This window comes from Callospermophilus lateralis, chromosome 4, assembly GCF_048772815.1.
Source record: "Callospermophilus lateralis isolate mCalLat2 chromosome 4, mCalLat2.hap1, whole genome shotgun sequence".
Lineage (NCBI taxonomy): Eukaryota > Metazoa > Chordata > Mammalia > Rodentia > Sciuridae > Callospermophilus > Callospermophilus lateralis.
This window is the reverse complement of record NC_135308.1, coordinates 160,706,324-160,850,502: the sequence shown is the minus strand read 5'-3', so window position 1 is coordinate 160,850,502 and position 144,179 is coordinate 160,706,324. Positions and strand designations below refer to the sequence as shown.

General features: G+C 41.2%; 6 protein-coding genes across 9 annotated transcripts; 2 read left to right on the top strand and 4 right to left on the bottom strand.

The window, feature by feature from the left end:
- Window positions 1-31,945: 31,945 nt before the first annotated feature.
- Window positions 31,946-38,653, top strand: Ndufa6 (NADH:ubiquinone oxidoreductase subunit A6). The gene is made up of 3 exons (XM_076855252.1): window positions 31,946-32,124; window positions 37,518-37,633; window positions 38,455-38,653. The coding sequence occupies exons 1-3, from the start codon at window positions 31,986-31,988 to the stop codon at window positions 38,584-38,586; spliced, it is 387 nt and encodes a 128-aa protein (XP_076711367.1). The 5' UTR covers window positions 31,946-31,985; the 3' UTR covers window positions 38,587-38,653.
- A 1,248-nt stretch (window positions 38,654-39,901) lies between these two features.
- Window positions 39,902-43,641, bottom strand: Smdt1 (single-pass membrane protein with aspartate rich tail 1). The gene is made up of 3 exons (XM_076855251.1): window positions 43,320-43,641; window positions 41,590-41,730; window positions 39,902-40,149 (listed from the first exon to the last, which is right to left on the bottom strand). The coding sequence occupies exons 1-2, from the start codon at window positions 43,503-43,505 to the stop codon at window positions 41,593-41,595; spliced, it is 324 nt and encodes a 107-aa protein (XP_076711366.1). The 5' UTR covers window positions 43,506-43,641; the 3' UTR covers window positions 39,902-40,149; window positions 41,590-41,592.
- A 504-nt stretch (window positions 43,642-44,145) lies between these two features.
- Window positions 44,146-48,936, bottom strand: Pheta2 (PH domain containing endocytic trafficking adaptor 2). 3 transcript variants are annotated; one of them, XM_076855249.1, is made up of 3 exons: window positions 48,758-48,936; window positions 47,032-47,105; window positions 44,146-46,251 (listed from the first exon to the last, which is right to left on the bottom strand). In XM_076855249.1, exon 3 carries the CDS (start codon window positions 46,235-46,237, stop codon window positions 45,470-45,472), a length of 768 nt encoding a protein of 255 aa, XP_076711364.1. In that variant the 5' UTR covers window positions 46,238-46,251; window positions 47,032-47,105; window positions 48,758-48,936; the 3' UTR covers window positions 44,146-45,469. The 3 variants fall into 3 exon arrangements, with proteins under 3 accessions (XP_076711364.1, XP_076711363.1, XP_076711365.1); XM_076855248.1 differs by lacking the exon at window positions 48,758-48,936 and adding an exon at window positions 48,438-48,748; XM_076855250.1 differs by lacking the exon at window positions 48,758-48,936 and having other exon boundaries at window positions 47,032-47,168.
- Window positions 48,937-50,566: 1,630 nt separating this feature from the next.
- On the top strand, window positions 50,567-58,148 carry Naga (alpha-N-acetylgalactosaminidase). 2 transcript variants are annotated; one of them, XM_076855245.1, is made up of 10 exons: window positions 50,567-50,650; window positions 50,968-51,049; window positions 51,822-51,957; window positions 52,398-52,569; window positions 52,986-53,163; window positions 53,463-53,557; window positions 54,316-54,477; window positions 55,815-56,012; window positions 56,834-56,977; window positions 57,471-58,148. In XM_076855245.1, the coding sequence occupies exons 2-10, from the start codon at window positions 51,034-51,036 to the stop codon at window positions 57,639-57,641; spliced, it is 1,272 nt and encodes a 423-aa protein (XP_076711360.1). In that variant the 5' UTR covers window positions 50,567-50,650; window positions 50,968-51,033; the 3' UTR covers window positions 57,642-58,148. The 2 variants fall into 2 exon arrangements, with proteins under 2 accessions (XP_076711360.1, XP_076711361.1); XM_076855246.1 differs by lacking the exon at window positions 50,567-50,650 and adding an exon at window positions 50,658-50,833.
- Window positions 58,149-89,198: 31,050 nt separating this feature from the next.
- Dazap2 (DAZ associated protein 2) lies at window positions 89,199-103,803 on the bottom strand. The gene is given in 5 exon segments (XM_077109276.1): window positions 89,199-89,318; window positions 103,453-103,498; window positions 103,500-103,576; window positions 103,655-103,743; window positions 103,746-103,803. Coding segments are annotated over 5 exon segments (390 nt in total).
- Window positions 103,804-105,433: 1,630 nt separating this feature from the next.
- Window positions 105,434-143,865, bottom strand: Wbp2nl (WBP2 N-terminal like). The gene is made up of 6 exons (XM_076853353.1): window positions 143,804-143,865; window positions 123,162-123,270; window positions 122,777-122,918; window positions 122,479-122,571; window positions 116,762-116,869; window positions 105,434-105,873 (listed from the first exon to the last, which is right to left on the bottom strand). Exons 1-6 carry the CDS (start codon window positions 143,863-143,865, stop codon window positions 105,434-105,436), a joined length of 954 nt encoding a protein of 317 aa, XP_076709468.1.
- Between the last annotated feature and the right edge of the window lie 314 nt (window positions 143,866-144,179).

Genomic DNA, 144,179 nt, shown 5'->3' with positions numbered 1-144,179 from the left:
ATATCTAAAGAATGAAAGGAAGAATATTACTCAGAATAAAATCATGACATTTGGAGGTAAATGGACGGTGTTGGAGAAGATAGCCAATCCCCAGAAACCAAATGCCAAATGTTTTCTCTGAATAAGGAGGCTGATTCATAGTGGAGTTGGGAGGGGGAACATGAGAGGAATAGACAAACTCTAGATAGAGCTGAGGGATGGGAGGGGAAGGGAGGGGGCATGGGGTTAGAAATGATGGTGGAATGTGATGGACATCATTATCCAAAATATATGTATAAAGACACTAATTGATGTGAATACACTTTGTATACAACCAGAGATATGAAAAATTGTGCTCTGTATGTGTAATATGAATTATAATGCATTCTGCTGTGATATGTAAATTTTTAAAAAATTAATTTAAAAAAAGAATTAAAGGAAAGTATGTAAATGTATGTTACCTAGGTAACAAGATGGAAATTAAAAAGGGCATTTCAAAAATGACATCAGCAAAATAGCTAACCAGAGGTGCCACCCATGTTCCCTTCCACAAGAACTAAAACAAACAAAAAAAAACAAACAAACAAAAACAAAAAAGAACCAAAACAGACAAAACAACAGATGGTGCACAGGAGTGTTGAGGCAGTGCGCTGAAGTGCGGCAGGGATGTGGCAGGGACATTGAGCCGCCCAGAGATGTGTGATGGTCTTGGAAAGAAGCACATAGCACCTACCTTTCATCCCCATGAGGGACTTCACTTGGCAGGGACAGAGTTGAGTGGCAGGTGCCCAGCAGTCCCCACTGCTGCTGTGGATACCTAAAGCTTCTGCTGCAGGAGAAGCCTGCAGCCCTCAGTCCCGGAGCTCAGTTCTAGAAACTTCTGGGTCACCAAACTATTGCATTGCCCCACAGAAAGATTCCAACCCATTCTGTGCCCCCTCCCTCCCAGGCTTTGGCTGTACAGTGCCATCTTGAGACCCTACCTATCCAGGGTCCTGTGAGGCAGCCGACAGCCTGCCTTTAGCCCCTCAGCCAGCCCTGAACCAGTTGGATGGCCCTGCCCACCCTCTCCTGGCCCTGGGAGACACCAAGGCAGTCTACCCTGAATGGCTAGCTCCTCGAGGTCTCTGGTGATATAGGACAGCAGCACTGGGCAGTATCCTCCAGCTGACTTGGAAATAGCCAGGCAGCCTTTCCTTCTTGCCCTTGCCACTGGGCAGCAGCCAGACAGCCCTCCCAAGTGGGTCTGCCCACCAAGGGCCCTAGAATGCTGCTGTATGTTACTCCCCATCCTCCTGTGACCCCTGAAGCCCCTTCCACCTCACCCCAGGAAGCAGATGGTAGCCTATTTTTGGAAACAGCCTGCTCAGTCTTGAGAAGCAGACAAGTGGCCCCGCCCCCTCCCCAGCCCCAGAAAGCAGCTAGACAGCCCTCCCTGGGCAGGCAGCCTGCAGAGGTCCCAAACCAAATCACCTAAGCAGCCCTCAGACAATGAGAGGCACTTATCGGGGCCCAGTGGCCTGGGCCCTGACACAGACAGGAGTCCACCTGCTCCCTGTGCTGCACCTGCCTGGGTCCAGCAGGACAATGCTGGGAGCTGATGGGTACCACACTCTGCTGCTGTCCCAGCTGCACCTTACTTGCATGGGCCGGTATATCAGAGTAGCCCTGACCTCATGTGGCCCACAGATATTGACAGGTGCCCCACGCCCTCTGTTGGGTTGACAATGCTCAGAGCCACCCACCAATCAGCTCCATCTGAGAAGCTGCATCCCAGATGATGGTCCAGTCTCATAGTTCCCGCAGCCTTGGCCTCTCAGATACCCTAGACATTGCCTATGTTGCTCACAGCTGACTAAGCTACACAGACAGCAAACTACCCCCAAAGCAAAGCCACCACAGCCGATCCAACCAGCACCCTGAGTTGGTGTTTCTAGGAGGATGTCTTTTACTATAAAAGCCACCCTATAAACTTGGTAGAGGCAACAGATACCAACATTAGGACAAAGAAACATGAAAACATGGTTACATCATGCATTTGAAGAAGCCTCCAAAGGAACACAAATAACTCTTTAGAGCAAGAGACCCCCCTCCCAAAAAAAAAGGAAATTGAAGAGTTGACTGATAATGAATTCACAAAAAATGATTTTAAGGAAATGTAATGAGATATAAGAAAATATAGGAAGACCACTCAATGAAACCTGGAGGATAATGGAGGATAGAGTCAAGAAATTGAGCAAAGAGAGACCATGAAAAAGAACCAAACAAAAACCTTGAAGATAAATCAATAAATAAAATAGAAATACTGTTGAGAGGCTGGAGATTTAGTCCAGTGAACAGAGTGCTTGCCTTGCAACCACAAGGCCCTGGGTTCAATCCCAGCACCACAAAAAAAAAAAAAAAAAACAAAACCAACCAAAACAAAACAAAAATACTGTTGAGAGTCTCAACAGCCCCTGGACAAGAAGGAGAAATAATTTCTGAGCTTGAAGACAGGTCTTATTAAATAATCCAGTCAGAAAAAAAGGAGAAAACCTGCAAGGTTCATGGTACACCATCCTGTGTACATTATGAGTGCCCAAGAAAGGAAAGCCTGCCAGGCATGATAGTGCACACCTGTACTCCCAGTGATTTGGGATGCGAAGAGAGGAGAATCTCAAGTTGGAGACCATCCTCAGCAACTTAATGAGGCTCTAAGCAACTTAGTGAGGCTCTAAGCAACTTAGTGAGGCCTGTTTCAAAATTTTAAAAGAAAGTAATAATAAAGGCTGGGGTTGTGACTCAGTGGTAGAGCGCTTGCCTAGCATGTGTGAGGGAGGCACTGGATTCAATTCTCAGCAATGCAAATATTGAATAAAATAAAGGTCCATCAATGTCTAAAATAAGTAATAAAAAGGGGGGAAAGGCATAGAAAATCTATTCAATGAAATAATTGCTGAGAAATTTCCAAATACTTGGGAAATATATGAACAACCAGGTCCAGGAAGCTCTAAGAGATTCAACCAAAAACAAAAAACAAAAAACAAAAAACATCTCTGGGACATAGTGTAGTCAAGAAAAAGAGAATTCTAAAACAGCAAGAGAAAAGTATCAAGTCACACATGAGGGATTCCTGATTATAATAACAGCAGATTTCTCAACAAAATTCTTAGTCAAGGAGAGATATATTCAAGGGATGATATATTCAAAGTTCTGAAAAAAACAAATGCCAACTGAGAATACTCTACCCAACACAAAGCTATCCTCTAGAAAAGAAAACGTCTTCCAAGACAAGCAAATACTAAGGTATTTCACTACTACCAAACTGACCCTGTAAAAAAAGGTTAAAGGAATCCTTTGATAACTACCACTGTGAAAACACTCACTAGTATAAAACTCACTAGTAGAGAAGATCAGTCAAACCTGATTAATACAGAAAACCACCAAGATACAAAGATGATCAGGAAAGGAACAAAGGATATGCAAAACAACCATAAAAATTTTTAAAAATTAAGTGTGTCTTATCAATAACAACATTGATTATCAATGGATTGACTTCCCTCATTAATACAGACTAGATGGATGGATTTTTAAAACCCAATGCTAGATCGCCCATGGTACACTTTGTTAGTAAAGACACGGAACAAGATGAAGAAATGGAAAAGATAAACCATGCAAATGGAAACTGCAAGTGAGCAGGAATAGCTACACTTAGAAAAAATAGGATTTAAGTCAAAAACTATAAAAATAAGCCAGGCACAGTGGTGAACACCTGTAATCCCAGGGGTTGGGGACCGAGGCAGGAGGATCACAACAAGTTCAAAGCCAGCCTCAGCAACTTGGAGAGGTACTGAGCAACTCAGTGAGACCCTGTCTCTAAATAAAACACAAAAAGACCTGGGGGTGTTGCTCAGTGATTAGGCACCCCTGGGTTCAATCCCTGGTACAAAAAAAAAAAAAACCTGTGAGACAAGGTTATTATAGGATAAAAAAGGGGTCAATTTATTAAGAAGAAATTACAGTTGTGTGTGTGTGTATGCACACACACACACACACACACATCCAATAATGGAGTGCCCATTTGTACAAAACAAATGTTTTTTTTTAAAGAAAAAGAGAGAGAATTTTTAAAATATTTAGTTAGTTAGTTAGTTATTGGCAGACACAACACCTTTGTTTGCATGTGGTGCTGAGGATCGAACCCGGGCCACACGCATGCCAGGCGAGTGTGCTACCACTTGAGCCACATCCCCAGCCCCAAAACAAATGTTATAAGACCTAAAAGAAAAGACAGACTCTAATACAACAATAATTGTTATTTCGACACCTCACTTTCATCAATGCAAAGCTCATTCAGACAAAAAATGAACAGAGGCCTCACAATACAGCACTTGCCTTCTAGGCTTGAGATCTTGTGTTTGATTCCTAGCACCACCAAGAAGAAAAAATAAAAAAGATAGACCAAGAGGCTTTAACAGACATTTACAGAAAATTTCACCCAGCATCTGCAGAGTACACATTCTTCTCATCACCAAGTGGAACATTCCCCAGGACAGACCATTTTTTAAAAAGACAAAAATCATACCTGCAATCTTCTCGGAGTACAATGGAATAAACCCAGAAATCAACAAGAACAACTTTGGAAATTGGATAGTTACATGAAAATCAAACAATATTTTCTTGAGTGACTAATGGATCAAGGAAGAAATCAAGGAAATTTGAAAATGACCAAAACTTACAGGCTACAGCAAAAGCAACATTAAGAAGGAAATTATATCAGTAAGCACCCACATCAAAAATGCTGAAAGATTTTAAATAAACAACCTAATGATGCAACTCAAAGAAACAGAACAAACCTAAACCCCTGAAAGACAAGAAATAACAGGTTGCATACAAATAAATAAGACTAAAAAATACAAAAAATCCATGAAACTAAGACTTGATTTAAAAAATAAAGATACACAAAATTGACGAGGCTTCAGCTAGAGTCCTAACAAGAAGAAAAAAACCTAAATACATAAAAACAAATGGGGCTGGGCTGTGGCTCAGCAGTAGACGCTCGCCTAGCACACGGTGAGGTGCTGGGTTCAATCCTCAGCACCACATTAAAAAAAAAATCCCTAGCACCCCCTGCCCCCCCCCCAAAGAAAACATGTAAAACAAGATTGATTCAATAATATATAATCTCCCAACAACAAATAACCCAGGGCCACATGGATAACTGCTTGATTTCACCAAACCTTTAAAGAATGAATACCAGTTCTTTTCAAAATATTCCAGAAATTATTCCCCGAGGCTTGCACAGTGGAGTGAACTGGAAGCCATGTGGGGACCCTGACTTGAGGAGTGCCCTGCCCCTCCACCTGTTGTGCTGCCACTCCAGGAACTGTTCAGCCTGCGGCTGTCCTGGAGTCTGGTGGTGGTGCTCAGTGGGCTTGCGGCTTTGCACAAGGTGCTGGTGAACTAGGATGGGGCACCCATGATAGACCCCTGGTACCCATCTAGGAGCACCTTAACTTTGGGCCGTGATCTCAAGGCAAATTGGAGACGGGGACAGGGTCTGGAGACTGACTGGGTCCTGTGGACCAAAGCCAGAAAGAGTCCCAGGAATAGGTGGGAGAGGAGGGCAAGGCAACAGCCTGTCGGGGGTGGTGGAGGGGGCATGGGCCAGGCCTCAGTAGAATGGGCAAGAAGCAGGGCAGGGCTGGTGCCATTTGGAGTGGGAAGGTTGTCCAGGTGGGCAGAGCCAGGGTGGGCTGAAGAGCTTCCCCCAGCCAGGGACTGCAGGGAAGCAGTGTCTCTGGAGACGGACCTGAACACAGGTACAAGAGGGTTCCAGCATGGAGGGGTTCTAGGGGGATGACAGAGGAGTGGATGGGTCAGAGCTGACCTGGGGCTGTGGTAGTGGAAACAGGGTCCAGGTGGCAGTGCAGAAGCTAGAGCTAGAGCACACTTGGCCATGCCCATGTGCCCACTCCTTTCCCAGGGATCATCATGGTGCCCAAGGTGCCTACCTGGTAAGGGAAGCAGTGCTTCTCCATGTCCACCCTTGTGCAGCTTAGGTCCAGCCAAGATTTCCCTGGGGCAGTGGGGACAAGGGTGGCTTCCTGCCTCTGTGCCACCTTCACTGAACGGGCCAGTGGGTGATGGGCTCACAAGAACAATGTTGGGGTCGGGTGGGAGTAGGGAGAAAAAGGCAGCCCCCCAAACCACCCTGCTTCTATCAGCACACCCCTTTAGCTTCAACCCTCCCCTTTATCCCCAGTGCTCTCCCGAACATGATTGCCCCCCTCGCCCACACAAGCCGCTCCAAGTATGGATCTACTGCAGGCTGATATGAAGGACGCCGCTCACTTCAGGGTTCCAGGCAAGATGCGCTCCAGGCAGCTCAGCCTACAGTATGCAGGGGCAACGGGGAGAAGTCACTCATTCCAGGAGACGCCACTGCAGAAGGGAAGGCCTGGAGGCAGGCAGAGCGCACACCACAGTAATGGGACAGGTGAGGGCTCCAAGAGTGGAGATGAGCCTCGCCTCCTGCCCGTGCCAGATCCACATAGGCACATGAGATTCCCATTCCTTCTAGCAGCCCAGGGCCAGAAGAAAGTGTGGAGTCTGGCAGCTGGGAAGGAGCAGGTCACTGGCAGGAACGTGTAGGTTCTGGGTCCACCCTGGAGGAGGCTGGGACCTGGATCTGGCCCGGGTGAGCACAGGTACTGAATGCAGTCCTGTGCTCTTGCCCGTCCTGGGGCTGCCTGGCAGGGGCTTCCCCACAGAGAACATCTTCATGATCCCTGTTGGACGAGCTGTTGACAGAGCCCAGGACCTGGGACCCAGCCCAGCCACCCTGAGACCTGACTGATGACTTTCTGGTGATATGGGCTGAGGGTCCTGGGAGGCCTGAGGCCAGGCAGCGTGGGGCCTGTGCATCACCCAGTGATCCAGCACCTGGGCTGATGGGTACAGAATGGGAGGTTCCTTCCTCGGTGCCCTGAACCTACTCTGCCTGACACAGGCCACGGGGGACCCCGAGAGCAGCTTCAGTGAGAAATAGTATCAGGTGCTATTGATTTACCACTGTGGGGATGGTGGCCATCCTGGTCCTGCCTGCTCAAATCCTGCACCCAGATGTGCCAGGTGAGCCCACACAGGGTAGTGCAGTTTGTGGTGAGGAGGAGGAAGAGAAGATACTATCTGGCTCCCGTGAGCTGGGCTGCGACACCTGTGGCTCCAAGCATAGGCTTGCCCTGGCTCCAAGATATCTAAGGACCATGTATTTACTGGGATGGAGAACTCCAGACGCTCAGAGCAGAAGCCATTCCGAGGCCTCTTTTCCAGAGGACCCCACAGCATCCCTCTGGGGCTCAACCAGCATTTTCCTGAGTGCCCTCAGGACAGGGAGCTCCCTGCTTGCAGGACCTACTGTAGTGTCCTGCAAGCTGGGAGTCAGAAGGCCAGCCAGGGCCACCTCGAGCCACCCGAGAGTATCCATTATGGTGACAGCTTTGTGGCAGGAAGCAGCATCCCTGCAGCTCTCAGGACACAGTGTGTGGATGGAGCCAGAGTGGGTTTGTTCAGGCAGCTTGGGGCCCCTGAAATGAGGCAACTGAAATGAGGCCATACATAGCAGTAACTTGAGGATTTATTGGATCCTTTTTCTCATTCATGGTTCTGCATCTTTGGGGTGTCCACAGCTGGGAACCAGCCAGGCCAGAACTTTTTCAGAAGCTGGGGGCCCCAGCTCCCTGGCCCTTCTTCCTTGTTCTCCGCCTCTAAAAGGCACAAACAGATGGGTCCCTTGCTGGGAGAAACCTTCACCCAGGGTCAGGTACCCTCCTTGCCTGGGGGATCAGTCAGCTGTGATAAAGGGAGATGAGCAGCCAGCTCTGGTGAGGGGCCTGGAGTTCCCGCCTCCTCCTCAAGTAGGGCAGGGGAGGCTCAGTCAGGAAGGTCAAGGTATCTGGCCTCCTGGTTTTTCTCCCTCTCCTCCCTGGGTCAGGAAGGGTTGAGAGGGGATGGCCTGTCTCCCTCACTGGTCTCTGCAGCAGGGTTGGGCCAGCCGTCTTACCAGATGGACATACAGCGGTTCTCTGTCGGCACCTTCTCTGTTCCTGGGATGGAGGAAGGGGACAAAGTAGTGGGCTCAGGCAGGTTCTATGTTGTGCAGGTCGGGGGAACTGATGCTCGGCTCCACCAGATGTCAGGGAAAGCCAGGATTCAGATCCACTCCCTGCTCACACCAGCTTTGCCCCCGTCTCAGTTCACACAAAGCTCCATGTTCCACAGTGATGGCAACTTGGCCTGGCAGTGTTGAAGCCAGCCACTGCCTCCCCATCCTGCCGTGGTGCACAGCTTCTCAGGACCACCATGTGGGGGAAGTTCCATTTGAGGCCCAGGCCACCATTACCTCGCACTTGGGATTCCTGCCTCCTCCTCCTCCTAAGAATGGGCTGATTGCTTCCTCCCTGGGGACCTCACCTGCCCTTCCTCCTGAGACAAGATGCCACTTTCCTCCTTGGAGGCAGCATCATTCTGTCCTGCCATTGACCTGGGGGTCATGGTTGCAGGGTGGGTGTCAAGAGGGCAGAGTATGGGCAACAGGGTCTCAGAACACCTTATTCCTCCTGTTCTCAACTTGGGGTGTTAAAGCCTTAGATTTTCCTGAGACATCCCTCCCTTTTAGGTTGAGCTTTGGTAAGTCTGCAAGTTTTCCTGAGGGGGCTTGCCATTACTCCTGGGACTCCCTGCCAGGAGGTAGGGTGTCCCTAAGTCTAATGGCTTCACAGGAAGAGAGCCACCTCCCATCCCTTCCAAGCCTAACTTACCCCAGAGGCTTGCTTCTTTCCAGTGTTGACTTTATGTCTCTGCAGAAGGAGACAAAAGAGGTGACACACAGCTACTAGTAAATGGGAGTCCTTCCCGGCCGATCCTCTCCAGTTTTAGTCCCCCTTGCTGTGCCTGCAGAGTGCCCCAGGACAGCTACCCCATGGCAGGGGAAGAGGTGTCCTCAGCCCTTACCCACCTGAGTGGTCACTGGGTAGCACTTGTCCATCAGCCCCCACACTGGTCTCAAGGTCTCTCCTATGGGCTACATGACAAAGAGAGAGGGAAGGCTGAGGTGAGGTCTGTCAGTGCCTTCACAAGCAGACACCTGAAGATTACCAGGTTTTCAATGATGAATCCGCTAAAAGAAAAATTAGGGAAACTACACCATTCACAATAGCTTCAAAAAAATAAAATGGAATACTTGGGAATCAATCTAACACAAGAGGTGAAAGACCTCTACAATGAAGACTATAGAATACTAAAGAAAGAAATTGAAGAAGACCTTAGAAGATGGAAAGATCTCCCATGATCTTGGATAGGAAGAATTAACATTGTCAAAGTGCTATACAGATTTAATGCAATTCCTATTAAATTCAATGATGTTCTTCATAGAAATAGAAAAAGCAGTCATGAAATTCATTCAGAAAAAAAGAGACCCAGAATGGCCAAGCAATCCTTAGAAGGAAAAGTGAATCAGGAGGCATCACAATCCCAGAGCTTAAATCATACTACAGAGCAATAGTAACAAAATGGCATGGTATTGGCACCAAAACAGACAGGAAGACACAGACAAACCCACATGAACACAGCTATCTCATGCTAGATAAAGGCACCATAAACATCCATTGGAGATATGATCGTCTCTTCAACAAATGGTGTTGGGAAAACTAGAAATCCATATGAGGCAGAATTAAATTGAAACCCTGTCTCTCACCCTGCACAAAACTCAAAGTGGTTCAAGAACCCAGGCATTAGTCCAGAGACCCTGCATCTACTAGCAGAAAATATAGGTCAAAATCTCCATCATGTCACTGATTTCCTCAACAAGACTCCTAAGGCACAAGTAAAATCAATAAATGGGATGGGCTAGGGCTGGGGCTCAGTGGTAGAGCGCCTGCCCCGCACGTGTGAGGTACTGGGTTCGATCCTCAGCACCGCATAAAAATAAAGATATTGTGTTTAACTACAACTAAAAAAAATATTTTTTAATAAATAAAATAAATGGGATGGCATCAACTAAAAAGCTCTTCACAGCAAAGGAAACAATAAGAATGTGAAGAGAGAGCCTACAGAATGGGAGAAAATCTTTGTTATCTACACCTCAAATAGAGCATTAATCTCCAGGATATATGAAGAACCTAAAAAAAAATCAAAGGAACTGAACTGACATTTCATAGGAGAGAAATATGAATGGTCAATAAATATATGAAAAAGTGTTCAACATCTCTAACAATTTCACAAGTGCAAAATTAAAACTACATTGAGATTCCACCTCACTCTAGTCAGAATGGCAATTATCAAGAACATAAGTAATAATAAATGTTGGTCAGGATGTGAGAAAAAAGGTTCATTCATTCATTGCTGGTGGGATTTCAAATTTGTGTAAAAACCATTCTGGAAATCAGTATGGAGAGTCCTCAGAAAACTTGTAATGGAACCACCATTTGACCCAGCTATCCCACTCCTCAGTTTATACCCAAACAGCGATGCAGCCACATCAATGTTTATAGCAGCTCAATTCAGAATAACTAAGCTATGGAACCAATCTAAGGGCCTTTCAGCAGATGAATGAATAAAGAAAATATTTCTCTACACAATAGAATATTACTCAGCCGTAAAAGGAAATTAAATTTTGGCATTTGCTAGTAAATGGATGGAACTGGAGACTGCAATGCTAAGTGAAAGAAGCCAATGCCAAAAAAATAAAGGCCAAGTATTCTCTCTGAAATGTGGATACTAACACACAATAAAGGAGGGAGGGAAGAAGTTCACGAGCTTAGACAAAGGGGAATGAAAAGAAGGGAGAAGGGATGGGGACAGGAAAGACAGCAGAATGAATCAGACACAACTTTCTATGTTCATACATGAATACACGGCCAGTGAAACTCTACCACAGGTACGACCACAAGAATGGGATCCTAATTAGATCTAAGTCGTACTCCACATATGTATAACATGTCAAAATATACTCTACTGTCACGTATATACATCTAAAAAAAATTTACAAAACAAAGTCTGACATACAGAAAAATCTAAATAAAAAAAAAAAGACTACCAGGTGTTTAACCTCTTAAAAAAAACACCTATAATTGAGGTCTTTAGAAAGATTCTTGTATTCACAAAGCAGAATAGGAGGTGCTAAAAAATGTTACACCTCAACACTTGAAATCACTTTTTTTTTCTTAAAATATAAAAATAAGATATTGGGAAATAATATTTCCCAGAAAGAGGAGCGGTCAGGAACTCCAAATGCGAAATCATAGATACTTCTGAAAAAGAGAATGGAGACAACAGACTGTGTTGGCAGGGAGAGGTGTCAAGTATGTATGTTCCTCTTTTTAAAAAAAGTTTTTATATCTCTCTTTATTTATTTTTATGTCGTGCTGCGGATTGAACCCAGGGCCTCTCACATGCTAGGCGAGCGCTCTACCACTGAGTCACAATCCCAGCCCCCTCTTTTTTTTAATGTTTAGTTGTAGATGGACACAATATCTTTATTTTATTTTTATGTGGTGCTGAGGATCAAACCCAGTGCCTCATGCACGCTAGGTGAGCACTACCACTGAGCCGCAACCCCAGCCCCTGTACACTTTTTATCAAGACAATTTCCCAGAGATGAGGGACATAAGCTTCCAGAGGGGAAGAATCACCAAGTATCTAGGACAATGGACCGAAGAGGAGTCTAACCCAGATGTTGTCACAATAAATATCAGAACACTAAGGATAAAGAAAAACCTACCACCTCAGTATTAGGAATGCAACTTGATCAGATTTTTTAACACCAATATTTAAAACTAGAAGAGAATGAAGAACTTCAAAATCTAAAAGAAAATATTTCCAATGTAGAATTCTATACCTAGCTAACTGCTTGATCAAGTATGAAATACCTTTTTAAGATAAGTAATGTGTAAGACTACTCAGGAAACAACTCAAGAGTAATCTAGAAAGAGGATAACAGAGCAGGGACGAGGCCCCAGAATTATGGTGGAGGAAGTCTCAGGAGAACAGCTGAGCCTCAGGCCTCCAGGGCACCCAGGCCACAGGCAGGCAGGGAGATTCAGGGTTCCAGGAGATGTCTGCATAAAATGATCATGTTGATAACTCATCTGACTCATCTAAATGCTCTGCAAGGAGATTTGTATTTTTGGCAGAAAGCTTAAATGAATTAACTATAGGGACAGAGAAAACTATAGAAATTAAAGAGAAAACCAAAAGGAAGAGTGATCTTCTACTATAAGAGATTATTGTTTACATATTTTTTGTTATGTATTGATCTTATAAAAACTGATAATCATGCATTAGAATCGCTTTTAAAATGACAAAAGCTAGAGAGGAAGTAGAACAACTGGAATCTCTCATTCATTGCTGATGAGACTGCAGAATAATACAATCACTTTGGAAAAGTTTGGCTGTTCCTTACATTTCTTAAACTCATACTTACCATATGACCCAACAGCCCTCTGCTGTTTATCCAAGTTAAAGGAAAACATATGGGAATGTTTATATTTATTTTATTTGTAATCAGCAAAAATTAGAAACAATCCATGTCTCTTAACTGATGAAGGATAAACAAACTGACCTTCACACAATGGACTACTACTACTGATGTACACATCAGTAGTAGTAGTCCAACTTCATCACTACTACTACTGATGAAGGTGCTGAGTGACAGAAAACAGGCTCAACACAACGTGTTTCCATTTATATGACAGTTCTGCAAAGACAAAACTCACAGGTTGCCTGTGAGTGGGGGAAGTGTTGACCACAAATCAGTAAGAGGATTTTCTTTCTTTTCTTTTTGCAGTACTGGGGACTAAACTCAGGGCCTCATGCTAGGCAAGTGCTCTCCCATTGAGGTGCATTTCTAGCTCTTTTAATTTTGAGACAGAGTCTTACTAAATTGCCCAGTCTGGCCTCCTATTTTTAATCCTCCTTCCTCAGCCTCCACAGTAGCTTGGATTATAGGCATGTGCCTGGCTAGATGGGGAATATTTTGAAATGACAGAACTACTTGCATCTTGATTGTGATAGTGGTTACATAACTGTATATATCTGTCAAAACCCAGAACTGTACACTAAAAAGGATGGCTTTTACTCTATATAAATAATAACTTAATTGGAAAAAAATAAATAAAAAGAGCCCCATAGTGATGGGAGGGAGCTAGGGAGAGGAACTTTAAAGCCAAATGATAAAAAAAAATCATAAAAATAAAAATCAATATTTAAATTTTTTTTAAGAATTGAAGTAATTACTCATAGATTTACAATGCCAAAAACTATAATTATGTTGGAAAGTCAGAGAGAGGTGAAATGCTAGTTGGAGGAAGCAGTAAGTATGCAGCTGTTATAAGCACTAAACCCTATCTTCCATTGTAGTAATTTATTCAGTATGAAAATGCCAAGATAAAGCAGGATGGGGGGGCTGGGGTTGGGGCTCAGTGGTACAGCGCTTGCCTCACACGCGTGAGGCACTGGGTTTGATCCTCAGCTCCACATAAAAATAAATTAAATAAAGGTATTATGTCCATCTACAACTAAAAATATTTTTAGTTGTAGATGGACACACAAATATGATAATTTTTGGTTAAAAATGAGATTGGGTTTTTTTTTTTAAAGCAAAGCTGTAATAATCTTCAAGGCACTTGTCATCATGGGCATTTATAGAGGCTCCCCCAATCTCTATATACTCCCCAAAGCTGTGACCCTTAGTGTCACCAATAACCTTGTTCTTTCTTTTCTTTGGTACTAGAGGTTGAACCCAGGAGCACTGCACCACTGAGCCACAGCCCAGTCCTTATTTTTATTTTGAGACAAGGTCTTGCCAGGCTGCTGAGGCTGCCCCTGAATTTACAATCTTCCTGCCTCCACCTCCCATGTTGTCGGAGCTCTGGGCATGAACCACCATTTCCTCAAAGTCATTGGAGAGGTATCAGGAGGCCTCCAGAGAGCAGTATGTGGTCTTTCCTCTCATGTCAGTTGGCCCAGGTACTCTCTTTTGGAGTCTGTCTTCTCATTTATAAAGTGGGAGCTACTGGCTCTGGAGGTTTAAATGGTCTGACAGATGGGCAGCCCCTGACCCACTGAATGTCCTTCAATGGACATACAGCATTCATTTGCATTCTCATGCAGGGCTAGAAGTAGGAGCTTCTGCCACAGGTTCTTGGGCCTGGGACATCAAGGAGACTCTGTAACCCCAGGCAGATGTCCTGGTTGCCCATTCTCAAAAGGGTCACTCATACATACTGGTGAGGAGGTCATCTGATTAATTAGGTTTGTCTGGGCCACCATCATAGAGATCTAAGGCGACCATATAACCAGCACATGACTAGGGGAGGGAATAAGGCTCTTCTCTGACACTTTGCCAGAGACAGACAGAATTTCTCCAGAGCCCTCATGTTCACATGGTATTTTGCACACATAGGTGGTTGACTCTTTATGGTCAAGGAGCATGACCTCAATTCGGTTCAAGTGAGACTGTCTCAGCCTCCAGTCCACAACAGCCAGACCTCATACCTGTGATGACTCCTCAGCAATCTCAGAGTCAGGGGCTGTTTTCCCCACAGACTTCTGGAAATAGTAGTATATCACTCCTGCAGGTTGGTGAGAAAAGACCAGTTAAAGCATTTAAGAGCGATGTGACTGCTTTGTTTTCAATGTCCTTATTTATAACATGCCAGAAATCATATCCTCTTCAGCCATTTAAGTTGGTGAAAGATATTAGGTGCTGACTTAAAATGTACTCAGGGACAGAGTTTTTCCAGAGGTATGCAGGCAGAGATCCGAGACCACTGCTGTGGTCCTGTGGGGAAGGGCGGCATGGACTCAAGTCAACGCGGCCAGTCCCTCATGGGAGCCGGGGATGTAGCAGCCTTAGGGAAGGGTCTGTAGGAGCTCCATGGGCACCTGGAGTCAGGTAGCCCTGGGGTGGGAATCAGTCTCTCAGGTCCCGCCTTCATCCCTAATCCATGCCAGCACCCAGGGCCTTACCTATAAGAATGAAGACGTGTACTATGTACAGGGGCTTGCAGAGTCTGGAAGAGAGCATTGCGGGGTGAGAGGCAGAGGTCTCTGGCCCTTACCCGTGGGTACTAGGTTCTCCCCATGTTCCAGGCCCTAGAACCTACTCCACCAGGGCACGTCCAGTCAACATTTGTAGGTGACCAGATCTCAACTGCAACAGGGCTCCCCTGGGAGCACACAAGGAACCCTCACACCCTCCCTCCTTTCCCTCCGTCATTGTTTAGGGGATGCATCTGACTGAGCGGGTAAGCCCAACCAGGTGACAGGTCACAGACCTCTGGCCTCGCTGTGTGGTCACTCGCTCATTTGGTGCTGGATTATTAGCTCTTCTCCCCACAGCTCTGCCTGCTCTGAACTGACTCATCCCACAACACACTGGAATAATATTCCATGGCCCATTCCTCTTCTGAGACCCCTCCCCCGCGACAAGCAGAGCATCTTGGCACTACCAGGACGGTGGCTCCCTGGTTGTGCACACACAGACACGGGCACACATGTGCAGGCACATGTTCTTCCTGCCAGGCACAGGACCAGGCCCTCCACCCTGAGCTCCAGCCCCTTTCCTGGCCCTGAATCCTGCAGCCACAATAGTCAGGGGAAGGAGAACTGAGAACCTTATCCTCCCTTCCTCTCAGGCCCAAGTAGGAGGGTTCCATCTTTGGCCTTTGGGGAAAGACAACAGGGCCCACAGAAACTTTACCCCTCTCTCTGGCAGCATAGACCAAACAACATTTTCAATCTAGGAAGAAAAAATGGGCAACAGTCAATACACCACGTAGGCCCAGGATCCCAGTGCTTCCCCACCCTACGGCCAGCAGGGACGGCACACCCAGGCGGCTGGGGCACGAGCAGGAATTCCACCCACAGGGCTTAGCCAGGGGATGGCTGGCCAGTCAGAGAGACCAAAGTCACTAGGCACTTGAAACATGCTCAGGAATTTCTCCCAAGACCTTAGAGCCCCCAAATAAAGCTCATCTTAATGCCCTCAGAGCTGGAGATCCCAGTGGATCAGGATGGGAAAAGGGGACTGGGATAGGACTAAGGAAAAAAGGCACAGTTCTGACAATTGGTAAAAAATGACCCCAGGTGTCTGGGCACAGTGGCATACACCCGGAATCCCAGTAACTGGGGAGGCTGAGGCAGGAGGATCATAAGTTTGAGACCAGCCTTGGCAACTTAACAAGGCTTTAAGCAACTTAATGAGCTCCTGTCTTAACATAAAAACCAAAAAGCGCTGGGACATGCTCAGTAGTTAAGCGCCCTGGGTTCAATCCCCAGTATAAAAAAAAAAAGTCCCCAGGTATAGGTAGCTAATTATACTAATAAGTGAAATGGTTAAACACACTTTAAAGTGTTTTCTGTCTTATGCAGCATTTAAAAATAATTTTGGGAGTGGTGAGGGAGATTCCCTAACTTCCTCAAGGTAGCTCTTGTTTGAAATCCCACCGCGCATGTCAGAAGCCCACCCAGACTGACACCAGTGCAAAGTCAAGGTTTCCAGTGTGGGAGTCCCCTTGGCATGGCCCGAAAGCCTGTTTTCCCTATCACTCCCCACTGTCCACGGCGACTATTTCAGGTTCTCTTTAAATCTTCCACCCCACCTCCACCTCGCTCCCTCTCCGCTTGGCAGAGAGCACAAACCAGCCCCTCCCTGACTCACCCCCTGCTTCCCAGGCCCTCTCCCAGGCTGCCCTGCTCCTGTTCTGGGTTCCATCAGCCTTCTCACCGCCTGGGCATCCAGGACCTCCTGTGTACTCTGCTGCCTCCATTTTTCTTGGATCCTTCCCACTAGCATTTAAACACATCCCTCATCTCTTCCATGAAAAAGGCCTTCCTTGAGCCCTTATCCCTTCCCAGTTAGAGTCCTAACTGCCCCGACCTCTCACACCGTCTCTGCAAGAGCTGCTGGGTGGATGTCTTCAACACTTTCCACCTTGCCCTCACTCCATAACCCATTTAAATCTGTTTTGGGCCCCAAATGCTTCTAAAACCCCTCTCACAAGGTCACCAATATGCTCCAAGTCACCAAATCCTGTGTGCGCTTTCCAGGCTTGGGCTGTCTTCTCTGCTGGGTGCCGCTGTGCCTCCCTCTCCTTGAGTCACCTTCTCTGGTCTTTCTCCCACCTCCTGTGCTCCTCTCCCTCTGCCTGGCCTAAGTGTCAGAGCTGCTCCTGGTCCTCCTGGACCCTCCTCTCTCCTGGGGTAAGCCTCTCCCAGGGCTCTCACACCCACTCAAGAGGCTGGTTATGACAAAGACTAAACTCCCACCTCAGACACTCAGTTCCGGGCTTTTGCACATGCTCTTCTCCATCTAGAATGTGCTTCTCTGCTGCTTCAGCAAGGTTTCCCTGACTCCCCGAGTCAGGTGGAGCAGCTGGCCCTGGTGTTCTTAGAACATTTTACTGTCCCCCAACAAGGGGCTCTCAGAGGGACCACATTAAAGCCTGCCATTGTCAAATCTCTAGTAAATGGGCTCACGCCTGAGACATAGCAAGAGCTCAAGGACTACCTGAGTGAAGGATCCTGGGATTCTGGGGCTCACGCCTATTGCTCAGAGCCCTGATCAGAGTTGGAAAGCAAACCTGCTGTGTCTTACTGAGAATACTGCTGGCGATGCACTCAGCGGTGCGCTCTGCTGGTCATTTATAACTTGAGTGTGAATAAAGTTATTAGGCTCTTTCTGAGGTTGAGAGGAGAGGAGAGAGAATGAGTCCTAAGGGAGAGCAGGGGGACAGGCAGAAGGGGCACGCCAAGCAGAAGGGGACACACAAAGGGCAGGTGAAACATCACAAAGAATTTCCACCTACTTGGGTGTGCTCAATGATTAAGGGCAGCCTTTCAGGCTCACTTACCAGACACACCAGCCTTGCTGACGTTTAGTGATATGCAGAGAATCCTTTGACCATATCAGTGTCCAGGCAGCCTACCCGCCTCCTCTAAGGCCGGAGGACACGCCTGAGAAAAGCACTGTGGCCCAACTTCGTCTGGAGTCCAGTGCACAGGCCCCTCCTTTTTCAGGGAGAGTGGTGTCTGTGTGTGACATCATGTCTTGGGGAGGCTTTGTGACAGGACAACCTCTCCATCCTTGGCCAGAGCAGCCTATCTATTGCTCAGGGTGGGTTTCAATTCCCACAAGTCAGAAGCAGCACCTTTGTAGGCATGGCTCTGGTTCAATTCAACATCATCACTGCGGACTAAACAGCTACAATGTAGCAAGCTGGGTGAGGTCCTGGAGGGAAACAAAGACACCAGGGGGTTAAGACTCAGTCTTGACCCCTAACACAAGAAGCACATTTTTTGAATCAAAAACCAAGAACACAGCCTAACAACTTCTAAGTGTCTCTCAATCACCATTCATTCAACCAGGGTCTGGGGCTGGGCAAAATGCCAAGGGGATATAGAAAGGTAAACAGGACACTGCCTGCCCTTGAGTTGCCCAGACATCAAATGGATACAATTCAAGACAGAAACTTCGACCTCCTCCAAATTACTGTAAATGTAACTAAATACTAATTACATATCTATGGATGGTTAAAACTGAGGAATGCCTTAGTTTTACATGCACCAGACATTTATCAAGATAGATCATATTTTGGACTTTAAAATAAGTCTCACTGGGCATGATGGCACGTCTGTCATCCCAGAGGATCAGGAGGCTGAGGCAAGAGGATTATGAGTTCAAAGCCAGTCTCAGCAAAAGCAAGGCACTAAGCAACTCAGATACTGTCTCTAAATAAAATACAAAATAGGGGTGGGAGATGTGGCTCAGTTGTTGAGTGCCCCTGAGTTCAATCCCCAGTACCCCCCCCAAAAAAAAAGTCTCAATAAATTCTAGAAGATTAAATTCATTTCAAGTATGTTTTTTGATCACAGTGAAATTAAAAATTAAAAATCGTATACAGAAACATTATTTGAAAATCCCACCTAATTAGAATACATTATATTCCATGTGTGTGCATAATATTTCAAAATACACTCAAGTATATCTATAAAGAATAAATTTTAAAAATTACAAAAAGAAAGAAAATCCCCAAATATTTTGAAAATCAACAACACAGAGAATTGGAATAACAATCAAAAGGAAAGTTAGAAAATATCTTGAACTGAATAAAATTTTAAAAATAAAAATTTATAGGCTGGGGCTGGAGTAGTGGCTTAGTGGTAAAGCACTTGCCTAGCATGTATGAGGCACTAGGTTTGATTCTTAGCACTGCAAATAAATAAAAAAATATTATCCATTGACAAATAAAAAATATTTCAAAAAAATTATAGGCTGAAGCTAACGTAGTACACTAAGTACTACAAGAATGGCCTCAAATTGATGACTTCATTTTGTCCTTTAAGAAACTAGAAATAAAATTACAAGTAGAACCTAAAGTAAACACAAAAAAGGAAATAAAAAAAGTCTAGAGTGGAAAAAATGAAATACGGAGCAAGAACAACAGAGAAAATCTCTAAAACCAAGATAGAGTTTTATGACATCAACACAAATTGTGTACTTTTCTAGATAGAATGGATCAGGAAAAAAGAAATGACAAAAATGATCAGTATCAAGAACGATAAAAGTAACACTGATGCATATTCTAGAGATACTAAAGTGATAATTAGGAAATATTATGAACAACATTATGCCTCTAGGTTTGATAACACTAATGAAATAGATTCCCATGGCTTCATTAGTGAATCCTACCAAACTTTTAAGGAGGAAATAATACCAATTCTATACAGACTCTTCTAGAAAGAGGAGAGACTACCTCACAACTCATTCTAGGAGAGGAGCAATGCTCTGATACCCAAACCAGATAAAGTTCCATATTTCACCCCATAACTGTCACTGCCACATGCACCCTGCTTATTTAGTCCAAAAGTTGGCTTATAACCTTTCATCACTAATCATCACGTGGTATAATTCTGTTCTCATGCTGTGAGGTAAATAGAGCTGCAACACATTCACCAGTGGCATCTAGATGCACAATTGTCTTCTGGAGCCGCCAGCCTAGAATTCTCAGCACAGGTACTGTCGAACAGCTGCCTTGGGTGGTTTAGAACACTGCGGTTCTAATGGTGAAACATCTTGAGCGGCGCTGAGCACGGTGAGCCAAATAACAACACATGTACAAAATCTTCAGATACATAAAATTAAATTTTGCAACACTGAAGTAAATTTTCTCAAGTATAATATTATATATCATATATAATGCACAAATCGGTAACAAGTAATGTATTAATTTATTTTTTCAGACCAGAAAAACGTTTGCTAAACTGTCGAGAAATGATATGCATCTATCTGGACTATGCAAGTTTAGCATATATTAATGAGTATTCTGTGCACCCTAATCTTGCCTCAAGTCAGTTTAGTAAGAAATTATTTTTAAGTAATGCTGGCAGATTTTTTTTTTTTTCTAAAATATATTTTAGTTGTCAATGGACCTTTATTTTATTTATTTACATTCAGTGATGAGAATCGAACCCAGTGCCTCACACATGCTAGGCAAGCACTCTACCACTGAGCCACAACCCCAGCCCAACGGGCAGATTTAAAAAAAAAAAAAAAGTTTTGAGGGCTGGGATTGTGGCTCAGAGGTAGAGCGCTCACCTAGCATGGGTGGGACCCAGGTTCGATCCTCAGCACCACATAAAAATAAGGGCATTGTGTTGTGTCCATCTATACCTAAAAAAATAAATATTAAAAAAAAAGTTTTGAGGGGCTGTGGCTGTGGCTCAGTGGTAGAGCGCTTGCCTAACATGTATGAGGCACTGGATTTTATCCTCAGCACCACATAAAAATAAACAAATAGATTGGAGGCATTCTGTCTATCTACAACTGAAAAAAAAAGTTTTGCATAATGGTCACACCCTACTTTTTTTGTTTAAAAAAAAAATTGGCATGAAATATGTGATGAGGTGCCGGGGTTGTGGCTCAGTGGCAGAGTGCTTGTCTGGTATGCATGAGGCACTAGGTTCAATCCCCAGCATCACATAAAAATAAACAATAAAATAAAGGTGTTGTGTCCATCTACAACTAAATATATGTATACACACACACACACACACACACACAAATCTGTGACAAATATGCTGTGAATACAATTAATAAAAGAAAACTACAACATCCCTCATAAACACAGGCACAAATATTATTAATAAAACCTTATCAAAATGAAAACAGCAACATATGAAAAGGATAATGCACATTATCAATGGAGTTTACCCCCAGGAATGCAATTGATTCAATGTTCAAAAATCAATCATTGAAATTCACCATATTAATAGACTGAAAAAGAATCAAATGATCATCAACAGATGCACAATATATTTGACAAAATCAGTACCTATTCCTGGAAAAATAAAACCAAACCAGATAAAACCTCCCAGCAACTTAGGAGTAGATAGAAATATATTCAACCTGATGATTGGTATCTATGAGAAAGAAACCTATGGCTCCCAATACACTCACAGGAAAACTATCGACTGCTTCCCACCAAAGTTCAGGAATAAGAAAAGGCCATCTACCCTCATCAACAACCTAAGTCAAGAAAAAGAAGTAAATGGCAACCAAAATGGAAAGGAAGAATAAAACTATATTTCAGGCAACATAATAATGTGTAAAATCCTACGGTATCATCCAAAAAGTTACTAGTATTTAGCAAGTTTGAAGGATCACTATATAACAACCAGTTATAAACTGGGCGTAGTGGTGCACACCTATAAATCCAGCAGTTTGGGAGGCTGAGGCACATAAAAAAATGGGCTGGGGATGTGGCTCAGTGGTTAATTGCTCCTGGGTTCAATCCCCAGTACCAAAATATATATATATTTCTATATAGTAGCAATTAACGATTGGAAACCAAAAAGAATTTAAACCTCTTATAAAAGCACCCAAAATATAAAATAATAAGAGAAAAAATTCTGACAAAAGGTGTGCAAAATTGTACAATAAAAACTACAAAATAGGGCTGGGGCTCAGTGGCAGAGCGCTTGCCTAGCATGTGTGAGGTACTGGGTTCAATCTCTAGCACCATATACAAATAAAATAAAGGAGTTCTATCCATTTACAACTACAAAAATTTTTTTTAAAAAACTACAAAATATTGCTGAGGAAATTAAAGAAGACCCAAATATATGAAGAGATAGACTTTAATGTTTTGAATAACCAATAAAAAAATAAAATTAAAAAAAATAAATAAAAAAAAAAGAGATAGACTATGTTGGGGAGGATATTGGACAAATTATATTATTATATTATATTATATCATAAATATGTTCAAATATTTAAAAACAAATCCCATCATTATTTACAACTATATTGCACCAACAAAAAGAAAAAGTGATACACTATGGTATATGAATCAGAAGATTCAACATTGTCAAGATGTCAGCTCCACCTGATTAACATGTAAGTTCAGTGTAACTTCAGTCCAAATTCCAGCAAACTTTTTTCATATTGTTTCAAATATTTATATGGAAATGCAAAAGACCTAGATAGGAAGTTTATTTTGAAAAAGAATAAATCAGGACAGTAGTCAAGATAGTATGAGACTGTTGATGTCAAGTCAGACATATAGATCAGTGGAATAGAAGAGAGTCCAGACATAGACCCCTACATTGTAAGCCAACTTTAGATGGAGGTGCAATTATGATGCAGTAGATGAAGTATAGCCCAGGAAGAATAAATGGTCCTAGAACAATTATATATTCATATGGAAAATTGATTTGGATAGATACTTCAAGCCACATACAAAAATTAACTCAAAATTGATCACAGACCTAGATGTAAAACATAAATCTATAAAACTTTTAGAAAAGAACATAGTTGGGGCCTGGAGATATGGATAGCAGTAGATATTTGCTTAGTTTACACTAGGCCCTGAGTTCAATTCCCAAAGAAATTATAACACTTGAGTACCATGTACAAGGCTCATATACCATAGTATATCACTTTTTCTTTTTATCCCCAGTGTTTCAAAAGAAAAAAAGAAGAGCCGAGTGTGGTGGCACATGCCTATAATCCTAAAGGCTCAGGAGGGTCACAAGTTCAAAGCCAGATTCAGCAACTTATGGAGGCCCTGAGCAACTTAATGAGACCTTGTCCCTAAATAAAAAACAAAAAGGGCTGGGGATGTGGCTCAGTGGTTAAACCCCCCTGGTTCAATCCCTAGTACAAAAAAAGAGAAGAAAACAAGAGAACATCTTTGTGACCATGAATTAGGTAAAGATATTTCAGATATATCACCCAAATCATGGGCCCAAATAGAAAAGTATTGATAAACTGGATATAATAAAAATAAAAATCTCATGCTCTTTAAAGACACTCAGAATGAAAACACAAGCCTCAGGCTAGTAGAAAACTCAGATTTCATATCTAATAATTGTTGTCCAGAAAATTAAAGAACTCTCAAAACTCAGTAAGAAAGCAAACACCCTAATTTTTTAAATGGACATTTTATTTGAATATATCCTCAGTGAAGAAGATAAACAGATGGCAAATAAACACATGAAAATTAGCTTGATATCACTGGCCACTAGTGAGATGCAATTAAAACTATAATAAGAACTCAATATTGGACTGTCTCAAAATAAAAGGCCTGGCACAGTGGTACATGCCTATTGATCCTAGCAACAGGCTGAGGAGGATGGTGACTACAAGGGCAGCCTTGGCGACCTAGTGAGACCCTGACTCAAAATAAAAGATTAAAAGGGCTGGGAATGTAGCTCTGAGTAAAGATCCCTGATCAATTCCCAGTACTCCCAAAACAAAAACCTGTCCACATCAAGTGCTGATGAGAAGTACAGCAACTAAAACTCAGCCTCTGATGGAGGGAGTAGAAAATGATAAAACCACCACTTGTTAGAGTTTGGAAGTTTCATTTAAAATAACATAAAGCTACCATATTACCTGGCCATTCCACTCCTGAGAAATGAAAGTGTATTTCATACAAAGATTTGTACACAAATATACAGAACAAGTTCAGTTGTAATAGCCAGAAACTGAAAACAACATAAATGTCCATCAACAGTCAGTTAATAAACAAATTATAGTATACTAATACAGTGGAATATACTCAATAAAAGGAATTAATTACTGTGAATATACTCAATAAAAGGAATGAATTACTGTTTTGCACAACAATATGGATAAATTTCAAAATAATTTTGCTGATGGAAATTATAACATTTGAGTGCCATGTACAAGGCTCATATACCTTAGTATATCACTATGAAGAATACATACTGTATGATTCTATTTATATAAAATATTATAAAATGCAAATACCTTTGGTAACTGATAGCTGATCAATGCTTGCCTGGGGCTGGGGGTGAAGGTAAGAAGAGATGAGAAAGAAAGATGATAAAGAGGACTGAAGAAACTTTTGGGAGTATATGTTCATTCTCTGAATTGTGACAAAGATCACAAGTTCAAGATCAGCCTGGGCAATTTAGCAAGACCTCATCTCAAAACAAAATAAATAAAAAGGGTTGGGGATGTAGCTCAGTGGTAAAAGGCCCCTGGGTTCAATCCCTGCTGTTGGAGAAAAAAAGAAAAGAGAATGGAAATGACAAAAAATATAGAGGATAAACCCAGGAGACTGAATAATCATATAATATGAATATCCAGAGGAAGAGAGTCAAGAAACAATAATAAAAGAAATAGTCCTTGATTCCTTGGAGAGAAGAAAGTTGTGACTCTTTAGATCACATTTTTTGTTGTTGCTTTATGAACCCAAGACCTAGAACATGTTAAGTAAGTCCTCTACAGCCTCTAGATCACACACTTTTAAATGAACATCATGAGACAAAAATAACACAAAGGATCTCGTGTGTGTGTGTGTGTGTGTGTGTGTGTGTGTCCTGGAGAGATTTTTGAATTTTAAAAAGAAAGCATTAAGGCAGAAAAGAAAAAATAGGTTACTCAATGTTCTCTGACATTAAGTATTCTGGATTCATTATTATTTTGTAATAAAGTAGCACACAGTGAAGTAATATTCTACAGAGTTTTGAGAGAAAGTCATTGTGACTCAAGAAATCTATGCTGAGCTAAGCCAGCAGTGTCAGGACAGCCAGGAAGGTTCTCAGGAGCCACTGAGTCCACACCTCAGTACACAGTCTCCTTCTCCTACTCCAAACCAGAGATACAAGAAAGCAGGTCTCAAATACAACTTATTTGGTTGTATTTGTCGCCTTGTTGAACCAGAAGCTCAAGGACTCTAAAAATGGAAGGCAAACAGGATAAGGTTGACAGAGGAAACCAAAGTACAAGACCCAGGCACAGGCAGGCCTCACAGAGAAGGGCAGAGAGTCAGGGGACTATTCCTCAGAGAGACAGATCTGGGAAGAGAATCCTATCAGGATGACTGGGTGGGGATTCATGTGAAACCAGAGGTAACTGGCTCTTCTCTCTCTCCCTCTGTGGCAAGCAGACAAAAAGAAGCCCCAGATGGGAGCAACTAGTGTGGGAATACCTGGCAAAAAAAGAGCTGGTGGCCAAGGACATGGAACCCAGCATGGACCCACCAGCACTCTGCCTAGCGCTGTTTTCTCGTGACCTACACAGACTGATGGCACACCACAGTAACTAAAAGCATCGTAGGAGGGTCTTTAAAAGAGAACCTCAAATACAGACCCAAGCATTTGTCAAACTGGAAGAAAACTAACACCAGGAGAGAGAGGCCCAAACTGCATGTTTCAGTCGGCATTGCATCACTGTGACCAAAAGACCCGAAAAGAATGTTTTTGTTTAAGTTTATCTTGGCTCACAGTTTCAGAGATCAGTCTGTAGATGGCCAAGTCCACTGTTCTGGCCTGAGGTGAGGCAAAGCACCATGGTGCAAGGGCTTAGCGGAGAAAAGCAGCTCCAGAAATGGGAAGCAGGAAGCAGAGACCATACCCCGTGGACCTACAGGTGTGGCCCAGGTAATCCAGGTCAGTAGTTTGATCCACTGATTAGGCTGTACCTCTCATGTCTAATCATTTCACTTCTGAACATCTTTACACTGTCTCACCGTCAAGCTTTTGAGGCCGGGATAACTCATATCTAAATCATAACACTGTATAAACAAAAGAGCTAAGGACTAAAGGGAAGAATTAACAGAGCAAATAAAAAGGCATTAAATAAATATGATTGATGTTCCCCAAAAGATAAAAGGATATGGCACCAGTGAAATATGAATTGGCCATTAGGGTGGAAATAAAAATATGGCTGATGAAAACTGAGTTCCACTTAGGCCCTGTGAGGGAGTTTCAGTCGTGAGGGAGTACCTGACTAGAGTTACCCTCCCACAACACATAGACATAAAATCAGGGCAAAATATAATATAAAATATAAATGACATAAATGTTATATATATATATATATATATATATATATATATATATATATATATATATATATAACTATAAATGAAGAGCAACCAATGCAGGTTCTCTCTCTCTCTCTCTCTCTCTCTCTCTCTTTTTGGTACTGGGGGTTGAACTCAGGGGCACTTGGCCACTGAACCACATCCCCATCCCTTTCTTTATATTTTATTTAGAGACAGTGTCTCACTTCATTGCTTACGGCCTCACTAAGTTGCTGAGGCTGGCTTTGAACTCACGATCCTCCTGCCTCCACATCCCAAACTGGTGGGATTACAGGTGTATGCCACTGTGCCCGGCCCAATGCAGGTTCTTCAGAGATGATCCCTACATTTACCTAGGTGTTTTTCTGAAGTATGGTCTGAGGAGGTAAAGCCAAGACAGGGACCAGCAATCTTAATGGTCATGGGAGTCTGAAGGTCATAGCTGCTGGTGTGACTGGAATTTGAGAAGAAAGCAAAATGGAGAAAGCCATAGGCCAGAAGCCTGAAAGTCTCCAGAAAAATGCTCCTGAAGTGTGTAGCCACCCGCTAGGCTGCACATTGAGCAGCCAATAAGATGTTCTAGCAGATAACAGCTTCTAGAAGGTGAGAGCTGTCAGATAAATTCAGTTGCAAGTTCCAGGGAGGGGAGACATTGGGCCTGGCCAGAATGGAGAAGTCTCAACGCATTCTCCAGTTATTCAGTGGAGACTCCAGAAAAGCATCATGTTAGGAATAAGGACTACACCCAAGAAGGACAAACGAAACTAAAACAGTTCAAGTGATAGAAGCCTAACTTCAAGCCTCAAAGCCTACTAAAAGTTAATATTCCTTAGAGAAAATAACATAATCTACAACATATTATCCATGTTGTCTAGCTTATAACTAAAAGCTCATAAATGTGAAAAGAAGCAGGAAAAAACAAATGACAATAAATAAAATAGTCAACAGAAGACCCAAGGATAATTCAGAGTTAGCAGATAAGGACTTTAAAACAACTATGAATCATATGTTGAAGAAAACATTTAAAAGAGAGACGAGAATAAAGTGACTCTACCAGAGAATTATAATCTTTAAAAAATTAAGTAGACACTCTGATAGGCAACCTCTGCTATGGACCCTAGTAATCCCCACTTCCTGTTTGATGCCCTTATGGAATCCCACCTTTTGAGTGTGGTATGCATTGACAGATTCACTTCAGCATAAAATGTGGCAGAAGTGAGATGTCACTTCCAAAATAAGATCAAGACTGTGTTTCCATCTTGGGTGCTCATGCTTATTCTCTGAATGCCTGCCATTGAGTAAGAGGTGCCCTGTCATCAGGTAATTCTGTGGAGACCCACGAATTGTGACACCATGTGGTGAAAAGCAGGACCTGCCACCAATGATGTGGATAAGGTCAGAAGTGGATACCCTTACTACTCCTGCACATGTTCTCCTCCCCACCACAGCTGATCCTTCAATGAAACCATGGTGCCAGCTGGCTGCAACTGAGGGACTCATGAGGGACCTTTCACCAGAGGAACCCGGTTAAGCCTCACCTGAGTTTCTGATAGGAACAGTGAGATATTTTTAAAAAATTTTTAGTTGTAGATGGACACAATACCTTTATTTTTATGTGGTGCTAAGGATTGAACCCAGTGCCTCACAAGACATAGGCAAGTACTCTACCACTGAGCTGCAATCCCATAATATTTGTTTTGACTGATAAATTCTGAGGTTTTTTTGTTTAAAGAAATGGGTAATATAGACATTCCAGAACACAAAGCATAATAGCTGATGTTAACTCATTAGGTGGGTTTAACACAATGGACACAGCAGGAAGTAGAATTAATGGGAGGAACAGGTAAAAGATGCTATGGTGGTAATAAGTACTATTCCCTCATACAGAAGTCTTGTAATTTTTACCATTCCTACATACAGACACATGCTATGTATGAAATACACTACCTTGAAAGAATGTTTGAAAGACTCCAGAGTTTAAAGGTGTCACTTTTATTAGCACATTAAAGTTATACGTGGTCTTGGATTCCTTTTGACAAAATCATGCTGCTTGGACTTATTTATTCCACTTTAGTCTCGATTTCACCTTTTCCCTCTCCTCCACCCTCCCCATTCTCCTTCCTCTACTCTACTGTTCTTTCACTCATTTATTTTTGACAGGTGCTTTCTACATATAAAGGTGGAATTCCCTGTGGTATATTTATATATGCACATAATGTAACTTTGTTAAATTCATTCTGCATTTCCCCCCTTTCTAGTTCCTCCTCTTTCCCTATCTCCTTCTATTCCACTAATCTTTCCTATATCGTTATGATATCTCACCTCCCACTCTTTTGCTCTGGCTTATTTTGATCCAGCCTCCACATGTGAGAGAAAACATCTGACCTTGTTTCTGAGTCTGGCTTATTTCACTTAGCATGTTCTCCATTTCCATCCACTTACCAGCAAATGCCATAATTTCATCCCCCCCCCTCCATTCTTCTTTATAGTTGAGTAAAATTCCATTGTGTGTGTGTGTGTTGTGTATCACATTTCCTTAATTTGTTCATCTATTGACCTATTGATGGGCATCTGGATTGGTTCCATTATTTGACTATTGTGAATTATGTTGCTATAAACACTATGTGACTATAATTATAGTATGTGATACTATATAGTTCTTTTGGATAAATACTAAGGAGTGGGATAGTTGAGTCATATAGTAATTCCACTTGAATTTTTTTTAGGAATTTCCATACTGCTTTCCACCAATTTGTAGTTGTACTAATTTGTAGTTCCACCAACAACGTATGTGTAATTTTTCCACCACATCCTCACCAGCATTTATTATTACTTGTATTTTTGGTAATTGCCATTCTGACTGGAGTGACATGAAATCTTAGTGTAGTTTTGATTTGTTCTTTCCCCGATTACTAAAGATGATGAACATTTTTCATGTATTTGTTGGCCATTTGTGTTTCTTTTTTTTTTTTTTTTTTTTTGAGAAGTGTCTATTTAGTTGTTTTGCCCATTTTTGACTCATTATTTGGCTTTTTTGTGTTAAGTTTTTGAGTTCTCTATATATTCTGGATATTAACCCCTGTCAGAGGAGTAGCTGGCAAAGATTTTCTCTCATTCTGTAGGCTCTCTTAAAGATGTTATTTCTTTATTCAAAGTAATCTTAATCAAAATCTTTATAAAATTATTTTTTAAATTGACAAAAAAAAAGTGAATGGAATAGCTGGGGATGTAGCTCAATGTGGTACAGCACTTGCCTGGTATGAGCAAGGACCTTGGTTAGAGCCTCAGTACTGCATTAATAAATAAATAATTTTACTCACTGGGGATATAAAGCAGTGTATAAATCAGAGCTGGGGTTTGATAACAAGCATCAAAAAAAGAGAAAAAAGATTGCCAAAAAATTTGAAAAATGACTTGTTTAGGAATATCAAAACATACCTAATATTTGAAAAATAAGACTTGTTTAGTGTTGAGAGCCACAGCGGAAGGGGCCCCAGCAAACTTTCAGACTGCCAGCTGATGATTGGCTCATATTGGGCCTAGCAACTTCTAGCTGATTGGCTCCTCTGCGGTGATGCTCATTGGGCTGTTTCCCCGCCCTTTCAGACCATGGAGCTGCTCATTGGGGGACTTTTTTGGGCTCCGCCCATGCGACCCAGCCAATCGGCCTCAAGAGAGGAGGATGTGGGAGGTGGAGAGGCTTGTGGGAAGCAGGTGGTGGCAGTTGGGCTCTGAAGGGTTTTCCTGAGGAGCTGTTTCCTTTGGCCTGTGTGGTTCTAAAAATAAAGTTCATTTCTTTTGACAAGTGGCTCCTGAATTGTGCCCAGCTAGACTGCGGCAGTTTAGGAATGTCAAAACATACCTAAATCTTGAGCAATTAAAATTGTTGGTATAAACTAAAGGAGAGAACATCAATGGACAGAAATTGATGCTGTGTTTATAGCTCCTTGAATATGATAGAGGTATACCATTTTGATTGTGTGATAAAAAAAATTCTCAGTGATTAACATAAAATGGTAATTTAAAAAAATATTAAAAAAGAACATATTTGTAATCTTGAAGTAGGAAAGACAGTCTTAAATAAGATGTAAAATACTCAGTTTATTATTATTATTATTATTATTTGTAAGGCTAGGATCAAACCCAGGTCCTAGCATTCAGTAGGCAAGCACTCGATCACTGAGCTACAACCCCTTCCTCATTTATTAATACATAAATTTCTATATTTAGCCAAGTGCATTTGTTCACTCCTGTAATCCCAGCTACTGAGAAGCCTGAGGCAAAAGAATCAGGAGTTCAAGTCCACCCTGGGCAACTTAGCTAGATTCTGCCTCATAAATAAACAAATTTCTGTAAAACAAAGCTATAAACAAAACTGAAGAGAAAAAAGAAACAGGATATATGAAAGCCGGGAGAGTGGCACACGCCTATAATTCCAGCAACTCGGGAGCCTGAGGCACGCAGATCCCAAGTTCAAGGCCAGCCTCAGCAATTTAGGAAGATCCTCAGTAACTTGGCAAGACCCTGTCTCAGAATAAAAAAGGGATGGGGATGTAGCTCAGGGGCAAAGCGCCCCTCAATTCCTGGTACAAAAAATAATAATAAAAAAATGAGAAAGATTGGGCGATGCAGGATCCTACCCAAGCCAGTTGGGGTCCCACAGCTAAACTCAGCCCTGTCTTTCTCTCTTCCCCAGTACTTCCAAGGTGCCTGTTCACTGATTCTTCAGAAAGACAGAGACGCCTATCCGGGAGTCGGGCAGGGAGGCAACTTAATAAGGCAGGTGGAAAGTGCACCATCTGTTTCCTCACCAGTAAAATTGGGAGGCTCACAGTACCTGTCTGGCCTATGAGGATAAACTAACTAAAAAATCCAGTGCACCGTCTGTCATATTGCTAGCTGTTACTTTTTCCGTTACAGTTCGAGGTTCTCCTTGGTGTTCTGCGAGAAAATGCCAGCAGACAGCTTCCCAAAACGGATGACTTAAGGTTCTTTCCAGGTTTCTTGCTCAGGTTCCTGGGTTGCTTCTGGGCGAGATCCACGGCTTGGGATGTCAAGTCCTTGTCTAAAATGGGGTGATGCTGTGACCTACCTCCCAGGGCTCAGAAGTGCCCAGAAGCTAAAGCCAGGAGGCGCTCTAACATCTACCGTGCTCCGGAAGAACTGATTTTTAGGAAAATAAATCAGCAAACAACCTGTTGCTGCAGAAAGCCGCCATGGTCCAGGCCAGGCCACTGCAGCCCAGGCGCCTGTATCTACCTCAGACGTCCCCTCACGGTCCTGCTACCCACGCCCAAGCAGTCGACGGGAAACCTGGAGCCCGCGCGCCTAGAAACGCTGCAACTAGGCTCCTGCACTCAGTCCAAGATTCCGAAGCAGTTTCCTGGCGCCCGACGGCCCTTCGGAGCAACAATTCAGCAGCCCAACTGCGGAGCCGCATTTCTGCCAATCAGCGTGCGCCGTTCCCCGAGCCCGGCTACTCCCGCTTAAACAGAGGCTCCCAGCCAATCGGAGAGCCCCGGAGCCGTCCTCCCGCCTACCAGCAGGGGGGCGTGGCGTCTCATTGTAGCCAATGAGGACGACATCCTTCCGGGAGCACGCGCGCGTGGGAGGCGGCGCCTCAGCAAGATGGCGGCGAGCAGCCTGCGCGGGGCTGTTGCAGCGGCCGGCACCTCCGTGAAGCCTATTTTCAGTCGGGACATGAACGAGGCCAAGCGGAGAGTGCGCGAACTCTACCGCGCCTGGTATCGGGAGGTGCCAAACACTGGTGAGAGGCAGCGGCGCAGGCGGGGCCCCGGATGCAGCTGCCCAAGGTCTCACGACCGAGCCGAGGTCACCAGCTTGGGCAGAGGCGACTGTGGGTGCTTCAGGGGAAGAGGGTCACTCGAGCTAAGGTGGACCCGACCTGAAGGCAGCGCCGAGGTCAGACCACTCGTTCCTAGCATCCTACAGAGATTCCAGGCGCGCTCGGCGCTCTGGTGTCCTGTCTTCTAGTTCTTCCCGAGGCCTAGAGGGAGAGCAGGGACTGTCGGTGACAGACTCATTATGCAGGTGAGGCACCTGAGGGCACCGAGAGGCGAAGCGAAGCGTTCTGGCCCGGAACCCAGAGTCAACTCTAGTTCCAAAAGGCAGTTTCAGACACCCATTGGGTTTTATAAACAAAGTGGCCATAGAATTCGGGCAGTCATCCAGTTCCTGTCACCACCAGAAAGTGAACCAGAGAAGGGAAGTGACTTTCCTAAGGTCGTCCGATAAGCCAGCGACTCCTTTTCCAGTCTCTTCATGCTAGATAGCTTCCTTGCCCTCCAGTCTCCCAAGACTTGCTGGTCTCCCCACTTCTACCGCAGAACCCCTTCCTTCGCCCAGATGGCAGAGATTCAGTCCGTTTAGCTGAAGGATTAGTATGTAAACTCCCTGTGTGCAGAGCTTGTTTTCTTATCTTGATTTCCCCCGGCTGCCCACTGTATTGGTTAAAATAAAGACGGGAAAATCCCACCTAAACTTTCAGGGGTAGTACAACTGTGGGACTGTCCATGCTTTATTATCTTGTGTGTTTTAACTTGGACCTTCCCTGCTAGTCTGAGGGGTAAGGCCTGTTTGAATGAGTTTGGAGCATTGTAGCACCTCTCAGAGCTGACACTTCCCTATCTATGAGAAGCAGCAGAATGGGGAGATTAGAATAAGCCTGCACTCATCTCCAGGCTCTGCCCCTTAGTAGCTTTGTGACCTTGGGCAAGTTATTTCATCTGTGTTTCAGTTTTCTCATCTATAAAATGGGGGTACTGATAGTATCTTCAGAGAGTTACTGTGTTAGGTAGGCTAATATATCCAAAGTGCTTAGAACAGGGCCTGACACTTGGTTAACACTTATTAAGTTATTGGCTATTGTTGTTTTTAATAGGGCTTACCCTAGAAGGAGCTTCCATGTAGAGCCCAGTTCTTTAATGTGGGAACTGTCCTCAGACTGACTTTGAGAGATTGCTAGTGACCTTAACTTAAACCCACCTGAAAGAGAGGAACTAAGGAGGACATGACATGGCTGAGTTGAAGATGGAACCCAGGTATTGCAAGTGTCAGGACCCAGCTCTTTCTAGATCATTCCTTCCCAGGATCTTCCTTCAAATGCTGTTTGGAGAGAGAATCCCAGAGTCAGAAAGGGCCTGAGAGGGGAAAAAGAAGGTAGGGGTTACAGGAGCCTAGAAAGCAGGGTCAGAATGGGAGGCAGGGCGTGGTCAAAGGAGCAAAGGTCAGACCTATAGGGAAGGTCAGTAATCTGTAGCTGCTCTACTTAGATGCTACACTGTCATGCATCACTGGAACTCCAGCTAAATAATCAAATCAAGGATTGGGAATAAGTAATAGAATTGATGATGATTAACATTTATTGAAATATTTACATATGGCCCAGAACTATGCTAAAGGCATTACATTGCCTTATTTTAAGTCAGGCTTTGTTTCTTGCCTTACAGATGAGAAAACTGAGGCACACAGACTTGTCTGGGGTCACACTACCAATGAGTGGAAGAGCCAGTTTTCAGACCCTGATTATTCAACTCTAATATGTGGCTCTTGGCTCTAGTAGAGTGTGAGCTTAATATGTATGAGGCCCTGGGTTCAATCCCCAGCACCAAAAAACTGGCTCTGAATGCCTACTGTAGTTTCTCTGAAGCTTCTGGGATCCACTTTGGCATGGGAGCACTAGGACAGAACTGCCTTTGAATACCTTCTTTGGAAAAACAAAAAAACTATACTGCTTGCTGGCCAGAAGATATCAGGAAGCTTTCTACAGAAAATTCATTGATTTATTCTGCATTTCACTGGGCACCTCTTGTACTGTAGGGTCAATACTAGATACCTAGAATGAAACAAACGTGAATAAAACACTTTTTTGTTCACCCACAAGACCTTCAGGGTCTTATGGTCAAGAGAGGAAGGTAGGCACATAACCAGATAATTTCCTGGTGTATCATGGAAATGGCAGGAGAAATTCTGAAAAATTTTAACAGCCAACATTTGTTTCATGCTTTACTGTTTACAAAGTGCTGTTCCTTATTCTCTACCATATTCCTATACAGCAATTAGATTAGAAGTTATTTCCTTTCCTATAGAGAACATAGGCAAGAAGGAATACCCCAGACCAAAATTGGAATGTCTCTCTCTAGGAATGTTCATACTGATGTTGAGGCTTTACCCAGCCTGTTTGACCCCTGCCCTTGTGTTCTTTTCCCTTATACCATGCTGCCTTGCATCAAAGGATCACCTGGTGTGAATGATACCAGGATGAACTGCAGCAAAGGCTGACAACTGTATCAGTGTCATCCTCCCTGATCTGTCAGGAACCTCAGAAAAGCCTTACTAAGTTTGGGAAAGCAGACTGGAAAAGTCATCTTTCATCCAAAAGGGATTCTTACTTATCTTTTGAGCCTCTCAAATGTAAATGTTCACTATTTAAAGAATAAGCCAGGAGTCTGTGAGTTGAAAAGGAACAGTTGGAATTGATTTATATCAGGGCTTCCCAACATTTGCACTAGATAGTTTATTGTACAGGGCTGTACTGTGCATTATAGGCTGTTGAACAATATCCCTGGCATCTACCTATTAGAAGCCAGTAGCATTCTCCCCTTAGTTGTGACAATCAAAAATGCCTCCAGACATTACCTAATGTTCTGGGGCGGGTAAGATCATCCCTGATTTGAGAACCACTGATTTAGACCAAATTCAGCAGACCAGAGCTAGGCTGTTTTCATTTGATTTCCTTCAGCCTTTCTCACTGGTGAAGGGTTGTGTTCAGTTGGCTGGGATGTGAGGATGGCGCCTGGGACAAACTTGGAATGTCTCTAGGGAAGGATTCCCTGGGGGGATGGGCATTGAGCTGATGGGTACCAGTATCCCTGGAAACATTGCCTCTTAAGGTTGGCAGGAATTTGATTTAAAAGTGTAGGAAAGGCAAGCACTGATAGCAGAGGAAGATTCCTCGTATTTCTCCTCTTAAATGAGCACAAGATTGTAAGTGAAAAAACAAAGCAACAACAACAAAAAAACCCACCTGGATTCTAGGCCCATATTTTCCAGGAACACTTGTATATGATTCCCACAGTGGTCGTGCCTGATTTTTCCTGAAAGAGAAGATTCTGAATCCCAGGTCCCATACTAGTTTTCATTTGTTTTTGCATCTCTTTGTCATCCTATTGTACTTTCCTGTGCTTTTTTGTGAAATCCCTAATGTGATAAAGGGATGGCCAGCTTTCTTGAGGGTAGAGGGGTGCAGAATTTATATACACTACAGTTTACCCCTGTGGTATAAATATTCCTGCCATGGTTGATTATAAGCTACCAAACTGAAGGCAGATTTGGGAAGTGATTACAAAATTGGCTGTCCTTCAGGACCTGCTCCAGGACAACACCGGATACTTCAATGAGTGATCATCTCTGTCGTTAACATTAACATTTATTTACCTGTCAAGCTGGGATGCCAGTTTTGTTAGATGTCTGCTATTGCTTATTCCATGGTCAAAGAAACCTTGTTTTCTTTGCAACATGGCATGTTATTTCCTTGGCAGAAACTTTATTACTCCATGGCTGTCGCTGAGTTATGAGTATGATGAGATAGCCCTCATAAGTTTTCAGAGTTATTAGTTGTGATAGTTCTGTAGATCAGGGTGGCCAAGCCCCAGCATTGGCCTCAACACAAGGCATCCTCACCCAGTGAGTATACAGTACTAGTTCTAGCCTGTCAGCCTTGCTTGCTGTCCCACCAACCTACTGGGCGCCTCACCCTGTCTGTATTCCACCTGGCTCACGGGGCCTATTCATACCTGTTATCAGCACTCCACGGAAGTTGGCTGAGTGCCAGGGGATGAGAATACAAGTGACTGAAACCTAATTTTCAAAGGACATCCACATGCCTGTGTGCCATACAAACTTGAAGGTCTGTCACTATTTTAGGTGCTAACTTAAGGGATTGGGAATATTATGATTTTATGTTGGCAGTCATGGATGACTGTTCCTCTAATCAGAATTTAATACCTAGAGAACTGGAACTATATCTTTTGTCCTTCTTCCAAGAAACCTGCTTGTTGGATTAAAGCCTTCCTTACCTGCAGAAACCCTTAAGCAATCTCTCTCAACTCCCAAGTTCATGTGGTACTAAAGCCCATGCCACATTATTTTACATAAATTTCAACCCTGTCACCAGATTGTAAGATTGTTCCATATAAAAATAATGCTAATTCTCAGGTGTGGCTCAGTAGTAGAGCACTTGCCCAGCATGAACAAGGCTCTGAGTTCAACTGTCTGCACCACAAAAAAGAAAGGAAAAGCTGGGTATGGTGGCACTTGCCTCTAGTCCCAGCTACTCAGGAAGCTGAGGCAAGAGGATCACAGGTTTGAGGCCAGCCTGGGCAATTTAGTGAGACCCTGTATTAATAAATTTTTTTTTTAATATATATTTTTTAGTTTTAGGTGGACACAATATTTTATATTTATGTGGTGCTGAGAATCGAACCCAGTGCCGCACGCATGCTAGGCAAGCTCGCTACCACTTGAGCCACATCCCCAGCCCCTGTATTAATAATTTTAAAAAATATAATTTTTTAGTTATACATGGACACAATATCTTTATTTTATTTATATTTTCGTGGTGCTGAGAATTGAACCCACGGTCTCAAACGTCCGAGGTGAGCGCTCTACCACTGAGCCACAACCCCAGCCCTGTATTAATAATTTTGCTAACATTTATCGGGAGTCAACTCCATGTTAGGCACTGCTGTAAGCATTTTGTATCTCACAGCATCACAACTCGAGTTATACATCTTATTGTCTCACTTCACTGACAGACTCAAGCACAAAGTTGTTAACTTACACAGAATCATATAGCTAACAACAGCAGCTGGGATTTGAACCCAGGTTGATCACACTCTTCAACTGTGCTACCTACTGATTCTTCAAGTGTGGTCTTGTCTCCTGAAACAAAATGTAAACTCATTGAACCATGTCTCACACATCCTCACGTCCTCAAGCAACTAGCTGAGGGTTAGGCTGACATTTGGTGCACGGAATGAATGCACAATCTGTGTGTGTTCAGTGAACATCCACTGACTTAAGTTTTTAAAAACTATTTTAGCTGTGTAATTTCTATCCCAAATCTTGTTTTCTCTTTAGTGCACTTATTCCAGCTAGACATCACTGTGAAACAGGGACGGGATAAAGTCCGAGAAATGTTTATGAAGAATGCCCATGTCACAGACCCCAGGGTGGTTGATCTTCTGGTCATTAAGGTAACTGACCCCAGACCAGCTTAAAGGACTGGCCAACTTGTCCCAGGCGTTTTCAGTTTCCCCAGATGAACATTTTGTCTCCAAGTTAAAAAAGTAACTACTGGTTCAGCAACTATTGCTGTTTCAGAGGAGTACTTGAACTTGGAGGTTATCCCCTGATTAAATAGACTAAGATTGCTGAAGGGAAAATCTACTGGGGGGTTCCATTTTAAAACCAAGAATCACCATGTGGGAGGCTGAAGCAGGGGGATCACAAATTGAAGGCCTGCCTGGGCAACTAAATGAGACCTGTCTCAAAAATTTTTAAGAAGTGCTGGGGACGTAGCTTAGTGGTAGAGCACCCCTGGGTTCAATCTCCAGTACTGCAAAAGCCAACCAACCAAACAAAAAATATATATAGGAGGGAGGTTTGAGCTCTTATTAACCACCATCCCTGGAAGTTACTGCTTTACCTGGACACCAGCTTAACAGCTGGACAAGGCAGACAAGCTGGGTGTGAGTCCTGTGTAAATGGGAGTCAAATTCTGAGCCTGATTCTATCTTCCTGTTCAGTTATATTGGTATCAATAAGAGCTTCAGTATGGATCAATAAGTCACCCAGGAGAGATGTTAAGCAGAAACGTAAAGCAGTCAGTTGTAGAGGTGACTATCTGAAAGTCCTCCAAAATGATTTAGTCCCACTTCAGTTTCCACATACAAAAACTACCTCCACGGGTTATGTATTTGTCCAAGGTCATTCAGGTCAGTGCCCAGCACAGAATAGAATCCAGGAATTCAGTATTGTGTTCCTTCATTAACCACCTCTCCTCTTACTTGTGCAGGGAAAGATGGAATTGGAAGAAACAATAAAAGTGTGGAAGCAGCGGACACATGTTATGCGGTTCTTCCATGAAACAGAAGCACCCAGGCCAAAGGATTTCCTGTCCAAGTTCTATGTTGGCCATGACCCATGAAGCTACTCAGTGGAAAGGTGCATATTGATATATTTAATTACTATATACAAATAAACATATAAACTCATGGTGGTTGCTTCATGGTAGAATTCTCTTGGTAAACCAATTTCCTACAGTCTCTCTCACCAAGCCTGAAGAAGTAGGGTACTGGTACACATACCCCTGTCATTCCCTTTGCTTCAATTGTGTAGTGTGCTATAAATTAGATTGGATTCTTTCTCAGAGTCTAACATGTCAGTAAATAGGAAGAGATGAAGCCATCTCTTCAGAAACTCACACTGGATATGAGGCTGGATGACTGTTAATTTAGTCATGTTTCCATAGCCTACACAATTGGATGCCATGGTATTAGGGCATAGATAATCCAAAATTAGCCATTTCTGGCTGTCAGAGAAGGGTCAGAGCAACACTAATAGGCATGGAAAAAGACCTGACAAGATGGGCCATTTTCCTCTCTGGTTCCAAAGAAAATTGATGGCTAGAGGCTTAGCCCCTGTCTTTCAACAAGCACTAGTCCTCATAGTGAAATTCAGTTCTTACTCTTCAGGCAGGCTGCTAGTGCCCCGCCTACTGGATGCATACACAGAGAAAAGAAATATTCCTGTTGATTTTGCACACTGGTGTAGCTCTAAATATAAGGAGAATAAACATCAGTGGAGGTTAAAGAACTGATTCCTATTTGTTTTGGATGGTATTCTCTGTTCATTCCCTGGAGAGTCCAAATGCTGGAGAAAGGAGTTCAGTATCTATAGGTATAATCACTCAGAGGATTCTTACACTTTTCAGCATAAAGGATTCCTTTATTTTTGCCTAAGGAACCCAAGTTTTAAAAGGTCATTCTTATGAGCTGGGTGTGATGGCACACCTGTAATCCCAGCGGCTCAGGAGACTGAGGCAAGAGGATCACGAGTTCAAAGCCAGCCTCAGCAATGGTGAGGCACTGAGCAACTCAGTGAGACCCTGTTTTTAAATAAAAATACAAAATAGGGCTGGGGATGTGGCTTAGTGGTTGAGTGCCCCTGAGTTCATCCCTAGTACCCCCCTCCCAAAAAAAAGATTCTTATGACACTATAAACTAGCTGTAAAATAATAAAGCTCCTAATAAGCTAGCTAACAACAGACCAAAAAAGCTTGAGGCTTTAGTTAGCCTGTGTAGCTTTGAAGGAAAAGTGTTTCTATTGAGCTTCTGTAAATTTAAAAAATAGGTCTCAGGCCTCCTTAATTACCTTTGTGGATCCATAGAGGCCTGGCTATCCTGGGCTACTTCGCAGATAGAGAAAGAAAAGACCAAAACATTGCAACAACTAGAGCCTGCTTTCAGTCACACACAGCTGATATTTATTAATATTATTCATAATTTGAAAGCTTGCTTTTTCCAGTGTTCAGTGGACAGCACAACTTGGGGAACCTCCCAGAATGTGGGGATCTGGGCTGTGTTCACAGACCATGCAGGAGGCAGGACTGGGGGCTTCCCCTGAGCCCTTCTGCTGGTAGGGGAGGAGGGCTGAGCACATCACCATTCCTTCAGCTATGATTTTCTCCTTTCCATACCTCTTCCGTGCCCTGTAAGAAAGGAGAGCAATAGTGAAGTGGGTGCGAGTCCTCCATCCACTTACTGAAAAAGAATTCCACAGAATGCTTCTGCTAAACATGGCAGGAGAAAGGCAGTTCTTAGGATCTTTGATTATTTATTCACATATTTACTGGGCATTCACCACAGACCAGGCACTAGGAGTCCATAAGGTATAAAATGTTCCCTCCAGTAAGAAACTTAAGGCTCTGGTAGAATTTTGGTGTGGATGTGGGTGTTTAAGCACATAATACTGAAATTTTTTAAATTGGTTTTTATTTGTTTGATACTAGGGATTGAACTAAAGGGTATTTCACCGCTACGTCCCCATTTCCACCCCAGGATATCACTAAGTTGGTGAGGCAGGCCTCAAACTTGTGATCTTCCAGGAACTGGGGATATAGCTCAGTTGGTGGAACGCTTGCCTAGCATGCACAGGGCCCTGGGTTCAATCCCTGGCACTACCAAAAAAAACCCCACAAAAAACAAACTTGTGATCTTCCAGCCTCAGCTTCCCAAGTTTTCTGGTATTATAGGTGTGTGCCATTCCACTCAAAAATACTGAATGTTGTGAGAAAGGTGAGGGTCACTCAGACAAAGCAGAAGTCACTCTCAGATGAAGGGATAAAGGGAAACTTTATCAAAGACACTGAAGAATGGGTGGAACTAAGACAAAGAGCAGTCTGAGAGTGACAAACCAATGATTGGAGCTAAGAAGGTACTTGAAAAATGATGAATCCTGGAGATAGCTCACCAGAGTAGAACAGAAGGCCTGGTCCTCTCAAGGGCACTTCCTCTTATGGTTGGGAATATGGAAGATGAGCGTGGGATAAGAGGTGTGACTAGATAGATCATGGAAAGTCTTAAATGCAGGCTGAGTCAGGAGTGTCCTTATTTATGACAGCTGTGCTGCCAGAAAAGGACATATCAGAAGACAGGAAATCAACACAAGAATGCTGAATGAGAAGAGGGATGGCACACCTTGGGGAGGGTCTGTGAACAGTATGAACCAGGCAGTTATGCCCATGCTTAGACTGTACTGGTGCAGAGCTGACATGGTGAGGACTTGCCAGTTTCCAAATTTCAGTATGGAGCAGATGAAATTAAGCTGTTGGTGGTGGGTGTATAAGGCATATTAAATTGACAGGAAATGTATGAGATGATGAATTAAGAGTACGTCAAAGGCAACTGAATAGATGCCTAAGATCTAGACCTAGTTGAAGAGACAGCAGTGAATTTGTAAGTCAACTGTTATCCCTGTCCAACATAAGAAAAAGGCAAAATAATATCACTAATCACGAAGTGGATTAATTCATAGAAGTTTCTGACCTGAATATCCAAATGTTGCTACCGGGCCAGACTGCATCACAGATCACATCAGATGCTCCACCCACTTCCTGCTACTGCCCATTTAAGGGAATAGCAAGTCTTACCTGTTAATCATCGTCGTCATCATCCTCTGGGACAAAAATGTCATGCTCCTCAAGTAGAGCAGCAAAGTTCTTGCTAATAAGCGTTCCAACATACAGAAAGGGGATCACAATGGAGAACACACGGAGAAGGCCAAAGGACATCTGCAGAGGGTCAGAAGGGTGGCTGTGAGCTCCAGAGCCCAATTTGACAGGAGCATTTGCTCCTGTGGACCTCAAACCCATCCTAAACAACCTGATTTTAAGCCCTTGGAAAAACTCAGAGCAAGAAAAATAAAAGAAGATAAAAAAGTGATTGTTGTGATCATGAAAAAAGATACTAGAAAGAAAAGTACAAGCCAGTCAGTCATCTAAAAACTAGGCCCAACCTGCTAATTATTTGTAGATACCCTACAATCAGGTGAGAAAGTACTAAGAGGACTGAACTACAGTCAACACTTCTTAAAGAAGACACTACACACGTGAAAAATTAATTACAAGACAATGTATGGCTATGGGATGTTCTATACAGTTCAGATAACAGGCTCTCTGATACCTAACAAAGTTGATTTCACCACATAAAATTTTAGAAACAGTTTGTTTGAAAAATGGGCACGTCTTTACAATGGAATAGATTGATCCCAGAAGATCACCAACATTTCCTCTCCTATTTTCCTGGAGTTAAAATCACTTTGAGAAGCTGGAAGCTGTGGCATGCTCCTGTAATCCCAGCTACTCAGGAGGCTAAGGCAGGAGGACAACAATTCAAGGCCAGCCTGGGCAACTTAGACCCCGCCTCAAAATAAAAAAATGTAGATCAGTGATAAGGTGCCCCTGGGATCAATCCCCTATATTGGGGATGGGGTGGGGTGATGAGGGTGGAGGTGTGCTGGAGATGTAACTCAGTGGTACAGCGATTGCCCTGTTGCCAGAGGCCCTGGGTTTGAGCCTGAACCTGAGAGTGCGGTGGGGTGGTATTCAATTGTCAATTATGCCTCTTTGTAAGGCAGCAGCACTTTCTTTCCGGTCTTGCTGTGAAACCAGTCTATGGTTAATTGTGTGAATTAGCATGGGCCAGACCAGCTTTCAAGAACTGTTTTTTAACTCACACAGCCCTGCAGTCAGAAAGCAAACTTTTGTTTGGTATAAATGACTATTTCTATTATGCTTAGAAAGACCCAAGGGTACTACTAACTGACAGCACTCGGTGGTGGGGAAAAAAAAATAATAACAGGATCTGGTCGGGGCTGTACTAAGCAAAAAACATGGAAGCGAGGACCTAACTCGGCTCTCAGCCTAGGATATTGGCCACCACCCTAGTTCTTCATATACAAGGTCACGACTAATCGGTCCCGCCCCAAGTTCCCCTGATGCAAAACTCCTTCACGACTCGTTCTTTCACCCCATCAACTGCGCGCAGAGACTGCATAATCCGCCTGAACTCGATGCAGAAAGCTGTCTTCCGGCCCAGAAAAACGGGCACCGTACTTCTCCCGATAAACTAGTGCAAAATACAGCTTTCACCCTTCAACCTCAGTCTCCAAAACCCGGCTCAACATGGGGTTTTAAACAACATCCCCGCCGCCCCAAACAAAACCGGCAACCCGTCAGCGCAAAAATTTGTCCTTAGCCGCCTTCCAGTCTATAGCGATCCTTTGATTGGCCTCTGTTCCTGCCGATCAGCGTCAGCCCGCACGCAGTCCCCACAATGATTGGCTTCAGCCCCTTCGCCCCGCCTCCAGGCAGACACTCACTTTCACAGGTTTGGGCAAAATGGCGCCGCTGCGGGTAACGATGACTGACCTCGACGGTACCAGGCTCCGACCTGAGCTGCCCCGTGTGGCGGAGACATCGCCACCTTTCTTCAAGATCGGCCCACTCCAGGGAACCCCGCATCGGACAGGTGCTAACGCCAGCCAGCGAGCTGCTCCGGACGCCATCTCCCAGCCCCGCCCCTCGCCCGGGCACCAGTACCCCACAGTCGGGCCTCGGTGCCGCCCTCACGCAGAACGCCACCCCAATATCGCGAGACTTGAGGGGGAACACGAGAAGCCCAGCCCCGACACTTGCGCAGTGCCCCCAGTTCCTGTTGCGGTGGAAAGAGGCGTTTGTCTCCCGCCCGACGTGGTGACGTCACGAGAACGATACAGAAGTCCTCGTTTGCCCCTCCCGCGGGGCCCTGGTCTGTGGCAGTGAGTTCTTTGTTCCCGGAGTGGTCTGTCTAGAGTGTGTTGAAATAAGCTTCAGGAACCAAAATGAGTAATAATGAAAGAACTTTACTCATTCAATCTTATAAAAAACACTAACAACGGGCGGGAGTGGGCTGAGGGTCTGGGACACGGGGCTGGGAAACAGGCGGGGCCAAAGTGGACCTGGTGGGAGTTAGGCCCGCAACAAACCCGAGTCCCTAACCTAACTCAGCTTCTGCCATCAGATACTGGCTTCGCAACTCCAGCCCTGATTCTTCATTTCTAAAAACATTGTATTAACCAAAATGAGTAATAACTTTTTAAAAAAAACTTTAGTGTTTTAATTGTGTGTGTGTATATATATATATATATATATATATATATATATATATATTTTTTTTTTTTTTTTTTTTTTTTTTAAACAATAACAAAGATAACAAAGGCCTGTAGTATCTGTGTATAAAATAAAGTGCAGGTGGGCCGTACGGCTCCTGTACAGGACTGGGAACAAAGCAGGGCAGCAGTGGTCCTGGGCCTAGGGCAGCATCTCAGCCTCCTGAAGTCTGTCTTTGGCCCACTTGGGCTTAGTCCAGCCAAGTGAAAGAGGGAAGCAAGGAAAGGGGTGTCTGTCGCCAGGCCCTGCATCTTCCCACCAGTCACTGCCACTATACCTTTAAGGTGACAGGCTGGGCTGGCCTTTGGCTCTGTAGTCCCAGCAGTTTTGCCTTCCAGACAAATAGAAAAACATTTTGCACCACTGCTGGGAAGAGCAGCAATGAGGATTCCTGAAGGTAAAGTCCTGGGAACTGTCACAGAGTTCCCTGGTGGCTTTAGGAGGAGGAGTACCTTTATGGGAGCCCAGCCAGGAGAGTGGGATTTATCACATGGTACTGAGAATCCTAAGCTTCTAGAATACCCAGGACTGAGGACCAAAGAAACAAACTGGCCTTCCCCAGGGGCCACCCTGCCTCCCTGCCTCTTCTTTACTTCCTGCTTGGCAGTACCAAGAGCTAGCTGGCTGCTGAGGACGAAACACAGGAAAGTTTTTTGCTGACATAAAAGCCCCTCCCAAGGCAAAGTTCAGCATTATCTGTGGTGGTTTGGTAGACGAGGAGTAAGAAGTCACTCTATTTAGCTAAAGGCTGTTTCCTCCAAAGGACCCTACCCAAACTATGGGGGGAAAGGGGCCCGTGCCCAGTCTTCCTATCCCTCTCAAGAAAAACTGGGCCCAGAAATCCCTATAGCACAATAAATTCATTTTCACTGACAATGTTAGCCCTTAAGCTAATACTGCAGACAGCCTCTGGCATTTAAGTGCACACGAGACTCCTGTGTTGGAAATTATGGCTAGAGTCTGGTGTGTAGGTCAAAGGTAGGGCAGCCCCTCTTCCTGCATTTCATTAATATCGCCTGAGAGAGGGGCAGTCCTGTCAGAGTCAGGAGACAGGTTTGCTCTGAGGCGATCCGTAAACCACCTTTCCTTTCTGGGTTTCAAAAAAGTCAGGGGGTTGGAAGCCATAATTCCTCAGTCCCCTCTAGGCACAGGGAGAATGTAGAACCTGGAAGGCCTAAAAAAATCAGGAGGGCAGGAACTCCCCTCCCCCCAAAAGTAACCTTGGAAGTGAGTAAACATTTAACTCCTTGAAAAGCACTGGCTGCAGTGTCCTGACCAGCAGGACAGGGCCAGGACTAAAGGCCCAGGCTACGGGCCTATCCTATGGCTTGCATTCTGGCTGGCTCCCCAGGATCCTCTGCTGCCACCCCCGCCTCAGTTCCATAATCTCCTGACCATACCAGTCGTGCAGGGTAGAGAAGCAGGAGGTCTCAGGGGACACAGGGCTCTGCCCCTTGCCTAGGAGGAAACTGGCAGGGCCCTGCAACTCCCACTCAGCCAAATCCTGCCCTGCTGGCCTGCTGCCCCCTTCTTCACTGGAACCCATGGGGCTGCAGTCGCTGGGGAGAAAGTGTCCATTCTCTGGACTTGGAGACGAGTGGTTGGGAGCCTGAGGCTTACAGCGGCTGCCAGCCACCTTCCGGGTGGTACAGCGGTGCAAGGCCAGGCTCTGGCGGGCTTCCTGCAACTGGCCTTCCAGCTCACGGACCACCAGGCGCATGTAGCCAAAGCTGGCCCGGGACAGCGCCTTTACCCAGGCCTCTTGGGCCGCTTGCCCATCTGCTGCCAGCAGGTGTGGGCGCACTCCTGGGGCGTCAAAGCGGATGGCAAAGGCGAACTCCTCAGGCACCGGAGCCTCGGCCAGTTCCACAGTGCAGCCCTCCAGCACAACCAGGCTCAGTGGGACCCGGCCCTCGCGGCTTTCAAAGGAGAATAGCAGATTGCCCTTAAGGACAAACCAGCATCTTCGGCCCGTGCCACTGGGGGTGGTTGGGGTCCCTGGACCCCCCCAAGTGCGCAAGAAGCCTGTGTGGTCTGCAGGGGAGTCACTCAGTGCGTAGTGGGTCACACTCCTCTTGTTAAGCTTCATGGCTCCCACAAAAACTGAGGAGAGGGAGATGGTTGCAGATTAGAGAGGGAGGCAGCCCCAGGGGGAAGGACCTGGCCCTGCCTTGTGGCCCTGCTCACTGACTGCATCCCAAGGCTCTTAGTCTTCATACATGAACTGGGCCGGTCTTCCCTACCTTTCTCTCAAAGGGATGTTGTGAGAGGCCAAAAAGTGGACATCCAATGACTCAGGAGAAAGGATATTGCAGTTGTAGGGCAGAGGTGTGGTGGGACATTGACATGGTTTTTTAAAACACAAAGAAATAGGCCCTAGTGTGGCTGAAACAGACGCCAAGCCCATAGAAACAATTCTGCTTCAATCACCCCATGACTTGCAGGCCTCTCAACTCCAGTTCTGTGGACAGCCCTCCAGAGTCCCCATTGACTCTCCTGGGCTCTCCTGGCCTCTCCCTGTATGAGGTGTATGGCACAGTTGTCCTTCACCGGGAATCTGCAGCCTTCGGGGCCAGATAGGTGCAGTGGGGTGGGGAGGCAGGCCTGCTTCACAGTGAGGTTCAGAGAAGATCTACTCTGTAAGCAGGAGTGTGGCCCAAACTCAGGGTCTGGCTGAGAAGGGCCTGCCACAGTGGCTGAATGCTGTTGCCCAAGGATCATATAAAGCACTTAATCCCAGTGTCCTCCTTATTCATGGAAAACTGTGTCAGCATTGAAGAGGAACTGCCCAAAATCACATGACCAGTGAGAAGCAGCCCTTGCTTTGCCTATTTTCTCACATCTTCTGGGGGCGGGAGGAGTCTCAGGTGGTAATGCACTTACCAAAATAACTCACAAGGGGAGGGCAGTCGCCTCCTGTCTGGCCACACAACTCAGCCACCTGGTTCCCAAGGGGCCTGCAAAACAATTCTCAAATGATGAGAATTCCTACTGTGAACTGGGGCAAAGCAAAATGACCATATCCACCAAGAAGCCCTCCCTGCCCCTTGGTAATCCCCACCCATTGACCCATATCTGGCACACTCAAGGGTCTGGGTCCCACAGTCTTGACCTTCACTCTTCAGACCTCAACTCCCTGCCCTCTGAGACTAGGTCAGAGGTAAGTGCCCCCATAGCTTCTTGCTTTCCCTTCTGACACACAGTTTGTGGCCTTTAATTTATGTCACCTAATTAGAGAAGCCTTGCTGGATCACCATACCCAAGGGAGGTCCTGATCACCAAGGTGTCCGATAGAAGGTTTCCTTCATCCCATAAAGATCCCATTTACAGGGCTGGGCTTGTGGCTCAGTGGGCACTGGGTTCTTTCCCCAGCACCACATAAACAAAAAAAACTAAATGCAGCGATTAAAAAAAAAGTTCCATTTGCATTTTCAGCACTGTCCCCAACCTAGAATGTCCAGGGCTGTATCCAGTTGGCTCCACTGATGAGCACTGTGCCTGGCTCCTGAAGCCCTCAAGAAGTGGGTTATTTCCAGGCCAGGCAGTGCCCACCTATAATCCTGCAATCCCAACAACCCGGGAGATTGAAGCAGGAATGCAATTTAGCAAGACCCTCAGCAACTGAGAGGACTCTATCTCTAAACAAACAATTAATTAAAAAGAGGTGGGCAGTAGCTCAATGGTAAAGCGCTCCTAGGTTCAATTTCCAGTAAGGAAAAAAAAAAGAGGAGGAAGAAGAAAAATGCGTGTTGGATTCAGGGGATAGGCAAAGCAAAGTCCCCTGCCTTCCTGGAGCCACATTCCAGGGGGGAGATCCACTGTGAGCAAACAAAAGTGAATAATAGCATTATTATTATTACTATTATCATCATTATTATTAAATGAATAATTAAATTACAGTCAATGGGCTAATAAACAAGGGCGGAGTGATAAGGGCTAAGAAGAGAAAGGCCGCCGGGCTGAGGAGGGGCCTTTCCAGTCGGGGTGGCCCCGGAAAGGGGAGGAGACCACAGAAGTTGGCCCGAGGAGTGGCCTCAGCGCCCGTCCAGGCCCCAGCGCCGGGCACGGGGAGGGGTCTGCAGCCCGCGGTTCGGGCTGCGGACCGGACCCCGCGCCGGCTCTCGGCTGAGGCACCGCGCCGTCCCGGTTGCCGGGGGCTTGGCCGCTGAAACGGGGGTCGCCGCGGTCGGGACCTCCCCGGCGCGGGCCGCAGCCTGGGCTTCCCGATCCGCGCGGCGCGGCCGTTCCCGCCGCGTCCCGCATCCCGCGCCCGCGGGGCCCGCTCTCACCTCCTGCGCTGAGCGCGCGGCCCGCTCGGTGGACTGCGGCCGCGTCCCGGGCGCTCGGGCGCCGTTCCCGCGCCTCCGCCGGGCTGCGAACGTGGCCGCAGGAGTCGGGGACCCCGCCCGGGCGGCTCGGGTTACCGCCCTCGCCCCTCCCTGCCCAAAACGCTCCGGGATCCGCCGAGTCGCCTCTGGATCCAGAACGGCGGGAACCTGAGGTCCCGGAGGGTGGGCACCTGCCCGAACCATAGAGCTGGTCAGTGGAACCGTGGCCGCCAAGCCAGGGCTGCCCCTCGGGCTGTCCGCGGGCCTCCCGCCCAGCTCACCGCTGGGAGAATTCAGAATCCACTTCCCCACGAGGTCCCGCTCGGTCCTCCGGTCCTGCTGAGCCAAGCCGGGCAAGGCCTCCCCGGTGTCTGCTAAAGGCGAATTCCTGCACAGCCTGCCAAGCCCTGCCGGGCTACACCAGGCCCCTGGGGTCTGCTATCTCTGCCTCTGCAGATTATCCATTTCTCTTCCACCCTCCAGGAGGGTCCCTCCCCTAAACTCCACCCTGAATTGGCCAACGCCTAGGCCTGCAGTGAAGATCGCTGGAACACACAAAGACGGAGGCTGGGGTTTCCCAGAGGCCCTTCCTGGGAGCCGGTGTACTCAAATATCTGACCATGAACTTGAGGGTTCCCACCTCAAAGTTCAAAGGCTTTGAAGCCTTTGCGTTTGCAGTTCCTGTAGCCTAGGCAGCCTTCCCTTCTCACCCCCACCCTCCCAGCCCTAACCCCAGGACCCCTTCACAGCACTTTTGTCTCAGGTCAGATGTCCCCTCCCTGGCCACACACTACACAGTAGCCTACCCTGAGGTTTTGAGCACATCCCTGGGTGTGTTTTCATTATAACAGGAGCCACTACAGTAATTCCCTATAGTCATGCTTTTATTTCTTATTTATAGTGTCTCCCTAAATAAATTTTATTCAATCAATAGTATAAACTATAATAAATGTATAAAAGGTGATAACTGTGTGGAAAAGATAGACTAAGGGAGATGGGGAGTTGGGGTGAGAAGGCAGGGTAGGCCTCACTGAGAAGATGCCATTTGACTTGAAGGAAATGGAAGAGATTTCCAGGCAGAAGTGACAGCTAGTGCAAGGGCCCTGCCCTCTGTTGTGCCTGAGGGGCTGCAAGGAGGCCTAAGGAAGGGGCCAGCAAGCACTCGCAAATCTGGGAGGGCCATAAGGGCACTGGGAGGTGAGTAGCCATCAAAGGGTTTAGAGGGAGGCTTGACTGGTTTTCAGGGTTACTCTGGTTGCTGGTGGCTGGAAGCAGGAGACTACTGAGAGGCTGCTGAAATACCAGCTAAGGTGTGGTTGAGGGCACCAGAACAGTGAGAGAGGGCTGGATGTGAGGTGGATTTTAAAGGTAGAGAGTGCAGAATTTACCAGATTGCATGTCAGGGGCAAGGAGATAAGGCTGTATGGAGAACACCAAGTTTTGGCTTGAGTAATCAGAAGTGGAGTTGCCACTATCTGAGATGGTGGCGGGTATTGGGGACCCATAATATTTGAAATCCAGTGACCATCCAAGTGAAGGTGCCCAGAACGGTACTGAGCACTAAGTAGTTGCTCAATAAATAGCTGAATGAAGGAGACAAGGAATTTTCAGAGTATCTGGCTGAGCAGTCCCAGAGAGACTCCTGATTACATGAGCTGTACACCTCCACCGCCTTTGCTCTCTCTCTCACCCATCCTCCCACAGTAGTGCCCATTCATTTTCACTACTTTAAACGTCTTACTATCAGCCATGCTTCAGGACATTTCCTCATTTCCTCTAAACAACGCTCTTAGAGGGTTTTCACAGCACCGCCACTTCCTGAGAGCCTACCGTGTGGGGAACACTACGCCCTCTTGGGTCCCCTAGAAGTGAGAATTAGCTTCGCAGCAAACCTGGTCACCCAGGCGCCCGGACCTTAAGCCGATGTCGGGAGCGCGCAGGGCTGGAACTCAACGGGGCGGGGCATAGGGAGCGCGTGGGGGCGGGGCGTCGGGTGGGTGGGGCCCACAGAGGGCGGGGTACGTTGCTAGCGGGGTTCTGATAGGTTGTGCCAGAAGGGTAGCCGAGCAGGGGCCCGCCCACTGGAACGCTGGGAGCGAATCAGGCGAGTGGATCTGCCAGAGGCTCGGGAGGCCGAGGCCGAGGCCGGCAGTGGGTCTGAGCGCCCCGGAGGGGTGAGTGAGGCCACCGGGACGTTGGGAACCGAAGGCAGGAAGCCGAGGATGGAAGTCGGGAGCCCGGACTGGGCTCAGCGCCACCGTTCTTTCTGGGCGTCCTGAGCCCGTTGCTGCCGTTGTATGGCCCCAGCCTGGCCTACGGCTGCCCGTAGGCGCCCTGCTTCCCAGCACCGCGGGCGGGTGAGGTCTCAGGTCTGGGGCAGCCTGATATTTCTTACGAAAGAGCTTAGGCTCGGGGAAGTAAAGGCTGGGAATGGGTGGCATGGGGAAGTGGTCGTGAACCCAGAGCTTCTCTACCGTCTCGTGTCTTTCAGAGCCCAAACTATAAAGCTGAAAAGAGCAGAGATTTGGCCTGGTTCTGAGACGCCGAGTCCAAAGCCATGTTACTGAAGACAGGTACCTACACCGACCCCGGGAGCGACAGCACGGGTGGGGGAGGACTGCGTGGAGAAAGTTCCAGCCCTCGGGTTTCGGCCCTTCTTCCTTGACGGGTGTGTGGGGAGACGTGTTCCTCCCACTCATGGAGCTGGGCTAGGAAAGGTGAAGAGGATGCTCCCCACCCAAGAATTGATGCCCCCTCCAAAGAAATCCTTTCCTTTCTCACCCCCTTTCTCCCAAGTGCAGAAGTCCCATCTTATGCGATGTGCCATTGCTGAGAGCAGTCCTATGAAGTGGGAACAGTAACTCCCTCTGACACCTAAAGAAACAAGTCTGAGAGGGAAAGGGCTCACCTTGTGGGCAGGCTGGGCCAGGTCCTTCCTTGGCAAGCTGGAAACCTTTCGGAAACATTTTGAGTGTCTGTGGTTGAGAGCAGAGTTCTGGATTGGGACTTAACAGACCTGGCCTCTGGCCACATTGTACTGTCAAGTTCTATGTATAAGGTTGAGAGGGCTGGTCAAGGGATACAGGAAGGACATGATTTAAAAGTGTCAGTTTTGCTAAGTCCAGTCCTACTGTGGAACAGCAAATGGGGAGCCAGACTTCAAACCCATTATCTTGCCCAAAGGACCTCCCCTGCCAACCTCTGCAGGAAGAGCCAATTCTACCCTAAACCCAGGAGTTTGGTTCCTCTAATGTGCAAGCAGTGTGAGCAGCATGTGGATGGGGTGGGAGGAGGGTCTGGACTGTGAGAGCCATTCACAGTCGCTATTCTCACCCGCATTCCCAGTGTTCCTGCTGACCCTGGTGGCCCAGGTGCTGGTGTTAGAGAATGGGCTCCTTCGGACACCACCTATGGGCTGGCTGGCCTGGGAACGCTTCCGCTGCAACATTGACTGTGATGAGGACCCAAAGAACTGCATCAGGTCAGTGAGGTCCACAGCCACCAGACAAGCCTTGCCCAAGGCCTGCAGAGTGCAAGCAGGGAGAGAAGGACCAGCTAACAAAAAGGGCACAGTCAGAACCCCTGATCCCAGAACAAGTACAGGCAGAAGTGGCTTAGAGGATATCTGATATTTAGTCTCATGACCTGCTTGGGGCCTCTGTGCGGCAGGGACATTGCACTGGACTTGGCCCCTGAGGTAATTCAAAAGACATAATGTAGAAGGCCAAGCAGACCTGCCCCTCAGCCTGGAAGCCAGACCCCTCATTTCACCCCACCTAGTTTGTTGTTCCCGACATAGTGGCTTAGTCCGCAGCTGAAAGTAGAGTCATGATTTTTACAGCCCAGATTCAGAGCTGAGGAAGGGAAGGGATAGGATGAGGGTCAGGCTGGGTGATCGAGCAGCCCCATGCCCCTTGCTAGTGAGCGGCTCTTCATGGAGATGGCTGACCTGATGGCACAGGATGGGTGGCGGGACCTGGGCTACGTCTACCTCAACATCGATGACTGCTGGATTGGTGAGCGAGATGACAGAGGCCGCCTGGTGCCTGATTCAAAGCGCTTCCCCCATGGCATCACTTTCTTGGCTGACTATGTGAGTTCCACCCCAGCCCTCCCCAGACTCTGGGGGCTCTTCCTCCCCTATCACCCCACCTGCTTGAGGCTCATGGGGAAACTGATGAATGATCACCACTATGGTGAGAGGCAAAAAGGGCATCCTACTCAGCCTGGGATTCTAGGAAGACCCTTGGAGGAGACAAGTTAGTTCTTGAGCAACCCCAGAGGGGTGGCCTTTGAGGCAGACATGAAGGCCTTGAGGCAAGAAATAGCCAGAAGCAGTGTGATGGAGGGAGGAGAGGCTGGAGCTGGCAGAGGCCAGCCAGCAAGCTGGGACCTCTCCTCTGGTCAATGGGAGCCAGTGAAGGTTTGAATGGGCCCTAGTCAGATGTGCTGATGAGGAGGCTTCCTGAGGGTCCCACCTGAGCCCTCTGTGTTCTCAACCCCCTACAGGCTCATTCCCTGGGCCTGAAGCTGGGCATCTATGCGGACATGGGCAACTTAACGTGCATGGGCTTCCCTGGCACCACACTAGACAAGGTGGAGCTGGATGCGCAAACATTTGCTGAGTGGAAGGTGGACATGCTGAAGCTGGATGGCTGCTTCTCCACTCGCGAGGAACGGGTTGAGGGTGAGTTCCACAGCTGCCAGGGGCCATCAAGTAAAGAGGAAGAGATGGCCACAGGAGCTTGGTCTGTGCGTAGCCCCTAGCAGGGGTTTTGCCAGTTCCCCTTACCCAGGGGCTGAAGGGATGTTCAGGTTCCCTAAAGATGGGGTAGACCATAGCCACCTCGTTCTTGTTGTATGAGAGGTACTTCCTGTTTGGAGCCTGTTTGTTACCTCCTGTTTGTTTGGAAAACATTTGAGTGGAGGCCCCAGGCTGCCTCTGCGCCTGCTCAATCCTCTAGTGGGGGTTGGGCTTTTCTTTAGGATATCCCAAGATGTCTGCTGCCCTGAATGCCACAGGCCGTTCCATCGCCTTCTCCTGCAGCTGGCCAGCCTACGAAGGGGGCCTACCCCCTGAGGTAAGCCATTCTGCGTACCCACCTGCTAAGGCTCCCATACCCTAGGGTCTCCCTTGTCCTCTGTGTGCCAGGCCACAGGGAGGTAGCTACCAGAGCCAGGGCTGCTCTCAGCACAGTTGCCCATGTGCTTATTTGTAGGTGTGTAGAGAGAGGGCTATAGAGTCTTAAAGAGGGGGCCACAGCCAGCCCAGGGTGTTAAGAGAAATGGAGCCCTCATCAACTGAGCTGATGGGTTGGTATCCAAGGCTCGTGCCAACACTGACCACCCAGCAAGTGGGGTCAGTATGCTGGGTGGTAGGTACTGAGTGGGCTAGGAGGTCCAGAAAGCTGGTGAGCCAAGACTCAGAAGGGCCCATGGGCACCTTGATAGCCCCCACCCCCAGCACATCTGACCCTAGGAAGGATGGGCTCAGACCTCCAGATCTGAAGGAGATGGCCGGCAGAAGTGTATGTGTGAAGTATGGGGAATGTACAGTGGGGAGGGTTGTGGGTTCACCAGCCTAAGCCCACCCTGGGCTCAGCTCTAGCAAACATGAGAAGATAGGGTAAGCTCCATACTGGTGCCAGCCTATTTGGAAGGGAAGCCTAGGTAGGCCCATAGCAGGCCCACCCTCTCAGAGGGCTTCCTGGTCCTGAATAAGCTTGTGGACCTGTCCTTTTATCCCTTCCCACTGTTGCCTGCTGAGCCTCCCCAGTCCCTGGATGGCTCCAGGCAGCAGGGCATGACCATGCTAGACTCTACCTTCCCTGGCATCCAGGTAAACTACACTCTGCTGGCTAACATCTGCAACCTCTGGCGCAACTATGATGATATCCAGGACTCCTGGAGGAGTGTGCTCTTCATCCTGGACTGGTTCGTGAAACACCAGGACATTCTACAGCCAGTGGCCGGCCCTGGGCACTGGAATGACCCGGACATGGTACCAGCATGGAAGGGAATGTCCCTAGACCCGCAGTACATGAAAGCCCCTCTGCCCGTGCTCTCTTCCTTCCCTGAGGCTCACTCCCAGGTTCTAGGTCAGCTTTTCTGAAATGTGCCCCTGAACTGTGTTGTGTCAGACTCACCTTCAAAGCTTGTTTACAGTGCCTGACCATGGTCCCTCCCCCACCTTTTGCATCAGAATGTTCAGGGAAAGGTTGCAGGAATGCCCATTGTTTCTAGAACTCCACTCTGTAGCAACCAACTCTCCAGTAAAGATGATGCCTGTTCCTTGCTGTGTTGCCGGGCCTAGCACCTAGACTGTCCTCCTGAGCCTCTGGAAGCTCTTCAACACCCTCTACCCTGCTGTCCTACAAACCCTGCCCTGCCCTGTCCCACCCTCCAGGCCACAGCTTCTGGCACTTTGGTCCTATCTCCATCATAGCCCTGCTGACTTTTTAAAATAGTTTTATGGTTATCTGTTCATTTAGCCGACAAGTATTTACTACCAATGACAGTTATAATTGTGACTACTAAGCCAGATGGAGGGGCCGGCCTGCTTTGGAGTAAAGCTTACCTGCTTTGGAGTTGTAGCTCCAGCTCTACCACTTACCTCCAGCAAGTAACCCATTTTTTTCTGTGCTTTTGAGAGTCAAATTTTTAACTCTAAAATGCATATGCCAGACACTGTTTAAATTGCGATCACCAAGTACCATGTTGAATTAGCAATAATGGTTTATGTCCTGTAGATTGGTTGTTTGCTCTGGGGTCAGGAGTTCCGGTGGGTTCATTCAGCTCTGGCTAGGGCAGGTGGATGGCAAGTGGTAGGTGCAGAGGGACTCTATCCAAGTCTGGTTTCCTACCACTGCTGCCTGCAGTATATTTCTTGACTCACTATCCTCATTTACAAACTTTTTTTAAAAAATATTTTTAGTTGTAGATGGACACAATACCTTTATTTTACTTATTTACTTTTAGGTGATGTTGAGGATCGAACCCAGTGCCTCACATGTTCGAGGCAAGCGCTCTACCACTGAGCCCCAGCCCCAGCCCTCCCATTTATAAACCACTAGACACTGTCTCAAAATAAATAAAAAGGGCTGGGGAGAGCTCAATGGTGGAGCATTTACCCAGCATGTACCAGCAGAGAATATCATCCTCCCATGTTCCTGATGAGGGAAAAAAAAAACCAAAACTGATGGGCAGATGGAAGGGGATTTATTTGCCCCATGGCCACATAGCTGCACTAAGCCAGGTCCATGACTCTCATTCCCCAGTCTAGCCCATGCCTGTCTCCCTGAGGAGCACAAGCTGATTGTTCCTTTCTTCTGTTACCAGCTGCTCATTGGGAACTTTGGCCTCAGCTATGAGCAAGCCCGGGCACAGATGGCCCTGTGGACTGTGCTGGCAGCCCCCCTCTTCATGTCCACAGACCTGCGTACCATTTCCCCTCAGAACGTGAACATTCTGCAGAATCCACTCATGATCAAAATCAACCAGGATCCCTTAGGCATCCAGGGACGCATGATTCTCAAGGTACTAGGGTGTGTGGGGAGGGCTGAGAACTGGGCTGTCCTGAAAGCAAGGCTGTCAACCTGGAGGACAACTGGGGGTGGGAACAGGAATGGGGCTGGGTCTCTGAAATCCCTTCCTGGTTGCATGCAATAGAGAACTGCTGGGAACTGCTCCAACTGCCCTCTTGCCTGGGTAAGAGCAGGGCAGAGCAGGACAGCTCATGGGCATGAGGTAGGGGCACATCACTACACAATTCCTCAGGGGAACAGTGAGGCATAGGGCCACTACACACAGGTAATGTTCTCCAGAGAGCTAGGGCTTTCTTCTAGAGTTTAAGAAATTGTTTTAGCCAAGACCTAACATTAGTTTCTACTATTTATTGAGCACCTACTGTGGCTCAATACATTTTAGATATTTTCTTAGCAAGGTGGATACTCTTCCCTGTTTTACAAATGAGAAAACTGAAGCTTCCAAAATCTAAGTAACTTTTTATCTTAAGGTTTCATAATTGGTACAAATAAGACTTGAGCAATCTTGTGAGCTTGTGAGGTAGGGCCTCATGCATTATTGTGTCCTAGCATGAGGGCTGGCACAAAGTAGACACTGGTGTGCATCTGCTAAGTCAGAGAAGGAAGATAGGGCTAGATAAGTTAGGGAGGCTGTGACATCATCCCCAAGCCTCTGTATGACACAGAGGGACATCTGGGACATCTGACAGGCTATGGTGGTCCCACTGAGCCTTGACCATAGCCTGAGGGGCTCAGAGCTCAAGGGAGGGCCAGGAGGGAATTTCAAAACCTCTCTGAGCAGAGACTTCAGTCATAACTAACTTTTATGCCCAGGAAAAATCCTTAATTCAAGTGTTCAAGCGGCCCCTGTCTGGGGACACCAATGTCGTGGTCTTCTTCAGCCGTAGGACAGACATGCCTTTCCGCTACCACTCCTCCCTGGCAAAGCTTAACTTCTCCAGCTCCAGAATCTATGAGGTGAGTCCCCTGCCCCTGCAACCCCAGGCCTTGCCTCCTGGAGTCTGGATTCCAGTTTCCTGGGGGGGTGTCTACTGGGCTGACCCTCACTCACACATGGCCTCCCTGTGCCATGGGCTTCAGGGCCTCTGGCAGGTGCTTGTGCCGCTACTGTAGGCACTGAGGGCTGGGGCTGTTCTCTGCACTGGTTTTCAAGCAAAGCAGACAGAACCAAGAGTCCCCTTAACCTCTCAGGTTGCTGCTGTTCACTGGGTAGCCCTGGATGCTACAGCCCTTGTGGCGTTTCCCAGGCTGGGGCTTTCTCTGCTACCCTTGTTTGGACATCTGTAAGCTTTGCTGGTGGAAAAGTGAAGGGAGGTTCAGGGCTCCCACTTCCATAGGGCATACAGGAGGCCTGCACAGACAAGCCAAGGTCCTGGCACTTCTCCACACTCTGAGGGGCTTTCTGTGCAGTTCTAATTGCTGCCATTGGTGATGTCCCTCCCCACTGCAGGCCCAGGACGTCTTCTCGGGTGAAATCATCAGTGGCCTCCGGGATGATACCAGCTTCACAGTGGTCATCAACCCTTCAGGGGTAGTGATGTGGTACCTGTATCCCATCCAGAAGATGCAGAAAACTGTGCAGAAGTCCCAGGTCCCACTAATGAGGATCTGGGATGTCTGACAGGCTGTGGTGGCCCCACTGAGCCTTGACCATGGAGCCTTGGTATGCCAAGTGCAAGCAGGTGGGGCTCTCTCCTCTCCAGGCCCACTCAGCAACCTGACCTCATCTTACCCAAAGTGCAATTGCAGGGTCAGGTTCCATGTCGTACCCAAGTGTGGATCCTATTGGAAACTTCTCTTGGGGCAATTTCTTTGGCCTTCCTGGCCTCTATCTCATCTCTACAGCCCCACAGATATTGCTGAACAATTTGCCAACCTCCTGAGCCACAGGCAGGGGCACCGATGCCCATCAGGACTCTAGCCTCCAGCCTTGTTGTTGACTGTGAAATCAGGATTTGGAATTTTTCTAACTGGGAATAGAGATCTGACCTCTTGCTAGAACTCTCATGAATTGTGTGACTGGCTTTCCTAGCCTGAGAAGGCCTTGCAGACTAAAACTACCTGGAAGTGGGGCCAGAAAGGGGACCTTGGCTCCCTGAGGTCACCAATAAAGCTTTTCTTTAGTCAAGTAGTTGTTACGTGGACTTGGGATAGGGCATGGACACCTTCAGTTGGGGACTGTGGGTGGCAATGCACAGGATGAAGGTTTCAAATCTCATCTCATGTGTCTGATGTGTGGCATCTTATGGCCCCTCATTTTCCAGAGTAACCTACAGATTATACTCCTTAGAAATGCCAGACTTGCCTCACCGCAGGGACCCTTCTCTGCTCTGCATGACACTCTGGTGGCCATGGTGGCAACAAAATGAGGCAGAGTAGTGTTGTTCCCAGGGCCTATTGGTTATGCTTGGCACAGCAGTGTCTCCTGCCTCCACACCTCAACCTGCTTTCTTTTGGTGACCCCACCTCACCCCAAATTCTCTCTCTTCATTATTTCTCTCCCAACCTGGCTACAAAGAAAGTTCAAATTTCTTAGCTATTTCCATTTAAAAAAAAACAGAAACAAAAACCATTTTCTATTGTCTGATCAAAAGAATGGCAGGTTCTAGCTTCCCTCCCCAAACCTACCTCCTTCATCTCAGACCACAGGGTGCCTCTCTCCCATTTGGAAAGCTGATGGCATAGCAGGTTGGCCAGGTCTTCTTTGGGCCTTAAATTGGGAGCTGCAACCCTGCACTGCCCTGCCTTATGGGTCCTCTGCTGGGCAGACCTCCCCTACTCCCTGCCTCGCGATCTTGAAGTCCTTGCATCTAGAGTAAGGTATAAAGAATTTACAAGTGCACATTTTATATGGTTTAATATTACTGGATTTTTACGATTAAGTCTCTAGATCTGATATTTGAGTCCCCAGGGAAGGTTCCCTGTCCCCAGCTGATGTCTTGAGGCTATGGAGTCACTCAGGAAGACAGTGTCTACCCTGTCCCGGCCTCTGTCCTTGAAGGCCCATTGCTCTGTACATAGTTCCATCCTTGGGTCTTGGCCAAAGTGCTGTTCAAGACAAATGGAAACGTGTTGGTGGAAACACCTCTTCTCTTGCCAGCTATGGGAAAGAAGCTAGAGATGGGATGTGAATATAGAATATAGGGATTGAGACCACAGACAGGGACTGGAGCCAGGGTTCAGCTGAATTTGACGAATCAGCACCCTTGACTTTCAGACTCAGAAGTGGTCATACATCTGTGCTTGCTTTAAAACATATCCTTTCATCCTGGGGTTGCCTGAGTAGTTCTCCTATTTCCATACATGCTGCCTGTCTTCCAGGACACTGTTCTACTCTATTCTGCCCAAGGTCAGTGAGGAACTCAATTACTTTTTTCCAATTCAAGGTAGCCTTACTTGGACTCCAAGGGTAGCCCTTCTCTTTGGAAAACTGTATTATAGAAATTTTCAAACACAAAAAGTAGTACAATAAATCTCCATGGACCCATCACACAGCTCCAAGAGCTTGTGCCAATATTTCATTTCTCCCCACATACACTTTTCTGAGGTGTGAAGTAGAATACTGAAAGCCAATCTCAGAAACCCTAGGTACCACTATATAATCTCTATCAGGGTCTTTGAAATATAAGTCTGACTTTAATACAATCTCCCTATGTAAGGAAGCAGAATTCTATAATAATATATGTCCAGTTTTTGCCATTGGTATCAAAATATCTTTCTTTAGTTTGTTTGAATTAAAATCCAAAAAAGGGGTCAGCAAAAATGGCCCAGTCAGAACCACTGAAAGTTTGCATGCTCCATAAAATCATTGAAAAACCTGCCACACAGGTCAGAATCATCTTAATTCTGGAAATTATTCAAATACTTCTAACAGCCCCGTTGAGTTTCAGTAATAACAGAAAGCTTCATGGCATTTTAACTTTCTTTAGTACTAGATTTTAACAATTATTTTAAATATGTTCCAAGAGCCAAGGGAAATTATGTCTGATGAATTAAAGCAAAGAATAAAACATTTCAAAAAATAGAAGGAAGATATAGAAATTATAAAAAAGAACCAAGTATGAATTCTCAAGCTGGAAAATATAATATCTGAGATGAAAATTTCACTACATAGATTCAATAACAGATTTGAGTACACAGTAAAAGACTCAGCAAGTTTGAAAATAGTATGTTGAAATTAATACAAGGAACAGAAATACTAATGATCAATGAACAAAGCCTCAGTGTCCTTTGGGATACCATCAAGTGTACTAACATACATATAAAAAAGAGGGAGGGGCTGGGGCTATAGCTGAGTGGCAGAGCACTTGCCTGTGACGTGTGAGGCACTGGATTCCATCCTTAGCACCACAACAAAAAATAAAGACATGCTGTTCATCTACAACTACAAAATTTTTAAAAAATAAGAGGAAAGGGCAGAATATTTGAAGAAATGTAGGAGTTAAGAGTTCCTATATTTGATGAAAATATTAATCTGTATTTCCAAGAAGTTTAACAAACTCAAAATAGGATAAACTTAAAAAGTTCCATACCTAGGGGCTGGGGTTGTACCTCAGTGGTTGAGCGCTTGCCTCGTGTGCGTGAGGCACTGGGTTCAATCTTCAGCACCACATAAATAAATACAGATATTGCGTCCATCTACAACTAAAAAAAAAAAAAAAAAGGAAAGAACAAAAAAGGTCCATACCTAGACACATCATAAAAAGAGAAAGAATTCTGAAAGCAAGGCAAAAATGACAAGGGAGGCTCAGCAAGCTACCAGAAACTACAGAAGCTGGAAGGTTGATATGTTTAATAGAAAATGACTGTAAATGAGAAATTCCATATTTGTCCAAACTTCCAAAAATGAAGGAAATATGAAGATGTTCCCAGGTAAAAAAAATGAAGAAAGTTCATCTATAACTGACCTGTCTTGCATGAAGCACTGAATAGAGTTCTTCAGGCTGAAATAAAACAACCCTGGATAGTAATCCATATGAAGAAATAAAGAGCACCAGTAAAAACAAACATTAAAAAACAACATAAATGTATTTTTTGTTTGTAACTCCCTTTTGGTCCCTGATTTAAAAGACAACTTTACAATGCAATAATTATAAATCTAAAATGGACAATGTATACAGATGTAATTTGTAACAATATCAGCAAAATGGAGAACAGAGCTATCTAGAAGCAAAATTTTTGTGTTCAATTGACATAAATTGTTATTAATATGAACTAGACTGTTATAAACTAGCCATCAGTGGTAATTCCCTGAAAAGCATAGTAAAAATGACAGCTGGATGAGGAGGTCCTATAGCCCAACTGACTGGAGGCTGAAGCAGGAGGATTAGATTCAAGACCAGCCTGGGCAACTTAGCAAGCCCCTGTCTCAGAAAATAAAAAAGGCTGGGGATACAGCTCAGTGGTAGAGTGCCCCTGGTACTCTACCACTTCCCAGTACTGAAAAGAAAAACTGATAGATTAAAATGGTACAAAATAAGATGTTATAATAAATAATAAAAAAGGCAGTAATACAGGAAATAAGATAACCAAATGGCAGAGGTAAATCCTGCTTTATCTATAATTACATGTAAATAGATTAAACAGATTAAAAGAATGTATTTAAAGCATTTTCTCACACATACACAATCCAAAAATAGTCTTCTAAATATGATCAGTCAAAAACGTTCAACATCTCTAGCAATTAGAGGAATGTAAATTAAAACTACATTGAGATTTCATCTCACTTCAGTCAGAATGGCAATTATCAAACATATAAGTAACAATAAATGTTGGCAAGGATGTGGGGGAAAGGTTCACTCATACATTGCTGGCGGGAATTTATCCCACTCCTTGGTATATATCCAAAGGACTTAAAAATCAGCATACTATAGTGATGCTGTCACATCCATGTTTATAGTAGCTCTATTATAACAGCTAAACTATGAAACAAGCCTAGGTGCCCTTCAACAGATGAATGGATAAAGGAAACATGGTATAATAATATACAATGGAATATTACTTAGCCATAAAAAGAAATGAAATTATGGCATTTGCCAATAAACAGATGGAACTGGAGACTACCAGGCTAATTGAAATAAGCCAGTCCCAAAAAACCAAAGGCCAGAAAATCTCTCTGATATGTGGATGCTAAAAGGTGAAGGGTAGGGAAGCCTAGAAGTACTTTGGATCAGACAAAGGAGAATGAAGAGAAGGAAGGGGGAATGGGAATAGGAAAGATAGCAGAATGAATCAGATATTACTTTCTTATGTTTGGGTATGAGTACACAGCAATGTAATTCCACATCATGTATAACAGAAAAACAGGAAGTTGTACTCCATGTATGTATACTTTTTTTGTCATGTACAACTAAAAAGAACAAATTAAAAAATCATTAAAAAAACAAATATACAGTCTTCTAAAGAGACGTGCTTTCGAGTCACATGAAAGAGATTGAAACTTAAAAGAATGGGAAAATTATAATAAATATAATAACCAAAAGAAACTAGAAAGGACTACATTAATGTCAGAAAAGGACGGTAAGACAAAAGTTGTTAGAAACAAAAAGTGCCAGGGGCTGGGGTTGTGGCTCAGGTGTAGAGGCATTGGGTTTGATTCTTAGCACCACATATTAAATAAAATAAAGGTCCATCAACAACTAAATATATACATATGTATGTGTATATATGTATATATTGCAAGTTCAAAGCCAGCCTTAGCAAAAGCGAGGCACTAAGCAACTTAGTGAGACCCTGCCTCTACATAAAATCCAAAAAGGGCTGGGAATGTGGCTCAGTAGTTGAATGCCCCTAAGTTCAATCCCTAGTACAAAAAAAAAAAAAAATCTGTAAAGTTAAAAAGGTAAATCCATCAAAAATACAGAATGATTATAAATGTGGATGTACCTAACAAAATAACCCAAAGATATGTAAACAAAACCTGAGAGAATTGAAGAGAGAAATGGATAATTCAACAATAATAATTGTAGAAGAGAACAGAGAGCCAAGAAGTAAACCCACATACCTGCAATGAACTGATTTCTGATAAGTGTGCTAAGAACACAAACTTCAACCAATGATACTGGGGAAACTGGATATCCACATGCAGAAAAATGAAAAGACCCCTAACCAGTTACAAAACTCAAAATGGATTAAAAATTTATATGTAAACTGGGTATGGTGCCATACTAATCCCAGCAGTTCAGGAGGCTGAGACAGGAGGATCATAAGTTCCAGTCTAGCATCAGCAATTTATCAAAACCCAATGCAACTTAGTGAGCCCCTGTCTCAAAAAAATAAAAAGGACTGGGATGCAGCTCAATGGTAAAGTGCCCCTGGCTTCAATTCCCCGAACAAAAAACAAAACAAAAAAAAAAAAAAAAAAAAAACTGTGAAACTACAAGAAGAAAACAGGGCACATGCTTTGGGACATTGGAATGGGCAAGGATTTTTTTGAGAAGACCCCAAAAAGCAGAGACATGAAAGCAAAAAAAAATAATAATAAATATATATACACACATACACATATATATACAAATATACATGGCATATTTATGTAGATAAATGGGATTACATCAAACTAAAATCTTCTGCACAGCAAAGTGAAGAGACGATCTATAGGATGGTAGAAAATATTTCCAAACTGTACATCTGACAAGGGGTTAATGTCCAGAATATATAAGAAACTCAAAAAACTTAATAGTAAAGAACCAAATAACCCAATTAAAAAGTGGGCAATAGACATTTCTCAAAAGAAGATATAATCAACATCCCTAATCCGAAAATTGCAAATTGAAATCACAATGACATATCATCTCACTCCAGTAAGAATGACAGCTTTTCAAAAAGAAAAAGTGTTGGAAGAAATGTGGAGAAAAGGGAAACTTATACACTGTTGGTGAGAATATAAATTAGCACAGCTATTAGGGAAATCAGTATGGATATTGCTCAAAAAAGTTAAAAATAGAACTATCATAAGATTCATCAATCCCACTACTCTGTATTTATCCAAAGGAATGAGATCAATATGGTGAAGAGACATTAGCACTCCCATGTTCATTGAAATGCTGTTCATTTAGCTAAGAAATGGAAACAAGTGTCCATCAACTGATAAATGGATAAAGGAAAAGAAAAGGAAATTTTATCATTTGTGACATGCATGGAATTGAGGCCATTATATTAAATGAAATAAGCCACAGAAAGACAAGAACGTCATAGTCTCACTAATCTGTGGAATACAAAAACGTTGATCTACAGAAGTTGAGAGTAAAATGGTGGTTACCAGGGACTGGGGAGAGTAGCGGGCTGACAAGTCAGAAGAGGTTGATCAATGGGTACTAAGTTATAGTTAGGAAGGACTAAGAAATTCTGGTATAGGCTGAAGTTGTAGCTCAGTGGTAGAGTGCTTGCCTAGCATGTGTGAGGCACTGGGTTTGATCCTCAGCACCACATAAAAATAAAAATAAATAAAATAAAGGTATTGTGTCTACCTACAACTAAAAAAATATTTAAAAAAAATAAAAACAATTTTTAAAAAGTTCTGGTGTGCTATTGCACAGTAGTATGACTAGAGATAATTTGCACTTCACAGAGCCAGAAAAAGGAATTTGAATGTTTGAAGAGATATGTTTAATTTGATTTAAACATTATACAATGTATACATGTATCAAAACATTATGTGGTATCTCACAAATACATTCAATTTTTAAGTTTTTATGTATCAGTTAAAATAAATTTAAATACTTCCACAAAACCACAATAATTGTTCAAGGCCATGCTGCTTTCAATAATGCCTAGAACTAGACAGAAGTTCAGCAAGAGAAGATTTAACACTATAAAGCAACTATCCCTAGCAGACACCTACAGAACATTTCACCCAACAATAGCAGAATACAGTAACTTCTCAAGTGCAAACATTCTCCATGACAGACCATATGTTAAATCATAAAATAAGAATCAATACATTTTAAAAGCCTGAAATTATACAAACGTGTTCTTTCACCACAATGGCATGAAAGTAGAGATCAATAACAAAGACATTTTAGGAATTCACAAATATGTAGAAATTGAACAACACTCCCAGATAACCAATGAATCAAAGCAAAAATGTAAGGGAAATTAGAAATCATATAAATTTTAAGATGTATACAAGTGAGTATATAACATACTAAAATAATGTATCAGAACATGGATGTATCCAAAGCAGTGATTAGAGGAAAATTTATAACTGTAAATGCCTAGAGAGAGAAAGAATGGAAAAACAACCCTCAAAATGGGAGAAAATATCTACAATTCATATATCTGCTAAGGGACTTTTATCTAAAATACATTAAAAACTCACAACTCAATAATAAAAGGCAAATAACCCTATTAAAAATGATCAGGGGCTGGGGTGTAGCTCAGTGGTAAAAGTTCTTGCTGATCATGCATAAGGCCCTGGGTCCAATCTGTGCATTGGGGGGAAAAAAAAAGCAAAGGATCTGAATGGATCTTCCTCAAAGGAAGACATGAAAATGGACAATGTTCAACTCAGAAAATTCAACATCACTAGCCATTAGGGAAAGGCAAATAGAACCCACAATGAGATACCACTGCACACACAAAAAGGTCGCTAGAATTTAGAAAGTAAGTGTTGGAGAAAATTGGAGAAATTTGAACTATCATAGACTGCTGCTGGGAATATGAAATGGGGCAGGTGCTGTGGAAAATGGTCTGGCAGCTCCTCAAATGATAAATAATTAAACACTTGTCCCAGCAATTCCATTGCTAAAGAAACGAAAACAGTCCAGGCTTGGCGGCACATGCCTATAATCCCAGCAACTGGAGAGGCTGCAGCAGGAAGATTACAAGTTTGAGATCAGCTTAGGAAACTCAGTGAGACCCTGTATCAAAATTTAAAAGGGCTGGGGATGCTGCTCAGTAGAGTGTCTCAAGGTTCAATCCCAGTAACCAAACAGAAAAAAAAAAAAAAAAGAAAACATATGTACTGTGAATCTTAAGTAGCATTATTCATAAATATTCAAAAAGTGGGAAACAAATATTCACCAACTGATGAATGGATTATTTTAAATGTAAGGATTAGGAGTATAGCTTGATGGTAGAGAGCTTGCCTGGCATGTGTTGGGGCTGGGTTTCTTCTTCCAGACCAAGAAGAAAAAATGTGTTGTATCCATACAATGGGATATTATTCAGGGACAAAAAGAAGTGAAACAATAATACATGTATGTGACCTCATGGATGCATGATGCCACCAAAACGTGATAGCACACACCTGCATCCAGCTACCCTGAGGCTGAGGCCAAGGGTCCCCTTGAGCCCAGGAGTTTGAGCCAGCCTGGGCTACATAGTGAAAGACCATCTCCTAAACTAACAAAGAAAAACCCATTGTGTTAAGTGAAAAAAAGCCAGCCACAAAAGGTCATATTTCATTTCATTTATAGGAAAGTCTCAGAGAAATTTTTAGAGAGAACAAATTAGTGGTTGCTCAGAGCTGGGTGGGGAGGATCGGGATGAGCAATGACAGACAAAATAGACAAAGTAGGTTTCTTTCTGAAGTGGAGGAAATGTTCTAGAATTAATGGTTGCACATATCTTTCCATATCCTAAAAACCAATGAATTGTACATATTAAATGGGTGAACTGTATGGTATGTGAATTATATCTCAACAAGTTGGTTTAAAAAAAGAGACCTTGGGGCTGGGGTTGTGGCTCAGTAGTAGAGCGCTTATCTAGCACGTGTGAGGCGCTGGGTTCGATCCTCAACACCACATAAAAATAAATAAAATAAAGGCATTGTGTCCAATAAAAATAAATTTAAAAAAAGAGATATTTCACTTATGTTATTACAGCATTACAATAGCCAAGAAATGGAAACAATCCAAATGCCACTCGTGGAGGACTGCCTGAAGAAAATGTGGTATATATGCCCAGTATCCCCATCCATGATTTCACTTTTTGCAGTTTCAGTTACTTACAGTCAATGGTGATTCAAAAATATTAAATGGAAAATTCCTAAAATAAACAGTTTATAAGTTTTAAATAATTATATACAGGATATTGTTATAATTTTTCTCTTCTATAGTTGGTTATTATTTTTAATTTATTAATATGCCTAATTTCTAAAGTTTAATTTAGAAATTATAAATATGTATGAATAGGAAAAACATAGTATACATAGGGTTGGTACTACCCGCACTTTCAGACATCCATAAGGGTCAACAGAACATTATTCGGCCTTTATAGAAAAGGAAATAATGCCACATATAATAATATTGATGAGCTTGGAGGACATTATCATAAATGGAATGAGCTAGTTACATGATTGCATTTTTATAAGGTATCTAAAATACTCAAACTCATACAAAAAGAAAAGTAGAATGATGGTTTACAGGGCCTGGAGGGAAAGATGAATGGGGAGTCACTGAATAAGTACCAAGTTTCAGTTTGTAAAATGAAAAGGTTCTAGAGATTTGTTACACAACAATGCGGATATAGTAAACACTATTGAACTGTAAACTTAAAACACTTAAGAGGGCACATTTTATATGATTTTTACTACAAATTATATATATATATATATATATATATATATATATATATATATATATGTGAATGTATATGTGTGTGTGTATATGTGTGTGTGTGTGTGTTTATGTATGTATAGGGAAAACATAGTATACATAGGGTTTGATACTATACACTCACACATATAAAAATATATTTATATATATTTCCCATCCCTAATCCAAAACTGAATCAGAAGATGCCCAACATTTTAGTGATGGTGGCTGTGGAAAGGCCATCAGATAAATAGGTCAATTCAGAATTTAATATGTCCAACAAAAAGTCAACAAGCCAGTAAGTAGTATATAGTCTCAAAGACATTATGCTCAGTCTCAATCACAATAGGACAGCAACATTCCCCAGGAATGCAAAAAGACACACAAAGTAAAAGGTGAATCTAATTCAGCTGTGCACATTTTCAAGTCTAAGAGGTAGAATGAAGAAGAATGAAACTGGGTGTTATTAAGAATGTCTATTGCGATTGTGCCTGTCAGTTAAATGTCTACTACATACAAATAGTTCTTGTTCTACTTCCTTCTTTTTTCCAGACTTAATGCAAAATAATGTAATATTAATACCTTTTCTCTTATTCAGTGTTATCCAAACTTTTCCACCATCTTTACCTAAATAATCACTTGGCTGCAGTGATTAAAAAAAAAAAAAAAGATAATAAAGAGGGCTGGGGCTGGGGCTCAGTGGTAAAGCACTTGCCTAGTATGTATGAGGCACTGGGTTTGATTCTCAGCACCACATAAAAATAAATAAACAATAGGTATTGTGTCCAACTACAACAAAAAATAAAATTTTAAAAAAGATAATAAAGAGATCTTAATAAAAAAGAGATCTTGGAGTGAGCCATCCTCACTCTTCCTTAGATCATCCATATCCATAAAGGACTGAATACAAAGAGAGAGGAGAAAAATATCTGTCATGTGGACATTCAAGGTAAGGAGCAAGAATAATAAAGGTCTTTGTTCATTGCCAAAAAATGTTCCAATCAGTAACTGAACATTCCACCTTAAGAAATCAGAAAGAGCCAGGTGTTGTGGTGCATGCCTGTAATCCCAGCAACTTGGGAGGGTGAGACAGGAGGATCACAAGTTCAAGGCCAATTTAGGGAAACCCTGTCTCAAAATAAAAAGGGCTGGGGACGTAGCTCAGTAATAAAGTGTCCTTGAATTCTGTCCCCAGTACCAAAAACAAAAACAGAGAGAGAAAATGAAATTTCATATTTCCAAAATGAAAAGTGAAAGAGGTGGTGTTATTTCTGACTTTACAGAAATAGAAAGGATTATGAAAGAGCACTATGAACAATTGTATTTCAACAAATAAGATAACCTAGATGGAAAAAACTCCTAGAAACAACCAGCTACCAAATCTGATTCAAGAAGAAATAGAAAATCCTAAATCAATAAAGAGATTAAGTATCCAAAAAGTTACTACAAACTGGGCACGGTGGCACAGGCCTGCAATCCCAGCAACTTTGGAGGCTGAGGCAGAAGGATCACAAGTTCCAGACCCAGCCTCAGTAACTTAGTGAGAGGGACTGTGGATGTAAGTCCATGGTTAAGCACCCCTGGGTTTAATCACCACTACGAGAAAAAAAAAAAAAAAAAAAAAATCACTACAAAAAAAAAAGCCCAGGAACAAATGGCTTCACTTGTGAATTCTACTCAATGTGTTTTCCCATGGGTTTTGTTGGCTGGTGGTACTGGGGACGAAACCCAGGGCCTTACACATGGTAGGCAAGTGCTCTACCACTGAGATACATTCTCAGCCCTTTTAAATTTTTAAGTTAGGGTCTCCCTGAATTGCTGAATCTGGCATTGAACTTTCAATCCTCCTGCCTCAGCCTCTTAAGTAGTTGGGATTACAAGTACACTAATGTGCCTGGTTTCTATTCAACATTTACAGAAAAATTAACTCAATCCTTCACAAATGCTTCCCAAAAAATAGAAGCGAAGGGAACATTTCCTAAATCATCATATGAGGCCAGTATTGCCCCAATACCAAAATCAGAAAAAGACATTATAAGCTGCATACCAGTATGCCTTATGAATACGGACACCAAACTTAAAAGTACCAACATACAAAAAAGGATTATACATCATGCTCAAGTGGGATTTATCATAGGATTTTAAAATTCGTTCAACATATGAAAATGTAATACATCATATTAAGAAAATAAATAAATGGGTGAAGTGGCCCATGCTGACGTCCCAGTGACTCAGGAGGTTGAGGCAGGAAGATTGCAAGTCCAAGGCTAGTCTCAGCAACTGAGGGAGGTCTGTCTCAAAAAATAAAAATGATGTAGTTCAGTGATAGAGTGCTCCTGAGTTCAATCCCCAATACCAGCAAAATAAATTAATTGATTAATTAATAAAATAAAGGAGAAACTGCATGTGATTATTTCAATATACAGAAAAATCATTTGACAAAATTCAATGTGCTTTCATGATTAAAAAAAGAAAGAAAGAAAACAAACTAGGAGTAGAAAGAAATTTCCTCAACCTAATAAAGGGCATCTATGAAAAGCCCACAGCTAACATCATACTTAACAGTCAAGCATTAAAACTTTCTCCTCAAAATCAAGAATAAAACAAGAATGATGGCTCCTGACATTCCTATTCTGTATCATACTGGAGGTTCTAGCCAGGGCAATTGACTCAAGAAAAGAAATAAAAGGCATTCTTCCTTAGAAAGGAAGAAGTGAAATTACCTTTATTAGCTTATAAATAGAAAGCCCTAAAAGAACACACACACACATGAAGCTATTAGAACTAATAAATGAGTTCAGCAAGACTTCAGGACACAAGATCAGCATGGAAAATCAGTTGCATTACTATGTGGCAATGAATAACCCCTAAAAGAAATAAAATCAACTTCACTAGCAATAAAATAGAGCAGTCAGGCATAGTGGTGCACATTTCTCCTCCCAGCAACTCGGGAGGCTGGGGCAAGATGATCACTAATTTGAGGCCAGCTTCAGCAATTTAGTGAGACCCTAAAAAACTAAGTGAGACCCTGTCTCAAAATTAAAAATAAAAGGACAAGGGGTATTGCTCAGTAGTAAGTTCCCTGGAATTCAATTCCCAGTGCCAATACATAAATAAACAAAAAGGATAAAACAGGAATAAAATTATAACCAAAGACATAAATTTTCTTTTTGTTTTTATTTGGAGACAGGGTCTCACTGTGTTGCCCAGGCTGCACTCAAACTCTTTGGCTCAAGTGAGCCTCCCATCTAAGCCTCCTGAATAACTGGAACAAGAAGAACATGCCATTAGGTCCAGCTAAGACTTAGATATTTAAAACTATAAAACATTCCTGGAATAAACTAAATGTCTGAATATGTAGGAAAACATCCCCTTTCATTCATGCATTGAAAGCTTAATATTGTCAAGAGGGCTCCCACAATTAATCTACAGATTCAATATCAACCCCTATCAAAGCTCTAACAGCTGACGCCAAAATTTATGTGGACTAGGCAAGGGACCCAAAATAGCTAAAACAATCTAGAAAAAGTTGAACAAAGCTGGAGAACACATTCTTCCACTTCCAAACCCTCCCCAAAAGCCATAGTAATAAAAACAGTGTGGTATGAGCATAAGAGAGATAAAGATGAACAGAATTTAATTGAGAGTCTAGAGATAAGCCCCTATGTCTATAGTCAACTGGTTTTTTACATAGGTACTAAGACCAGTCAATGAGGAAACAGTCTTTTGACTAAATGGTGCTGGGACTACGGATATCCATAAGTAAAAGAATGAATTTGGACCTAATAAGAGTCAAATTTGCATTTCTGATCTTCGCCCATTCCAAAATTTTTAGCTCCCACAGTCCTCCCTATTTGTATGGTTAAAAAGCTCAATCTTTTCTATTTGTTCAGTTAAAATAAGTCAGTCATTTTCTCTCTCTAAATACTCTACCTACTTTTGCACCTTAATTTCTCTGTTATACTTATGATACTTCAACATATAAATTGCATGTCTATCACTGTCCTAACCATGTATTTATCTCCTAAAATCTTATATGAAGGCATATTAAATGAAAGGTGTACTACTAAAATGCTTGAACTTGGTGGACATTAATATATTAAGCTAACACTGAAGTGGGGAAAAATACCTAAGCCTTCTTATGACTAACTTTTTCAAAGTCAATCCTAAATAAATCATCTCTGTCATACTAATGTGCAATGAACAGAGTAAAAAATAAGCTTAAATAATTTTAAAAAGAATGAATTTTGAAGCTTACTTCACACCAGATACAAAATTTTAACTCAAAATGGATCAAAGACCTAAATGTAAGACTAAAAATCATTAAATTCTTAGAAGAAAACAACAATATAAATCTTATTAACTGGATTAGGCAATATTTTCTTAAATGTGATGCTAAAATCATAAGCAACAACAAAAAATAGGTCACACTTTATCAAAATTAAAAACTTTTGTTTTTAATCAAGAAGGTTCTCTATCAAGAAAGTTAAAAAGACAATCCACCAAATGGGAGACAATATTTGCAAATCATAATATCCGATAAGGGTCTCATATCCATAATATACAAGGATTCTTACAAATCAACAATAAAAAGATAAAAGGCCCAATTAAAAATGGGCAAAGCTGGGGCTGCAACTTAATGGTAGAGCACTTGCCTTGAATGTATGAGGCACTGGGTTCCATCCTCAGCACAACATAAAAATAAACAAATAAAATAAAGGCATTCTATCTATCTAAAACTACCAAAAAATGTTTTTTAATGGGCAAAGGACTTGAACGGGTATATTCCTAAGGAGATATATAAATGGCCAATAAGCTCATGAAAAGATGCTGATTACCATTAGTCACCCGTCACTATGAAGACCTGTCTGGGAGACCTCGAAATGTAAAACAGAATTATTGTATGAGCTTCCAATTCCATTTTAGGTATATCCCACAAGAACTTAAAACATGTTCACGCAGACTTTTATAGGAATGTTTACAATGTAAGCATTATTCGTAATATGAAAAATGTATAACAACCTAAAATGTCCAGCAACTGATAAATGGATGAACAACATGTCGCATATCTATATAATCCATGCAGTGTATCTCACACTACAACATCGATGAACCTTGAAAATATTATGCTAAGTGAAAGAAGCCAGACATAAAAAGGCACATTTCATATTATTTCATTTATATACAATGTCCAGAACAGTCAAATCTACAGACAGAAAGTAGATAAATGGTTTCAGGGGATAGTGGGCAGAAGGGAATGGGAAACAACTGCCAATGGATATTGAGGTTTCTTTTTGGATAATGAAAAATGGTGTTTAGGGCAGCTGAGAGCTATTCCCATCAGTTCCATGTCTAGGCCACTAAGAGCTATACTTTCTCTCTCTCTTGTTCTTTTTTTTTTTTTTCTCTCTCTCTCCAGAGCCCAGAAAAAAACAGAGAAATACAGTCAGGGATAAGCAGTGACCATCCAGACTTACTGATTTTCTGACCACCTCAGTGAAGACAATTCTTTCATTTTTTTTATTATGAATTTTTTTCCTTCTTTTTCTTTTTCTTTTTTTTCATTCTTGCTGTGCTGATTAGTTACTGGATACATATACATACTTCTGTCTTTTCTCTCATTTTTAGCATTTTTATTATAGTTATTTTTCCTTATCTTCTAAGGGTTAGGGTTTTTGGTTTGTTTGATTTTGTTGTGTTCTATTTTGTTTCTTTTCTCTTCTCTCCTTTCTTCTCCTTGCATGTGTGAGGCATTGGGTTCCATCCTCAGCACAACATAAAAATAAACAAATAAAATAAAGGCATTCTATCTATCTACAACCACAAAATGCTCGTTTTCTCTTTCTCCCTTTGTTTTTCCCATTTTTCTCCCCCTTCTTTATAACCATCACTTGTGACATCTCTTCTGCATTCTTTGTTCACATTTTGAACATTCTAAATGTTCATCTATCTTCCTATCTCATTTTCTCTTCTCCTAAAGAACTATATTTTACCATCTTTTAGAACCAATTGGTTTATGTAACTCCTGCCCCCACCATTCATGTTACTGCAGTTATTACTACTGGACACGACACAGTTGACAGCTGTTGTTTAATGCCAGGTTGAGTTCATGGTTAGCTATTGTTTTTGCTGTGGGCAATTGCTGACCCCACCATTCCTGTTTTGTGGTAATTAGTGTTATAGATGTCATAGTAGACACCAGGTAGTTATTTTAATGCTGTATATTGTTTACTTTGGTTGTTGTTCTACTGTTTGTTTTGTTCTACTTTTTTTTCCCCATTTTCTGTGAGTTATGGGAATCTATAGGGATACCACAAGTTCACAAGGTAGAGACTGCTGCAGAACTAAACCCAGACAAAAGCACACCTTCAAACTTCAGCTATACTTTAATACAAAGAATAGAAGAGAGGAAAAACCCAAACTAATGGCCAGACCCCAAATAGCATTGGCTGGGGGGATGTGCCTCAGGTCCCACTAACAGACACCTGCTGGTACAGCAAAAGCAGACTGAATTAACACAAAGGCTGTGGGGATTATACCTACAAGGGGTCTCAATCTAGATCTCACTAGGATACTTTGGATAAAGAAGGTTGAGCCCTAAAAAGGCCCACACATGAGAGTGAAAAAGAAATCCAACTCAAGAGATGCATAAAACCCAACACAAGCCTAGCGACTCCATGGCATGAAACCAAGAAAGTAGATAGGCAGCTTCTCAGAAATGGGGGTGTGCCGCAGTCCGGCTGCAGCAGAATAAGCGGGGGGGGGGGGGGGGGGGGGGGGGGGGGGGGGGGTGTGACGAATGACTTGTGTACATTGATGCAGCAGGAATGGAAGCTGTTTATTGTAGGATCTGACCGATATTTATACATTTTACACAGCTTATCTAATTAGCATAAAATAGATACAGCAGTCAACCAATAAGGAATCTCCACACTTAATGGCTCGCTTTTGTTACTTTACAAATCACTCCCTCTGGCATTTTGCCAGGCGCCATCCAGACTTGTTTACAGACTCTAACAGGGGTGAACAACAACAAAAAAAGGGAAGGGGGCTTTATGGAATTTAATACTGGATATTCAAAGCAGATTGGGACACAGAAGGTTGGATATAATAAAATAAGGAAGAAATCTCCAGCAACACAGCCATTGCCATGGCTGGAGATCAGGAATAAGGAAATTAAAGGAACTAACATTTTTTGGAGGCCTGAGGCATGTCTAGGTATAGAGAGTTTAGATATCAAAGACACTGTCCAACTAACCCAAAAGGCAGATGCACAATATCCTAGCACAGAAAAGAAGCCCCATTTCTCCTGGCTGTGTGCAGAGGACAGAGGAAGGAACCATTTTGTAGTCATGGTAAAGGGACCAACAGCTGGGGGAACCGATTTCTGCAAACCTCAGTTTGGCCTGAAATATAGGCCTGCAAAACCACATTGCACAACATAGTATATGCTCAATGACCAGGAGAAAAGCAAATGTGGAGAGAGATTTACACAGGGTATAACTGGTTGTGGAAACTCACCCCCCTCTCCCTCCTCCCCCTCCAATCTGGCTGGGAGCAGAACCAGCTGAAAAAGACATTCCTAGCCAGGAATTTGAAAAGATGCAGGCAGGAGAGACTGAGTTTGGAGACTGAACCTGAGACTAGGAAATGGGGTCCACAGAAAATAAAGTGGTTAAAGTACTGTCTCCTCCACCACATGAGTGGAACCCAGGGGAGATTCTTGGGGATGCAGTCTTACAGTGTGGACCAGCAACTGCCTGCCCTAGAGTTGCTCTGATTTAAAATCTCCAGACTAACTGGCATTCAGCAGAAAGCTTGGAGTCCACCTAAATCTAAACCCTGCCTCCAGGCGTTCCACCTAAGGCACTACCTCTTTTCACTCATGCTCCCCAGGGTGGAGCATGCTTCACACTCCAGACAACCTCACCTAACTGATAAGGAGGGAAGCTGAGAATCTTTTCCTAACTCCAACAGAAATAATTCTTTAAATTTTCATCAAGATCTTTTTTCCTCTGTTTAATTGTGACATTAATGGTTCATGGACATTTATACATATTCATATTTTTTTTTCTCATTTCTAGCATTTTTAAAGCCAGTTATTTTTCATGGATCAGTATTTTGAGGACTAGGAGGTTTGATTAGTATGTTTCAGTTTTGTTTGTATTATTTTATTTTTAATTTTTAAAATTCTTACTTTATATATATATTTTTTCTCTCTCACTTATCTGTTTCCATTGATTCTCTCTTTTTGTCTGCTAACAGCCAATTTCTATTGTTCTCTCTTTCACTCTTTAATTTTTTACTTCTATCTTCCCTTCTCCTCCCTCATAATTATCACATACTACACTTATGTTCTCTCCCTGTCCACCATTTGAAATTATAAAAACTTTTGCAAACTTACTGTTTTTATTATAGGCAGTAACTGATCATATCGGTTCTGTTTATTGGGACAATTAACACTGTAGACATCATATCAGAAACTATTTGGTTTAATGCAGTATATTGTTTGTGTTGGTTGTTGTTATCATTTGTTTCCCCCAAATGGTGAGGTACTGGAAACCTTCAGGGACACTGTAAGCCCAGACAGTAGATCATCTACTGCCTCAAATCCATACTGTTAGATGAGTAGACACACAAACAACATGAAAAAGCTAGGAATCAAAACTATTCCAAACAAAACAAGACACTTCAATAACATTGACACCATAGTGAAGAAATGTCAGAGAAGGACTTTCAAATCCATTTGACACCACACTGGAAGAAATGTCAAAGAAGGAGTTTAAAATGCATATAGTTCAACTGATCTGTGAGGCGAAATCAGAGATAAAATACAGGTTAAAGATCACTTCAATAAAGACACAGAGATTCTAAAAAAAAAAAAAAATCAAGCAGAAATCCTCAAATTGAAGGAACCAATAAATCAAATAAATAATTCAGTGGAAAGCATCCCCAACAGACTAGACCAATTGGAAGACAGAGTTTCAGGCAATGGAGACAAAATATATAATCTTGAAAATAAAGTGGACCACAGAGAAAAGATGTTAAGAGACCATGAATAGAAATTCCAAGAAATATGGGATAAACAGAAAAGACCAGAATTAAGATTTATCAGAATAGATGAAGGCTTGAAGATACAAACCAGAGGAATGCATAATCTTTTCAATGATATAATATCAGAAAATTTCCCAATCCTAGAGAATGAGGTGGAAAATAAAATACAAGAGACTAATAGGACCCCAAGTATACAAAATTACAACAGACCCACACCAAGGCATATTATTATGAAAACGACTAACATACAGAATAAAAATAGAATTGTAAAGGCTACCAGAGAAAAATGACAGGTCAAATTTAGAGGGGACCCAATCTGGATCTCAGCTGATTTCTTAACAAAGACCCTCAAAGCCAAGGTATAATATATACCAAGCTCTAAAAGAAAATGGATGCCAGCCAAGAGTACTATATCCAGGCAAAATTAAGCTTCAGAATTGAAAATGATATAAAAACCTTCCATGAGAAACAAAAATCAAAAAATCACAACTAGAAAGCCTGCACTACAAAACATTCTCAATAGAAATTTCATGAAGAAATGAAAAATAAAAGTGAAAAACAATCCAAAAAAACTCACCAGAAAACTTCTACAATTAATAAATGAATTCAGCAAAGTAACAAGATATAAAATCAACACCCATAAATCAAATGCATTTCTATACATCAGTGATGAACCCTTAGAAAGAAATTAGGAAAACTACCCCATTCACAATAGCCTCAAAAAAAAAATTTAAAAAATGGGAATCAATTTAACGAAAGAGCTGAAAGACCTATACGATGAAAACTACAGAAAACTAAAGACAGACATTGAAGAAGACCTTAGAAGATGGAAAGAAGTTCCATGTATTTGGATAGGAAGAATTAATATTGTCAAAATGGCTGTACTACCAAAAGTGTTACACAGATTTAATAGAATTCCAATTAAAATCCCAAAAACATTCCTCATAGAAATAGAAAAAGCAATCATAAAATTCATTTGAAAAAATAAGAGACCCAGAATAGCCAAAGCAATCCTTAGCAAGAAGAGTGAAGCAGGAGGCATTATAATACAAGACCTTAAACTATACTATAGAGCTATAGTAACAAAAACAGCATGGTATTGGGACCAAAATAGACATGTATATCAATGGTACAGAATAGAAGACATAGAGACAAATCCATATAAATACAGTTATCTTATACTAGACAAAGGCACCAAAAACATATTTTGGCAAAAAGATAGCCTTTTCAACAAATAATGTTGGGAACACTGGAAACCCATATGTAGCAAAATGAAATTAAACCACTATCTCTCACCATGCACCAAGTTCAACTCAAAGTGGATCAAGAACCTAGGAATTATACCAGAGACCCTGCACCTAATAGAAGAAAAAGTAGGCCTAAATCTTTATCATGTTGGATTAGGTCCTGACTTTTTTAATCAGACTCCCAAAGCACAAGGAATTAAATCAATAATTAATAAATGAAACGGATTCAAACCAAAAAGCTTCTTCTCAGCCAAGAAAACAATCAATAATGTGAAGAGAGTGCCCACAGAGTGGGTTTTAGCATCTTAACTACACGCACATCAGATAGAACACTAATCTCTAGGATACATATAAAGAATAAAAAAAATTACACCAAAAAAATAAATAACCCAATCAATAAATCAGCTAAGGAACTGAACAGACATTTCTCAGAAGAAGATATATAATCAATCAACAAATATATGAAAAAATGTTCAACTTCTCTAGTAATTAGAGAAATACAAACCAAAACTACTCTAAGATTTCATTTCACTCCAGTCAGAATGTCAATTATCAAGAATACAAGCAATAATAAGTGTTGGTGAGGATGTGGAGAAAAAGGTACTCTCATACATTGCTGGTGGCACTGCAAATTGGTGCAGCCAATTTGGAAAGCAGTATGGAGATCCCTTAGAAAACTTGGAATGGAACCACCATTTGAGCTAGCTATCCCACTCCCCAGTCTATATCCAAAGGACTTAAAATCAGCATACTATAGTGACAAAGCCACATCAATGTTCATAGCAGCTCATTTCACAATAGCTAAATTGTTGAGCCAACATAGATGCCCTTCAACAGATGAACAGATGATGAAACTATGGTATACATACACAATGGAATATTACTCAGCATTAAAAGAGAATAAAATTATGGCTTTTGCAGGTAAATGGATGGAGTTATGGAGAATATCATGCTAAGCAAAGTAAGCCAATCAGAAAAAAAAACAAAGGCTAAATGTTCTCTCTGATAAGTGGATGCTGATCCATAATGGGGGGAACTTTGATTGAGCAAAGAAGAGGGAGGGGAAGGGTGAGATAGAGGCAGGAACAATGATGGAATGAGATGAACATCATTCCCCTAGGTACACATGTGGTACAACTCTACATTATGTACAACAAGAGAAATGAAAAATTGTACTCCATTTGTGTACAATGAATTGAAATGAATTGATGTATAACTAATTAGAACAAATTAAAAAATACAAATAAAAAATTTTAAAAGTGAAAATCAGCAAATAGAGGAATTATACTAGAAGAATAGTCAATCAAAGGAGAAACAAATTCAAATTAGAAGTCAGATGGGCTGGGTTTATGACTGGTAGTAGAGTACTTGTCTAGTATATGTGGGACACTAGATTCAATCCTCAGCACTACATAAAAAATTTTTTAAAAAAAGTATTGTGGGGGCTGGGGATGTGGCTCAAGTGGTAGCGCACTCGCCTGGCGTGCGTGCGACCCGGGTTCGATCCTCAGCACCACATACAAAGATGTTGTGTCTGCTGAAAACTAAAAAAATAAATATTAAAAAAAAGTATTGTGTTCATCTACAACAAAAGATATTTTAAAAAAATATTAAAAGCCAAGGGGCTGGAGTTGTGGCTCAGTGGTAGAGCGCTTGTGTGAGGCACTGGGTGTGATCCTCAGACTCACATAAACATAAACAAAATAAAAGTAATGTGTCCATTTAAAACTAAAAAACTTTTAAAAAAATTAAAAGCCAAAAATAAATCAAAATAACAGGGATAAAAATCATTTGTCAGTAATAACATTAACTGTAAAGGACCTAAACTCATCAACAGAAAGACATAAGCTTGCATACTGAATTTTTAAAAAAGACCCAACAATATGCTGTCTCTAAGAGACTCACCTCAAAGGCAAAGACATCCATAGACTGAAGATAAAAGGATGGAAAAAAATATTGTTCATATGGATCTCATAAACAAGCAGGAGTTTCTATCCTTATATCAGATGAAGTGTACTTCAGGCCAAAGGTAATGGACAAAAAGGACATTTCAAACTGCTTAAGGGAATTACACAACAACAAGATATAACAATCATAAATATTTATGCCCCAAATTGTGGGAGACCAACCTCGCACGTGACTGAGTTAACTCCCCTGCTGGGTGATGTGGTATCAGGCACCCATGCTGCTAGATTGCCCTGCTCTTCTAGGGTTCAAGTGACTATGTCTTCATGCCTGGGCGTGGCTTCCTACAGCCCCATGGGTGGAGCTATGCTCACCTGTTCGTTTGTAATATAACCCCTTGCCCTGTTTAGGATAGAATGTTTCATGGAACATTGTGTGTGTCCCCTTATCTTACTGTGCCCTTGGGTGTGGTCTACATAGATGTCAGTCAACCTGCTGACAGTGAACATCATGAAGATAGACTCAGCCCCCTGAAACCTGACCCCTTGCCTCATTTGAATAGTTTCTCCTCAATAAAAGGGGTCAGTGCATGCTCTCTCTCTCTCCCTGCAGACCCTTAAGGTCAGAGGAGCCGTCACAGAGACCCCAAAGAAAAAGGTGTTTGTGTCTCTAGTGTGGTTATTTTGCACAGCCCATTAGCCCAGTTTACCTGGAGTGACCCCTGAGCCTTTTAGTCGCGAAAACAGAAACCCGGCAATAAAGTGTACTTCAGGTCAAAGGTAATCAGAATGGACAAAAAGGACATTTCATACTGCTTAAGGGAATTATACATAAACAAGACATAACAATCATAAATATTTATGCCCGAAACAATGAAGCCTCTATGTACATCAAACAAACCCTTCTCAATTTCAAGAACCAAATAGACTACAACACACTAATATTGGGTGACTTTAACACAATTCTTTCACTACTGGATAAATCCTCCAAACAAAAACTAAAAAAAGAAAGTATAAAATTCAATAATACAAACAATAACTTAGACTTAATAGACATATATAGAATATTCATCCATCAATGAATGAACACATTTTCTTCTCAGTAGCATGCAAATCCTTCTCTAAAATAGATCATATCTTAGGCCACAAAGCAAATCTTAGCAAATATAAAAAAACAGAGATAATACCTTGCATTCTATTGGATCATAATAGAATGAAATTAGAAACCAACAATAACAAAAAAACAAAAGCTACTCTAACAACTGGAGACTAAATAATACACTATTGAATGACTAATGGAAAGAAGAAGAAATCAGAGATGAAATTTTAAAAAATACTTCAAGGTAAATGAGAATAATGATAAAACATATAAAAATCTCTGGGACACTATTAAGGGAATGCTAAGAGGAAAGTTCATTACCATGAGCTCATTCATTAAAAGAATAGAAAGTCAACAAATAAGTAACCTAATATTACATCTCAAAGTCTGAGGAAAAGAAAAACAAATCAACACCAAAAGCAGTAGAATACAGCCAATAGTGAAAATCAGAGCTGAAATTAATCAATTAAAAAGAATCCAAAAAATTGTCAAACTAAAATTTGGTTCTTTTTTAATATCTATTTTTCAGTTTTTGGTGGACACAACATCTTTATTTTATTTTTATGTGGTGCTGAGGATCGAACCCAGTGCCCCACACATGCCAGGCGAGCATGTTACCACTTAAGCCACATCCCCAGCCCTAAAAGTTGGTTCTTTGAATAAATAAATAAAATTGATAAACTCTTAGCCAAGATAATGAAGAGGAAGAGAGAGAAAACTCAAATTACTAATATTCATGACAACAAAGGAAATACCACAATAAACAATATTGAAATACAGATGACCAGAAACTATTTTGGAAATTTATAATCTAATAAAATAGAAAATCTTGAAGACATCAACAAATTTCTAGAGACATATAACCTACTCAAATTGAATCAGGAGGACACAGAAATTTATACAGATCAATTTCAAGCCATTAAAAGCCAACCAACAAAAAAAGCCTATGGCCAGATGGATTCTCAACTGAGTTCTACTAAACCTTCAAAGAAGAACTAATTCTAATCCTCCTCAAATTATTCCATAATAATTTATGAACCTAGTATCATCCTGATACCAAACCAGACAAAGATACATCAAAGAAAAAAAACTTAAGACCAATATCCCTGATGAACATAAATGCAAAAATTCTTAATAAAATACTTCAAATCGCATACAGAAACATATTAAAAAGATAGTGCACCATGATCAAGTTGGGTTCATTGCAGGGATACAAGGTTGGTTTAATATTGGAAGTTTAAAAAACATAATTCATCACATTAAAAGGGTTAAAGACAAGACTCACATGATTATCTCAATAGATGCAGAAAAAGGCATTTGACAAAATACAGCATCCATTAATATTCAAAACACTAGAAAAACTAAGGATAGTAGGAACAGACCTCAATATTGTAAAAGCTATATATATTAAACCTAAGGCCAACATCATTCTAAATGGAGAACAATTGAAAGCATTGCCTCTAAAAACTGGAACAAGACAAGAATGCCCTTTTACACCATTTATATTCAACATAGTCCTTGAAATTCTAGCCAGAGCAATGAGATAGAAGAAATAAATTAAATGGATATAAATAGGAAAAGAAGAAGTCAAACTAACCCTACTTGCTGATAACATGATTCTATATTTAGAAGACACCAGAAAACTTCTAGAACTCATAAATGAATTCAGCAAAGTAGCAGGATATAAAATTAACATTCATAAATCAATTGCATTCCCTTATATCAGTGATGAATCAACTGAAAGAGAAATTAGGAAAACTACCCCACTCACAATAACCTCCAAGAAAATATTTGGGAATCAATCTAACAGAAGAGGTGAAAGATCTCTGCAATGAAAACTACAGAACACTAAAGAAAGAAATTGGAGAAGACCTCAGAAGATAGAAAGATCTCCCATGTTCTTAGATAGGCAGAATTAATATTGTCAAAATGGCCATACTACCAAAAGTGCTATACAGATTTAAATCAATTCCTATTAAAATTCCAATGATATTCTTCAAAGAAATAGAAAAAGCAGTTGTCAAATTCATTTGGAAAAATAAGAGGCCCAGAACATCCAAATACTTACCAAGAAAATTGAAGCAGGAGGCATCACAATACCAGAGCTTAAATTATACTAAGGAGATGGGCTGCAGTTGTAGTTCAGTGGTATAGTGCTTTCCTAGCATGTGTGAGGCACTTGGTTTGATGCTCAGCTCCATATAAAATAAATAAATAACATAAAGGTATTATGTCTATCTACAACTAAAACTTTTTTTTCAAAAAATATACTACAGAGCTATATTTACAAAAATGGCATGGTATTGGCACCAAAACAGACATGAAGACCAATGGTACAGAAAAGAAGACACAGAGTAAAACCCACATAAATACAATTATCTCATACTAGACAATGGTGCTGTAAACATACACTGGAGAAAGATATCCTCTTCAACAAATCATGCTTAGAAAACTGGAAATCCAGATGTAGAAAAATGAAATGAAACCTCTATCTCTCACTCTGCATAAAACTCAACTCAAAATGGATAAAAAATCTAGAAATTAGACAAGAAACCCTGTACTACCAGAAGGAAAAGTAGGCCCAAATATCCATCAAGTTGGTTTAGGAACCGAATTCCTGAACAAAACTCCTAAAGTGCAAGAAGTAAAATCAAGAATCAATAAATGGGACAGTATCAAACTAAAAAGCTTCTTTGTGGCAAAGGAAACAATCATGAATGTGAAGAGAGAGTCTACAGAATGGGATAAAATCTTTGCCACCTGTACCTGAGATAGAGCATTAATCTCCAGGATATATAAAGAACTCAAAAAACTTAAACATTCAGACAGTATTACAGAAAGGGAAATACATAACTATAAGCAGACTATATAAGAACTCTGGGACAACATTAAGAGGCCCAATTTAAGAATCATTGGAATTGAAGAGAGTTATAAGATTCAGGCTAATGGAATAGATAACCATATCCAGGAAATAATAACAGAAAAATTTTCAACCCTTGAAAATGAGATGGATATCTGGATACAGGAATCATTCAGAACCCCAAATAAATAAGATCAAAACTTAACTTTTCCATGACAAAGTATTATTGAAATTCCTAACATACAGAAAAAAGGATAGAATTTTAAAAGCCTCAAGAGAAAAATGTCAGGTCACATTTAGAGGCAAGCTAATCAGAATTATTGCTGATTTCATAGCACAAACTCTCAAATCAAGGAGGGCTTGGAATGATGTGTTCCAAGACCTGAAAGAAAATAATTGTTAACCAAGATTACTACATCTTGCAAAGCAATACTGCAGAATTGAAAAAATTAAAATCTTCCCAGGTAAGCAAAAACTAAAAGAATTTGTGACTACTAAGCCAGTACTACAGAAAATTAAAGAATACTTCACACAGAAGAAATTCAAAATAAACTCCAGAGGCTCACAAACAAGTATCATTTGAAGAGTAGCGGGCTAGGGATATAGTTCAGTTGGTAGAGTGCTTGCCTCAATCAGTTGGTAGGCTCTCTCTTCACATTCATGATTGTTTCCTTTGCCATGAAGAGTACTTATCTCGCATGCACAAGAACCTGGGTTCAATCCTCAAAACCACACACACAAAAAAAAGTAGTTAAGCAAATGAGAAACAGGACCAAATTAATCATTAGAAATAAGTAAGAATGTCAGGAATTAATAAAAATATCTGTATAACAACCTTGAATGTAAATGTTCTCAACTCTCCAATTAAAAAACATAGGCTGGCAGAATTAATTTAAAAACAAGACCCCCATGATATGCTGTTTGCAAGAGTTTCACTTTACAGGCAAAGAGAGAAATTCAAAGGCTGAAATTCAAAATATGGACATTTTTTATACCATGCAAATACAGCCTAAAAATAATCAGGAGTAGTTACTCTCATTGACAAAGCAAATTTTGAGCCAAAATTAATCAGGAGAGACAAAGAAGGTCACTTCCTGCTAGAAAAGAGAACAATCTCACAAAAAGATATAAGGATAGTAAATATTTATGCCCCAAACATTGGTGCACCTAATTATATAAATGTTGGTGTATCTAATTACATAATTGCACCTAATTCCTTCTCTTTCAATTTTGCATGATTGCTTTACTGGATATAACAATCTTGGTCACTACTTGACTTACAGGGTCATACAGACCAATATTGGTTGATTTCAACACATCTCTCTCAGCAAAATATAGATCATCCAGATCTAATAATTATAAGTTCAATAATTAAGACTCTACAGAAATAAAAAAAAATCATCAATAAAATGGACTTAATAGACATCTATAGTATATTTCATCAACAACAGTTGAATACACTTTCTTCTCATCTGTTCATGAAACTATATCCAAAACAGACCATATTTTAGGTCACAAAGCAACTCTTGGCAAATAAAAGAATTATGTAATTCCTTGCATCTTATTATATCATAAAGAAATAAAATTATAAGAACACCAAAAAACCCTGCCAAAAACTACATAGATGCATGGAGATTGAACAATGTACTTTCATTTTTTTATTATTTTTAATTTTTAAAAATATCTTTATTTATTTATTTTTATGTGGTGCTGAGGATTGAACCCAGGGCCTTGCATGTGCTAGGTGAGCGCTCTGCTGCTGAGCCACAATGTACTTTTAAATGATGGATGGATTACAAAAAAAAATTGGGAGAAAATTTAAAATTCTCAGAATCAAATAAATATAGTGATACAATATACCAGAACATCTGGGACACCATGAAAATGGTTCCATAAAAAATTTTGTAGATATGGGTTGCCTACATAAGAAAACCCAGAAAAAATCCAAAATAAACAATCTAATGATACATGTCATGGTCCTTGAAAATAGAACAAACCAATTCCCAAACCATAGAAAAAATTAAGATCAGAAATTAAATCAATGAAATAGAGAATAAAAAAACAACATAAAGGATCAATGAAACTGAGTTCTTTGGGGCTGGGGATATGGCTCAAGCCGTAACGCGCTCGCCTGGCATGCGCAGGGCACTGGGTTCGATCCTCAGCACCACATAAAAATAAAATAAAGATGTTGTGTCCACCGAAAACTAAAAAATAAATATTAAAAACTCACTCACACTCTCTCTCTCCTCTCTATCTTTTTTAAAAAAAGAAACTGAGTTCTTTGAAAGGATAAACAAGATTAATAAAACCTTAACGAAACTAACCAAAATAAAAAAGAGAGACAATCAAAATTAATAAAATTAGGGATGAAAAGGGAGAAATCACCACAGACATGACAGAAATACAGAAGATCATTAGGGACTATTTTGAAAACATATATATACTCAAATAAATTGGAAAACATAGAAAAATGGATACATTTCTAGATACATATGATCTGCCAAAATTGAATCAAGAGGACATAGAAAACCTAAACAGGCCAATAAATAGCAAGGATATAAAAGCAGTAATAAAATGCCTTCCAGCAAAGAAAATCCCAGGTCCACATGGATTCTTGGCTGAATTCTAGCAGATCTTTAAATAAGAACTGTCTATGCTCCTCAAATTATCACATGAAATAGAAAGAGATGGAACACTTCCAAATTTATTCTATGAAGTCAGTATCACATCTGTACAAAACCAGGCAAGGACACACCAAAAAATAAAGCCACATCAATATCCTTGATGAACTTATATAAAAAATCCTTAATAAAATATTTGTAAATCATATTCAATAACATATTCAGTAGACAGACACATCATGACCACATTGCCATCATGATGTTGAGGAAGTTTCCTTCTATTCCTAGTTTCTTCAGTGTTTTGTTTTGTTTTTAACATATTTTTAGTTGAAGATAGACATAATATCTTTCTTTCTTTATTTTTATGTGGTGCTGAGGATTAAGCCCAGTGCCTCACACATGCAAGGCAGACGCTCTACCACTGAGCTACTCAGCCTCTTTTCAGGGTTTTTTATCATGAATGGGTGCTGAACTTTGTAAAAGCATCTATTGAAATGCATAAGCAACTCTATTTATGTGGTGAATTACATTTATTTATGTATGTATTAAACTATCAGTGCATCTCTGGGATAAAGGCAATGTACAAAAATCAATAGCATTCCTATACACCAATAATGAACCTGCTGAGAAAGGATCAGAAAAAGAATCCTATTCACAATTGCCTCAAAACAAAACAAAAAAAAACTTGGAATAAATCTAACCAAAGAGGTAAAAGACTTCTGCAATTTGAAATAATAAATATTACAGAATACCAAAGAAAGAAACTGAAGAAGATGCAAGGTGGAAAGACCTCCCATGTTCATGAACAGGCAGAATATTGTTAAAAATTGTCATAGCACCAAAAGCAACATACAGTCAATGCAATCACCATCAAAATGACATTCCCTACAGAACTTGAAAAAAGTCCTAAAATTCATCTGGAAGAATAAAAGACCAAGAATACTGTTATGATTTAGATATGAGGTGCCACCAAAGCTCATGTGTGAGACAATGCAAGAAAGTCTAGAGGTAAAATGACTGGTTATGAGAGTTTTAACCTAATCAGTGCATTAATCCCCTAATAGGAATTAACTGGATGGTAACTATAAGCAGGTAGGGTGTGGCTGGAGGAGGGTGGTCATTGGGGGATGTGCCTTTGGGGTATATATTTTATTCTTGGTGATCCAAGTGTGTGTGTGTGTGTGTGTGTGTGTGTGTGTGTGTATCCTTCCTGGCACCATGTCCTGAGCTGCTTTCCTCCACCACCCTCTTACCATGATGTTCTGCTTCACCTCAGGCCCAGAGAAAAGAAGCAGGCTGTCTATGGATTGAGACCTCTGAAACCATGAGCACCAAATAAACTTCTTCCTATAAAATTGTTTTCATCATGTCTTTTTGTCACAGCAGCAAAAAAAAAAAAAAAAAAAAAAAAAAAAAACTGACAGAAACAAATAGCTAGCAATTCTAAGCCAAAAGAGCAATGCTGGGGGCACCATAATACCCGACTTCAAATTATACTACAGAGCTATAGTAACAAAACTGCATAACACTGCCATAAAAACAGACACACAGACTAACCATACAGAATAGAAGACAAAGAGACACACCACACATCTAAAGTCATCTGGTCCAACAATTGACAAAGATACCAAACTCTGGAGAAAAGACAGCCTTTAAACAAATACTAGGAAAACTGGTTATCCATATGTAGAATAATGAGAGTAGATACTTATCTCTTACCCTGCACAAAAGTCAATTCAAAATGGGTCAAAGAGTAGTAGTGTATACCTGTAATCCCAGCAGCTGGGGAGGCTGAGGCAGGCATCATGAGTTCAAAGCCAGCCTCAGTAAAAGTGAGGCAATAATCAACTCAGTGAGACCCTGTCTTTAAATAAAATTAAAAAAAAAAAAATAGGTTGGGGGCGAGGTCGCTGGGGTTGTGGCTCAGTGGTAGAGTGCTGGCCTAGCATGTGTGAGGCACTGGGTTCGATCCTCAGCACCACATAAAAATATCAACAACTAAAAAAATAGGGTTGGGTATGTGGCTCAGTGGTTGAGTGCCCCTGAGTTCAATCCCTGGTACCTCTCCCCCCCAAAAAATGGACCAAGGACCTAAGAATTAGACCAGAAACTATGAAAATCCTAGAAGAAAATATGGGCACAGCAATGACTTTCTCAATAGAACCCCTAAAGCTCGGAAAATAATGCAAGAGTTGTTAATAAGTGGGATGGCATCAAATTAAAAAGCTGCTGCAGAGCAAATGAAAAAATTAGGAATGTGAAGAGAGAACCCACAGAATGAGAGAAGATCTTTGCTAGCTATTCTTCCTCCTTTACAGAGGATTAATATCCAGAATATATAAAGAACTCAAAAAACTTAACACCAAAAAACAAATAACCAAATTAAATGGGGAAATGAACAGACACTTCTTAAAGAAGAAATACAAATGGCCAACATACACTTGAAAAAAAATGTATAGCAACTAGGGAAATGTAAACCAAAACTACACTGAACGTTATAGGGGAGATGCCTCAGAAAGCACCCTAAGTCCAAATTCAAATCAAAAGAGAGCTTTATTTACCTGGCCAGGGACTGTCACCCACCACAGAGACTCAAGCTCTGTGGGAGGACACAGTTTCCTGGTCCAGCCAAAGAGTGACAGCAGCTTCCTGGTCCAGCCACAACTTAGTGACCTGCTTATCATCATGTAAGCTAGCCAATCATAGAAATTAAAATATTAATAGAAGGACCTGTGGGCTCTAGGCAGGACTGGAATTTTCCAGTCAGCAAGCAAGCAATGAAGGGAAGCAAAAAAAAAAAAAAAGCATTAGCTTTTCAGTTCAGTTGACCACAGTCCTGGATTCAAGCAGGTGCTAGACAGTTGTATCTGAATTTGGGCAGGGGTCAGCAAGACAAGAATCTACTTCAAAGTCATGTAGACCCACAAGGGCACTCAAACCCAGGATGTAGTCCACCATGACCACTGCTGCATCCTGAGAAGGGTACAATTTGTGGGATACAAAGTACAGAAAGACAATTTTTTATACGAAAACAGCTTTCATTTCAGTTTCTCAGAAACAGCTCTTGTAACAGATGACAGCAAAATAGAGTCTTAGGCCTGTCTATGACAGTTCTTGCTTTATAATTGCCCCATCTCACTTATCAAAATCTTATACCTATAATCTATATTTTTTGCTAATTTATAACCTATAACTTACACTCTTATTGATTGTATTATCAGTTCACACCACAACATGAGACTTCATCTTCCTACAGTCAGAATGGCAATCATCAATAAATGCTGGGCAGAATGTGGAGACAAAGGAACACTTTTTCACTGTGGATGGGACTGTAAATTATTACCACCACTATGGAAATCAGCATGGAGGTTCCTTAAAAGACTAGGAATGAAACCACTATATGACCCAGCTATACCACTCCTTGGCATTTGTCCTAAAGAATTAAAGTCAGCATATGATAGCAACACATGCATACTTATGTTCACAGCAGCACAATTCACAACAGCCGAACTATGGAACTGGCCTAGATGTGTTTAAATGGATGAATGGACACAGAAAATGCAATACACATACACAGTGGAGTTTCATTCAGCCACAAAGAAAAATGAAATCATGTCATTTGCAGGAAAGTGAATGGAACTTAAGAACATTGTCAAGAAAAATAAGCCACTCAGGACAAGGGCCTTATGTTGTCTCCCATATGTGGGGGCTTGAGAAGAAAAAAAAAGGTGAGGAGTATGTCTCATGAAAATCAAAGAGAGATTGGTAGAGGAAAGACACCATGGGAGGAAGGGAGGGGGAAAGAAGAATTACTGGGGAATGATACTGGCTAAATATTGTTTGTATGTACAAAACATTTTAAACATATAATTATAATGCACCAATAAGACATGAACAATAAAAAATTAAAAACTAACAAAAAATAGTTCTTACCTTACAGGACTGGTCCTCAGTAATTAAATGAGCTAGTTTATGTAAATCACTTAGAATGACACTTGAATAAATCAACTATCCAAGCCTGGCTCTTCTATATGGCAGGTTGTTTTGTTTTGTTTTTTGTTTCTGTTTTTGTTTGTTTGTTTTGCTTTTTTTGTCTTTTCTTTTTTGGAGCTGGGGGTCAAACCCTGGGCTTCATGTATGTATATGGCAGTTTTTACCGCTAAGCATAGGGGCCTTCTGGCATCTAAAAGCTGTGAGAAGTAACAGGCTCTCCTCCTAAAAAGATTTCCAATCCCTCACCACCCTTACCAATGCCATTTAAAGAGAAGTTTTAGGTCTTCTGGAAAATTGAGTATATCATACAAAGTTCCCACCTACCTCTCTCCCCACAGGCTCTTGCCACTCTTTCTATTTTATTAGCATCTTACATTAATGTTGTATATTTGTTATAATTGATCACAGTACTGATACATTACTATTAGCTAAATTCATAATTTACATTAGTATTCACTCTTTGTGTTGAGCATCCATGGGTTTTAACAAATGTTTGGTTTGTATCCACTGTTAAAGTATTATGAAATAGTTTCACTGTCCTAAAAAAAAAATATCCCCTGTGCTTGTTTCATCTCCTTCCTCCCTGCCCAACCATAGTTTTTGCCTTTTCCACAGTGTCAGAGAGGTAGAATCGCAGAGTAGGTAGCTTTTTTCAGATTGGCTTCTTTCACTTAGCAATATGCATTAAGGTTCTGCCATGTGTTTTCATGGCTTGATGGCTTATTTCTTTGCAGTGCTGAATAATATCTCCTTGTATGGATGTACCACTGTTTATCCACTCAACTATTAAAGGACCTCTTTGTTGATTCCAAGTTTGGGCAATTATGAGTAAAGCTGCTTTAAATATTTGAGTGCATATTTTGATGTGGACACAGATTTCCAACTCATTTGGAAAAATGCCAAGGAGCATTATTGCTGGAACATATGGTAAGAATATGTATAGTTTTATAAGAAGCTGCCAAAAGACTTAAATCTGTCATGTTGCTATTTGTTTTCTATTTGCATTATAGCTTTTTTTGTTCCTTATTTCCTGCATTACTCTTTGTGCTCAGCTGTTTCTTTATAGTGAAATGTTTTAATTCCTTTCTCATTTTTTTGTGTATATTTTACATATATTCTCTTTGTGATTACTGTGGGATTTACATTAACATCCTAAAATTATAACATTTTATTTGAATTTTACCACTCAGCTCCAATGACATACAAAAACTCTGAGGCCCTTTTAGCTCCATTTCTATATCTTTGGTTGTTAATGTCACAAATTACATTTTTATACATTGCCCCCCAAATAAAAACTATTTATTTGTAGAAAACAAAAAGTGGAGCTCTAAACCATCCTTACAACAATGCTAACTTTTGTAATTCCTCTGTATTTACCTTTGTCAAAATCTTTATTTCTTCATGCGACATCAAGTTGCTGCTGTCTAATGTCTTCCATTTCATCCTGCAGAACTCCCTTAGTGTTTCTTTCTCCTCCCCTTCCCCTCTTCTCCCTCTTCTTTATCCCTTGGCCATTTCCTGAAGGGTAGATCTAGTAGTAACAGACTCTCTCCACTTTGGTTTATCTGAAAATATCTTACTTTTCTCCTCACTCTTCAAGGAAAGTTTTGCTGGATATAGGATTCTTGGTTTGACAATATTTTTAGCACATTGAATATGAAGGTCTACTGCCTCTAGCCTTCAAGCTTCTGATCAGTAATCTGCTGATAATTTTATTGAAGAGACTTTCTCTCCCTTCTCTGTGACTCCTACAATGCATGTTGGCCCACTTGATGATGTCCTACAAGCCCCTTGATCTTTATTCCTGTTTCCTCAATCTTTTTTTTTAATTTCTGTTCCTCAGATCCAATACTTTCCATTGTTCTATCTTCAAGTTCACTGATTCTTTCCTTTATCTGCTCAAATCTGCTTTTGAACCCCTGAAATTTTTCATTTCAGTTATTGTACTTTTCAGCTCTAAGTTTATTTTTGGTTTGTTTTCTCTTTATTGATATTCCCATTTTGTTCATGTTGCTTTCATGACTGTATCCACATATTCCATTAATTCTGGGAGCATCATTAGACAGCTCTTTAAAGTCTTTGTCTAGTAAATCTGCCATCAGGGATAATCTATTTCAGAGACAGTCTCTGTTGATTTCCCCACCTTTGAATGGGCCATACTTTCCTGTTTCTTTTGTATGCTTTGTGATTTTTATTGAAAACTGAACATTTGAAGCAAATACTATGGTAACTCTGAAACTCAGATTCTCCTTCTTCCCCAGAGTTCCCTGGCTTTTGTTATTGTTTTTAATAATTTTTTGTTTGTTTTGATCGTTATAGACTCTCTCTTTGCTAAGGATCTGGGTAAAGTATAAACATAAAACCTTCTCAGATTTTTTTTTCTGAGCCTATACCTCTCCTAAATATGCATAATTTTCCTTCTATGCTCAGTTGTTTCAAATGTCCAGTCTTATACCAAAAAGGCAAAAAATGAGAAAAATGAAGAGGGAAGAATGAAGACCCTTTAATCCCCTGGAAGTCACTACAGCCATAGGAGGAGGGGCTTGCAAAAGGAGGGGGAGATACAACAATGGACTTCTGCTCTTTGTCTGAACTTCAATGATCAGAACAGAAATTACCAATCAGAACATGCACGTGTGCATACATGCCACTCTATTGTTTCTTTTATTTATTATTGTTGTTATTTTTATTATTTTGTAGTGCTAGGGATCAAATCCAGGGTCTCACACATGCTTAGAAAGCTCTCTACCACTGAGCCTCATCCTCAGCCCTCATTCCACTATATTCTTGTATGTTTCCTAATAAAATATGATATAATTATTGTCCTTACTTTTCTTTTTTAAAAAAATTTGTTCTTGGGGTCTGCAGTTGTGGCTTAGCAGTAGAGTGCTCGCCTAGCATGTAATAAAATAATATACACATACACACACGCAGACACATACATATATATATACACGTATATATAAATATATAGGCATATATATACAAGTATATATATATGCCTACATTATATAAATATATATATATATGTGTGTGTGTGTGTGTGTGTGTATGTATGTATATGTATATATATATATATATATATATATATATATCACATTTTCTTTATCCACTCATCTGTTGAAGGACACCTAGGTTGTTCCCATAGCTTGACTATTGTGAGTTGAGTTGCTATAAACATTGATGTGGCTATGTCACTGCACGTATAGTGTTTTTAATTAAGTCCTTTGGGTAAAGATCAGGGAATGGGATAATTGTGTCAAACGGTAGTTCCATTCTGAGTTTTCTAAGGAATCTCCACACTGCTTCCATAGTGGTTGTACCAATTTTCAGTCCCACTAACAATGTATGAGAGTATATTTATTGTTACTTTTATTCTTTATAATTGCCACTCTAATCCTAACCCCAGGATCAGAGGAGCAGCCTGCCCTAGGCAGACCCAAAGGCTCTTTGGCCCAATAAACTCTGGAGCCAACCTGGGCTCATGTCCTGCCTCCACCACATAGCCACTATGGCTTCTTTGGTTTCTCACAGTTCCCAAGCTTCAGTACTCTTAGCTGTACAATAAAGATATTCACAGTGCCCATCTCACTGGACTGAGAGAGATGATAGATTAGCATATTTCCTGGCACCCACCTATATCAATATCACTTTCAAAGGCCTTTAAACACCAGATGAATTCCATGGGAACTCCTTACCAACAGTGGGTTTGGCCAGGCAAACCACATAAACCATGGTTGTGATATGGGGAAAGGGGAGATATAACAAAGCCTTCAGTACTGCTCATTCAACCAGCCAGAGCAGACAGCTTCAAAATATGAAAATTTTATTTGTAATCTTTGACATCCTTCCAGATAAAACTGCTTCTGCAAATTATGACCTTCAGAGGGTGAGAAGTCAGTAGTGTATATGTGTTGAGTGTATGTGCAATAAATCACAATTTTTTTTGGTACTGGGAATTGAACCCGAAGGGGCACTCTACCACTGAGCTGCATCCTCCCTCCCTCCCTCCCTCCCTCCCTCCCTCCCTCCTTCCTTCCTTCCTTCCTTCCTTCCTTCCTTCCTTCCTTCCTTCCAAGATAGGGTTTCCCTAAATTGTGGAAGCTTCTTGAACTCACCATCTTCTTGCCTCAGTCTCTGGAATCAATGGGACTACAGATGTGCACCACTGCACCTGGCATGAAATATAATTTGTAATTTTTTTTCACTCAACAAATACTTAATAGACATCAACTCTGTGCCAACCCTGAGATCCTTGCACTGGGATACAGCCTCTGTTCACCAAATGACAGATTATGGGGGAGAGAACACATAAATTATCCCTACGGATCAGCACAGTACTTTGTCAGAAGCATACAACAGATATAAACAAGCTCAGCAGGGCTTTTACCCCAAGAAAAAGCTTCTCTGAAGAAAAAACTGTGTGATGTTTTGAAAGTTGGGCAGAGGGTAGTAAGTAGGGAGGAAGGCCCAGAAGCAAAGGCCATGCCCACTGCAGCTTCTGCTCATACTTGAGCAGAGCCGGGTCACACAGCTGAGGAAGTCATTGCAGGGGCAGATGTGCCCTAAATACTAAGGAATATAATGAGATCCTTATTTACGTGAGAACTATGATTCTACCTTTACCATGAAAGCTGAGCGGAGGAGCCAGTGTGTAATTTATAAGAAAGGTAGAACCTGGCAAATTATTATTTTTTTAAATCATTCATTTCCAAAAACAGATTTTGCATGAACATAAAACAAAATTCAAAAGATTCAAAAGGGTTTACAGTAAAACACAAAGTCTCCCTTTGATCCTTTCCCCTATTCATATAGCTCTCCAACCCGGAAGCTCCCACTGCTCCCACTTCCTGTGGATCCCTCCAGAGATCTGCTAGATCACTCCAGATATGGGAAAATGACAGCATAATAAATGGTGTGACAGCTGTGCCTTACTTTTTCTTTTTAACTGAACCCAGGGGTACTTTACTACTGAGCCACATCCCCAGCCCTCTTATTTATTTGAGACAGGGTCTCACTAAATTACCCAGGCTGGCCTTGAACTTGTAATCCTACTGCCTCAGCCTCCCTAGTTGCTCTGATTATAGGTGTGTACTCCTGCACCCAGCCTTACTTTTAAAATTTATTTTGGAGGTAGTTTCTTATTAGTACATTGTCACTTGCTGAATTCTTTTTAATGGTCCTCCAGTATTCCAATCAGAGATATTTAGACTGTTTCAGATTATCATTTCATAAGGTGTCTCCCTTTTGGTTGGAGCCTGGAGAACAGAGGGAAGCCAGACTGGAACTGGGGCACCAGTGACAATGAACAAAGTTATAAGTGAGGAAAGGAGGACGGATGGTTATAGGGAGAGGAAAGAACTCTGGGAGTCAGTAAGAAGCTGAGTGGTCAGATTAATCACCTACTGAATGTTGGAGTGAAAATCAGGATACAGAATGAGCAGAAGGCACAGGCAAGAAAGTCCACAAAGGAGGACTATAATGACCGAAGAGTAGCTACAACAAAGTATGGGCCCATTAGTAACCAAGAAGGTTCAAATTAAAACCATGAGACAGATGTCTCACTCACTAAAATCCTACAAGTGAGATTATGTCTAACTAAAAAGTTTCTTCATAACAAAGGAAATAATAAAAAGTGAAAATATAGCATAAGAATGGGAAAAGTGTTTACAAAACACATATCTGAAAAGAAGTTAATGTTCAAAATACAAAAGGAGTTCGTACTTATAGGGGACAGACAGACATGAGTGGTGGGAATCCAAGGATAAGTCAATAGTTCTATATATTGGGGCCCACTGTGCTGACTCCCACAGGCTTTTACTTTTTTAAAAAATGTTTTTAGTTGTCGATGGACCTTTATTTTTTTTATTTATTGCTGAGTATCAAACTCAGTGCCTCACACATGCTAGACAACTGCTCTACTACTGAGCCACAACCCCAGCCCATGCTTTCACTGTTTTTTTTTTTTTTTTTTTTTTTGTAGTTGGTCACAATACCTTTATTTTATTTATTTTATTTTTATGTGGTGCTGAGGATTGAACCCAAGACCTCGCACGTGCTTGGTGAGCACTCTACCGCTGAGCACAACCCCAACCCCATGCTTTCACTTTTAAAAAGCAATTCACCTAAAGTCTTGCCTGGTTTAAATCTACATGTTATGTTAGATTTCTCAGCAAACTACCTGTCATCTTCAAAATGTTAATAATATAATGTCCCAAAATGTAATAAGAAGAAAATACAAGTTACCCTGAAGCGAGGGACTTCTGTGACACTAAACAGACCAGATCCCAGAACTCAGGGAGATAAGGATAATTCTTTTTAACCATAAAATTTGTAAGAACAGGTTCCAATTAGAAAGGGTCAGCATGGGCCAAAGTGACCTAGAGTTGTCATGGCAGTAGGGACTTGAAAGTCTGATGTCATTCCACTGTCAATCAAAAGTCAAGAGATGGACCTGGGAGGGACTCTGGAAACCTCAAGGATCCCAATAAAACCAGAGGGCAGGAGAGGAGCTCCGTCCTTCTCCTCTCTGAGAGGACCACTCTCTCCCTTAAGAGTGGTCCCTTTCCCCTTTCCTACCTCCTCTAATAAACTCATTCCTGTTACTCTGAGCAACATGGCTGAAATCTTTCTGGCCTGATCACAAGAATGAGGGTTTGTAGGCATGGGGGTCTCCCTATTGCTTCAGTTTTTCAGAATGCCCCAGGCTTGTAACAACATAACTCAATACAAAAAGTACAATAACCCAATTCAAAATTTGGCAATGGATCTAAATAGATACATTCAAAAGAAGAAATTCAGAATGTCAACAAGCATGTGAAAAGATGCTCAATATCTCTAATCATCAGGTAAATGCAAATCAAAACCACAATGAGATGGGATTTCAATTATATTATTATCATTGACAATAATAAACATTAGCAAGGATGTAGAGAAACGGTACCTTGTACAATGTTGGTGGAAATATGAATTAGTAGAGCAATTATGGAAAATAATAGGGGGATTTCAAAAAATTGAAAATAGGCTGGGCACAGCGGTGCATGCCTGTAATCCTAGTAACTCCAGGAGGCTGAGGCAGCAGGATCACAAGTTTGAGACCAGCCTCAGCAACTTATAAAGCTGCCTCAAAGTAAAAAATAAAAAGGGCCAGGAATGTAGCTCATCTGGGAAGCACCCCTGGATTCCATCCCTAGGATCACAAACAAACAAACAAACAACAACAACAAAAAAAAAACTAAAACCAGAACTATAATATGATTTAGTGTTGAGAGCCACAGCCGAAGGGGCCCCAGCAAACTTTCAGACTGCCAGCTGATGACTGGCTCACAGCGGCCCCAGCAACATCTAGCTGATTGGCTCCTCTGTGGTGATGCTCATTGGAGATGCTCATTGAGCTGTTTCCCCGCGCTTTCAGACTACCAGCTGATGATTGGCTCACAGCAGCCCCAGCAACATCTAGCTGATTGGCTTCTCTGTGGTGATGCTCATTGGAGATGCTCATTGAGCTGTTTCCCCGCCCTTTCAGACTACCAGCTGATTGGCGCACAGCGGCCCCAGCAACATCTAGCTGATTGGCTCCTCTGCGGTGATGCTCACTGGGCTGTTTCCCTGCCCTTTCAGGCCACGGAGCTGCTCATTGGGGGACTTTTTTGGCTCCGCCCACACGACCCAGCCAATCGGCCTCAAGAGCAGGAGGATTGTGGGAAGTGGAGAGGCTGGTGGTGGGGGGAGTGGCTTGTGGGAAGCCGGTGGTGGCAGTTGGGCTCTGAGGGTTTTTCCTGAGGAGCTGTTTTGTTTGGCGTGTGTGGTTCTAAAAATAAAGTTAGTTTCTTTTGACAAGTGGCTCCTGAATTGTGCCCAGCCAGACTGCGGCATCTATAATATGATTTAGCAATCTCACTTCTGGCTTACATATCCCAAGGGGACTGAAAATAGGATCAAAAAAAGATACTTCCACTTCTATGTTCATTGCAGCATCTTGCACAAAAAACAACATACAAAGCAATCTGAATGTCCTTTGTTGAATGAATAAAGAAATACACCACACACACACACGAACATTAGTTCTAAAAAAGAAAAAAATTAGGGATGGGTTGTGACTATAGTGGAGTACTTGCCTTGCACGAGTGAGGCACTGGGTTTGATCCTCAGCACCACATAAAAATACATAAACAAAATAAAAGTATGTGTACAACTAAAAAATAAATATTAAAAAATACTAAAAATATGAAAAAAAGAAACAAATACGTATGTATGTTCCTGAACCAATCAGTAGAGCAAGACCACACCCACACCCACACCCACACATAACCACAAAAAAGAAAGAAAAAATAAAAAGATTCTTAATGAAAAATGAAGGAACTATCTCTACTGGGATAGTCAGATGAGTCAACCAGAATGGCTGGTCATTTCTATGCTCATCTGTCTCTTTCTGCTTCTTCTTGAGCACTATAGAGAGAGCAAGCAAGGGCTTAGGGTTATTAGCTCCCTTCCTCTTTTTGTGTTGTTTTCTGAGCTGCCAGTTGGAAGCAGGTTGAAAATAACTCTCACCAGTATGAGTATTTCCCATCTCATCCTACCTATCAGTTGCAGTTTTGTCCACACAGACCAGACTGGTGCACTCCCAAGGTGGAGCTGCTGCAGAGTTCTATGAGGGCAGTTCTGGCATGTGGGGCTTTGTTGTGTAGTGTCAGACCTCAGGGGCTTTGTTGTGTAGTGTCTGATCCAGAAAGATTAGATCAACACCCCCATAGAGCCTGGAGTTGCAAATCTCTGATGGGAGTCTGGAGCCTCCCAAGAATTCTACTCTTGGAACAGGGAGTCTGGATCTCAGGAGCCTCCCAAGAATTCTACTCGTGGCACAGGGGAGTGAATTCTCCACCCCTTTGCTGCCCAAAAATACAGCCTTCCCAAACTTAGCCCAAGTGTATTCACACCTGCCTGTTCAGATTCCTGACCTGCTTCAGCTGGTCATGGAGCCACTAGAATTAAAGGAGAAGGGAGGTAGGCTCCCATTTGCTTTTTTTTTCCCCCTTGGTACTGGGGATCAAATTCAGGGACACTTAACCACTGAGCCACATCCCCAGCCCTATTTTGTATTTTATTTAGAGACAGGGTCTCACTGAGTTGCTTAGTGCCTTGCTTTTGCTGAGGCTGGCTTCAAACTCATGATCCTCTTGCCTCAGCCTCCGGAGCCACTGGGATTACAGGCGTGCACCACCACCCAGCTCCTCTTGGCTTCTCTGACTTGAATCCCCTGGTATAATCTTCTCTATTTCTGTTCTGCTAGGTACACCCTAGGCCACACGGTAGGTGCCTGTGAGACAGTATGGCAGTGTTTATTATGATCTTCCAGCTCCCACAGCAGCTGCAGCATGGCCATGATGCCTCCCACCTCATGATGCCTCCCACCTCAACTCCCCATGGCCAGTTGAGAAACACCGAGCACTTTTCAAATACCAGTGCACAGTATAACTGAATCATCAAGTTCAGGTTGCTTTTCTGATCTCAAGTTTTTTCTATACCAAATTGTTTCTGTGTTCTCCCTCCCTCATGCTGAATCAGTGCTGCTACAGCTGCTGCTGCCATTAACCATTTTAGCTCTTCAATGCACCTAAATTTCTGAGTCTCTAAGACACTCTGATGGTCCAATATTGAATTTTAGTGAAATCCCTCTTTTACCCACCTCACTAAGAAGCAGTACTCTTGCTGCTTGAATCCCGAGCCATGGAGAAACTAGGAAAGCATCTTTCCTCTAATCCGCCATATTGAATCCTCCCATACAAGATTTTCAAGCAAGCAGCCAGGCACCAGACAAGGAAAATTAAGCCAAATGTGAAGAAAAGGGATATTAGCTTTTGTGGAAACTCAAATCCTGAGATTAGGATTAAGATCAATACTCAAAAAGTAGAGGGGATGCAAAGAGGATAGCAGGGAAATGAAAATCTGGGAGGTGGGGGAAGGAATTATGAGTCTCTCAAGGAGTAGGCGCTGGGCTCCTACTCCTCAGTCCTCAGGGGCAACATGGTGCATAGAGTTTCAACTATTCATAATCTTAGGTTACAACCCCACCCAAGATTCTAGGGTAACAAGGAAAATGCCACACTCTCAGACTTGATGGGACTGCTAGACTGGACAGTGCTGTTTCAGACGTATTGTGATGACTGGCAGGGCCTTCTCAGCAACTTGACACCACATAAAATCTGGATACTTTTGCATAATCTTGGAATTTGTGAGGAGCCTACCAACTAGGTAGACGATGGGAGGGGTCCTGGTAACAGATTTAAGGAAAACAGGGCTGGGGATGTGGCTCAAGCGGTAGCGCGCTCGCCTGGCATGGGTGCGGCCCGGGCTCGATCCTCAGCACCACATACAAACAATGTCCGCCGAAAACTAAAAAATAAATATTAAAAATTCTCTCTCTCTCTCTAAAAAAATTTTAAAAAATAAAATAAATAAATTTAAGGAAAACAGACATGAAATATTTCTTTCTTCACTAGTGTTCTACGGATTGAAAAAAAATCACACCAGCTATACATTTTCCCTGATTCCTCATTGTTGAGAAAGAAAAGTTCTGGTTAGCAGGCTGGTGGGCATGCACTCACTCACGGAAAGGAGTATTTGGGGTTCATGTTTTGGGTCCACTCTAGGACTAAAATGCCTTCCTTCCATCTCTGTATTTCTAATACAAAATGAGGAGATAGAGTAGACAATAGAGCAGTTTCTATATCACAGCCAGGGAAGAGTTAGGAAAAAGAGTGGAATCCACAAGCACAAAAATAAAGTACCCAGGGGCTGGAGTTGTGGCTCAGTGGTAGAGCGCTTGCCTAGCATATGCGAAACACTGGGCTCAATCCTCAGCACCACATAAAAATAAATAAATAAAGTAAATGTATAAAAAAAAAAAAAAAAGAAGAAGAAGAAGAAAGAAAGTACCCAAAATATCAGTGGGTGTCATAAGGACCCAATGAGTACTTTGAGATTGTAGCAGGCCCAGCTAAATTCTCACTCAGTTTGTCGTAAACAGAACAAACAGTCCCTTTGAATACACAGGACACAAAGCACTTCTCATAAAAAATACCTCTTATAGAAATAATCTGACTCAATCTTTTGGAAATAATTGTACCAAGCAGTGAGAGCTAACAGTAGGCATGCCACACAGCACCATGTGGAACCAAACTTGGTTCTGCTTGGTCCCAAATAGCCAGTTTGGTGGAAAAATAGCAGCTTGGTGGACCAGGTGAACAGGCACCTTTAGCAAAAGAGAACATGAAAGTCTCCCACTCTCAAGAGACTCAGGCCTGCTACACTTTCTAGATAATTGGACCTTACTCAAATCTACTGCAAGGAAGAGGAGAAAAGTTGAATTTTTACCTTTTTATATTTCAAGTCCCTATATGTTTGCAAAATATCAGTTATTTAGAGAACTATTAAGGTATAAAAGAGGCCACACCCGGTTCCCAACTCACCATCACATTCCAGCAGACACTGAAAAGTTAAACATGGGGAACCTTATTCCTGCTCTAGTTCAAAGAATCTCTCCTTTCTTCCTCTTTTGTCATTTTTGCCCATGTACAGTGGTTTGGAAGTAAGAAGAAACATTCTTATAAGAAAAATATATTGTCAATTTCCTGTAAAATCTTTGGAGAAAGAGTCAGATCTTGTGGCCTGTGTTCAATATGTAGCATGGTCTGGATTCCTGCTTTGAGAAAGGGTTATAGCTATGTTTTCCCTTCTCCTCTGTCCAGTTACCTAGGCAAAGTGGCAGTCTCCATGCTATTGACATTCCAGCCGCCTAGACCCATGACTCTGTGACAATACTTTCAAAGTGATAGCAGCAGCTACTTTCCATATTACCATATGTATTCTTTTTTTAATATTTTTTACTTGTAGATGGACACAATACTTTCATTTATTTATTGTTTTATGGTGCTGAGAATTGAACCCAGTGCCTTCCACATGAGAGTGCTCTACCACTGAGCCACAATCCCAGTCCATCATATATCTTTTTCAAGAAGGTCTCCCATTCTCTGTAAACTGGAATTGAAGTTCTTTTTCTCTGGAATGGGAATAAGGTCTTTCTTTAACTTCTCTTCACTGTTAGAAAGAGCTTTAAGGTTTAGCAACTCCAGACAGCTGCAATGGATAATAAGCCATAGGGACTGTGGAACCTAAGGGCCCAACAGCCACAGTCTGGGTCATTCTAATTCTAATGTCTCATCATTCCAGAAAGTGTTTCCTAAAGTTTGTTCACTAATAGTTTTTCTACACTATTTAGTGAATAACATAATCTAATGTCAAATAACTTTGAAAAAATAGATTTTGAAAATCTCTCCTTCTTAGAGATTTATGGCATTCATTAGCATATTCAAGACTCTGAGAAGCTGTGAAGAAACCAGATAGATTTTGACCCAATAACCACCTCTTCACATAACACCCACTAATATTTACCTGACTTCCTTGGGGAAAGTTGTCCTGCACAACATAGAAGAATCTGGTTTCCTAATTCTTACACGGAGAATCAATGCCTCTAACCTGTTTTAAGGAAATCATTCAAATATTTTAAAAGGCTCTATATACAAAGAAGTTAATTACAAAGTTGTTAATAATAGCAAAAGCCTGATAAAAAATCAAATAACTTAAAATAAGGTTGAAAAAATATATTATGGTACAACTGTGCCAATGAATATTATGTACCCACTAGCAATATTTCTGAGATATTCTTAACCTATGCAAATGTAAAATAATTACAGGTGAAAAGCTGTACATATAGCATAGCTTCAACTATATACAAAACATGCAGAGAAAAATATTGATTTAAATGTACAAACAAAGATGTTGTGTCCGCTGAAAACTAAAAAATAAATATTAAAAAAAAAAACCTTTAAAAAAATGTCTTGTGAGTCCAGTAATATTACAGACTTAGAGCTCCTGAAATACTTCTGCTTCTAAATACTTGGTATAATATTTTTAAAGCCTCATAGTTGATGAGCCTATAAGATAATTAAGAAAGATTAATGAAATTAGAAACTTGGTCAGAATGGAAGAATGGTAGCTCTGAAGGGGTGAAAACTTTGGAATAGTCTAGAATGGTGGTTCTCCACAGGGATGATACTGCCCCCAGGGGCAATCGGGAAATAAGCCCTCCTTCCACCAGCACTTGAACCAGGTGGAGAGATGGGACCTACTGGATAATAAGCCATAGGGTCTGTGGAACCTAAAGGCCCAACAGCCACAGACTGGGCCATGGGAAGATACAGTGAGGTGCCAGGAAATGCAGCTGACATGGTAGGGAATGTGGTGGCCCCTGGGTGCACAAAGCTCAGAAGATAGAGCTCTGAGTGAGCAGGTGGAGCATCAGCACAGGCAGGAGCCTGAGGAAGATGCAAGGTCTGAGGGTGTACCAATTCCCAGGAGGCTGCACTGGGTAGGCTGGCTGCATTGGATACTGACCTTTGCTGTTCATGGTAGCAGCGGGTCCAGTTTGACTCGGTGTCGCTGACAGTTATTTTCTTCGTCCTCTTCCTGTTCGGAGTCACTCGATATCTATAAATCTCTGGAGATTAAAATGATTTCTTATTTCAGGTTTGCATTTTGCTAACACTAGTCAAATTGAGCATCTTTGGAAATATTTTTCAGTCACGTTATTGCCTTAATTGGCAATTCATCTTTTTGTCCATTTGTTCCCTTTGGGGTTGATTTGTGGTTCTCCATATATTCTGACTATAAATCATTTGTTCATTAATCTAAATGTTGGAAATGATTTTCTCCAAGTCTGCTGTTGCTGCCCCCGACTCTCATGGGTAGCTGAACTTAAGCTCGTATGAATTTCCAGAGACACCAAATAAAACACAGACAGACACTTTACCTTTAAACAAGCTTCTGAATGGTTTCTCTTCTCTCCGCCTCAGGCTCCCCAAATGGGAGAGCAAGAGAAAGTCAAGAGAAGCTGGCAAGAGAGAGACAGCATGGTCGGAAGTGGGTTTTTATTGGGGGGGAACCCTTGTTCTTAGAAAGTTCCATCCAAAAAAGGCCAGAAGGGGCAAGGTTACAAGGGTTTATAATTATAATTCAACCCAAGGGGAGTCGCCTACATCTGAAGACACACCCTCAACTTCCTGAACCAGGACAATGCCCAGATCACTACAAAATGTAGTGGTCAAAGCCTCTAGCTTCAGAATAGAAGGCGTGAGTCATTCAGAGTGGCTCCCCACATGCTGTCTTTTTTTAAAATTTTTTTTAGTTGTTGATAGACCTTTGTTTTATTTATTTATGTGTGGTGCTGAGAATCGAACCCAGTGCCTCACTCATGCCAGGCAAGTGCACTACTGCTAAGCCCCAGCCCCAGCCCCTGCTGTCTTTTAATTTTTATTACACTTAAGTTTTAAATTTTTACATAGTCAAGTTTGACACTCTTTCCTTTTCTTTTTGGTCTTCTCAAAAGCTCCTTTCTCTACCTCCAGACATCATTTTCAACAGCTGCATAATACTTCATTGTATAAATATATCATAATGTATAAAATTCTCTCTTATTACTGGAAATTTAGGTTATTCCATCCTTTCATTAATGTACAGAATAATGTGAAAAATAACTGTGTTCGTCATGATATTCTTAGCACATGTCTCAGTGCCTCTAAAGAAAGCATAATAAATGTTTCTTGAATAGGAATGAGGAGAAAAGCAGGAAGCTTTTCCAAACTCTTATACAAAATGTTAAAAATGTAGCCCAAAGTCAACCAAATTATTGGCAATATTGGCAAAATAGCCCTGTAATGCTCCTTTAGCCCAGATAATCAAAAGATGAGTCTGCTTCTAAAATCTAGGAGGGTTGGGGAAACAGATATATAGCTCAGTGATAGAGCGCTTACCTAGCATGTGCAAGATGTATGAGGTCCTACGTTCAATGCCCAGAACTGCAATAATAATAATAATAATTAATTACTTTAAAAATATAAAATATAGGCATAGAAATAAAGCCTAGTCTTACCTTATGATTGTCCTTTCAAGGAGTATAGGCCTATTATCAGTATACCTGCATCCTCTCCCTTATTGACTTCAATGTTAGGGTGCTGCTTTGCTTGATAAGTGGTCAAGGTTTACATTTTAGAAGTGGGAGAATAGGCCGGAGAAGCTGAGGTAGAGGGAGAAGAAGCTTCATGTCCAGGAGTCTGTGCTGTTACAGTTTTGGGATTCTGGACTCCAGATCCAGCAGGTGGAGCTGGGGATCTAGAAGGGGGGGCTACAGGTCTTGAGCTTCTCGCAGATGGGTCTTCATATCCAGGAGGTGGGACTCCATATCCAGGAGGTGGGACTCCATATCCAGGAGGGGGGGCTCCATATCCTGGAGGGGGGGCTCCATATCCTGGAGGGGGGGCTCCATATCCTGGAGGGGGGGCTCCATAACCCATAGAAGAAGCTCCATATCCTACAGGAATGGCTCCATATGCCATAGGAGGGGCTCCATATCCTGCAGGGGAGGCTCCATATCCTGTAGGAGGGGCTCCATACCCTGACTGGGGGCCTCCATAGACCAAAACTGGGAATGACAAAGAGAGAAAAAACAATTCAGTTATTCTGGGGACAAAGAGTATCTGAGAGGAAAGAACATCAAAACAAAAACAGAAAACACTGAGGCAAACTAACAGAAGAAGAGAATTCAGGTAGAATAATGCTAAAACATTTTTCCTTCAGCCATACCAGCTAAAAGCTTTATCATTTCCTATTGTGGAGAGACGCAAAAGAACATTAAAACAATCCTATAGTTAAATTGGTACATTATTTATAGTTGTGCACAGATATATATTTTATTTAATAAAGTTTGTTTTGATTATGAATAAGGTACTACATGCTCAATGAGGAAAATTTATTTGGACTATAGAGGGTAAAAGGTCAATAAAGAAGAAAGTCATCTATAATTTCATTATCAAAAAACAAATACTAGGGCTGGGGTTGTGGCTCAGTGGTAGAGCGCTTGCCTAGCATTTGCCAAGCCCTGGGTTCGATCCTCAGCACCACATTAAAATAAATTTTTTTATTGTGTCCAACTACAACTAAAAAAAATAAAATAAAATACTAGTTTGATGTACTTCTTCATAGAATCTTGGTGAAAATTTTTATACAATCATGATTATATTGATATGTAATTTTTACTTTTTTGTTAATATTATTTAAAATTCTTTATATCATTAATTTACTTCATACATTGAAAGCAGGATGATAATTTGTTATATGGATTGATGCTACTTAATTTCCTTGTTGTTATAAAGCCTGCTGTTTCCGGGGCTGTGGCTCAGTGGTAGACCACTTGTCTAGCATGTGTGAGGCACTGGGTTCGATCCTCAGCACCACATAAATAAATAAGTAAAATAAAGGTATTGTGTCCATCCACAACTAAAAAAAAAAAATTAAAAAAAGAAAGCATGTTGTATCCAAATTTCCAATTACTATTATAATAAACAGGAGCTTCATTTCCTTGGGCCACATTCCCCAAAGTGACTTAAATGGGCCAAGGTGAATGAACAACTATAAAGTTATTTTGGTGTAATTCATACATATATTTAAGCTAACTGATTCTATAGTAGATGACAAAAATATAGTGATAGACCCAATCTGATCTTTTCTTAAAATTGGGCATCTCGCCACAAAACCATGAAAAGATAATTTCAGCTTTACTAGAAATTACTGCAAATTCTGAACCTGCTTGGAATGCCTGCCGTGCCTTGAACTCACCCATGCCTGGCTCTCTGACCAGATAGCAGCCCTCTCTGAAACTTAGTGACACCTCATAAATATTGGCCTTCCCTGGCCAGACCACGATCCTCTCTAAGGCTCTAATGGTCCTCATAAATTCTGATGTTGAGGCCAGCAAGAAAAAAAAATGTAAACTACCATTAGTGTGATGCTTGTCAGAGTTCTGTTATCTGTAACCCCCCTTTGTGTAACTTTCTGGGCTATAAAGCTGGGCTGTAGGAAAGGTGGGGTTGCTGTCTTGTTCCCACGGTTTTGGGAGGGAGAGGCAACCCAGCCAGTCGAAATAATAAGCTTGCTTTAATTTGATTTTAATTGGAGTCAGTGGTCTTTTCTTGCATCCTGGTCTAACATATAGTAGATAACAAATAAATAGCATTTCATTCATTCTTCATTATGAATTCAGCTCTTCTCAACTAATGTATTTGGTCTTATAAAATCTTTTTAAAATAAATCTTTCAAGTATTGTAATAATGACTCAACCAACAATTTCAGTGACAAACTTAGTGTTAAAGCAGGTAGCTCCAAATAGATTGATGCCTAAATGAAGTGTGTCTGGTGAAAAGCCCTTTTGAACTTGCCTCTCATGTGAACATGTGTAAGGTCATCACCCATTTAAAACGTCCAGCCTGAGAGATGTTACAAGCTTAGAAGCTAGCATTTTCATTCTCACTGAAAATCAATGACTTTTCCTACATCCATCAAAGAACTGAGGTCACAAGGCAACTTAGCACCCCTAAACATGGAGAGAAAAGTGAATACAGAGAATCACAGTGGAGATCACCTTACCCAGAGAAGCCAGTAACTGGACTTTTTTCCTATTTGATAACAATAGAGAGAGAAATGCAACACACTTTAAGATGGAGTTCTTATGGAAAACTAAAGACAATAGAAGGCATGGAACAGAGTTGGAGAGGAAACTAACTAAGAGGAACTTAAGCCTTTGATACTACAACCAGAGCAAACACTAACCACTGTTTAACTCCTAGTCAGACTGATTTTTAAAAACTCACATTAAAAGCCTAAATACCTTAGTTACTATAACTTAACAGATCATGTCCAATTTTTCAACAAAAAAACATAAGTCTTAATAAAAGGCAAGAAAAAAAACAGCCTAATGAGCAAAAGAAAGAATAAAAACTAGTCTCAGATGTGATGCAGAGTTTGGAACTATCATATTGGGAAATTAAAATAATTATGAATAATCTAGAAAGAACTCCAAAGGAAAAAACAGATATCACATAAGAACAGATTATAGTGTATGTAGGATGCTATCATTTGGATCTTGAATATCCCTCAAAGGTCCATGTGTTAAAGGTTTGGTTCCCAGGGTAGCACTATTAGGAGATATTGTGAATCTTCAGGAGAAGGAGCCTTGTGGGAAGACCTTGGTCATTGAGGGGTAGTCAGAAGGAGACTACAGGATTCTTATCTCTTCCTCTTTCTCTCTGCCTCTGAGGTTTTGCTCTGCCACACACTGCCATGATGATGTGCTGCCTTGCCACAGGCCCAAAACAGTAAGTAATTATCATGGACTGGACCTCCTAAACCGTGAGTCCAAAAAAATTCTTTTATTTTTTTAAGTTAATTATCTCAGGTATTATATTACAGTAACATATTAACTTTCTGTTGCTGTGACCAAATACCTGAAAATTTTAGCTTAAAGAAGCAAAGATTTATTTTGGCTCACAGTTTCAGAGGTTTCAATCCATAGTCATTTGACCCCATTGCTCTTGGGCCTTTAGCAAGGCAAAACATCATAGCAGAGAACACAACATGAAACACAGCTGCTCACCTCATGGCAGCCTGGAAGAAGAGGGGGTGGGCAAGGACAAGGTATCCCCTTTAAGGACATACCCCCAGTGACCTACTTCTTCCAGCTAGGTCTCACCTCCTGAAGTTCCACCACCTCTCAATACTGCCAACAGCTGGGGACCAAGTCTTTAACACATGAGCCTTTGGGTGACATTCCAGATCCAAATTATAACATGATAAAAAACTAACATATAGGGAGATGGAAGTTCTTAGAATCAAATGAAAATGCCAGAAATAAGAAACAGTAAAAGAGAAACTAAGAATGCCTTTTTCCCCCATTGGATCAAACTAAACGAAAATGAAAATAAAGCCTATCAAAATTTGTGGGATGCAGTGAAATTAGTGCTGAGAGAGAAACTGATAGCACTGAATTTATAGCACTGTGAACACACACACACACACACATATACATATGGAAAACTTTGGAGATTATATATATGAAGCAGAAGCAGAGCTGGGCCCAGTGATGCATGACTGTAATCCGAGCAACTCTGACCAGCCTGAGAAACCATATAAACATATAGAAATTGAACAAGACTCTCTTAAATGAAGAATGGAACAAAAAATAAAGAGAATATAGGTGCTGGGGCTGTGGCTCACTGTAGAGTGCTTGCCTAGCATGGGTAAGGCCCTGGCTCAGCACCACATAACGATAAATAAATAAAGGTATTGTGTTCATCTACAAATAAAAAATATTTTTTAAATAAAATAAAAAATGAGAATATAAATCAAGAAATTCTTAAAAACAAATGAGAACAGAAATACAATGTATCAAAATTTCTAGGACAGTATGAAAGCAATTCTAAGAGAAAAATTAATAGCACTAAGTGCTTCCATTTAAAAAATAAATGCCAAATAAATAAGCTATGCCCTACCTCAAGGTCTTAGAAAAGAATAACAAACTAACTCCAAAACCAGTAAATTATTAAGATCAGAGCTGAAATCAATGAAATTGAAAGAATAAGAAAACAATATACAGTATCAATGCAAAGAATTGGTTCTTTGAAAAGATAAGACTGATGAACCCTTAGCCAAACTAACCAAAGAATGTGACCAAATAAATATGATCAGAGATAAAAAAGGAGATATCACCACAGAACCTTCTGAAATCCACAGAATTACCAGAATTTATTTTGAAAATTTATACTACCATAAATTGAAAAACCTAGAAGATATTGACAAATTTCTTGACACCTATAACCTGTCCAAATTAAGTCAGGAAGATCTAGAAAACCTAAACAGATCAATATCAAGTAATGACATTAAAACATCAATTAAAAGCTTTCCAAAAGGGAAAAGCCCAGGACCACATGGAATCTCAGCTGAATTCTAACAGACCTTTATAGAAGAAGTAACACCAGTCTTTCTCAAATTATTCCATGATATTGAAAGGGAGGGAACACGTCCAAAAACATTCTATGAAGCTAGTATAACCCAGATACAAAAACCAGACAAAGACACATCAAGGAAAGAAAACTACAGACCAAGGGCTGGGGTTGTGGCTCAATGGTAGAGCACTTGCCTAGCACATGTGGGGCACTGGGTTTGAGTCTTGCTGAGACTCAACTGACAACTAAAAAAATAAAGAAAACTACAGACTAATATCCCTGATGAACACAGATGCAAAAATTCTTAATAAAACATTAGAAAACTGCAGTCAAAAACATATTTAAGAGGCTGGTGTCATAGCTCAGTCATAGAGCACTCTTCTAGTATGTGTGAAGCACTGGGTTCAACTCTCAGCATCACATATAAATTAATTAATTAATTAATTAATTAAAGGCCCACTGACAACTAAAAAAAAATTTTTTTAAATATTAAGATGATAATACACCATGATCAAGTAGGCTTTATCCCAAGATGCAAGGTTGGTTCAACAAACACAAATCAATAAATGTAACTCACCACATAAATAGAATTAAGAATCATATAATCATCTCAACAGATACAGAAAAGGCCTTTGATGAAATCCACCACCCATTCACGTTAAGAACACTGGAGAAACTAGGGATCTATGGAACTTACTTCAACATCGTAAAGGCTACTTATGACAAACCCAAAGCCAACAGCATACTGACGGAGAAAAACTAAAAACATTTCCTCTAAAATCAGGAACAAGACAAGAATGTCTACTCTCACCAATTTTATTCAATGCAGTTCTTGAAACATTAGCCAGCATGATCAGACAACAAAAGGAAATCAAACAGATACAAATTAGAAAAGATGTCAAACTCTCTCTGCCAATGACATGACCCTCCATCTAGAAGACCCAAGAAACTCCACCACAAGACTTCTAGAGCTAATAAGTGAGTTCAGCAAAATAGGAGAATACAAGACCAAACCTCATAAATATATAGCTTTCTTATACTCCAACAGTAATTCAGCAGAGGAAAAAATCAAGAAAACAATTCCATTCATAATAACCTCCAAAAAAAAAAAAAAACCCTTGGAAATTAATCTAATCAAGGGGTAAAACAGATATACAATGAAAATCACAGGACAGTGAAGAAAGAAATTGAAGAGAACCTCAAAAGGTAGAAAAACCTTCCATGTTCTTGGATAGGTGGAATTAATATTGTCAAAATGACAACACTACCAAAAACAATATACACATTCAATGAAATCCCCATCAAAATACCAATGACATTCTTACAGAATTATAAGCAATTCTCCCCGCCCCCCACTTTTTGGTGCATTATAGTTGTACACAGTGATAGAAATTGTTGGTACATACTGATGGGATTTGTAGGTACATACCATGGAGTGGTTCCAAGCCTAGTATTTTGAGGAACTTCTACTAATTTTCATAGCAGCTGTACTAATTCACAGTCCCACCATCAGTGTGAAAGTGTTCCTTTTTCTCCACATCCCCTGCAGTATTTATTATTCTTTGTATTACTGATGACTGTCATTCTGACTAGTGAGAGATTAAAAAAAAAAACTACACTGAGATTTTAATATTTATTTTTTAGTTTTCGACGGACACAGCATCTTTGTTTGTATGTGGTGCTGAGGATCGAACCCGGGCCGCACGCATGCCAGGCGAGCATGCTACCGCTTGAGCCACATCCCCAGCCCTCAGTGTAGTTTTAATTCTCATTCCCTCCTGAGCTTTAGGGGTTCTGTAGACAAAGCCATTAACTGTTCCTAAAATCTAAAGTATTGACCCTACATTTTCTTCTAGGAGCTGCACAGTTTCTGGTCTAATTCTGAGGTCTTTGATTCATTTTGAGTTGATTGTTGTGCAGGGTAATAGATAAAGGTGTAGTTTCATTCTTCTACATATGGATAACCAGTTGTCCCAGCACCATTTGTCTAAAAAGGCTGTCTTTTCTTCAATATATGTTTTTGACACCTTTGTCAAGAATCAGATGACTGCATCTGTGTGGTTTGTCTGTGTCTTCTTTTCTGTACCATTGGTCTATGTGTCTATTTTTATGTCAGTACCATACAGTTTTTGTTACTATAGATCTGCAGTATAATTTGAAGTTAGGTACTGTGATGCCTTGAGCATTGTTTTTTGGCTTAAAATGACTTTGGCTATTGCAATGGTTGTTTTGAATTGCCGGTTTGATTGGATTAAGAGATGCCAAAGACTAAGAGGTTTCTGGGTGTGTCAATGAGGGTGTGTCTAGTAATGATTGAGATGTGGGATAGCAAACAGAAGTGGAGACCCTCCCTAAGTGTGGGCAGCACTGTTCCCACAGCTTGGGTGGAATAAAGTTGGAAGAACAAGAAAGCAGCAGTAGATGCAAACTTGATTCTTCTTTAACGGGTTCTTGATTGCTGCTGCAATCACCTGAGGTTATCAGACTCTCACTCCTTCACTCTTCCAATGGGAATAATGCCAGTGATTCTCCAGGGAGTTTCCAGAGCGTTAGGTCTGGGACTGGGATAGCACTATTGATCCCTCTTGTTCTGAGGCTTTAGCATCTTGGATTTTGCAGCTACTAGTTCCTCCAGATCTCCAGCCTATAGACGGCCACTGTGGACTATCCAGCTTCTAGTCATATAAGCCAATCTAATAAATTCCCTTTTTATAATTATACTTCCTATTGATTCTGTTCCTCTAGAGAACCCTAATACACCTATTCTGGGTCTTTTATTTTCCTAAATGAATTTTAGGAATGGTTTTTCTAGTTCTATGAAGAATGACATTGGTTATTTGATGGGGATTGCCTTGAATCCGTGTATTGCTTTTGGTAGCATGGTCATTTTGACAATATTAATTCTGCCCATCCAAGAATGTGGGAGCTCTTTCCATCTCCTGGGGTCCTCTTCAATTGCTTTCTTCAATGTTCTATACTTTTTGAGGTCTTCACTTCCTTGTTTAGATTTATTCCTTGGTATTTTATTTTTTTCAAAGCTATTGTGAATGGAATTGTTTTCCTGATTTTTTTCTTAGCAGATTTATTCTTGATATATAGGAATGGTATTGATTTTGTATGTTGATTTTGTAACCTGCTACTTTATTAGCTCTAGCAGTCTTTTGGTGGAGTTGTTTGGATATTCTAGGTATAGGATCATATCATCTGCAAACAGTGAACATTTGATTTCTTCCTTTCCTATTTTTATCCCTTCTCTTGCCTAATTGTTCTGGCTAAAATTTCTAGCACTATATTAAACAGGAGTTGTGAGAATGGACATCCTTGCTTGTCCCAGATTTTAAAGAAAATGCTTTCGATTTCTCTCCATTTACTATGAGGTTGGCTTTGGGTTTGACATATATAGCTTTCAATGTTGAGATAGGTTCCTCTTATCCCTAGTTTCTTCAATGTTTTTTATCATGAACAGTTGCTGAATTTTGTCAAAGGCCTTCTCTTGCATCTACTGAGATGACTAAGTGATTTCTGTCCTTAATTCTATTAATGTGATGAATTAGATTTATTAATTTGCATATATTAAATCATCCTTGCATCTCTGGAATAAAGAAAAAACAATTCCTAAATTCATTTGGAAGAATTAAAGACCCAAAATAGCCAAAGCAATACTACACAAGAAAAGCAAAGCAGGAGACACCACAATACCTGATCTGAAATTATACTACAGAGCTGTAGTAACAAAAACAGCAAGGTATTGGCATCAAAATAGCCATTAAGAAGACCAAGGGAACAGAATAGAAGACATAGAGACAAATCTACATACCGACAGCCATTTTATACTTGACAATGGTGCCAAAAATGTATTTTAGAGAAGAGATAGCCTTTTTAATAAATGGTTCTGGGAACCTTAAATAGCTATATTTAGAAAAATAAAACTAGACCCTTATCTCTTGCCCTGCACAAAAATCAAATAAAAATGAATCAAAGACTTAAGAATTAGACCAGATACCTTGCAAATGCTAGAAGAAAACACAGGGTCAACACCTCATCATATAGATGCTGACATTAACTTCCTTAACAAAACCCCTAAAGCTCAAGAAACAAAACAAAGAATTAATAAGTGAGATGCCATAGAACTAAAAAGCTTCTACAATTAAGGAACCAATTAAGAACATGAAGACAGAGCCTACAGGGTGGGAAAAAAAATCTTGGCCAACTACCCCCTGATAGGGGTTTATTATCTAGAATACATAAATAACTCAAAAAACTTACACCAAAAAATAAATAAATAAATAACCCAATCAATATCTGAGCAAAAGAATTAAACAGAAACTTCTCAAAAGAAGAAACACAAATGGCCACAAATACATGAAAAAATCATATGAAAAAATATCTCTAGCAATATATGAAAATATATGAAAAAACATCTCTAGAAATCAGGAAAATGCAAATCAAAATTATAGCAAAACTTCTTCTTACTCTAGTCAAGAATGGCAATGATCATGAATACAAACAATAACAAATGCTGGCAAGGTTGTGGGGTAAAGGTACACTTGTACATTGCTGGTGGGACAGCAGACTAATACAACCACTTTGGAAAGCAGTATGGAGACTCCTCAAAACACTAGGGATAGAACCACCCTGTGACTCAACTATCGAAAAGAAGAAGTCAAACATCACTGTTTGCTAATGAAATAGTCCTATATGTAGAAGATTGAAAAACTTCCACCAGAAGACTTTTAGAGCTGATAAATGAATTTGGCTAAGTAACAGGATATAAGATCAAAACTACCATAAGATTTCATCTTACTCCAGTCAACAATGGCAATGATCAAGAAAACAAACAATAATAAATGCTGGCAAGGATGTGGGAATAAAGATGCACTCATATATTACTGGAAGGCTGCAAATTATACCACTATGGAAAGCAGTGTGGAGATTCCTCAAAAAACTATGGATGGGGCTGCAGTTGCGACTCAGTGGTAGAGCTCTCACCTAGCATGTGTGAGGCAATGGACTTGATTCTCAGCACCACATATAAATAAATAAATATCCATCAACAACTAAAAAAAAATTTTAAAATGAATAAATTTTTAAAAACTATGGATGGAACCACTTTATGACCCAACTAGCCTTCTCTTCAGTGTTTATCTGAAAAAACTAAAATCAGCATATTATAGTGATACAGCCATTACAATGTTTATAGCAGCACAATTCACAATAACCAAATTATGGAATCAACTCAGATGCCTGTCAATAGATGAATGTATCAATAAAATGTGATATATATACACAATGAAGTTTTATTCAACCATAAAGAAGAATGAGATCATGGCATTTGTTGGTAAATGGATGGAAATGGAGAAAATCATGCTAAGTGAAATAAGCCAGACTCAGAAATCAAGGGTCAAATGTTCTCTCTCATATGTAGTAGCTAAAGCAAAATAAGGGAGGAAAGGTTATAGTGATAGACAGAAGATAGAGGGAGGATCAGTGGAATAGAAGGAGGAGAAGGAGGAAGAAAGGAAGGGAAACAGGAAGAAATATGGAATGAACTTAACAAAATCCTTTATATACATAAATAAATGTACCAAAGGTGATTCCATCTTCTTTTTTATATACTGGGGATTGAACCCAGGGGTGCTTAACCACTGAGTTATATTCCCAGCCCTTTTTTTTAAATATATATACTTTATTTAGAGACAGGGTCTTGTTAAGTTGCTTAGGGTCTCACTAAATTGCTGAGACTGGCTTTGAACTCTCAATCCTCCTGCCTTAACCTCCTGAGCCACTGGGATTATAGGCGTATGCCATTGAGCCTGAAAATTCCATCTTTATATATGGAATATGTTGAAAGTACCAATCAAAAATAAATAAATAGGGCTGGGATTGTAGCTCAATGGAAGAGTGCTTTCCTAGCATGTGTGAGGCACTGGGTTCGATCCTCAGCACCACATAAAAATAAATAAAAGTATTGTGTCCATCTACAACTAAAAAAAATATTTAAAATAAATAAATAATGGCTGAGGTTGTGGCTCAGCGGTAGAGCGCTCACCTAGCATGTGCGAGGCACTGGGTTTGATCCTCAGCACCACATAAAAAAATGAATAAAATAAAGGTATTGTGTCCAACTACAACTAAAAAGAAATATTTTTAAAAATAAAATAAAGGAATTAAAGGAAGATCACTAGAATGGAAGGAGGAGAATAAGGGGAAGGAAAAGAGGAGAAAAGATAGGGGGGATGGAGATTAAAATCAAATTCCTTGCACGTATGATTTTTTTTCAAAATGAACCCAAATCCTATGTATAACTATAATGCTCTAAAATAAAAAATTAAGCCTGAAATGCAAGCTCAGTCATCAGCTGACTTGCCACTGGGTTTCAGTCTGGAAACAGTCACAGATTCAACCATTTTCCCAGCCCCTGAACCTCTGCTGCTTCTCCTGCAGTAGAGCTGGGATAAGGCTGCACTGAATAGGTCTGTGAGCCTTTAACATACCTTTCTATCTCCTAGGAATAACCTTTCCACCATATCTCACCTTGACAAGGTGTCTGTTGAGTGCACATGTTTCCCTCTCCAGTAACAACATAAATTCCTGGAGTGGAGATCCAGTAATTCATAATTCGAAGTGGAGTTCCCCGGGCAGCTGTGAAGACAAATATGGTAAAATAGGAACTCTTTTAATTTTTATAAGTCAGATACATAACAGCAATCAACTGAATAATCAGCAGCATTAAACACCATTTCACATGTATGTCCCACAAGACTCCTGGGATATGAGATAAAAAATATATATGACACTATCCTGAACTATATGCTTTGAGATAGATTATGTCTCATTTTTCTATGATTATTCAAGGTTTACCTATCATAGTAGAGATTGAGAAAAAAACTTCCACATGAAGATTTATTTAGATGACCAGACATATCCATTAAAGACGAATGTACCAGCAGTGTGGTAGAGAAAAAAGCACTTCTGTCTGTCCCCTTCTTTATGTCTTAGAAGAACACTTGTGACTGCATTTGTGGGCTGCTAAAATAATCCAGGATGATCTTGTCATTTCATGATCCTTAAACTAATTACATCTATAAACACTGTTTTTACAATTAAGTTCACAGGTTCTGAAGGATTACGATATGGATATCTCTTTGGGATCCATTATCAGTTTCCCACATTGAGTTCTGGGCTAAGGCATGTGACCAGAAGTAATGTACACAAGTTCCAGGCCTGGCCCATGAAAACTTCCCAGGTAAAATCTTAACTCTCTTTCCCTCTCTGCTGGCTGCCCCCTAGAAGCCATGGAAAGCAAGTGGTGAAGATGGCAGAAATCCTATTAACCTAGGTATCCAAATGACTATATGGAACAGTGCCTCTCTTCCCCTTGCTGATTAGCCTTTCTATAAGCCATAATATCTACAGTCTGAGCATTGTTAACTTGGGGTTTATCTTTTTCAGCAGCCAGCAGCATTTATCCTAACCAATTCATTATAGAGTTAACCTCTTTATCTAAATAACCTTCCTTTTCAATATCTTAATATGTCTTTTATAGTATTTCCTTCAATAAGTAATTATTTTATTCACTTATATGTTTGCCTATTTTAATATGACTCTCACCAGACTATAAGTTTAATAAAGGCTGGAACTATGTGTGCCTTGTTAACTGTTATGTTCCCAATTGTCTCATCTAGGTTTTTTAAAAAAAATATGTGAGGGCTGGGGTTGTAGCTCAGTGGTTGAGCTCTTGCCTTGCATGCATGAGGCACTGGGTTCAATCTTCAGCACCATGTAAAAAAATAAAGATATTGTGTCCATCTACAACTAAAAAATATACATATAAATATATGTGAAATACATGAATCAAACAGCCCTTACATACTGGGTATGGTGGCACGAACCTGTAATCCCAGTGACTCAAGAGGCTGAGGCAGGTGGATAACAAATTCAAACCTAGCCTCAGTAACTTAGCTAGGCCCTAAGCAACTTAGCAAGACCCTGCCTCAAAATTTTAAAAAGTACAGCCAGGGGCTATAGCTCAGTATAGAACATTCCTTAGCACCCCATAAAAATGAAACAAATAAAATAAAAGCAGTCCATCTACAACTACAAAAAAAAATTTTTTTTTAAGTAGAAATGGCTGAGGATGTGGCTTAGTGGTAAAGCACCCCTGGGTTCAAACCCCAGTACCAAAAAAAAAAAAGAAAGAAAGAAAGAGAGAGAGAAAGGAAAAAAAAAAAAAAAAGAGAGTGAGCCCTGACACATCAACTCTGCAGAGGGGAAGGGCATCCTTCCTGGTCACAGAATTAGATCACAAAACATGATTAGTAGTTAACTCCAAGGGTCTCAAAGGACTCTATCTCACAAGCCCCAACTCAGGATGGGAGGAAGGGGATGGTAGTTTCCAATACTTAAGCCATAACTTAATCAGACCCAGAGCAGTTCCAGACACTGGGCCAAGTTCGTAGAAGTTGCTTAAATTCTTTCTAAGTGGCTATACAACTGCTGAGACTCTGCACCTAGCTTTGCAGGCCAAGAAGCAGATCTTAATGAGAACACAAACAGGAGTTGAGTTGCCTGACTGTTAGCACATAATTCTAAAAAGAGGCTCTTCTCAGTACTCTGAGGCCCAAACTAAGAGTGATTTCAACACTCAGTAAACTATTTTCCTGAGTTCCCCAAACACCTCCAATATAAAAGGACTAGACTTCCAAGTGTCCCCTGACCCTGAATCTCCCACAGTGTACTTCCTCCATCTGCCAGACACCTTGTTATCTGATTTCAGGCTCCAGATCTTGTCTGCCCTCTGTACCACCAGGGAGCATGCAGCTGGGTATGGTTTGTGAACTCCTCAGCCCCTCTCTCTTTATCCTGCATCATTACAGTAATTGTAAAACCTGTTCTCACTCCTCTACTGTAATGTGGCACTTCTACCATCTCCCTTCCTCAGCATTTCACTGAAATCTATTTTCACATGCAGTGCACACTTCTCAGTCTTCATTTTACCAAACATCTCTGAAGTTGCTGATCAGCTCATATTTTTTGAAAATTTCTGCCCCCTTGGCTTTCGGATAATAAACTAACTTGATTCTCCTCCTCCCTTTCACTCGGTCCTTTTTCAATCTTTATTTTTTTTTTTTTTTTGCATATCACTCATTCCCTTATCTTCCATTCTCTTCTCTTCCCTTTCCATTCCTTAAATTTTGAGGACTCTTGGAATCTATCTTCAATTCTGAGACAGCCCACTGCACACATGGCTCCAAAGAAGATCTGTGTGAGAAGACTTCCAAACGAGTCTGTAGATACAGCTCATTTTGGGACCCCCAAGCTCCATGTCCAGTGGCCTCTAGCATCCCCATGTACCTCACAATTAATATGGCACGGAGCTTAATAGTATAAGATCAAAAGGACATGACATCACTTATGTAGTATACTTGCCAAAATGCATGAGCTAAATATAATCATTAGGAAAGAAACAAACCCAAACTGAGGGTCACTGTACAAAACAATAAGCTCCTTTTTAAAAAACAGTGCTGGGATTAAACTCAGGGCCTCACGTATGCTAGGCAAGCTATATCCCCAACCCAACTATGTTCTTTTTAAAATATCAATGTCATAAAAGACAATTAGAGCTAAGTTCCAGATTAAACTAGACAAAGGATGTAGGGCAATTAAATTAATAATGTGACCCAGGATTTGATTCTAGAGCCGGTAGGGGGAGTTCTATTAGAATGAGGAATAGTAATGAGATAATCATTTAAATTTGAATATAAACTATTAAATAATATTATATCAATACTAAAATTTCTGAATTTGATAAACACATTGAACTGGGATAAGAGAATGCCCCTACTCTAAGGAGATCATACTTGAGTATTTATAAATAGTTCAGCAAAAGCAAATCATTCAGCAAAACAAAAATAAAAAAGAATATTATAAAGCAAATATGAGAATACGTTAATAATGGGTAAATCTAGATAAAGGGAGTCATTGTAACATCTTGAAATTTTTCTTTAGATTTATTTATTTTATTTTTATTTTGGTGCTGTTGATTGAACCCAGGACCTCATTCTTATGAGGCAAGTGCTTTACCTATGAATATATCTCCAGCCCCTAGATCTATTTTATTTTTTATTTTTTAAATTGCCAATGGACCTTGGGGCTGGGGATGTAGCTCAGTGGTAGAGCACTTGCCTTAAATGCGTGAGGCCTGGGTTCGATCCCCAGCACCGTGTACAAATAAACAAATAAAAAAAGAATAAAAATATTGTGGGGGCTGGGGATGTAGCTCAAGCGGTAGCGTGCTCGCCTGGCATGTGTGCAGCCCGGGTTCGATCCTTAGCACCACATACAAACAAAGATGTTGTGTCCGCCAAAAACTAAAAAAATAAATATTAAAAAATTCTCTCTCTCTCTCTCTCTCTCTCTCTCTCTCTCTCTCTTTTTAAAAAAAATATTGTGTCCATCTACAACTAAAAAAATACTTTAAAAAAATTGCCAATGGACCTTTATTTATTTGAGTGCTGAGAATCGAACCCAGTGCCTCACAAATGATAGGCAAGTGCTCTACCTCTAAGCCACAACCCCAGCCCCTAGATCTATTTTTATAATAAGAAGTTTAAAGGAGAGGGGACTGGATAGGTTGAGCTTTTGCTAAATGTATAGTCTTGGGAAATTATATAAGCATCATTCACTCAGTTTCCCCATCTATAAGTGTAGATAATGATAGTACCTACATCATAAGATTTTTACAAGGGTTAAATAAGTTGACACGTATAAAGGGGCTTGGAAGACTACACAATATATGGTAGATATTTAATAAGTATTAATCAATGTAATTAGGTTCTAAAATTGAACTCATTTTGTCTCCAGTTAGATTGATTCATATTCTTTTTTCTAATAGCTTTATTTTACATTCATGTGGTGCTGAGGATCAAACCCAGTGCCTCATGCATGCTAGGCGAGGACTCTACCACTTAGCCACAACCCCAGCCCTGACTCATATTCTTGACCATGGTTTATAGCATCATGATCTATTTAGTCTTCTGAAAGAAACTTCATATCATCCTTCTTTTTAAATATTTTTTAGTTATTGATGAACCTTTATTTTATTCATTTATTTATATGTGGTGCTGAGAATTCAACCCAGTGCTCACACATGCTAGGCAAGTGCTCTACCTCTGAGCCACAACCCTAGCCCTGACTTGTATTGTTGACCGTGGTTTATAGCATCATGATCTATTTAGTCTTCTGAAAGAAACTTCATATAATCCTTATTTAAGTCTCTAACACTATATATTCATGCCATAAAATATAATATGTATCTGCATATATCTGTCTCTAATAGATTGTGTTTGCCTCAACTAGACTGAAGTTGGGGGTAGAAGGCAAGGGAGGAAGGGAAAGAGCATTCTGGACAAGACAAATAGTATAAAGGTTCAGAGATAAGAGAATAAGACACAAAAAAGTCTAGTCTTATTGAAAGTATAATTCTAGTATAAAAGTTGAGAGAATCCAGGTATGGTGGTACACACCTATAATCCCATGAGTTGGGAAGCTGAGGCAGGAGGATAGCAAGTTCAAAGCCACTCTCAGCAACTTAACAAGACACTGTCTCAAAATTTAAAAATAGATAAAGAGGACTGGAGATGTGGCTCAGTAGTTAAACCTCCTGGGTTTGACCCCTGGTACCAAAAAAAAAAAAAAAAAAAAGTTGAGAGAGTAAGGGACCTGGAGAGAGGCTAAATTAAATAAAAATACATCATAAAAGGAATATTTGTAGTCAAAGTTTGAAAGAGTTTTCTGGTACATTTATTAGATCATTGCTGTAGGGGGTAAGTACCTATACTCCCCTCTCATGGAAGACAAAGTCTAAAGCTGAGAGAAGCAAAGACAAGGCCACAGAGAACAAAAGCCATGCCAGAGGCAGAAAAGCTAAGCCACCAGGGGTTGACCAAGAGAAGAGACTACTCAAAAGGTCTGTGAAACCAGCATCTAAAGAACAAATACTATCAGGTATAATTAGGCTCTTGGGTGTCTAACTGAAAGCTCCTTCAGGACAGGGAGGGACAGAATAATCTTTGTGTTCCCAACACAAATTATGGGACTTGGCACACATTAAGTAGGTCCAGGAAATGCCTGCTGAATACATGTGCAAATACCAACTGCCTGATCATAGAGGCCAGCAAATTTTGGCTAACAGTCCTACTTCAATTCCTCCAAACTCCACACTGTTTAATAGCTTTATCAGCAAAGCTCACCAGCAGCGGCAGCTTGTATCAGCAACTCAGCAAATTCGATGGCACCTCCTTTTTTGAAGACTAATTTAAAAGTAGCCTGTCCTTCCCAGCCTCCTGTGGGAAGAAAGGGCACACACAGTTACTAAGAGACTGACACAGCTGGCAACAGAAGGACAACCACAGTCACTGAGGAAGCAATATTCAAAGAAGCAGGGCAGCTTCATTAATTCCAACATGAACCATGTCTGAATCTTAGCCTTCTAGAACATTTAGAATCTTTCGAGGGAAAAAAGAAAAACACCTGAGGTGAAAGATTTACCATCTGGAGCTGCATGAACAGTCCCTTGAATGTAGTTGGCATTAAAGAGTGGTTGTTCAACAGTGCAGTTCTTCATCAGATCAAACGGCATCATAAAGGACAGCATGGGATCACTGACTGAGCGTGAAGTCACGAAAATCACCTAAGTGAGAAAAGAAAATCTGGGAAAGGATGCAGAATTCCTCCATAGATTCAGACTCCTAAGAGCAAGGTCATTCTGGCATCCAAAGAACATCACCTGTTTTCTTCCATCTCTCTTTAACATGCAAAATCTCAAAGTGCAAATGTTTGAAAACTCTATGAAAGTCACAGTTTAAGTTCCATCCAGTTTTCAAAAAACCAAACATAGAATTAATTGGCAGGTCAAAGGAGAAGTAGAAATTACCCGGTATGAACTAAGAAACAACGTTCCCCTCTTTACACCACTAAAGAGGTTGGAGCTCTGTGGATGCTGTGGGAAGGAGAGTTCCACATCTGGACTCTGCTTCAAGACACTGGAAAAAAGCAGACAGCACACAGTTTAGGGTTCACATAAAATGACACACACAATGTTCTTAGCACATCTTCTAGTTCAGAGCAAGCACTCAATAAATGTTAGTTACTGCTGCTATTTTAATGAAATAAAAAGGAATTCAACTGATCTTATTTTTGACAATTCATTCTTAACTTCTGACTTTTTTTAAGCAGGCTCATTTTACTCATTCTTCCCAAAACAGACATATTACTGGTAACATGGATTTTTTCCAGTCCTGGTTATATAATTTTTGGATTTAGATGCCAGACTCATGTTGCTTCTTATTGAAAAGTGCTTCTGTTTTTCTTCTCCCTCTTTATCGCCAAATTAATTTTCTTTTTCTTGTTGAACATACATCTATTCTCAATGTTTGTTCATTAATTTTTACTCTTGTGTAATAAATACAAAGCACTGGGCTAATATAAATATTTTGTTGACTCTGGGAAAGAAGGTATTATGGTTTAGACATGAGGTGTCCCTCCAAAAGCTCATGTGAAACAATGCAAGAATGTTTGCCAGTACAATGATTAGGTTATGAGCTTTCACCTAATTGGTGAATTAACTCGGTGGTAACTGTACACAGGTAGGATGTGGCTGGAAGAAGTAGGTCACTGGGTTTATATTTAGTCCCTGGGGAGCAAACTTCTGTCTCTACTTCCTGTTGCCATATACTGAGCCTTTCTCCAACATGCCCTTCCACCATGATGTTCTGACTCACCTTTGGCTTTGAGCAATGGAGTTGGCCAGCCATGGACTGAGCCTTTGAAACCATGAGCCAAAATAAACTTTCCCTCCTCTATATTGTTCTTGTCAAGTCTTCTGGTCACAGCAACAAAAAAAAATTGACTAAAACAGAAAGTAGGAATACAGACTGCCTCAGCACCCTAGGACACTTTGTTCCCTTAGCCTCTCACATTCTCCTTTCACAGTGAACCTGGAAAATTTAGACTCAGCTTTTCTCTCTCATAAAATCCTGTTGGGAGCTGGGCATGGTAGCACATGCCTATAATCCCAGCAGCCCAGGAGGCTAAGGCAGGAGGATCAGTAGTACAAAGCCAGTCTCAGCAGCTCAGCAAGACCCTGTCTCTAAATAAAATATAAAAAGGGTTGGGAATATGGCTCAGTGGTTAAGTGTCCTGGGTTCAATCCCCAGTAGAAAAAAAAAAATCCTGTTGAGGTTTTTGCTTTCTCAATAATTATATAATTATTATATAATAATTATGTAACTATTACATACTTATTAGTATATAATAATCATATAACTATTACATAAAATTATTAATTATCTGATAGATATATGGTTCAATTTTTCCTATTGGCCCTGGCAAAGACTAAGTATTACCAAATATTTACTGAAAGAAAGGAATAGGTGATAAAAACGTCATAGAAGTTTAGTGGAAGTGTTAGGTAGGAAATAGACAGGGCACGCGAACGGGCATAAGAGGCAAACGAGAGGACATTTACCCCTAGGGCCGCGGCACTACCTGAAACTCCTGAAAGGGGAAAATGGATCAGCCTAGTCGCGAAAGGAGGAAGCCAGACAACCACAGGACGCATAATGAAAGTCCCGGATCTTGGGCATGCGCAGTAGCCCAAAGGACTGAGTAAACCTGTTGCTAATTGATACATCATTAGCATTGTGGTTTGCTCCAATTCTGTGCGTTTTCTTGCTGGAGGGGAACTGATGCATATACAGTAGAAAAAGAAATTTTGTCGGGCTCAGCTGTCAATCAACCCCAGATCACTCAAGGGAGAAATGGTAGAACTAGCACAGGAATGACCTCATAGAAACGCTTTAGTTTAAGTTGCTTCTTAAGAGATGGGTAGTGTTTCAGTAAGCAGAGGTGAATGTAGGGGTCAATCCAGATGTGGAGCAAACAGCATTAATGGAGATAAATGAGTGGATAATGGAAAACAAATTGCATACTTGGGAGAAGCTAGTGGCGTGGCTTCATCAAAGTATGTGAGATCACAAGGAACAGTGAGAAATCTGGAAAGCCAGGCTAGGACAGGAGCCTGGAGACATCATTTGACACACAAGGAGGAACTGTGAACTTTCTCAGTAGGGAAGTCACAGAGTTGAAGAAGCCCTGATATACTGGAGAGGTCAGTTTAAGAGTTCCTAAAATAGACATGATGTAATAAGAACTAGAACTAGAGTGGTATTGTGCAGCTAAAAAATAGATGAATTTTTTTAGGTTTATTAAAGTATAGGGTATCAAAAAACAATAAAATAGGGAATTCCAAATATCAGTCTAGTCGAAGCAATGAACAAACTGGAAAGAAAAAAACTGTCAAGAACAACTTTTTCAGAACAACTTGAAACTAATCAAAAACTTACAACCAGACATAATGGCCCATGCCTGTGATCCCAGCAACTTGGGAGGCTGAGGCAGGATCGCCAAAAAAAAAAAAAAAAAAAAAAGCTTACATGCTCCTGCCACTATCATCTACCATGATATGATGTACCTGAGAAGTGGTCACACCAAAGGTTAGCAAATGTCAACAGTTTCACAGAAAAATCACATATATACCAAATGGTCTTCAGAATAACAGAATGGAATGGAAATCCCTAGTTGATGAGTACCATGCAAAGATGAAGGCAAATGAGGAAGCAAAAAAGCAGGAAGCAGTAGACACACTGAAAAGCTGACAAATATTCAGGAAGTGGTTCTGGGTATGGTGGTATAGGCTTGTACTCCTGAGCTACTCAGGAGGCTAGAGCAAGAGGATCACAAGTTCAAAGCCAGCCTTGGCAACTTAATGAGACCCTGTCTCAAAAATAAATAAATAAAAAGGGCTGAGGCTGTAGCTCAGTGGTAAGAGTATCCCTGGGTTCAATCCCTGGTACCACACATGCACACATACACACACAAAATAAAAAAAATTCAAGAGGTGGAAGTGATGACAAAAAATCCAGAACTTGTTTAATGTTTGAATACAATCCAACTGTCTAAAGTTTGAATAGCATTTAACTTTCAAAGTAAAAAAGAGGATGTAGAAAAGCTCAAGATGTGGGCTAGAGATGCTCAGCACTAGTGTTCTTAGTTGGAAAATAAGCAACAGGTGTTTAACTGCTTGTGGAGGTGAGCAGCTATGGGTGAGCGCTGGAAATCGATGGCACAGAAAATGAAACCTGCCGACTCCAGAAACTAGTGAGAATAACAAAGCAAGAGAAGTGGAAAATCCCAATTACTGACACCTGGGATCTTCATCCAGGGAGATAAAGGTAAAAGAGGATCATAGCAGAAGTCTGTACCTGGCAGACAAGCTGCTTAAATCAGTAGGTGACCTGGAGCCTAAACAACAAGCTAGATACAGAGAAGAAATTTACTGCACCTCAGCAAACTCCCAGAATACTCCCATCCAGTGGTCATCTTGAGAAGAGCTCTTATGTTAGGGGTTAAACTGCTCTGGGCATCAGAAAACCCAACACAATCACATCTCAGACTCCCACACACACCTCATCCCTGACTGTGTTGGCAGCGGCCACACAACCCAGTGGTGGCTTTCAGTATTCTGACACAAACTTGCTCAGAAGTTTATGCAGTGAGAGCATAAGCTAGGATGGGGAAGGACAGGGAGGCCATCGTGATTCAATAATCCTGCCCTCTGTGTTGGGAAGCAACACTACTCACATGTGGTTTCTGGTGGGGGGGGCTAGATCTGAAGGCCCTGGGGCTGAGGATAGCAAATTGTTCAGCTCTTGCTCACCTGCCCCCACGCCACAGATCCCCACCCCAGCACAGAGCTCAGTGGTTCAATTGCTCCCCTCACCCTCAGAGGAATCCCGGGGCCAACTTGGCCTAGACATTGCCATGCCCCTGCTTATGCAAACTAAAATCTTCCAGAGAGAATACACACCTGGCACAGTCAACATTATCTTAACCTATTCAACAAGAAACAAGGGGTGCAGCCTGTACTCCATCCCAACTCACTTGGTTAGAGTTGAGAGGACTTGCAAATGCTACCCACTACCCACCTGCCACATACCTGGCATATTCTTACCTTAGAAGAATCCCAGTATTTCCAAGAACACCAACGAGGAGGTTCTTTTGATATTTTTTTCTCCATCTATTCGATCTTTTATTATTATTCATTTCTCATTAATATTTTCCTTATTTTATTTTACCTTTTTTGGGGGGGAGGCTACCAGGGATTGAACTCAACCACTAAGCCTGAGGCTGGCTTTGAACTTGCAATCCTCCTGCCTCAGGCTTCCGAGCTGCTGGTTTTACAGGCATGTGCCACAGTGACTGGCTTACCCTATGTTTTTATTCTTTAGTTGGATTTTTCTCCTTTCTCACTTTTCCCTTTTTATTTCTATTCATAATATATATTTTTATTCTTTATTTTTTTAGTCCTCTCTCACTCTTTTTTTCCTTCTGGTACTAGGATTGAGCCCAGGGTCTCATGTACATTGGGCAGGTGCTCTGCCTGATTCCCAGCTCAGCAGAGAGGAGTTAAGCCTAGTTTTGACCACAACCCAGTCCACTTGAACCCTGGCACACACTTCTACTGAAGGAAAATGGGGGACATATGCTTCCAGCTGTTGACCCATTCCTAGGTAAGCACATATGGGTGAGGCCGAGGTCCAGCTCCTGGGAAGATATGCACAAAACAACAGCAAAGAGAAAAACTTAACAGTAGATGATACTTCATCTTCACAGTTTCCTTACACAGCCATACCAGGTCAGATGGCAGAGAGATAAGTTTGAAGGTAAGAATCATGGAGGAGAGCTGTGATTTCAGCCCCGACCTCCCCCCATGAAGCACCTGGATCTTCACCAGTCCCCAATCTGAAGGTAAGCACTTCAGGCCCTTCAGTGCAATTGGAGCAACCAGCATCTGAATCACTTCTTTTTAAAAATTACTTATTTGTTCTTTCTAGTTATAAATGACAGTAGAACGTATTTTGACATATCATACACACACAGAGTATAACTTCCCATTTTTATGGTTGTACATGATGTGGAGTTACACTGGCCATGTATTCACATAGGAACATAGGGAAGTGACATCCAATTCATTCTGTCTTTCTTATTTCCATCCCCCACTCATTCTCTTCATTCCCCTTTGTCTAATCCAGTGAACCTCTATTCTCCCCCGCCCATTCCTTCCTTAATGTGAGTTAGCATCCACATATCAGAGGGAACATTCAGCCTTTGCTTTTTGGGAATTGGCTTGTTTCACTTACCATAATAGTCTCCAGATACATCCATTTACTGAGAAATGCCATAATTTCATTCTTCTTTATGGCTAAGAAATATTCCATTGTCTATATGTACCACATTTTATTCATCCATTCATCTGCTGAAGGGCACCTAGGTTGATTCCATACCTTAGTTATTATGAATTGAGGGGCTATAAACATTGATGTGGTCACATTACTATAGTATGCTCGTTTTAAGTCCTTTGGCTATATGCTGAGTAGTGGTATAACTGGGTCAAATGGTGGGTCCATTCCAAGTTTTCTAAGGAAACTCCATACTGCTTTCCAGAGTGTTTGCACCAATTTGCAGTCCCACCAGCAATGTATGAACGTAACTTTTCTCCCACATCCTCACCAACATTTATTGTTACTTGTATTCTTGTTATGGGGGATGGGGGTACCAAGGATTGTACTCAGGGGCACTCATCCACTGAGCCACATCCCCAGCCCTATTTTGTGTTTTACAGAGAGACAGGGTCTCACTGAGTTCCTTAGTGCCTTGCCATAACTGAGTCTGGCTTTGAATTTGCAATCCTCCTGATCAGCCTCCCAAGCCTCTGGGATTTCAGGTATTCGCCACCATACCTGGCATCACTTGTATTCTTGATACTTGCCATTCTGACTGGAGTGAGATGGAATCTCAATGTAGTTTTAATTTGCATTTCTCTAGTTGCTAGAGATTTTTTCATATATTTGTTGATCATTCGTATTTCTTCTGCTATGAAATGTCCATTCAGTTCCTTTGCCCACTTATGGATTGGTTTATTTGGTTTTGGTGTTAAGTTTTTTGAGTCCTTTTATATCCTGAAGATTAATGCTCTATTTTAGGTGCAGGTGGAAAAGATTTTCTCCCATTCTCTAGGCTCTCTCTTCACATTCTTTTTTCTTTTAAAAAATATTTATTTTTGAGTTGTAGTTGGACACGATACCTTTGTTTTATTTATTTTTTTGTGGTGCTGTGGATGGAACCCAGGGCCTCGTACATGCTAGGCAAGCGCTCTACCACTGAGCCGCAACCCCAGACCCTCTCTTCACATTCTTGCTTCCTTTGCTGTGAAGAAGCTTTTTAGTTTGATACCATCCCACTTATTGATTCTTGATTTTACTTCTTGCACTTTAGGAGTCTTGTTAAGGAAGTCAGTTCCTAAACCGATGTGATAGAGATTTGGGCCTACTTTTTCTTCTAGTAAGTACAGAGTCTCTGGTCTAATGCCTACATGCTTGATCCACTTTGAGTTTTGTGCAGGATGAGAGATAGGGGTCTAATTTCATTTTACTCCATATGGATTTTCAGTTTTCCCAGCACCGTTTGTTGAAGACATTATCTTTTCTACAATGGATATTTATGGTGCCTTGGTCTAGTATGAAATAACTATATTGGTTTTATCTGTGTCTTCTATTTTATACCATTGTTTTTTATGCCTGTTTTGGTGCCAATACCATGATGTTTTTGTTACTATAACTCTGTAGTATAATTTAATTTCTGGTATTGTGATGCCTCCTGCTTCACTTTCCTCATTAAGTATTGCTTTGGCTATTCTGGGCCTCTTATTTTCCCAAATGAATCTCTTTTTTTAATCTTTTTAAAATTTTTTAAAAATTTTAGATGGACACAATATCTTTGTTTATTTATTTATTTATTATTATGTGGTTCTGAGGATCGAACCCAGTGCCTCACACATGCAAGGCAAGCGCTCAACCACTGAGCTACAACCCCAGCCCCCAGCACATTCTTATACATAACGTGAATTAGAAAAAAAAAAAAAAGATCCCAAACTGTGTATATGGTAATATACCAAATATGTTAAACATGTGTATTTATGTAGAAGAGAAAATAAAAGGAAACAAAATAAGATGCAAATAAAAATTAGAAAATAATATTTTGTATTTTCTAAATGTTCTGTGATAAATTCATTCCTTTTTTTAAATTAATTTTTGAAACAAGATCTTGTTCTGTTGCATGCTAGGCTTGAATTCGAAATCTTCCTGCCTCTGTCTCCCAAGTAGCTGGAATTACCATGGTGCTCAGTGTCGGGGACAGTTCCTGTGGCCTAGGGCTGTCCCCTGCCCAAGGAAAGATGGGGCTTAATTTTGGGCCAAATCAGCCGCCTTTGGCGTAAACAAGTTTGTGCCTGTACCAGGAAGTCCACCCCATTGGCCAGTAGAAACCACAAGAGCTCGGGCCCAGTAAATGCTTCCTGTCTTTCCTATTATGTGTCCACAAGGTTGAGATGTGACCTCCTCTGTGATTGGCTCCTAAGTCCTATATATACTACCTTCTTTCTTGGAACGGGGTTCCTCTTGTTGCGCCTTCAATAAAACCTGTCACAGTTCCACTGGGTCCTTGTCTTTCTTTTGTTCGACTCTGCTGGACGGAGTCGACAAGTGGTGCCGAAACCCGGGAACCTCTCGCACAAGAGTGAAACGAGAAAAGCTCACGGAAGGCGACAATTCAAGTTCACGGCAAAGCGATGATCAGAGAAAGCTCGCCAAAGGCGACAATTCAAGTTCGTGGAAAAGTGACGATCAAAGGCTCGCGGAAGTGCGACGAATCGAAAGTACGAGGTAAGCGTCGGAGCATATCTATGTGTCCGTATTCAAGTCTAATTCGTGGTTGTGTATTGCGTGTATTTTGTTTCTGTTTCTTGTTTATTTGTGTTTTGTGGGTTATCAAGTATATTTAGCTAGTAACCATGGGATCAGAAATATTGAGGCAGAGAATGGAAACTCCTCTGAGAGTATTACTGAAGGCTAATGGTACACCATTAAAAGCCGATACTGCTCGCAAATTCCTTAAGACAGTAGAGCAATGCGCCCCATGGTTTTTAGATGAAGGAATCTTCAGTATTCCCCAGTGGCAGCATCTTGGGGAAAGTTTAAAAAAGGCAGACACACAAAAGGCATTGCCTGCCGGCATCCTAGCGATATGGAGTCTTGTACAAACTTGCTTAAATTCAGAAACTTTACAAAATCATACAGCTATTAAGGAAGGGGACAAAATCTTAGAAGAGATTAAAGAGAAACGGTCTCAAGCCTCCTTAGGAGGTAATAAAGAGAGTGATAGTGAAATGTCCGGAGACGAACTAGAGGAAGTGGTCTGGCAAATGGAGGATTGTAATGTTAATAAGGCTCATCCCTCTGCCCCACCTCTGACACCACCTCCTTGCAGAGGACGGGAAGTTCCTGAATGCTGTCGCGAGAGTAGTAAAGGATGGACTGATTTTCATAATCTAGCGGCAACATTCCCCGTTCTCCAAGACCAAAATAATGCAAGATACCATCAACAGCTGGATTTCAAATTAGTTAAGCAACTTAAAGAGGCCACTAGTCAATATGGGCCTCAAGCTCCATTTACCTTGGCCATGGTTGAATCCATGGGAAGTCAATATTATGCACCAGATGATTGGGTCTCTATAACTAGGGCAATCCTATCTGGAGGACAATATTTATTATGGAAAGATGGAAAGCAGCATGGCATGAAATCTGTACAGGCGTTGCAAGACGTAATGCCAGGGCCGGGAACCTTCATTGGAATGTAGATATGATGACTGGTCAAGGTCAATATGCAGGAGTTGCTAATCAAGTGGGCTATGATCCTGCCGTTTATTTACAGATTGGTTCTACCTCAGTTAAAGCCTGGAAGGCAGTACCTGAACCGGGTGATGTTCAGGGACATTTATCTAAAATAGTACAGGGGCCTAATGAGCCATATTCAGATTTTGTGGACCGCCTCATTAAAACGGCGGGAGTCCTTCCGCTCCCCTAAAGACCTTCTCTCTATTGCTTTATTTACCCTAAATTTTTTAAATTTAGACAAACATAGACACTCGGCTGCCGAACGGCATGCCTCCCCTGATCTTACAAAGCGCCCTCAAGTGATGTGGAAAGATGTTCTAACTGGCAAATGGTTCGGCCCGGATCCAGTTTTAGTGTGGAACCGAGGCGCTGTTTGTGTTTTTCCCCAGGACCAACAATCACCGATCTGGATACCAGAAAGATTGACTCACAAATATCACCATGATACCTCCCAAGAAGTTAACGCTCCTGATGTTCCTGATGCTCACAAAGATGACTCTGCTTTGGACTCACCCTCTTCCGATAAGTCCTAATTTAGCTCAACCAAAAAACAAATCTCCTTCAAGAACAAGTGGACATATTGGCTGATGTCTTAGTCTTCAGCTACATTCACTCCTACCCAGGATCTTGTGTCACTAGCTCCAAATTTGTAAACCTTTCCCAAACTGCCAATCTTTCCAAAGAGTAATCCACATACCTTTATAAACTTGGTCTACACAGTTAAAAGATCTTACCCAACAACTTCGGTTAAAAATTGTTAACGTTAATAATACTCGAGTCCAAGTGCTTTCTGCTGGTTAAATGTGGGATTTTTTCATCTGGACAATCCTGGTTTGGCTTTATCGCCATGGGAAGATTTATATGCTTAGGATTTCTAGGCATTCTTCGCTGCTTGCCACTTACATCAACAAAACCAGCGTCATCGCCAGGCCATGGTGCAGGCCTTTATGGCCCTTGAGGCTGGCACTTCCCCACAGGTTTGGCTACTGATGCTGGATGGGTAGCCAGAGACGGGTAAGACTGGTGGGCTCGCTTGTCAACCTAAGACAGGGCAACAGACCAATGCACCATGCTGCCTGTTGTACCAACGATGGGTAAGGCTTGCGAGCGCCACTGGCAACCTAAGACAGGCACCATCCCGTAGCTCCTGTTTTTTCTTTTAAAAGAAAGAAGGGGGAGCTGTTGGGGACAGTTCCTGTGGCCTAGTGCTGTCCCCTGCCCAAGGAAAGATGGGGCTTAATTTTGGGCCAAATCAGCCGCCTTTGGTGAAAACAAGTTTGTGCCTATACCAGGAAGTCCACCCCATTGGCCAGTAGAAACCACAAGAGCTCGGGCCCAGTAAATGCTTCCTGTCTTTCCTATTATGTGTCCACAAGGTTGAGATGTGACCTCCTCTGTGATTGGCTCCTAAGTCCTATATATACTACTTACTTTCTTGGAACGGGGTTCCTCTTGTTGCGCCTTCAATAAAACCTGTCACAGTTCCGCCGGGTCCTTGTCTTTCTTTTGTTCGACTCTGCTGGACGGAGTCGACACTCAGTTCCTTATATTTCTCTTAAAACTAGAGGAGAATAGATTTGAAGAAGGACGACCTGCTACTATAACAGGTGGAAAGAAAACACAAGTCAGAGGTGCTCATCCTTTTTTTTTTAACCTTTCCTCTTTTTATTAAATTATTTATTTATTCTAATTTATACATGATGGCAGAATGCAATTCATTTCATATTACACATATAGAGCACAATTTTTCAAGTCACTGATTGTACACAAAGTATTTTCACACCATTTGTGTCTTCATACATGTACTTAGGGAAATGATGTCTAACTCATTACACCATCATTCCTACCCCGTTACCCCCTCCTTTCCCCTCCCTCCCCTTTTCCCTATCTAAAGTTCCTCCATTTCTCCCATGCTCCCCGCTCCCCGCCATCGCCATTATGAGTTAGCATCCTCATATAAAAGAAAACATTTGGCCTTTGTTTTGGGGGGGTTTGGCTTGCTTCACTTAGCACTATATTCTTAAACTTCATTCATTTACCTCAAATGCCATGATTTTATTCTCTTTTAATGCTGAGGAATGTTCCATTGTGTATATATACCAAAGTTTCCCTATCCATTCATCTACTGAAGGGCATCTAGTATGGTTCCATAATTTAGCTATTGTGAATTGTGTTGCTATAAACATTGATATGGCTGTGTCCCTCTAATATGCTATTTTTAAGTCCTAGAGTATAAACTGAGGAGTGGTATAACTGGGTCAAATGGTGGTTCCATTCCAAGTTTTCCAAGGAATCTCCATACTGCTTTCCCTATTGGCTGCACCAATTTGCAGTCCCACCAGCAATGTATGAGTGTGCCTTTTTCCCCACATCTTCGACAACACTTATTGTTGTTTTTACTCTTAATAGCTGCCATTCTGACTGGAGTGAGGTGAAATCTTAGAGTAGTTTTGATTTGCATTTCTCTAATTGCTAGAGATGTTGAACATTTTTTCATATGTTTGTTGATTAATTGTATACCAAATGAATTTCATGACTGCTTTTTTTTATTTCTATGAAGAATGCCATTGGAATTTTAATAGCAATTGCATTAAATCTGTATAGCGCTTTTGTAGTATGGCATTTTGACAATATTAATTCTGCCTATCTAAGAACATGGGAGATCTTTCCAACTTCTGAGGTCTTCTCCAATTTCTTTCTTTAGTGTTCTGTAGTTTTCATTGCAGAGATCTTTCACCTCTTCTGTTAGATTGATTCCCAAATATTTTCTTTGAGGCTATTGTGAATGGGGTAGTTTTCCTAATTTCTCTTTCAGTTGATTCATCACTGATATATAGGAATGCAATTGATTTATAAATGTTATTTTTGTATCCTGCTACTTTGCTGAATTCATTTATGAGTTCTAGAAGTTTTCTGGTTGAGTTTTTGTGTCTTCTAAATATAGAATCATGTTATCAGCAAATAGGGATAGTTTGATTTCTTCTTTTCCTATTTGTATCTCTTTAATTTATTTCTTCTATTTGATTGCTCTGGCTAGAGTTTCAAGGACTATATTGATTAGAAATGGTGAAAAAGGTCATCTTTGTCTTGTTCCAGTTTTTAGAGGCAATGCTTTCAATTGTTCTCCATTTAGAATGATGATGGCCTTGGGTTTAACATATATAGCTTTTACAATGTTGAGGTCTATCCTTAGTTTTTCTAGTGTTTTGAACATAAATGGATGCTATTATTTTTTAAAATATTTTGCCTTTTTCTGAATCTATTGAGATAATCATGTGACTCTTGTCTTTAAGTCTACTGATGTGATGAATTACTTTTTTTTATTTAAAAATTACGTTTTTTTATTTTGAAATATTGAACCAACCTTGCATCTCTGGGATGAACCCCACTTGATCATGGTGAACTATCTTTTTAATATGCTTACAATTTGCCAGTATTTTATTAAGAATTTTTGCATGTTCATCAGGGATATTGGTCTTAAGTTTTCTTTCCTTGATGTGTCTTTGTCTGATTTTGTCTGAAAGTGATATTAGCTTCATAGAATGAGTATGGAAGGGTTCCCTCCTTTTCTATTTCATAGAATAATTTGAGAAGGATTAGAATTATTTCTTTTTTGAAGGTCTAGTAAAACTCAGCTGAGAACCCATCTGATCCTGGGTGTTTTTAATGGTCGGCTTTTGATGGTGTTTTCAATTTTATTGCTTGAAATTGATCTGTTTAATTTTCTATGTCCTCCTGATTCAATCTGGGTAGGTCATATGTCTCTAGAAATTTGTCAAGATTTGTCAAATTTGCCAAATGTGTTCAAGATTTTCTTGAATGTTGAATATTAAATTCCAGTAAAGTCCCCCTTGGCCCTTTTTCTTTTTGTTCACCCTCCTTGCTGAGAAACTGCCTAACTGCTTTCTTGGTTTCACGCCACAGAGCAGCCAGGAAAGCGACCTTCTCTATACTGCCATCTTTTTTTTTTTTTTTTTTTTAGTACCAAGGATTGAACCCAGGGATGCTTAACCACTGAGCCACATCCCCATCCCTTTTTGTACGTTATTTAGAGACAAGGTCTCACTGAGTTGCTGTGAACTCACAATCCTGTCTCAGCCTTCCAAGCTGGGATTACAGATTTGTGTCACCATCCTGAGTTATACCACCATCTTGAACTTCCTCTGAATCACTTTCAAATAACAAGGAGGGCCAGGTATGATGGGCCCTGTGGAGGGCCAGGCATGATAGCACACTTCTGTAATCCCAGCTTGGGGAGGCTGAGACAGGAAGATTGAAAGTTCAAAGACAGCCTTAGCAACAGAACTCAGTGAGACCCTGTCTCTAAATAAAATATAAAATAGGGTTGGAGATGTTGCTCAGTGGTCGAGTACTCCGAGTTCAATCCCAGGTACAAAAAAAAAAAAAAAAATAGTGCCTATGGAAATCCCCAAGTCCTGATAAGGACTACCACTTCCATAATAGGAGTAACCACAGAAGGCACATCCCACATACTCTGCTGCCTACAGCACATCTACCTGAAGTACAAGAGTTTTCCCTATCTTGCAAGGCTTGCAGAGGCAGTAGGTTACTCTGACCCTAATACAGTACACTACAAGCCCAAACTCATAAATCACAACCAAAAAAGGTTATTATACCATGGAGTCCAGTTGAAAATGGACTCAACATTACACAATAAACCAACACCCCAAGTCACATCAGCATTATAAAGCCACATAAGGCCACCACTAAAAGAAGAGAGATTCTTCCAAAAGATATATAAATCCCAACATAGAAACACAAGAAATATGAAAAAACAAGGTAATATTTCACCTCTTAAAGTTCACAACTGCATAGTAACAAATTCCAAAGATAACAAAGTGTATAAAATGTCACCCAAAGAATTCAAAAGATTGATTTTTTAAAGTTCAATGAAGTCCAAGAAATTGAAAAAATACAGTTTGATGAATGAAGGAACCAATATAGTATATGAATGAGCAATTCAATAGAGATAGGGATTTTGAAAAGAAACAAACAAAAACCTTGGAAATAAAAAGTTCAAGGTCAAATTAAAAAATCAGTTGAAAGCCTCAATAGCTGACTAATTCAAGCAGAAGAAAGAGTATCAGAGCTTGATGATGACTCTGCCAATACAGTACTTTCAGACAACAATGAAGAAAAGAAAATGAAGAATGAAGAGAGCATGCAAGATATCTGGAACATCATTAAAAGACCAAACACCTAAACAATCATCATACAGAGGAAGACGAATAACATGCTGAGAATATACAAAACTTATTCAATGAAACAATAGCAGAAAAGTTCCCAAATCCTAGAAAAGGCTAGACAACCAGCACAGGAGGTATTCAGAACCAAATAGAAAGAAAAGAACCTCTCCATAACATATTATATAGTTAAAATGCCCAAAGTACAGAACAAAGGAAAATATTAAAGTCTCAAGAGAGAATCACCGAGTCATTTAAAGGCAAACTTATAAACTAATAGCATATTTCTCAACAAAAACTCTAATGACCCAGAAGGCATGGAATAACATATTTCATGTACCCCCCCCCAAAAAAAATGCCAACCAAGATTACTATAACTAGCAAGATAATTCTTCAGAATTGAAGAAGAAATAGAGACCTTCCAGATAAGCATAAATTAAGGGAATTCATGACCACTAGATCAGCTTTAGAGAAAATTCTTAAAGGAGTTCTACACCCAGAGGAAGTAGTAAGACAAACATAATCAAGAGAACATGTGAAAGAATAAATCCCTCTAAAAGGGTAAAAATACAGATGAAAAATAGGCAAGAATCAAACATTTCAATACAGTACACCATCAGATTTCTAAAATGAGTAAGACAGTAAGAAATGAACACTGAATATTCAAAACAACAAGAAGAAAAGCAACAAAATAACAAGAACAAGCACATACCTTTTAATTATAACTATGTATGAAAATGGTCTTAATTCTCCAATTAAAAGACACAGACTGGCTGAGTGAATTAAAAAACAAAACCAAAAAATATGCTACAAACAAGGAACTCGGGCTCAGGTTGTGGCTCAGAGGTAGAGTGCTCGCCTAGCATGCGTGAGACACTGGATTCGATCCTCAGCAACACATGAAAATAAAATATATTGTGTCCACCCATAACTAAAAAATAAATATTAAAAAAAAACAAGGAACTCACTTCACCTGCAAAGACATATATAGAATTAAATTAATATCTTTGAAGAAAGATATTCAAAGCAAATGGAATCTAAAAACAAGCAGAAATACCTATACTTGTTTGCCAAAACAGAGTTTAAGACAAAAGAATCAGTTAAAAAAGGACAAGAAAAGTCACCATATATTGATCAAGGGAACAATACATCAAGAAGACATACAAGTATATATGTACCAAATATTGGAGCAACCAGCTTTATAAAACACTACTAGACATAAGAGGTGAGACAGATCCCACTATAACAGTGGGTGACTTCAATACCCCACTCTCACCAATAGATATATCCAGATTCCTCCAAAAAAAGAAATGTCAGAGTTAAATTACACTACAGATCAAATGAACAAACATCTATAGTCCATCCAACAGCTGCAGAATATACATACATTTTTAAAAATAAATAGCATAATGATGTATCTCAAGGTCTAGGGGGAAAATGAACAAGACAGGCGTGGTGGTACATGCCTGTGACACCAGCTACTGAGGAGGCTGAGGCAGGAAGCTCACAAGTTCATGGGCAAATTAGTAAGACCCTGTCTCAAAAAAAAAAAAATTTAAGGGTCAAGGATGTAGCTCAGAGGTAGAACACTTGCCTAGCATGTGTTAGGCCCTGGGTTTGATCTCTAATATCAAAACAACAATAACAGGAAAAAAAAACAGTAAAAGAAGAAAGAAAAGAAAAAATCAGTACAAGGAAAGAAGCAATAAACATCAGAGTAATAATAAATGATATATAGGCTAAAAGAACAGTACAAAGGATCAATGAAACTAAGAGTTAGTTCTTTGAAAAGACAAACAAATTAACAAATCTTTAACTAAACTAACCGAGAGAGAGAGAGAGAGAGAGAGAGAGAGAGAGAGACCCAAATAAATAAAATTAGAGGTGAAAATAAAAAGACTTTATAACAAATACACTGAAACACAAATGACCATTGGGGAATATTTTTAAGGCCATATGCCAATAAATTGGAAGATCTAGAAGAAATGACAAATTTCTGGACTCATATTACATAACAAAATTGAATAAAGAGGATATAAAAATGCTAAATAGATCAAGAGCAAGCAAGTATACTGAAAGAGTAATAAGAAGTTTCCCAACAAAAAAACCTAGGACCAAATGGATTCACAGCTGAATTTTATCAGACTTAAAGACTAAAACCAATGTTTCTAAAACTATTCCATAAAATAGAAAGTGAAGGAATCCTTTCAAACTCATTCATAAAGCAAGTACTATCCTGCTACCAAAAGCTGACAAGGACACAACAACAAAAGAAAATAACAGACCAACATCTCTGAGGAACACAGACACAAAACTCTTGCAAACTGAATTTCAAAAGCACAATAAAAAGAGCATAGACCATGATCAAACTGATTTCATTCCAGGGATGCAAGAATGGTTGAACACATGCAGATCAATAAACGTAAAACAGTACAAAGACAGAATGAAGGATAAAAGGCACACGATCATCTCAGATGCATAAGAAGTCTTTGATAAAATTCAACACCCCTTCATGAAAAAAATTCTCTGATTAAATTATATACAGAAGGGTCATATCTCTATATAATAAAGGCTATATAATATAAGCCCCTAGCCAACATCATACTGAATGGGGAAAAATGAAGCATTTCTTTTAAGATTAGCAACAAGACAAAGGTGTCCACTCTCTCCACTTTCATTCAATAAACTAGAAATTCTGGCCAGAGCAGTCAGGAAAGAAAAAGAAATAAAAGACATATAATTAAGGAGAAAGTAAAAGAAATCCTAAAAACTTTTATAAATAATAGATTAATTCAATAAATTATAGAATATAAAATCAACATAAAAATCAGTAGTTTTTTAAATACACTAGTAATGAACTAAGAAAGAAATCAGGAAACATATCTCATTCACAGAAACAGGAGATGGAGGAAGAGGAGTATTGTGGTTTGGATAGGTAGTGTTCCCCAAAAATCTCACGTGAGACAATGAAAGAACGTTCAGATGTATGATGATTAGATTATAAGAGTTGGAACCTAATCAGTGGATTAATTAACTGATATGAATTAACTAGGTGGTAACCACAGGCAGGTAGGGTGTGGCTGGAGGAGGTAGCGGACTGGGACATGCCTTTGGGAGTTTAACATTTTGTCCCTGTGAGCAAAGCACCCCCCTCCTTCCTCATTGCCATGTTGTGAGCTACTTTCCTCCTCCATACCCTTCCACCATCATGTTCTGCCTCACCTCTGGGTCAAAGCAATGAAGTCAGCTACTAATAGACCAAGACCTCCAAAACCATGAACCCCAAATAAATTTGCCCTCCTCTGTTTTTCTCATCAGGTCTTTTGGTCACAGCCATGAAAAGACTGATTAAAACAGACATTGATACCAAGCATAGTATGCTGTCTAACCTCACCATGTAGTTCAGAAGCTTTGGGACCTTTTGGAATTTGAGGGAGGCGTTTTGACAAGTTTAGAGATGCAAGCTGGAAAAGCTTTAGAATGCTTTAAGTGGAGCTTAGTGGGAGATTCTGGTGAGAGCTTAGAAGACCAGAATGGCCATAACATTGTGGACAGTAAAGACGAGGCTCATGAGGCTTTAGAAGAGGATGACTCTCCTAGAAATTGGACTAGAAGCCATTCATATATGTTCTGTCAAAGAAGTTGTCTACATTTTACTCATGTCCTGAGACTCTCTGGGAGTCTAAATTTAAAGATGATGGACTAATTAATCTGTCAGAGGAAATTTCAAGGCAGCACAGCATTGAAATATTGGCATGGATATTGCTGGCAGCTTTCAGCCAGGTTTACTGTGACAATCAGAAGAAGAAAGCAGAACTTTGAAAAACTTGGAATTTGGCCAGAAAACACAAGTAAAACTGGGATAAGGAAGTTGTGGTTACTAAAGACATTACAGCCACTAAAAAGATGCTAAATACTTTACCCAGAGACAACAGAAAAGCTGACTGAGGGCATCTCAGGAATTGACAAGAACATACTCATCTTAGACTCAAGGATATAAAAGTAAAAATTCCTGTGAGAAGGGACCATGAAGGCACCCTGCTTTTCACTGCTCAGCCATCCAAGCACTCAAAGGCTACTGCAGTTATAGTCTTAGACAGCTTGGCTACGCTTGAGATGGTGGCAGACCTTGGCATCAACCACATGGTGATGGTTCTGCAGAAATGCAGGATGCTGGAGTACGGGAGTCATGGAGGCTTCCACCAAGCTTTCAAACAAAAGCCTGGGAGGGCAGGCAAAGTGGAGCAGGTTTAGAGTCTCTTCAGGCTACCCCTGAGCATTTGACAGGTGAAGATGTGAGAAGGAAGCTAAAGTTCCAGCACCAAGGAACACTGGCTGAGGAAAACTGCAGGAATCAAGCAGAAACAAGCCAACAGAGAGGCCACCTGGACTGCAACTGGCAAAGGCCGAGGGGTAGGGCTACACAAGCCCTTTGAGAACATTACAATGCCGTGTGCTCCAGACGTTGAACATGGAGCTACAGGACTTGTTTGCCTAGCTAGATTTTGTTCTTGCTTTGCTCCCATCCCTGCTTTCTATGACCCTATTTCTCCCTTATAAAATGGAAATGCTTACTCTGTGCCATTATATATTAGATATATGTAACCTGCTTTTGATCTTGGCTCACAGTCAAGAGTTGCCTTGAGTCTCAGATGAGATTTTGGACTTGGACTCTGGATAATGCTGGAATTGTTAAGATTATGACGACTCTTGGAAATGGATTAAATGTATTTTACATTGTGAGATGGGCATGAGCTATTAGGGGACAGGGACAGAAGGTTATGGTTTGGATATGTGGTATTCCCTAAATTTCATGTGTGAGACAATGCAAGAATGGCATTCAGAGATGAAATGATTATGAGAGTTGTAACCTACCTGGTGGATACATCCATTAACATGGATTAACTGAGTAACTACAAGTTGGAAGGGTGTGGTTGGAGGATGTAGGTCACTGGGGTGTGTCTCTGGGTTTTATATTTTGTCCCTATGAGCAAAGCTCTCTCTGTCTCTGCTGCCTGGTACTATGTCCTGATTTGCTTCCCTCCACCACTATTCAGTCTTGATGTTCTGCCTCACCTTGGGCCCAGAGCAACAGCATCACCCATCTATGGACTGAGACCTCTGAAACCATGAGCTGCAAATAAACTTTTCCTCCTTATGTTATTCTTGCCAGGTCTTTTGGTCACAGCAGAGAAAAAAAATTGACTAAAACAAGGAGGAACCCCCACCACCTAGGAATAAACCTAAGGATGTGAAAAAACTCTGCTGACATTCCTCACAGAGCTAGGGGGAAAAAAAAACAAAATTCACATGGAAACACAAAAGACCCCAAATAGCCACAGTAATCCCGAGCAAAAAGCAATACTGGAGGCATCACAATTCCTGGTTTCAACAAATATCCATATTACCTAAAGGGATCTACAGATCTACAGATTTCCTATCAAAATCAACAGCACTTTTTGCACAAACAGAAAAATTAATCCTAAAATTCATATGGAATCCCAAGGGACCCCAAATAACCAAATAATATTGAAAAAGAAAAGAGTTGGAAGATCTACACTCCCTGATTCCAAAACTTGTTACAGTATTACAGTAATAAAAACAGTGTGGCACTGATACAAAGATAAACAGATCAACGGAACAGAATAGAGTCCACAAACAAACCTTCACATATACTGTCAAGAGATTATCCACAAAGGTGCCAAGACCGCTCTATAGGAAAAAGACAGTCTCTCCTTTTTTTAAAATTTTTTAAATATACTTTTTAGTTGTCGATGGACCTTTATTTTATTTATTTATATGCAGTGCTGAGGAATAAACCTAGTGCCTTACACATGCTAGGCAAGTTCTCTACCACTGAGCTACACCCAGCCTCCAAAGACAGTCTCTTCTACAGATGAGGCTTTGTGGGAAACACAAATGGCCAACAAGCAGATGCAAAGGTTCTGGGGCTGGGGTTGGAGCTCAGGACTTCAGCGGTGGTGCTCTTGTCTAGCATGCGTGAAGCCTGGGATCCGGTCCCTAGTACCCCAGAAAACAGAAAAAGGTCATCGCTGGAGCGGACAAATGGGAAATGAGGGCAAATCAGCGCAGAAAGGAGCCCATAATTCAGAACTGCTGGGCTGGGAGACAGACACGACCCAGCAAAGCCGGTGGGTGGAATGGGGAGTGGGCGCCTCGGTCTTGCGAGTCTGGCAGGGCCGGCTCCTCCCTGCTGGGAGGCCGCAGGTGCAGCCCCACAGCGCCCCATGGACGAGCCGGGGAACACCAAGCGCCTGCGAGGACAGACAGGCGTTCCCTTCACACGCGGGAGACCACACGCAGGAGACCACGAGCTCCGGCCGCGACCCTCCCTCAGGGAACACCAGAGGGCGTGCTCCTCACACCCCGGGCAGAGCCGTGACAATCCCACAAAAGGCGGGAAGGCCCGTGATTCGCTGAAAGCTTGCGATCCAGCAGGTCTAAACCTCATTCGTCCCCTCCCTTCTCTGACGGCAGCCCCCCCGTGTCCCCTCAGGCACCTTTCACCAACAGGAATGATGGCCCCACGGCGGTTCTCGGTGTGGCTCTGGTTCACCGCCATCTTGCTCCAGGCCCCCTCCCGCCGCCCCTCAGATGGAAAGGGGCGGGGCCTGCGACAAGATGTGGGGCGGAGCCTGAGGGGGAGGGCGGAGATTATGGCGCAAAGACGGAAAAGGGCAGGGCGAGATGGCAGGTCACGTGGTGGGGCGTGGTCATGTTGTGGGCGTGGTCAGCGTTGCCGTGGCCCGGGAGAAGGGGAGGGGCCAGGGGATTTGCTCCGCCCCCGGAGCGCGGAGGGCGAGAGGGATAGGTGAGTGATCTCTCCTGAGAGGTTGTAGAATGGCTGTTCCCCTGACCACGCTTAAAATAGACTTG

Coding starts and splice junctions, on each gene's coding strand:
- Wbp2nl (XM_076853353.1), bottom strand. CDS start 143,865: ATGGCGGTGAACCAGAGCCACACCGAGAACCGCCGTGGGGCCATCATT. Junction 122,919..123,161: donor TGTTTCTTAGTTCATACCGG/GTAATTTCTACT, acceptor TTTCTCACTTAG/GTGATTTTCGTGACTTCACG. Junction 105,874..116,761: donor TCAACAGACACCTTGTCAAG/GTGAGATATGGT, acceptor TGTCATTCCCAG/TTTTGGTCTATGGAGGCCCC.
- Ndufa6 (XM_076855252.1), top strand. CDS start 31,986: ATGGCGGCGAGCAGCCTGCGCGGGGCTGTTGCAGCGGCCGGCACCTCC. Junction 32,125..37,517: donor TCGGGAGGTGCCAAACACTG/GTGAGAGGCAGC, acceptor TTTTCTCTTTAG/TGCACTTATTCCAGCTAGAC. Junction 37,634..38,454: donor TTGATCTTCTGGTCATTAAG/GTAACTGACCCC, acceptor TTACTTGTGCAG/GGAAAGATGGAATTGGAAGA.
- Smdt1 (XM_076855251.1), bottom strand. CDS start 43,505: ATGGCGTCCGGAGCAGCTCGCTGGCTGGCGTTAGCACCTGTCCGATGC. Junction 41,731..43,319: donor TTTTGCCCAAACCTGTGAAA/GTGAGTGTCTGC, acceptor GACCCTCTGCAG/ATGTCCTTTGGCCTTCTCCG.
- Pheta2 (XM_076855249.1), bottom strand. CDS start 46,237: ATGAAGCTTAACAAGAGGAGTGTGACCCACTACGCACTGAGTGACTCC.
- Naga (XM_076855245.1), top strand. Junction 52,570..52,985: donor TCACTTTCTTGGCTGACTAT/GTGAGTTCCACC, acceptor AACCCCCTACAG/GCTCATTCCCTGGGCCTGAA. Junction 53,558..54,315: donor AAGGGGGCCTACCCCCTGAG/GTAAGCCATTCT, acceptor CCTGGCATCCAG/GTAAACTACACTCTGCTGGC.